The sequence below is a fragment of the Stomoxys calcitrans genome, chromosome 4 (assembly GCF_963082655.1).
Source record: "Stomoxys calcitrans chromosome 4, idStoCalc2.1, whole genome shotgun sequence".
NCBI classification, from domain to species: Eukaryota; Metazoa; Arthropoda; class Insecta; order Diptera; family Muscidae; genus Stomoxys; species Stomoxys calcitrans.
The window spans coordinates 68,557,534-68,701,712 of record NC_081555.1 but is presented as its reverse complement, the minus strand read 5'-3'; the positions used below and the strand labels follow the sequence as shown (position 1 = coordinate 68,701,712).

Here is a 144,179-nt window from a genome sequence, read left to right as displayed (position 1 = left end):
ATTAATTTGTCATTGATTTCAAGATATATCTCGCTCACATGCACTATCAGCGGCAGCCATCCTTTTTAATTCGTTGTTCCTTTCTGTACTTCTTCTCTGTGCTGCTATTGTTTTTGTTTTTGGCGTTGGAGCCTGTATATTGATTCATACCCATTCGCATTCGTAATTTCCTTTGCGCGATAATATGTCCGTCTACCTCTCTGCTCATTCGTGCGTCCGTCCATTCTTCCACCTGAACGTACGTCCACACATCTTGGATGGGTCTACGTTTACGTTCAGGACGAGCGATCTTTTCTTCATTACCGCCACGTGTTATCTTAAGTAAAAGCAAATGTTGTGTATAATCTTAATACCACCATTGCATTTCATATAAATTTCATTCTTTAAGCCAATTTTAGTTATATCAACTCAAACTCAATGGAGACAGACGAACGAACTAAGCCGCACATGCGCGCACACTTCGTTTTAGTGTCTTAAGGTATCTTTGCGGTTCAAGCACTTTACTTTGCCTCCTCTGCTGATTTGATGTTTCTTGCCTGTTGAAGTTTTTTCTGTGCGGATATGGGGAGCATAAGTTTATCTGTGGCGGTCTTTTTTGGATGTGAATATGAATGTGAGTGGCGCAGTTGGCAGACCTCAAAACCAGCAACGAGCCTGATGGTGGTACTTCCATAAGCCAATGGGCCAAATGGATGCAATCGTATTAATACAGTTGTAATCTCTACTGGATCTCAACTAATTAATTGACTTTTGGTGTTTTTCCGTTTTTTTTTTTGTTTATTCCCAATCTATTCCTTCCAATGCCCTTACAGAGACAGTTTGCTGGCACACAAATATTGTATATCCCAAAAGGGAAGAAAAATTGAACGGGAATTGAGAGCATTTGTGAGTAGTGCAGTCGCATTCAATGTGCCCTTCGGCTGGAAAAAAAATCAAAAGAAGATCTCACGGCGGAGTTTTGTAACATCTTTTCTGTTATCAGAACGGATAATAAATGTGGTTGAGAACACCGGAAAGGTCTGATGTCTGAAATGAAGCCTGCCTTTAAGGTTTCATAAATTTAGAAAATGTTTGGGCACACTTGGTACTAAAATCAAGAATAGTCTAATAAGGTTTGCGGCCGATCACTGAACTACCATGAAAAAGCTTACCAGGAATGGTGTTGCTAAAGGGCAGTTTTTTAAAATCTTAATTTAGGTCTTGTGTTGGTGCCAAAAATTAGTAGAGAACATTAAAAGGGTTCTCCCTATTCAATAATAAAAGGACTTCATATCAACGTATTAGGGGCGCATGAATCGTAAATCTACTCAACGGAAAATCGTTATTCAAAATGCCAAAAATGTTTGCTGAAACAACATCTTTTGTCTGCTGAAAGTGCAAAAGCAGACAAGACTGCAGTTGACTCAAAAAATTTCCATCGGTTATTTCAACTAACAAAATCTGCTGTTTCAGCTTAAAAATCTGCTAAAATATTGAACACGTAACTGCTGAACAGGAAAAAAAAAATTTTGATACGATAGCAAACAAATTGAGAGCAAGTATAGGTTAGGTTAGGTAATCAGCTTGTTAGGCGCTCCAAAAACCATAAAGTAACCTAAACTATAAAGTAAACGCTACTTACAAAATTCTTAACTGTTTTCAATACCATTCCCCTAAGTTGGTTCATGTCTGGTATTGTGTTTCCACCTAAGTGCCGGTATCAGTTAGACGCGAAAGCCGGACAATGACAAAGGAAATACTCCAACGTTTCATCATCTTCCCCGCATGCTCTACACATGCTATCACTTGCCGCACCGATTTTACATAAGTGAGCTCCTAGTCCTATGTGTCCCGTTATGATACCAATAGCTATACTGACCTCCTTTTTGCTTCCTGTCAGAAATAGTCTCGTCTTCTCACGATCTGGGAGGATTTCGCCGTCCTACCGACCATTTCGCTGTTTTACAATGTTGCACGCGCATTTGTCACCCACTCCCTTAACCCGGACTGCGTCGACCCGAAAGGCTTCAGGTTAACCAAGTATATTGATGGCAGTCCTCTGGCATTCACCGCCACATCGTCTGCCCTTTCATTTCACCTTACTCCGTTATGGCCCGGCACCCAAACGATGCAGATTTTACCATCCTCAGAGAAGGCGTTAATCTCCTTCTTACACTGCAAGACTGTTCGTGACCTTACCGTCCTGGTTGTTATTGCTCTTATGGCAATTTTACTGTCGGTAAAGATGTTCACACTCGACGTCCTCGCGTTAGCACCACACCACTTCACGCTTTCCGTGATCGCCCAGATCTCCGCATGCAAGACCGTATTATGGTCAGGCAGTCTAAAACAGATCTCAGTCCCTGGGTTCTCAATGTTAACCCCCAGTCCCACTCTGTTCTCTATCTTTGATCCATCCGTGTAACATGATCTTGCAGATGGCAATTCTAGGGTTCCGTCAATCTAAGACTATGCCGATGGCAGCAGTGCCTCGCATTCGTCTTCATCTCAGGTATCCGATCGGAAACCTCTTCCCTTCTTCCAGGTTTTCTATTGTCGCCTCGATTATATCGCGATGGTATGAGGTGCTCCCATCCTCAATCCATTCTCCCATCGCCTCAAGTTTCATAGCCTCAGTGGCTGCCTCATACTTAATATGTACGTCAACGGGTCGTATATCTAGAATAGAGCGATGAGCAGGCACTGAAGGCCTAGTGGGCGTGGTCCTCATCGCTCCGCCTATGCTAAGACAACATGTTTTCTGAACCTGCGAGAGCAAGTATATATTTGCATGAAATTTCGCGTAAAGTATTTTACTCTTCCATTTTATTTTATTTAGTTTTTTTTTTCTTGATTTGATATTACTTTTTTTATTTATTTTATTTTATTTTATTTTGCTTAATTTTTCTAGTTAATTTTTTGTAATAGCAGACAGTGTCTGCTAATAGCAGCAGACTTTTATATATGAGTGTCGAAATGGAAACAAGTAAAAGCGTGCTAAGATCGGCCGGGCCGAATCTTATATACCCTTCACCATGGATCGCATTTGTCGAGTTCTCTTCCCGGCATCTCTTCTTAGGCAAAAAAGGATATAAGAAAAAATTTGCTCTGCTATTAGAGCGATATCAAGATATGGTCCGGTTTGGACCACAATTAAATTATATGTTGGAGACCTGTGTAAAATGTCAGCCAATTCGAATAAGAATTACGCGCTTTGGGGTCTCAGGAAGTAAAATAGAGAGATCGATTTATATGGGAGCTGTATCGGGCTATAGACCGATTCAGACCATAATAAACACGTATGTTGATGGTCATGAGTGAAACCGTCGTACAAAATTTCAGGCAAATCGGATAATAATTGCGACCTCTAGAGGCTCAAGAAGTCAAGATCCCAGATCGGTTTATATGGCAGCTATATCAGGTTATGAACCGATTTGAACCTTATTTGACAGTAGTTAAAAATAAGAATAAAATACGTCATGCAAATTTTCAGCAAAATCGGATAGGAATTGCGCACTCTAGAAGCTCAAGAAGTCAAGACCCAAGATCGGTTTATATGGCAGCTATATCAAGTTATGAACCGATTTCAACCATGCTTGGCAAAGTTGTTGGATATCATAACAAAACACGTCGTGTAAAATCAAGAATAGTCTAATAAGGTTTGCGGCCGATCACTGAACTACCATGAAAAAGCTTACCAGGAATGGTGTTGCTAAAGGGCAGTTTTTTAAAATCTTAATTTAGGTCTTGTGTTGGTGCCAAAAATTAGTAGAGAACATTAAAAGGGTTCTCCCTATTCAATAATAAAAGGACTTCATATCAACGTATTAGGGGCGCATGAATCGTAAATCTACTCAACGGAAAATCGTTATTCAAAATGCCAAAAATGTTTGCTGAAACAACATCTTTTGTCTGCTGAAAGTGCAAAAGCAGACAAGACTGCAGTTGACTCAAAAAATTTCCATCGGTTATTTCAACTAACAAAATCTGCTGTTTCAGCCTAAAAATCTGCTAAAATATTGAACACGTAACTGCTGAACAGGAAAAAAAAAATTTTGATACGATAGCAAACAAATTGAGAGCAAGTATAGGTTAGGTTAGGTAATCAGCTTGTTAGGCGCTCCAAAAACCATAAAGTAACCTAAACTATAAAGTAAACGCTACTTACAAAATTCTTAACTGTTTTCAATACCATTCCCCTAAGTTGGTTCATGTCTGGTATTGTGTTTCCACCTAAGTGCCGGTATCAGTTAGACGCGAAAGCCGGACAATGACAAAGGAAATACTCCAACGTTTCATCATCTTCCCCGCATGCTCTACACATGCTATCACTTGCCGCACCGATTTTACATAAGTGAGCTCCTAGTCCTATGTGTCCCGTTATGATACCAATAGCTATACTGACCTCCTTTTTGCTTCCTGTCAGAAATAGTCTCGTCTTCTCACGATCTGGGAGGATTTCGCCGTCCTACCGACCATTTCGCTGTTTTACAATGTTGCACGCGCATTTGTCACCCACTCCCTTAACCCGGACTGCGTCGACCCGAAAGGCTTCAGGTTAACCAAGTATATTGATGGCAGTCCTCTGGCATTCACCGCCACATCGTCTGCCCTTTCATTTCACCTTACTCCGTTATGGCCCGGCACCCAAACGATGCAGATTTTACCATCCTCAGAGAAGGCGTTAATCTCCTTCTTACACTGCAAGACTGTTCGTGACCTTACCGTCCTGGTTGTTATTGCTCTTATGGCAATTTTACTGTCGGTAAAGATGTTCACACTCGACGTCCTCGCGTTAGCACCACACCACTTCACGCTTTCCGTGATCGCCCAGATCTCCGCATGCAAGACCGTATTATGGTCAGGCAGTCTAAAACAGATCTCAGTCCCTGGGTTCTCAATGTTAACCCCCAGTCCCACTCTGTTCTCTATCTTTGATCCATCCGTGTAACATGATCTTGCAGATGGCAATTCTAGGGTTCCGTCAATCTAAGACTATGCCGATGGCAGCAGTGCCTCGCATTCGTCTTCATCTCAGGTATCCGATCGGAAACCTCTTCCCTTCTTCCAGGTTTTCTATTGTCGCCTCGATTATATCGCGATGGTATGAGGTGCTCCCATCCTCAATCCATTCTCCCATCGCCTCAAGTTTCATAGCCTCAGTGGCTGCCTCATACTTAATATGTACGTCAACGGGTCGTATATCTAGAATAGAGCGATGAGCAGGCACTGAAGGCCTAGTGGGCGTGGTCCTCATCGCTCCGCCTATGCTAAGACAACATGTTTTCTGAACCTGCGAGAGCAAGTATATATTTGCATGAAATTTCGCGTAAAGTATTTTACTCTTCCATTTTATTTTATTTAGTTTTTTTTTCTTGATTTGATATTACTTTTTTTATTTATTTTATTTTATTTTATTTTGCTTAATTTTTCTAGTTAATTTTTTGTAATAGCAGACAGTGTCTGCTAATAGCAGCAGACTTTTATATATGAGTGTCGAAATGGAAACAAGTAAAAGCGTGCTAAGATCGGCCGGGCCGAATCTTATATACCCTTCACCATGGATCGCATTTGTCGAGTTCTCTTCCCGGCATCTCTTCTTAGGCAAAAAAGGATATAAGAAAAAATTTGCTCTGCTATTAGAGCGATATCAAGATATGGTCCGGTTTGGACCACAATTAAATTATATGTTGGAGACCTGTGTAAAATGTCAGCCAATTCGAATAAGAATTACGCGCTTTGGGGTCTCAGGAAGTAAAATAGAGAGATCGATTTATATGGGAGCTGTATCGGGCTATAGACCGATTCAGACCATAATAAACACGTATGTTGATGGTCATGAGTGAAACCGTCGTACAAAATTTCAGGCAAATCGGATAATAATTGCGACCTCTAGAGGCTCAAGAAGTCAAGATCCCAGATCGGTTTATATGGCAGCTATATCAGGTTATGAACCGATTTGAACCTTATTTGACAGTAGTTAAAAATAAGAATAAAATACGTCATGCAAATTTTCAGCAAAATCGGATAGGAATTGCGCACTCTAGAAGCTCAAGAAGTCAAGACCCAAGATCGGTTTATATGGCAGCTATATCAAGTTATGAACCGATTTCAACCATGCTTGGCAAAGTTGTTGGATATCATAACAAAACACGTCGTGTAAAATTTCATTCCAATCGGATAAGAATTGCGCACTCTAGAGGCTCAAGAAGTCAAGACTCAAGATCGGTTAATATGGCAGCTATATCAGGTTATGGACCGATTTAAACCATACTTGGCAAAGTTGTTGGATATCATAACAAAACACGTCGAGCGAAATTTCATTCCAATCGGATAAGAATTGCGTCCTCTAGAGGCTCAAGAAGTTAAGACCCACGATCGGTTTATATGGCAGCTATATCAAAACATACCAACCGACCTACACTAATAAAAAGTATTTGTGCAAAATTTCAAACGGCTAGCTTTACTCCTTCGGAAGTTAGCGTGCTTTCGACAGACAGACGGACGGATATGGCTAGTTCGACTTAGAATGTCATGACGATCAAGAATATATATACTTTATGGGGTCTCAGGCGAATATTTCGAGTAGTTACAAACAGAATGACGAAATTAGTATACCCCCCATCCTATGGTGGAGGGTATAAAAAATAAGCTAACCGTGTGATATATGATTGGCCGAGTACACTCAACGAATTTGTTATTTAAAATTGCAAAAAATGTTGTGTTAAAACAACGGTTTTTGCTTGCTGAAAAGGGAAAGCAGACGTTACTGCTGTTACAGCAAATTTATTGTTACTGTTTTAGCAAATATTTCGTACTGCAATTAAGTCTAACAAAATCTAAATATTCAAACATATTGAAAAAGATTTAATGAAATGAAAAATTTTTTGCTTTCTATTTTATGCTGTTATTTATGTTTCCATTTACGGTCAGTAATTTGTTTTTTACGTTGGTTTTTTTACAAAGGGAGTTGGGCTTATGACCATGACAAATTATGCTCGAATAGAAAATTTTAAATTGTGGAATATTACTGAAAGGAAATTGTGTGATCAACAGATCCGTATACACATAGACAATGCTATCATTGGTATACACTGGAAATCTCTCTCGACAATTGTATTGTTCTGCTAATATCCACACTGTCGTGGCCACTGACTTTGTAGCTCATTTCCATTTATATCGATATTATTTGAAAAAATCTTATGGAATGTAAATAGCTACGGAGACACACATCTCCTTTTACCTAAAAAAACACAAATAAATTCTGCCCGAATTTCTTTTACAAAAATTCTCAAAATACCAATTTTGTACAAAGATGATTCCGAAATCGGCATTATTTAGTAAATTTGCTGTGGAGGCTACAAATATTGTTTGGTGCAAAAAATTTTTTGCGTGTTGTGTTTTTTTGAGGACATATGGACTTAAAAAATGAAATACTGAATTTGGGTTTCCCGGCTTTACATTTTAAAAACTAGAGGAGTTTTTATAATCTAAAAAAATACGTTTTTTGAATTACATATTGCACACATTTTAATTAATAAATCTTTACTTCAATTCGCTTAAAACGCGGTTACAATATGCCCTCTTTGCAAAAGAAGACGATTTAACAAAGTCCGTGTGTCTGTCCGTCTGTCTGTTGTAATCACTCTACAGCCTTCAAAAATTGAGATATTGAGCTGAAATTTGGCACAGACCGATTTTCCAATAAAGGATCTAATGCAGATGAATGCTGAAATTTGAAACATTGAGTAGTTTTACGCCTCCTAACATATGACCCAAATATGGTTTGGATCGGATTATATTAAGATATAGCTGTCATATAGACCGATCTGCCGATAAAGGGTCTGAAACCCATAAAAGCTTTATTTGTTACCCGATTTTGTTGAAATTTGAAACTAAAAATTCAACAATGACTTATATTTATTAGCCCACTCAATATCCGTGTCGAAAAAATAAGTTATCCAATTTTCACCGGATTGTGACGAAAGGGGGTTTTCATATATACCCGAGGTGGTGGGTATCCAAAGTTCGGCCCGGCTAAACTTAATGCCTTTTTACTTGTTTCTTTTCTTTTTCCTTAAACAAACTTACTTGTTATCTGAGCTTCAACCACTACTGTTGTTCCTGGTAAGAGTTTTGTTCAATCTCCATTACAGACCTTTCTTTTCCATCCAAGTTGAATTGAATTCTTATCAACCGTGTTTTCCTTTTTTCCCTTTCTGCTTATACTTACTTTGCGAGAAAAATATTTCTATTCAAGGAAATATTTTCAACGATCCTAACAACACACCACCCGCTTTCCCTCCAAAGCTAAACCCCTCGTCATTTTCACAATGAAATTACTTTTTTGACCCAAATTGCATAAAATCCACTTTTTTTAAATTCCAAACTGTATAGCTTTTGACTGTATTATCGTATATTGACGCATACTGCTGCAAAGTCATTGTAAACTTTGTCACGAATTCAAATCATGGGAATATCAAAACGAAAATCGAATCATGAATGTCTTCGTAAATCGAAAAATACGAAACCAATCTCAGCTAAAATTATTAAAAAATAAAAATTATAAGTCGAATATTCCCGAAACCAGTGAAGATATCACATTTTATGTTTATTGTGTACCTCAAGTGGACTTTTTTGTAGGAATTTTTTTAAGTACTATTGAAATCGCACCACAAATAAAGATTTGGCAACCCGAACAATTTTTCGAAATGCCGAGGTGACCAACTTAGGACCCTGTCAAGAGATACAGGGTACTAAAGTTGAGTTATATCTATCCGTTCTCAAATGACGTATTTTTTATTTCCTTTTTTTTCGTTCAGTTGCGTTCGTTCCTTTACATATTGGGCATATTGGCATAACTATTTTAATAAATATCCTCTAATTATATTCCATACTAAAATGATTTCCAGAATTTTGAAATTTTTCAAAACAATTTTTTTAATTTTGGAGCAATTCAATGTTTCCTCATAACACAGCATAATGTGAGGGGAACAATCTTATTTAACTATTTTCATTCGTCCAACCTTATACAAATGAATTGTGATATCTCATACCTAACATGAACTAGAATTTTTGTAAGACCGCTCTATTCTTGGGTAGTTTTCTACCTATTCGACGTGAATGGATTGAAAAGCTTTCTGCAAATATTGCTCAACTAGACAGGTAATTGGACAAATACAAAACTGTTATATGCTCTTGGCTTTATTTTCGAGCAGGTAGACTTTAGCGAGTCATTAAAGGTGGTTCTGATTCGTCTGACAATGGACTTTAATAAACTGCGCGGTCGTTACATTGGGACCAGCTCTATTAAGAAATGTTGTCTTATTCGTACTTGAGACACTTCCACTGTAGCAATGACCAGAGAGGCTGTGTTCATGGAAGACTTCCCATTCGTATGTTCTTCCGCTCCCCATATTAGGTTAGGTTTAGGTTTGTCGCACTTAAATCTCTAAATAATATTTTTTAATATCGACTTGCTGAAAATGTGCCATCGACTAAAACTAATCTACACTTTGACTTCATTTCCTTTTCAAAGAAATATCTGCACGCTTATCAAGCATTTGGATTTGATTGAAATTAATACCATGAAATGTGACCATTAAGTAAAGAACTCATCGCATCCCTTTGACGCGTTATCATTGGTAATGGTTATTAAATGCAGCATATTTTATATGCGTCTATTTCTGATCTTTTATCTGAATGTATCCACCTCACCACATAAGTGAAGCAAACATTCAAATGAACGGACGGACAGTCAGAGGGATAGGATGGTACGGTCGCTTTGTTGGTAGGCTGGACGGCAGTCAGCTTTCAAGAAGACACTGGCCAGCCTTCGGAAATGTTATCGCACAAAACATTTCTCTGTCTGTTTACTTTATTATGTGATCCTGTGGTTGCTTCATCTTTTGCTCGTAGCCAGCAGCCACATCTGTGGGCTGGCCACAGAAAAAGAGACAGCGTGACGGTGCGCTTGAGCAGAACAAAGCAGAAAGCTCTAAAGATTATTAAAAGCCAGTTTTAATTTTCTGCATTTTAGTGTCTGATGCACTTTGGCATTTTTTGAGCGATGGTAAAACGAAAGGTGGAAAACGAACAACAAAACAAAAATCAACCGCACTCATTCCTACCGTCCGTTGGCCGGTCGGTAAGTCGGTCTGCTTTACTGCATTCCGGCAGAATTGCCCAATGCAATGGTTAAGCAAAGAGTAGTCCTACATTCTTGTACTGCTCTACATTGTGGTCGAAACATACGTTTTTACTTTTCATTCCAGGAGATAGTGGTTGTAAATGTTTAATGTTTTCCTTTTACACAAGTATACAGGTTGGGTAAGGAATTCTATGGAAGATCCAACGGGCACATATAAATCAAAAGTGCAATTGGTAAATCGATATGTTACAATTTTTTTTATAAGAACGGTTTCATTTAGGGTAACATATTCGTTGTACTTTCTTTCCTAGGGAAGTATTATAAACGTAGGAGAATTTTTCTTCTTTTTAACTCGATACATTTTTTCCAGACAGCTGCTCCAAAATATATACGTAAATCTTTTTTCGAAAAGACATTTCTTAAAGTTTCTTAAATTTTAATATAATATAATGTATAATAGGATGAACCTTTCCCCAATACCAGTTTGTGGATTTTTTACCGTTTGCAATACATCGTAGATATCACATAAGCTTTAATGGTGAAAATCTAAGCTTAAATAGGACAATTAACTTGCAATGAACTGTGGGCCAGTCGGACGGAAGGACGTGATAACCCGTCTGCCAATATAGCGCTTTGCTTATATGTAGCTCCAATTACGAGCAAAGAACATCCCGACTTGACTTCTTGAGGTCGTAATTATTGCCCGATTTGGCAAAAAATTTACGTGATGTTTGGTTTTGTCTTCCAACATCCATGGCAGTCATATTTGCCATAGACTCCGACTCCGGCCAAAGTAGAAAAAACAAGTAAGAGCATCCTAACTTCGGCCGGGCCGAATGTTATATACCCTCCACCATGTATGGCATTTGTCATTTGGCCGATATCTCTTTATAGACAAATAAAGGATAATGGATAAGAATTGTTGGCCATATGAACCGATACTTGGTTTGGCTGTTGGTGACCAAAGTGGTATTCACTGTGCAAAATTTCAACCAAATCGAACAAAAATTGGGCCCAACAGAAAATTTCAGCCAAATCTTATAATAATTGCGCCCTCTAGAGTCTCAAGAAGTCAAGATCCAGGATCGGTTTATATGGCAGATGTATCAAACATGGACCATTTAGAATCCCAACCGACTCACACTAACAGGAAAATTGATGTAAATTTTCAAGCGCCTAGCTTTATTCCTTTGTAAGTAGGCGTGACAATCAAGAATATATATACAATACTTTGTTGGGTCTCAGATCAATACTTCGATATGCTACAAGCGGAACTACGAAATTAGTAAACCCCCATCCTATGGTGGAGGGTATATAAACCACTACTGTGGTACAGGGTATCATAGCTTAGTGCATTTGTTTGTTTCACCTTAAAGGTAGAAAACTAGATTCATTGATAAGTATACCGAACGACTTAGAATCACTTTCTGATTCGATTAAGCCATGCCAGTCTGTCTGTCCATATTAATTTATGTACAAAATACAGTACGAAGTTTTCAACCGATCATCTTCCAATATGGGAGAAACATTTTTTTAGGCCAGAAGCGAAGTCTAATGAAATTGGAAAGAATCGGTTGGATATAGCTTCCATATATATCGTTCGACCGATTTAGACTTATATTGCAATCATGTTTGGTGACCGATTCACTTGAAATTTGACAGGAAGTATCTTCTCATAATTCTCTACGTTACTGGCTAATTTCATAGAAATCAGTGCAGATATAGAAAATACATATTGGATATACCTCCCACATATATATTTCACCCAATGTTATACCCAGCACCATAGACATACCGTTTGTAACACCAAGAAATTTTCGTCTAAGACCCCATAAAGTATATATGTTCTTAATCGTCTCGACGTTCTGAGTGCGTTCGTCTGTAAAATTCATGATAGCGGGTCGTTTAAAATTTTTCTTGGATACTTAATTTTGACGTACATCATTGGGGATTGCAAATCGACCATACCGGCTCAGATTTAGATATAGCTTCCATATCTAAATCTGACTGTTCTCTTGGATTTGACTTCTTGAGCCCCAGGAAGCCGATTTGATTGACATTTTGCATGTGGTGTTCTGTTATGGCTTATAAACACTGTGCCAAGTACGATCGAAATCGGTCTATAACCTGATATAGCTCTCCTATAAACCGATCTCCCGATTTGACTTCTTCTTTCAAGCAGCAAGTTTTGTCCAAAAACTCTTAAAGTACGGTTTGAATCGGTCTGTAACCTGATATAGATCCCATATAAACCGATCTCCCGATTTGACTTTTCGAGCCCCTGGCAGCCGCAATTTTTGTCCGATTTGGCTGAAAATGCGCATGCAGTGTTTTGTTATGACTTCTAACAACTGCGTTAAATACAGTCCAAATCTGCCTATAACCCTCAACTAAATTTATTTTGTATAAATTTTTGTGGTGGTTCCCAAGATTCGGCCCTGCCAAACTTAGCTCGCTTTTGTTTGTTACTTCTCTAGCTACTGCATAACGCTTTCCTGTACACCTATCACAATATTTTAGGAGTGTGGTCGGCACGGGTTCAAATTTAGATATAGCTCCCATACGAGTATATAAAGGGTGATTTTTAAGTTATTATCTGTTTGGCATCACTGGTTTAAACATCTCACGCATGTTTCGTGTTTTGTTTCACTATCAAACATCTTCAGTTTGGTCAATAATTTAACCATGAATCGTCTTACAAACGAACAACAAAATTATGGAATTTTTTTTGTATCAAAATGTGTGCTCTGTTAAGAAAGTTCATCGCGCGCTTCTTCCATTTTATGGTCAGTTTAATTTTTGGCTCAGTGGGTACGTATATAAGCAGAATTGTCGATTTTGGAGTGATGATCAGGCAGAAACATTGCAGAAAAAGTTAGAGTTTGATGCGGTTTATGGGCTGGTGGCATCATTGGACCGTACTTCTTAAAGGATGATGCGAATCGTTACGTAACTGTGAATGGTGAACGCTACCGTGAGATGATATCCAACTTTTTTTTGCCCAAAATTCAAGGTCTTGACTTTTATGGCATGTTGTTTCTACAAGACGTGGCTACAATACATGCCACACAACACGCGTAACAATGGACTTATTGAGAGGCGATTTCGGTGAACATTTTATTTTACGTTCGTGTTCGGGTCCGGTCAATTGACCGCCTAGATCGTGCGCTTTAACGTCTTCAGACTATAGCCTATATGCCATGTCATGTCTATACAGACAAGCCCGCTTCAACTGATGCATTGGAAAACAACATTGAAGCATTTATTCCTGAGATACAGGCCGCAATGTTGGAAAGAGAATGCCAAAATTGGACTAAGACGGTGGACCTATTAGGCGCAGTCACGGTCAACCTTTCCATGAAATAATACATTAAATTATATAAACCGTACTATCGATTCAAATAAATGTTTCATGCATTGTTTTGAATTATATGTGTTTTTATACCCACCACCGAAGGATGGGGGTATATTCATTTTGTCATTCCGTTTGCAACACATCGAAATAACCATTTCCGACCCTATAAAGTATATATATTCTTGATCAGCGTAAAAAACTAAGACGATCTAGGCATGTCCGTCCGTCTGTCCGTCTGTCCGTCTGTCTGTTGAAATCAAGCTACAGTCTTTAAAAATTGAGATATTGAGCTGAAATTTTGCACAGATTCTTTTCTTGTCCATAAGCAGGTTAAGTTCGAAGATGGGCTATATCGGACTATATCTTCATATAGCCCCCATATAGACCGATCTGCCGATTTAGGGTCTTAGGCCCACAAAAGCCACATTTATTATCCGATTTTGCTGAAATTTAGGACAGTGAGTTGTCTTAGGCCCTTCGACATCCTTCGTCAATTTGGCTCAGATCGGTTCAGATTTGGATATAGCTGCCATATAGACCGACCCTCCGATTTAGGGTCTAAGGGCCATAAAAGCCACATTTTTTTTCCGATTCCGCTGAAATTCGGGACAGTGAGTTGTGTTAGGCCCTTCGACATCCTTTGTCAATTTGGCCCAGATCGGTTCAGATTTGGATATAGCTGCCATATAGACCGATCCTCCGATTTATGGTGTTAGTCCCAGAAAAGCCACATTTATTACCCGATTTTGCTGAAATTTGGGACAGTGAGTTGTGTTAGGCCCCTCGACATCTTTCTTCAATTTGGCCCAGATCGGTTCAGATTTGGATATAGCTGCTATACAGACCGATTTCTTGATTTAAGGTTTTGGGCCCATAAAATGCTCATTTATTGTCCGATGTCGCCGAAATTTGGGACAGTGAGTTAAGTTAAGCCCCTTGACATACATCTGCAATATCGCACAGATCGGTTCAAATTTAGATATAGCTGCCATATAGACCGATATCTAGGTTTTAGGTTTTTGGGCCATAAAGACGCATTTATTGTCTATGGTATGAAATTTTCACCGAATTTTGATGAAAGGTGGTTTACATATATACCCGAGGTGGTGGGTATCCAAAGTTCGGCCCGGCCGAACTTAACGCCTTTTTACTTGTTTTTTTTTTTTTGAAAAACTTTCCTATACATCTTAAAAATCAGCCTTAAGTTCGTAATATTTGTACTTATTTTGACTTGTGACTCTGTAATTGCATTCTTTCTTCTGTCAGTTATCAGCTGTTACTTTTAGCTTGCTTTAGAAAAAAATAATGGAGGGTCGCCCCACCCTAAAACCTACCAAGCATATATTTAGACCAATCACGACAATATGGGACTCAAATGAAAGGTATTTAGGATAAGAAAACGTATCTGATGTCCATTTGTCGAACCAAGTGCTAGGAGGACCACCTCACCCCCGACAACACCCCTAAATCAGATATCATGAGAGGGCCGAAATATAGTATTTAAAAAATGGAGTACACTTTACATCCAAACTTAAATTCGTAGACCAATAAAAATCATATGGGATTCTGACAAAGGAACTTATATTGTTTAATTGTTAGTCAAGCGATATACTATTTTCGTAGCATGGTATTTCACTAAAAGCTCTTTAATTGTCGAAAATAAATATTCCAAGGAAACTTTTGTTTCATATAAAGTAAAAGAAGGCGCAGCGGAGCGGGCCCGGGTCAGCTAGTATTCATATAAACATAAACCTATTTTCGCATATAGAGCGTAATTGGAACAATTTTTAACATATTTACTCCAAATTTAATACGGATTGTTTTATACCCTTCTGAAAACCTTCACCGAAGTCTATCAAATTCCGTTTAGAATTAGATATTTCTCCCAATTTCCACTAATGGGTAGCTGTAGAGTATTTTATAGTCGACATCACCCGACTTTTGCCTTGCCTTGCTTGTTTTAGAATAACAAAAATAAAATGTCGATATTTTTATACCAGAATTTGGTATTTCATTTTGCCATTTTCAATTCAAGTTCGAGGTCTTTCCGTTTTTAATTTGAATTATTTTTCGATATGTCCTATATGGAAATTGTGTTTTCTTGTTCACTTAGATATATCATATCTTGAAAATGCATTTCATAGGAATTCAAAATATCAATAAACAAATTAAATAAAAAATACAGAATGACCTCGTGCTTAAATGAGAAAGATGTAAGGACGGGCTTGAGTCAGGCGAATCCGACCTTTTGATACCCTACACCATATATAATGTAGCTATATCTAAATCTGAACAGATTTCTATGAAATTTACCAGTGACCAGAATAGTCATAAGAGAAACAAACCTCACTTCAAAATTTTATCAGAATCTGAATATAAACCAATTTTTATGAAACCCAACAGCAATGCCGGATGTCATAGGAAACCTTTGTTTCATGTGTATCGGTTATCGAGTGATAATGCGTTTGCATAAGCTCTAGAAGTGAAAATCGGACGATACATATGGACGGCAGCTATATCTAAATCTAATGTGCTATAGTTCTAAATCAATAGCTTTCGTTCTTGGGCCAAAAAAGTTACTTATGTAAAATTTTATGACAAAACAAATGCAATGTATATAGCTAAATGGAATCATGAAGTGATTCTAAGCCGATCGGTATACTTACCAATGGGTGCAGCTATTCTCCCTCTTAGATTTCAATCAAATGCACAAAGTTATAATACCCTGTACCATGGTGGTGGTGTGGTGTATAAAAACATTCAGTTATGCGCAGTCAATGGTTAACGATGATCACAATATTCATAATTTAATACTTTATAACAGGATTTCAGTAGAATAATTGACAATTTGTTGTCGAAAAATGGCAGACAAATTTGTGTTTTTTTTTTTTTGTTTGGAAGATGAAGATGGTGATGATGATATGTGTTGTCTATCATTATATACACGTATGCGTAGGTTTTTCTATTTATTTGTGGTTTTCTCTTAAATTTAAACAAGTAAACGCGTTCTTAGTTCGGCCGGCCGAATCTTGCGAACCCACCAACCACCATGGATTCCTCAAAAAGTTTATATAAAAAAAAAATTAGTTGAAGGGCATAATTTTATTCTACGTACCAAACTTCTGTCAAAACAGCAAAAAACTAAAGTTCTAGGAACCGAACAAGGATGATTGCGAGATTCGTTTACATGGAAGCTATATCAGGTTATAGACCGATTTGGACCGTATTTGGCACAGTTGTTAACAGAGCACTGCATGCAAAATTTCAGCCAAATCGGACAAAAATTGTGGTTTGTAAGGGCTCAAGATGTCCAATATGGAGATCGGTTTATATATGAGCTATATCAAGTTATAGACCGATTTGGACCGTACTTGGCACAATTGTTAGAAGTCATTACGGAATACCACGTGAAAAATTTAGCCAAATCGGACAAAAATTGCGGCTTGTAAGGGTTCAAGATGTCAAATCAGGTGATCGGTTTATATGGAAGCTATATCAGGTTATAGACCGATTTGGACCGTATTTGGCACAGTTGTTAACAGAGCACTGCATGCAAAATTTCAGCCAAATCGGACAAAAATTGCGGCTTATAAGGGCTCAAGAAGTCCAATAGGGAGATCGGTTTATATGGAAGCTATATCAGGTTATGGACCTATTTAGATCGTGCTAGGCACAGTTTTTGGAAGACATAAGAGAACACTACGTGGAAAATTTCAGCCAAAATAAATTTATTTGTAGGGCAAAATTTTATTGTGCATGCCATACTTCTGTCAAACCAGCAAAATTTAATGCTCTTGGAACCGAACAAGGATGATCGAGAGATCGGTTTACATGGAAGCAATATTAGGTTATAGACTGATTTGGAACGTATTTGGCACAATTGTTAGAAGTCGTAACAGAGCACTGCACGCTAAATTTCAGCCAAATCGGACAAAAATTGCGGCTTGTTAGGGCTCAAGAAGTCCAATAGGGAGATCGGTTTATATTAGGTGTACTAGCTGACCCAGGCCCGCTCCGCTGCGCCTTCTTTTACTTTATATGAAACAAAAGTTTCCTTGGAATATTTATTTGCGACAATTAAAGATCTTTTAGTGAAATACCATGCTACAAAAATAGTATACCGCTTGACTAACAGTTTAACAATATAAGTGCCTTTATGTGAATTCCATATAATCTTTATTGGTCTACGAATTTAAGTTTGCATGTAAGGTGTACTTCATTCTTAAATGTCGGGGTGGGGGTGGGGTGGCCCCATAGGCACTTTTCGTGCTTTACTCCCAAAGACCTTTCATTTGAGCCCCATATTGCAATGGTCGTAAATTTGTCTCCTTTGGGGGATGTTTTTGGTGAGAGGCGGCCCACCAAACACTTGGTCCCATATTTGGATACCAGATTCGTATTCTGCATTAAAATACCTTTTATTTAAGCCCCATATTCCCATGGTCAGTAAATAAGTCCTGTTTGAGGTGTGTTTTGGGAAAGGGGTGGACCCCCAGAAACGTGGTCCCACATTTGGATTTGGAGATTCGTATTCTTCTCGCAAATACCTTTCATTTGAGTCCCATATTGCCATGGTCGGTAAATATGTCCGATTTAGGGGTGTTTTGGGGCTTGGGGTGGTCCCCCTAGCACTTGGTCCGACGATTGGATATCAGATACGTTTTCTTATCCTAAATATCTTTCATTTGAGTCCCATATTGTCATGATTGGTGTAAATATATGTTTGGTAGGTTTTAGGGTGGGGCAACCTTCCTAGGTATCCCATCCGAAATTTGGATACAAAATTTTTATTTTTAGGGTACTATATGAGAGCACACAAAATTTCGCTTAAACCGCACCACCCATCTCCGAGATCTAGCGTTTCTGAAAATTATGGTAAGGGGGAGGGTCCGTCTCCCCTTCAGAGATCAGAAAATGTAGTACCCTATTTTCACCACGGGATCAATATGTACCATCTGTGAAAATTTCAAGAAAATCGGTTCAGCCATTTCTGAGTCTATAAGGAACACACAAACATACAAACAAACCTACAAACAAACACAAATTGATTTTTATATATACGATTTGATTTATCAAATTATATTATTCAAAAATTCGCTTTATTTGTTCAGCAAAACCTTTACAAGTAAAACAATTACATATTTCCAAATAAAATAATATATATATTTTTAATTTTTAACAATATATAAACTTTGCGTAAAGTACTCATGGGAACAAGTTATTTACTATCTGACGCAATTAAAGTCTTACTTTTATTTATTCTCCTTATGACTGATACGTTGAAATTAATTTTCATAAAACAGAAAAACAATAATAATTTTAAAGAAAAACATCACTATAGCCAAATTTATGTCTAAGTAATTAAGGGTTATCGTACGATAATTTTTTATTAAATGTTATTAAAACGCATAAGAATTTTCGTTATAATTATGTTAAAAACACGCTGAAATTGAGTTCAGATATACCAAATTCTTGAACATTTCTAAAATTTCAACTATGTTTCAGTTCACTCGCATAAACCTAAAATATCGAATTGTGTATACCAACTGGGACAGAAAAACTCTTAAGCGCCACATCACGGTCAACTTTATTATAATTTAGTAATTTTCATCCACTTGGGTTCACTTTTTTTTGAGTGTAAAAAGTTTTATGAAAATTTTGTGTTAAGCAATGATGCTATTAAAATGTTGTCTTAATAAAACAGTTCATTAAAATTCTGTATCAGAAAACATTTAAATTTTATCTTTAGAAAAAATTTCATCAAAATTTTGTCTTCGACAAAATATCAATAGTATTTTAAAATGTCCTTGAAATTTTGTAATTACAGAATTTTTGGTTTGTCTTTAAAAAGATTTTATTGAAAAAAATCTTTAAAAAAAATTGTATTAACACTTTGTCTTAACAAAACTTGAAGCTTTGGTTTGGAAAAACTTTTTAAATGTTATGCTTGGAAAAAATTTCATTGAAATTAGGTTAAATTTGGATACATTTTAATAAATTCTTTTCTCGTAGGACAAATATTTTTTTTGCGAAAATTTTACTTTAAGCTTTTCTATATTAAAAAAAAATTAAATTTGCACCATTTTCTTAATGAGATAAATTTTCGAATAAGTTGATTCATTGAGCACCTCAGATATGTAGAACGAAACTATTTTTGAGTATTTTAAATTTTTGTTAGTGGTATAGTTTAAAATCAATGTCAACCAATTGACCCATATGCAACAGCCAACGAGAAGTGTAGAGAAGTGTAGCGTCGTGTTTAAACTGCCAGACTCCGCTGCCCTGGTTGAACCTTATTATGTAAAAGTCATTAAAATCGTACTATATGAGATCCATGGTGAAGGGTATTTAAGATTCGACCCGGCTGAAATCAACGCACTGCTATTGATGAAGATTTAAATCCTTTAAATCCAATGTTGTTTGATTTCAAGTTTGCGGAGTTTAAAATGATGAACAAATGCTGTAAAATTGATTGTAGACAAGTGTAGCAGTTGGCCAGTGAAGCCTGTTGTATGCTCTCTTGCCTGACTGAGTTTAGGCTTTTATCTTCATTTTAATTTTTTTTTTCTTTGAATTTGTAAGATTAGCGTTTTGTGTGTGTTTAAAGAAAATATATATGTATATATAAAGCAGCCATCAACTACATATCAAACGGCAGGGCAACAGCAACACCACCAACAACAACAACGAATGTTTTTAAAATTAAACGCTTAGTCAGTTTCTATCTGGTGATACCGACGACAGACTGACTGACAAACGGACGGACGGACGAACGGCAGTACGGAGCAGCATCTTTGTTGATCGAGTTCCAGGCTTTTACAACTCTTAAAGTTTTGCCGTCCACATCCATCTCAGGTTGCATTTGTGGTGGCAGCCGCAGCAATGGTCTCAGCTGCATTGCCATTTGCAACATTGCCAATGATAAAAAGTCTATTTGCGATTATTAAACTTTTTTGTTCGGCGGCGAATACCATTGAGTCCATGCATTCATCTACATATCGATATAAAGTGAACAGCAGGGTAAAGGATCTGTAGTGTTGTCTGTAAGGATGAGTAGCAAAGCCGAATCACAAGGCTGGATTAGAGGTGGTACAAAGATGGGATTTATTTTCCATTCCACTGCAACGGATTAAGTTTCATTAAGTCGCTAGAGGTTTTCAACAAAACGTACTTATGTCGCCTTTTGGGTGGTCATTGTCATCATCAGTCATACGCTGTGCTATGGCGATGATGATCTGCAAATAGAACATGCGCGTTAGGGTATTTAAGCAAATAAGTTTTCATTGCATTGAAGTTTTCATTGGCTTAATATAAAAGGGCCTAATTAATTTTTTTTTTTAATTGTTTTTTTTTTTCTATTCTTAGAACAAATGTCAAATGCACGGCATTATACACGAGCTAAACGAAGCCCAGGATGTGACTTTGTGTCTGCTAGAAAACATCTGGGATCCTGTCAAGATAAAGTACGACGGAAGCCATTGAGTCTCTAGCAACACTCATTTTTGGGGGGTTCGAGTCCTTCACTATCTAGGGACTGTTGATACTACATCAATTATTGCAGAACCCCTTGCAAATAAATCAAAACAATATCAAATGAACGAAATTGGAAAAACAACGAATAAATTTGGAATAATTCATATCCCTTATAAAAACAATGATTTGAAGGTGAAATTAATGGAAATAGCCGAATGCTATAAGTTAATGTTTTGCCTCATAGATGTTTCAAGTCTATATCCTACGAGCGATTAATGCTTCATAGTATCCCCACTACAGAGATTCCTTGACCTAATGTACCATGCCTTTTTCGTAAGAAACGTCTTCAAAAGATCTTAACCTTCCAATATATTCAGATAATTAATTTTTTTATTTAAAGTACTCTGAAAAAAGGGTATCGTATTATGTAGTAAAAAATTTACACAAAGATGGCATACAAATTTGATAACGTTTTATGAAAATGTTTTTCTTTTTTATGGAAATTTGCTAAAACTACGGAAACCTATCTTAATAACAAACAAATTGCAAATAGTTCATATACTATTGGGGAGGAAAGGGCCACGGAACAACTCAAAGTTAAAAGTTTTCATTTCACCAGAATATGACAAATGGATTATGGAATAAATATGCAACTTTTCGATTAAATCGAGCTTTAATTTCATCGAACATACATGTATGTACATGTCTACAAAAAAAGTACAATACATATGAGAATACATGCTGATTAGAGCGGACTCTATTCGTATTTGATGTACATAAGGCAAGTGTTATGAATACAGAAAGTGACAGCTCATATGACATGTCTTATCATCTAATGCCAGCTTAAGTTCGGCCGCGTCGAATGTTTGGAACCCATCATCATGGATTCTACCAAAAATGTACTGTAAAAGACTTATCGAGAGATCAGTTTATATGACAGTTATATCAGATCATAGATCGATTTAAGCCATACACAGATATTAGAAGTCATGAAAAAACACTTCATGCCAAATTAAATAATAATTGCGGCGCCTAGTGGCCCACGAAATCAAGTTGAAAGACCAATTTCTATATATAGGATCCCCAAAGATTTACTTTCCAATCCCCAACAACCTAAACCAATTAGCAGTACCTGTACGAAATTTTAAGTAGATACCAGAGTAACCATATCCATTTTTATACCCACCACCGAAGGATGGGTGTATATTCATTTTCTCATTCCTTTTGCAACATATCGATATTCCGAATCTATAAAGTATATATATTCTTGATCAGCGTAAAAATCTTAGACGATCTAGACATGTCCGTCCGTCTGTCTGTTGAAATCACGCTACAATCTTTAAAAATAAGAATATTGAGCTGAAACTTTGCACATATTCCTTTTTTGTCCATAAGCTTAAATTAAATTCGAAGATGGGCTATATCGGACTATATCTTGATATAGCCCCCATATAGAACGATCCGCCGATTTAAGGTCTTAGGCCCATGAAAGCCACATTTATTATCCGATTTTGATGAAATTTGGGACAGTGAGTTGTCTTAGGCCCTTCGACATGCTTCGTAAATTTGGCTCAGATCGGTCCAGATTTGGATATAGCTGCCATATAGACCGGTCCTCCGATTTAGGGTCATAGGCCCATAAAAGCCACATTTATTATCCGATTTTGATGAAATTTGGGACAGTGAGTTATCTTAGGCCCTTAGACATCTTTCTTCAATTTGGCCCTGATAGGGTCAGATTTGGATATATTGGGTTGCCCAAAAGTAATTGCGGATTTTTCATATAGTCGGCGTTGACAATTTTTTTTCACAGCTTGTGACTCTGTAATTGCATTCTTTCTTCTGTCAGTTATCAGCTGTTCTTTTAGCTTGCTTTAGAAAAAAAGTTTAAAAAAAGTATATTTGATTAAAGTTCATTCTAAGTTTTATTAAAAATGCATTTACTTTCTTTTAAAAATTCCGCAATTACTTTTTGGGCAACCCAATATAACAAGCAAAATATTTCATTTAAAGACATTTCTAAATAGCATTTTTTCTACAGATAAAATATCAAATGAAATAAACCGAGAATTAAGAGAAAATTCATATACAATTATGTCATAGAAAAAATTTTGTTAATTGATTGACTTTCGGAACAATTTAAAAAAAAATGTTTGGCAAGAAAATTCCATGAAGATGTTGACTTAGAGAAACTCCTTATAACTTTTCACAAAAATGTTATCTTTCGAAAAAATTGCATTGTGATTCGGTCTTTAAAAAAAATTGCATTAACTCATAAAATACGAGATTTCTGTGAGATTTCTGGAATCCGTTCTAATGTCTTGTTGGATTTGATGGTTTCTATATAAACAATTAAGAATGTGCTAAGTTCGGCGGGGTCGAATCTTATATACCCTCCACCATGGATCGAATTTTTCGAGTTATATTCGCGGTATCTCTTTTTAGGCAAACAAAGAATATTGAATAAGAACTGTTATGCTATTGGAGCTATATCAAGTTATAGTCCGATTCGGACCATAAATGAATGCTGAACATTGTAGAAGTCATTTTGTAATATTTCAGTTCATTCGAATAAGAATTGCGCCTTGTAGAGGCTCAAGAAGCAAAATCGGGATATAGGTTTATATGGGAGCTGTATCAAGCTATTGATCGATTCAGACCATATTAGACACGTATGTTGAAGGTCATGAAAGATGCCGTTGTACAAAATTTCTGTCAACTCGGATGAGAATTGCGCCCTCTGGAAGCTCAAGAAGTCAAGATCACAGATCTATACCGATTTACGCCATACTTAGCACAGTTATTGGAAGTCATAACAAAACATTTCATGCAAAATTTCAGCCAAATCTGATGAGAACTGCGCTCTCTATTGGCTCAAGAAGTCATGATCAAAAATCGGTTTATATGACAGCTATACCAGATTTGAATCATACTTAGCACAGTTATTGGAAGTGATAACAAAACACTACTTGCAAAATTTCAGTTAATGCAGACGAGAATTGAGCGCTCTAGAGGCTCAAGAAGTCAAGACCCAAGATCGGTTTATATGGCAGCTATTTGAAAACATAGACCGAATTCCAACTGAACAACACTAATAGAAAGTATTTGTGTAAAATTTCAAGCGGCTTTAGATTTACTCCTTCGAAAAATAGCATGCTTTCGACACACAGACGGACGGACTAGATCGACTTAAAATGACATGACGATCGAGAACATTTATACTTTATGGGGTTTCAGACGCATATTTCGAGGTGTTAAAAACAGAATGACGTAATTAGTATACTCCTATCCTATGGTGGAGGGTATGAAAAAAATAAATCTATGGCAACTATTGAATATGGCATAAAATAACACTTGACAACAAGTGCCAAAACCACTAAATCCAGCTATCTTTTCGCTGAAATTTTATCCTTAAAAAATTCATTAAAATTTAGTCTTAAGAAAAAATTTTACTGAATTTTTTTTTGTAAAATTTTGTCTTTAGAAAAAAATTAATGAATTTATTGTCTGAAGAAAAGATAATTTAGAGGAGGGCCCGCCCAGTGCTAAAGTTTTGTCATTAGAGAATGCTACGCTGAAATTTTGTCTTTAGAAAATTTTCATTAAAAGTTTGTTTTTGCTAAGAATTTCACTACAATTTTGTCCTTAAGAAAAATAATTTTCAGACGGCCCTGGCCTCAGCAATGTGTTGTCTTTTTCAGTTGTCATTTTAAAAAAAAATGTTAATGAAATTCGAGGGCGGCCTCGAGCCTGAGCTCGATCGCAACTCAGCTTCTGATAAATACGAAAGCAAGCCATAATTTCTCCTTACACCAAAAGCAAAACACAATGACTTTAAACGTATGGCCCCATAAAATCCACACAAACATCCTCTTGACCTGCGGTGTGCAGCGGAAAAACACTCATACAGAAACACACAATTTTGCCTGACCTTTAAAGGTCATAAAAATTTGTATTTAAAGGTATCCCATAAAACCTTTTTAAAACCCACAAAACATGCCACAACAGACTCACACATATTCAAGGATAGACAAAATAGATTGTACACACATACACCTTTAAGGAAAAGCACCAATTTATCAATAATTTTTTGGCAAGAAGTTGTTATCTACTTTGGAGAGTTCGCGTTAAAAAATTTTAAATTAGGATTATTGTGATCGTCATTCGACACCATTAAACATAAAAAACTTAAATTCCTTAAAACTAAGTTAGTTTTATTAATGAAAAAAGTCATAACAAAAAATGCTGACAGTTTTGTAAAGAAGTATATATTATACAAGCTGCTAAAAAAGATGAAAAAGTGCATTCCATAACTGGTCGTATAGACTACTTTTTTTGAAACATTACGAAAATAACAATGATAAAATAACAATTTTATTAAAGTTTTACCAAAGGTATTGAGGCAATGTCTTACCGAATGAAATCAGCAAGTTTTTTTGCTTTAAAATCTAGTATCTAAAAATAGAAATTGACGAAAAATATCGCGAAAAGCGAATATAGTACCAACATTTAGTCTGAAAAACTATTCCAAAGAATAATTAGTAACTTTTTGTTTTGTTTTCCTTTCGAGACGAGCTCACCGATCGAAAATTTTGGCAATGGAAAAAGAAAGCCAGAGATCACAACACACACCAACCACTATGGGACGCGTTTCGTCATTTGGTTATAATATTGGGTTGCCCAAAAAGTAATTGCGGATTTTTTAAAAGAAAGTAAATGCATTTTTAATTAAACTTAGAATGAACTTTAATCAAATATACTTTTTTTAAACTTTTTTTCTAAAGCAATCTAAAAGTAACAGCTGATAACTGACAGAAGAAAGAATGCAATTACAGAGTCACAAGCTGTGAAAAATTTGTGAACGCCGACTATATGAAAAATGCGCAATTACTTTTTGGGCAACCCAATAGCTCATCGGCCATATTAGGAGTGGAGGCTTTAAGGGCCTGATACTGTATATACCGCAAAAACGTGTCTACGATGTAAGCACGATACTAACACAAATCTGGCGACTTTCATTCTAGTCTGACACTTTCACTATAAAACTAAGATATTCGCAAAGACAATAACACTTTGAAGGCTTTGAAAGATTAGGATCGGTCTATTAATAGTGTGTTGGCAATCAGTGCACAATTCAGCTCTGACTTTATGACCAAATGTCACCGCCGATTTGTCAGTTCTTTCTCCCAATAGCGACCACAAACTTCAAAAAAATGTTTGAGGTATCTTTACCGATTCCACAGTTACAGAAGAGTTTTGGCAAATTTCGATTTGAAAAAATGTGGGGTGCCCCACTCCCTCCCAAAATAAAATCCTGGCTACGTCCCTGGCTGCCATATTAACAGGTCTTGGGTCTTCTTGAGCCTCTAGAGGACGTAATTCTTATCCGATTTGACTGAAATTTTGGGCGTAGTGTTTGGTGCTTAGTATGGTCTAAATCGGTTGATAACCTTATATAGCTGCCGTATAAATCGATCTCCTAATTTAACCCTCTGAACCACTGGAGGGCACAATTTTTACTCGATTTAGCTGACATTTTGGAGGTGGTATTTTTCTATGACTTCTATTGATTCATATTGATGAATAACTTGATACAGCTCTTATATATATTGAAAAAGTCATTTCGAGATATTGACAAATGCGATCCATGGTGGAGGGTATATAAAATTGGGCCCCGCCGAACTTAGCACGCTTTTACTTGTTAAAGATAAATTAATCGAAGAATTTATTTATTCTACTAACAATTAGCATTTAATTTTTAACTACACTTACAGATTGGATTGGAGCAGAAATCTTTTTTTTAATGTCTTTTATCAAAAAACATCAATCATTTTTCACGGTTTTGATGCATTCATGTTAAGAATACAAAAAAAAAATTTATAGGTAGCTATTTTATAAGAATACTGCACTTGCATATGATTTCTCATAATTCTCTCTTAAACCATTAACGACAAATGGGTAGAAATACCAAGAATAGATATGTCTTAGAAAAATTCTATCTCGTGTTAAGAAAGAGGTATCCTTACGAAAATTTGCATTAGCATAAACCAGACAAATGAAATATTAAAAAAAAACTCCCATCATATAAGGTCATGTTTTGGAAGAAAATTGGCTTGTTAAAAGTCGGCAATTTTTTGTATCCAAAAAAAACAAACAACAAATTTTCTAAAAATTCTTAGGATTGAGATTTCGGAAAACGGTTTTAACCATCAAACAACTATATTAAAAGAAAACCAATTTATGGCGATAAGTCTACTATTTTTGACAGCAGGTGCGATTTTACGTCAAAGTCATTAAAATTCACTTTTCTTCCGTAAATATTTGATTAAGAAATGTTTTTTTTTTTTTTTTTTTTTTTTTTTTGTAAAACCATAGTGGCTTAGGAAATAAAAAGAATTTGTTTTTTAATTTTTTCAAAAATAGTTTGGAAAAAAATATAAAATTACTACGTCAATATAAATGCTCTTATGAATATAATGAAATTTCATCAAAATCGGACAAGGAAATCAAGGGCCAGACGTTAATGGATTAAGTAAATTAGCATTGCAAGATCTTTGAAAAAACGTGTTTGTTGGGTTCTCATGCACTTACCATATTATACAGGTCATAATGAAGGCCTCCGACATGATTTGTGCTGTGGTTAATGTTTTAAGCTATATGGGGAAAAGAGAATCTTGCAAAGATAAATATCTAGCATAGTATAAAATTTAAATAAATTCAAATTTTATATAGTTTCAGCTTGTTGTGCGCAATCTCAGTGATTCAGTGTATATTTTTTGTTGCTTCTGTCTTAAATCATGAGCTTGAGGAACTATTTTTATTAGGTATTTTCACTGTAATTGTAAATCTAGAAGCCTTTGAACTTCCAGTATGATGGAATTAAGGTAATGCCGGGTATATTCAGTAGGGTGTCGAAATCTTAATTGACCGCTGAAATGCAGGCACAATGGTTGGAGTAATTTATGCTGCTTGTTGCATGGATTGGCAACCATATGGCTAGTAATATATTAGATCGATTCCAATTACAATGACCTCGTACAAAAGCGTCAAAATGGTTTTCTAAAACTAGATGTTGGTGATGTAGGTTGCGGTGCAAGACTCAGGCCAAAAGGTGACTAACTTCAGGCCAGTTGTTTCTTCGTGGGACCTTATATCAACTTCGTGGGATTTATGTCAAACAGATATGTGGTTTTAAATTTTGGCTGTGCCTAGGCTTGAAAAAGGCAACTTCGGGCTTGTGCCAAACTATATTGATGGTGGTAACTCTGGGTAGAGGTTAGGTCCGATAATAACAACTTCGCACTTTATCTTTTAATTTTTTGAGTTTCAAAACTCAATTGTATCAAATTTCCTAAAACAAATTATTCATTAAAATCATATATAAGCTTTCAAACCAAAAATGTACGTAAGATTGACGATCCTTGAGATACATGGCCCAAAACGTTGGATATCAAATTCGTGCACCACTCTCAAATATCTTGAGCCTTTTTGAGGTAAAGGCTCTCTGAAAGATGAATCCATATTTTAATGTTTGATTGCTACCATACTTCTAAAATTCTCGCAATTGAGTGATACCTTATAGTGATCGTTGGTTTTAGAGGCTGGGATGACCCCCAGGCACATGACGAAATATTTCCTTCCATTTGAGACCCCATATTGCTTTGAGCACGCCTTTCGTCACATTACTTCTAACAACCCCAAACGGACATGTACTTTTTGGGTATAATCGTGAAAAGGCGTCCTACCACATACCCCGTTTTAATTCAATATTCACTGCGAACATTTCAAAACAATAGATTACATTTTTACATAATAAAGATATGAGCCCATCACAAATTGCAAAATACTGCATCCTCTCCCCTACTTTTTTAAACTGTCTACCAGTATGCACCATTGAGAGCATAGTAGTTCCTCACAATTAGTTACTTTGAATTAGCAGAATCATTCATAATCGCCTATCTTTTTATACCCTCCACCATAGGATGGGGGCATATTAATTTGATCATTCTGTTTGTAACTCCTCGCAATTTTCGTCTAAGACCCCATAAAGTATATATATTCTTGATCGTCATGACATTTTAAGTCAAACTAGTCATGTCCATCTGTCTGTCGAAAGCACGCTAAGTAAAGCTAGGCGCATGCAATTTTGCACAAATACTTCTTATTAGTGTAGGTCGGTTGGGATTGTAAATGGTCAACGTTTGGTCAACGTATTGGTCAACGTTTTGATATAGCTGCCATATAAACCGATCTGGGATCTTGCCTTCTTGAGCCGCTGGTTGGCACAATTCTATCCGATTTGGCTGAAATTTTACTTGAGGTGTTTTTTTATGATTTTCAATAAATGTGCCATGTATGGGCGAAATCGATGCATAACCTGATAAAGCTGCCATATAAACCGATCTGGGGTCTTGACTTCTTGAGCCGCTAGAGGGCGCAATTGTTATCAGATTTGGGTGAAATTTTGTACAACGACTTCTTCTATGACCTTTAAAATACGTGTCAAATATGGTCTGAATCGGTCTATAGCCTAATACAGCTCCCCAATAATACTATCTCCCTATTTTACCCCCTAAAAGGCCCAATTCTTATTCGATTTGGCTGAAATTTTAGACAATGACTTCTACTATGGTCTCCAACATTCACTCAATAATGGTCCGAATCGGACCATAACGGACATAGCTCCAATAGCATAGCAATTATGTTCTTTTATCGTTTCCTTTCCTTTGTTTGCCTAAAAAGAGACACCGGGAAAAGAACTCGCCAAATGCGATCAATGGTGGAGGGTATATAAGATTTGGCTCGGCCGAATTTAGCTCGCTTTTACTTGTTTTCTTTTTGTGCAGGCTCCCAATAGATATACATACAAACAACAACAAAATTACAAATGCAACGCACATCGCACCCCAACAACACCCTCACCTAAATAATGATCAGGATGCACTTATAAGGTAAGGTCATGCAGACAATTGAGTACAATTTCTATACCCACCACCGTAGGATAGGGGGTATATTCATTTAGTCATTCCGTTTGCAGTACATCGAAATATCAATTTCCGACCCTACAAAGTATACATATTTCGGATCGTCGTAAAACTCTAAGACAATTTAACGATGCCCGTGTGTCTGTCCGTCTGTTGTAATCACTCTACGGCCTTCAAAAATTGAGATATTGAGCTGAAATTGGGCACAGATACGTCTTTTTGCTGCACTCTGGTTAAGTTCTTGAATGGGCCAAAACGGTCCATATTTGGATATAGCTGCTATATAGACCGATCTGGTACCATTTGGTACTATCTTTACAGAATGAGCTAGAGGTCTGAAATTTTGCATGTAGGTACAACTAAGAAATATATGATTGGTGGCTAAATGATCTATTAAAAATTCATGCATTATGGTACCAAAATTGATACTATTTGGTACTTTCTATACAAATGGAGCTATAGGTCTGAAATTTGGCACGTAGATACAAATAGGAAAAATAAGATGGGCAACTAAATAATCTCCTCACTCACAACTAGTAAAGTTTGGTAACATTTTGTACATTCTTTACAGATCATGCAAGAGGTCTGAAATTTTTCATGCAGGTAGAGAAGAAATATATAATGGGTGCAAAATAGTACAAAATAGCTTATTTTCGCCTACAACGAAAGGGGACTACTAAAATTAAGCATTTTGACAAACATTATCGCAGTCTTGACAAAAATGCATGCATGACATGTGGAAGAAAACGTAAAAATTGTGGTGTAATTGGCACCTTGAAAGAATATATTGGGCAACTAGAAGATCTTTTTATTCGTATATATTGTATATGTACTCAAACGCACGGGATACAAGAACACCTTGACTATAAATTTTGGGTCTTGGGTCATAGGCATGGGATAAGACTGGATTTGGTGATATTCGCATGTTTAGGTACGGAAGCGGGAGAAATAGTACGTTTAGTATCGCAATTGATACTATTTGGTATTTCCTTTATAAATTGAACTAGAACTCTGAATTTTCGAACTTAGGTACACTATGGTAACCTTAGTAGGGTAACTGTAAGAGTTTTTGGAAACTTGTACATTTAGGTATTAGTAAAAGTACCAAAAAGGTACGAAATGTGTGAGGTTTGTACAGAGTAGATGGATGGAGCTAGAACTTTGAAATTTAATTTAAAGAAATTTGATTTATATAAAAATTAAATTGTGTGGCGCTTTGTTCGTCTGTTCCTTATAGACGCAAAATCGGCTGAACCGATTTTCATGAATTTTTCACAGATGGTTGAATTTGAGGTCCCTTTGTAGTACATTTGTTGATATTCGACGGGAGGCTGACCCTCCCTCTTTCCACAATTTTCAAAAACGCTAGACCTCGAAGATGGGTGGACCAATTCAATCTAAATTATGCATACCTCAAATTGGTATGAAATGTTCGGTTCAAATAATCTGGGGGACGTCCCATCCCAAAATTCACCCGAGCGGACATATTTGCCGATTGGGACAATATGGGCATCAAATGAAAGATATTTTTGAGTAAAGTAAGAGCTTAGAATAAAAATGTCACCCTAAGTGCTGGGGGGTTCCCACCCCCCAAAAACACCAAACAACAGAACTCTTTTAAAGCATTGGGCAAGATGTGTATCTAATGAAAGGTGTTTTAAAGTAGAGTAAAAATCTGACATAAACTCTATTCCTTGGTGGCTGAGGGTCTTCCCCACACCCCAATATCCCCCAGCAGAACATATTTACCGATTGAGACAATGTGGATTTCAAATGAAACGTACTTAAAAGTAGAGTAAAAAGCTGATATAAAAATTTATTCTTTGATGTCTGAGGTGCCAAAGCCAAGAGAGTAATGGGTAGACCCTCCCCTGACCCTATTTTTAAAAACTCCAAATCTAGGAGATGGGTGGGGCGATTTAGCCGAGATTTAGTTTGTTTATAATAACTCAGAAACAGAAATTTGGTATGCTTTGGTATGCTTAAAATTCATAAAAATCATCTCAGTTTGTATGAACTTGAAGTAGTTGAGTTAGTTACTTTGTTATGTATATAAATCTGTTTTAATAATACAAGACACCGTGAACTCTTTCAGCCATGTTAAAGAGAAATTTCTTCTTCACATTTTGGTTTTCCTCACACCAAAATTGATGCCCATCCATATGCATTATGCACTCGCTCAACATAAGAAAGAACTTTTCCATCATGCAACATCATTTTATCCCCATTTTGCAACATCAGAAGCCCTGAAGCTCTCATTATCTGATGCGATGGTGCCTGTTTGCCGATAGCAGTGTTGATGGACACCTGGAGTGTTGGGACTCCAACGGACAATTCACCAAAAAACAACGACGACAACATTAAAACTGCCCCCAATGAACTTGACAGAAACAAAAACATAAACAACAAATGACCACCACGAACAATAAACAAACTACACAAAAGCCAAGAGTCTAAAGCAATAATAATTGCTACTTACAACATCATGACAGACATCAGCAACAGCAACAAAGTCATGTATGTAGTGACATTGCATTTTTTTCAAAAACAAAAGCATTGTTGTTATATCGCGTTTTGTATCATTTGCTATTGCTGGTGGAGCTCACTCTTTGCAGCTTATCCCTTCTCTCAATCCGGACCACTTTGTTCCTTTCTTTTGTTAATTTTATTTCATGTATCATTAAAGCGACGAGGCGGCGGTGTCGGCAGCCCCAACGTTTTGATAATTACGATTCAAAAAACGTCTCTTGCTGATGTTTGTGTGTCATGCCGTAGTCCGATAATAAATGTGATCCCACAGACTTGCTGAAAAGTCATGCGGCTGTGGTTGCCATTGTCTTCGAAAGAGAGTGTTGAAATTGTTATTAATTGTTATTTCTCCTTTATTGAGCATTAATTGTAATCTGTTAATGGGATGTGGTGTGGTGTGGGAACAGGTGATGGGGTTTCGTGGCATATGTATATACATACATATATTTCTAGTAAAAAATATGAAAGGATGACTTCTTTCAATTGAACACAAGGAAATGTTGAAGTTAACGCAACAATAGGAAAAGACTTAAGACACGAACTTTTTAAATTTATATTACACCTGACCATGCCCAAGAACCACCAAACAAGGAAATTTTGAGTGTTTATGAATGATTTCGCCCCAATTTAGAAACAAAATAATAACTTTCATTGGATCCAATGCTGACCCAGAATGCTGGCCCAGAAAATTTAATGTTTTGATCATAATATTGGGTTGCCCAAAAAGTAATTGCGGATTTTTTAAAAGAAAGTACAATAAATGCATTTTTAATAAAACTTAGAATGAACTTTAATCAAATATACTTTTTTTACACTTTTTTTCTAAAGCAAGCTAAAAGTAACAGCTGATAACTGACAGAAGAAAGAATGCAATTACAGAGTCACAAGCTGTGAAAAAATTTGTCAACGGCGACTATATGAAAAATCCGCAATTACTTTTTGGGCAACCCAATATATTATCCGATATATGTAAGGTAAGAGTGGCAGTCTATTTTCTAATTGGACTAACTTCGACAAATTTAGTCCATTGTGATACCACTGTAGAGTCAGACTGAAGCCTCTGGTGGGAATCGACCCCACGAACCTCGCACTTGTAATCCAAGAGTCGTATCAACCAGGGATGCGGAGTGGGAGTCGGGCAACTTTGCCCGGAGTCGGGAAAATTACCTCGACTCCGATTCCGGACAAAGTAATACGACATGTTTCAACAAAAACAAAATTAAATTTGTATAACTTTTAAGAATAAAATTTTTTTCTTATTATTATAGTAGACTGTTTTATTCTATTTTGCTGTTTTAAATTCAACTTCGAGGCCTTTTTGTTTTTTTTTTTTTTTTTAATATTTATCAATACTTCGAACATAAAAATCCTGTTTTTGATTTGAAAATACATTCCACCAAAATATTTATAAATAAATTAAATAAAACAAGTAAAAGCGTGCTAAGTTCGGCCGGGCCGAATCTTATATACCCTCCACCATGGATCGCGTTTATCGAGTTGTTTTCCCGGCATCTCTTCTTAGGCTAAAAAGGATATAACAAAAGACTTGCTCTGCTATTAAAACGATATCAAGATATGGTCCGGTTCGGACCACAATTAAATTATATGTTGGAGACCTGTGTAAAATTTCAGCCAATTCGTATAAGAATTGCGCCCATTGGGGCTCACGAAGTAAAATAGAGAGAACGATTTATATGGGATCTGTATCGGGCTATAGACCGATTCAGAACATAATAAACACGTTTGTTGATGGTCATGAGAGGATCCGTCGAACAAAATTTCAGGCATATCGGATAATAATTGCGACCTCTAGGGGTCAAGAAGTCAAGATCCCAGATCGGTTTATATGGCAGCTATATCAGGTTATGAACCGATTTCAACCATACTTGGCACAGTTGTTGGGTATCATAACGAAATAGTTCTTGCAAAAACTCATTCAAATCGGATAAGGATTGTGCCCTCTAGAGGCTCAAGAAGTCAAGACCCAAGATCGGTTTATATGGCAGCTATATCAGGTTATGAACTGATTTAAACCATACTTGGCACAGTTGTTGGGTATCATAACAAAACACGTCGTGCCAAAATTCATTCAAATCGGATAAGAATTGCGCCCTCTAGAGGCTCAAGAAGTCAAGACCCAAGATCGGTGTATATGGCAGCTATATCAGGTTATTGACCGATTTGAACCATACTTGGCACAATTGTTGGATATAATAACAAAACACGTCGTGCAAAATTTCATTCCAATCGGATAAGAATTGCGCACTCTAGAGTCTCAAGAAGTCAAGACCCAAGATCGGTTTATATGGCAGCTATATCAGGTTATGGACCGATTTGAACCATACTTGGCAAAGTTGTTGGATATCATAACAAAACACGTCGTGCAAAATTTCATTCTGATCGGATAAGAATTGCGCACGCTAGAGGCTCAAGAAGTCAAGAAGTTAAGACCCAAGATCGGTTTATATGGCAGCTATATCAGGTTATGAACCGATTTAAACCATACTTGGCACAGTTGTTGGGTATCATAACAAAACACGTCGTGCCAAAATTCATTCAAATCGGATAAGAATTGCGCACTCTAGAGGCTCAAGAAATCAAGACCCAAGATCGGTTTATATGGCAGCTATATCAAAACATGGACCGATATGGCCCATTTACAATATCAACCGACCTACACTAATAAGAAGTATTTGTGCGAAATTTCAAGCGGCTAGCTTTACTCCTTCGGAAGTTAGCGTGCTTTCGACAGACAGACGGACGGACGGACGGACAGACGGACGGACATGGCTAGATCGACATAAAATGTCGCGACGATCAAGAATATATATACTTTATGGGGTCTCAGACGAATATTTCGAGTAGTTACAAACAGAATGACGAAATTAGTATACCCCCCATCTTATGGTGGAGGGTATGAAAACAGAAAGACACCGAGCTTGAATTGAAAAATTGCAAGGGACGTTTTTCTTAGAGAAACTTATTGAAATATTGTTTTTAGAGAAAATGTTATTAACGAGTTGTCTTTAAAGAAACTTTCAACATTTTTTCACAAAAATGTAAAAAAATTAAAATAAAATTCATTAAAATATTGTATCAAGGAAATATTTTTTAATTTTTGGCTTAAGAAAAAATGTCATTAGATTTTTTTTTCATTAAGATTTGGTTTTTAAAAAAAAAATCTCATGGAAATGTTGTCTTTAGAGAAAATTGCATTGAAATGTTTCTCTAGAAAAATGTAAGAAACATAGCAATAAAATTTTGTCTTAAAAAAATCTTTAATTTACCTTACTTTAATTGGCTATGACAGAACATTTGACCCATTAGCCGAACGTAGAATATCGTTCCAAGCGCCTCGATCGAGCTGTCTCTCACCACTTGATCTTTCCATTGGGGTTTTGGTCGTCACGGTTTGTGTGTACCATCGTGAAGAATCTTTCTCTCCAAGAATCTTTCTCTCAAAACAAGCACGACCCCGTCTGCATTCACAAGTACCCATGCCTCAGAACCATATAACAACTCGGGTAGTATCAGTGTCTTGGATAGTGTAATCTTCGTCTATCGAGAGGTGGCCTCGTTTCTAAACTGGTTACCTAATTCAAAATAGTATTTCAAAGTTGTGGTTCCCAACTTTCTCAATTTTCTTTATCTGACCGTTTGTACAGGGCGTTTTGGGAGTTGATTCCATCTATTTCGTTTTGTCTCCATCTACTGCCAGACCCATTTTCAATGGCTCTCTTTTGATTCTTTCAAAGGCTGCAGTTACTAGTAGTAAGTTTGTTGTCCTGTGAGTAGTGTGCCACACCTATTTACATCTGCATCTCGTTTAATCTTCCCCAGCAGGATATTAAAGAGATCACACGGTATTCCAAACTCAGACATATAGGGCTATCGAAAGTGGCTTTGTAGTCAACAAAGAGATGGTAATAATTGATTTTTCCTTCTCGGGTCTTTTCCAGGATTTGGCGCAATGTGAATATTTCCATCCAAATCCTCAGCACGTTGTCTGTGTCAGTTACCAGATTTCCCTCTTTGTCTCGGCAGGAGATGTGCCTGCACCAAAGCCACCGGTTTGATGATTAATTCGGAGAATTTTCGGACTTCATTCTGGCTCCTGTACATCTCAATTCGCTCACACTCACGAATTTCCATTTCCTTTATCTTTCTGTGGAGTGGACGTTTGCCTCTCTCCATTTCTCCCGTTAATTCTCCTTTATCTATTGAGTTGCTTCTGATTGCAGAGTCGCTCTGCCGCATTCTTGGCTTCAGTAGCATTTCGACATTCTTGGTAGTACCATGGGTTTGGGTACGGATTTCGCGGCATTTTCCATGGATTAGGCAATGTATTGCCACAGCGCTGTTATATCATCGGGACAAGGAGTGCTTTCATCAAGCAGTTGAGTGAGTCGAGTGGAGTATGCCATTACCATCTGTTGTGTTTACAGTTTTTCAACGTCCAGCCTGTACTGTGCTGTGTCAGATAAAACTTTCTCGCCACACTTAGACGGATTCGAACTTTTGCTGCAACAAGTAATGATCCAAATCTGCATTCGCCCCTCGGTACAATTGTATATCTAACACGCTGGTTGAATGCCTTCCATCTATAACAACATGATCTATTTGGTTTCTCATGTATTTAGTGACAGTCATGTCGACGTGGAAATCCTTCGATGTTGGAATCTAAAGCTGCTAACTACAATGTTCTTCGCCACGGCGAAGTCTATTAGCCTCAATCCATTATTGGAAGTTTCGTCATGGAGTACAAATTTTGCCACTGTTGAACCAAAGATATTTTCCTTCCGTATTTTCGCATTAAGATCTCCCAGAACGATTTTAATATCATCGGCGGGACAGCGAACATATTCTCTTTCTAGGAGCTCGTAAAAAATATTCTTGGTCTGTTCGTCCTTGTCTTCCGTCGGCGCATGGGCGCAAATAAGGCTGATGTTGAAGAATTTGGCTTCTATGCGGATTGTGGCTAGCCTCTCATCCAACGGAGTAAATCTGGAAAAAGGTGTTTCAGTTTCCGACTAACCTTATATCCACAGCCAAATCCATGCCTCGTCTCATCGCAGCTCTAACATAGGACGTCACCACTCAGTGTTGTTGTCGAGCCCTCCCCGAGCCAACGCACTTCCTGTATGGCAGTAATGTCTGCCCTGCCCAATACATCCCCCAGTACATAAACTACACCCTCTCAATAAAGAGTGCGGACATTCCAGGTGCAGATAAGCAAATCATGGTCTCAAAAACATTTGCGGGGGTCGTCAACAGAGGGCTGAACCGTTTTTATTCTTCTTAATTTTTTCAAAGTAATTTCTTCAGGTTTTTCAGGGTTACTAACCCGACTCCCCAACCTAACTTTTTTTCGTTCTATAGGTGAACTCGTGGCACAATTTAGTCCACTGCCGTAAACGGATGTTAAAGGTAGCTACCCAGGTGACACCGCGGGTGAGGTTTGTGTCCACATTTGAGATGAAGAAAGCTAAGATAAGCCTGAATTTTACAAAATCAAAACCAATCAGAACCGTTGCTTGGTTTCCAACATCCCCAAGTCTTTGAAATACTATATCAAAAAATTTCTTAAAAATTTTTAATTAAAAAATTGTTTTTATAAAGGATTTCATTAAAAAATTCTTAAGAAAAAATTTTATAAATTGTTGTTTGAAAAATTTATCGAAATCGGGTAATAAATGCGACTTTTATAGACACAACAAATTGCGGCTTTAAAGGGCTCAAGAAATCAAATCGGGAGAACGGTTTATATGGGAGATATATCTGAATCTGAACCGATATGACCGATATCCAATACCCAACCGATATCCAATACCCAACGACCTACATCAATATTAAGTCTCTGTGCAAAATTTAAAGCGGCTAGCCTTGCGCGTTCGACTGCTATCGTGGTCTCGGCAGACGGACGGTCAATGCTAGATCGACTCAGAACGTCGAGACGATCAAGAATATTGTGTGTTACTAACGGAATGACTAGATTAGTTTACCCCCATCCTATGATGGTGGGTATAAAAACTCTTGACTGAATATAGACCAATTTGAGCCATATTTAATTCGGATATCGGGAGGCTTTAATCAACTCAGTATCTCAAATTTCAGCGAAATCGGACGATAAATTCGGCTTTTATGGGCTTAACACCCTAAATCAGCAGATCGGTCTATATAACAGCTATATCTAAATGTAATTCGATCTGAACCACATTTTAGTCCGGTGAAGAGAACTACCTCCGTCATCTCTGGGTTTGTACTCAACCCTTTTCTCATATCCCATTTCGATGGTCTCCTCAATAACCTTTCTATGACCTCTCTGCTCGTAGAAAGAAATTTGCCTCATATCAGTAGCACGGCGTCGTCCACATATGCGATAATTTTCGCGACATCCCTGTTATTCGTCTATTACTAACCATAACCAATTTACGTACGATTAGGCTCAAATTTGGCATGTAGTGTTTTCTTATGACTTCCAACAACTACCTACGATCTACCGATTTGACTTCTTGAGCCCTTACTAGCCGCAATTTTCGCTACGGTCCAAATCAGTCTATAACTTTATATAGCTCCCATATAAACCGGTTTTTCTTGTTCGGTTCCTAGAAGCTTTAATTTTTGTAGGTTTGACGAAGTTTGGTATGTAGAATAAAATTATGCCCTTCAACTAAATTAAGTTTGCATACATTTTTAGCAGAATCCATGGTGGTGGGTTCCAATGATTCGGCCCGGCCGAACTTTGCACTCTTTAACTTGTTTTTGTTTCATTTATTTCCAATACAGAATATAGTTTTATTATAATTTCCATTTTCATAATCTGTAGAAGGTAATGATCTCATATGAACTCGGCGAATATAAAGGCAATTCTATTAACGCTAGACTTCCGATTTCCATAGACCCGTACCTACCTCTCTTACGCTATCTGTGAAGTGTGATAACCTAAATCTGTAGCGTGAAAACAACAGTTTGACGTTACGATGCATGCCCCTTTTCCCGTCTCGGCGGACGCCTCGGCCTCTGTTTCCCCCCGCTGGTACTCATTTGAATGAATGGTCATGTAATTTTGCGTCAATCTTCTCATGCGGTGAAAATTCGTTTGTTGGCTTTGAGCAAACAATGAAAAAACACTAACAGCGATTCGCATGCTTTTCGCCAGCAAATTGTTGTGGCGGCATCGTTTTTTGTTCTGCTCGATGTGAGTTTAGGCGACCCCTTTTTGTAAAAGCAATTAATTTGATTGAACTTGCCACCGAGACGAGCAATTAGCTTTTCGTGAATACAAACAAACATGGCAAAAAAATAAACACTTCTTGGACAGAAAAACAAACAATCCGCTCGAAGCTGAGGGAAAAACGCTTGCAATGAAACTCAGCAAACTGCAAGAGTAGCAGGCATAAAAATCCCCACTAGCACACAAAATTTGGACGTAGATACGAAAGGGGACAGCAGGAGTTTTCAATTGTTAGGTAGAGTAGGCCGAAGGTAGTTTTTAATGAAAAATTTTGAAAGGTGGTGGAAAAGCTGGGAGAAGTGATTTATTACAACTTGAGGATTTCTTGAACAAAACCATAAGTATGCTTCAAGTAAACTTCCTCTCATATCCCCACGTATAGCTCATACCAACTGACTTCACATGGCTGTGCTCAAAGAAGTCCCTCATTCAGCGTCACATTTTGGACACTCACCACTGTTCAGGCATTGTTGCAAAAACCTCTGTTTGCATTGAAATGATCGTTCATACTTGATCCATGGCTTAGAGGGAAATAAAATTAAAACTTCCAACACCAGCAAAAGCAACACTATAGCATGAAGAATGCCACAGCAGCGTCAGCAAAGCAACAACAATTACATATCAGCGTACAATGAAGCGGCAATCGTGCAATTAACTCTATGGCTGCGCAAAAAGATCAAAGCGATTAATGGCGAATGCGCTTGCCCATCAGCATCATATGTATATAAGACTGCCCGGGTACGTTACAGAGGCACATGCACAGCCACAGCTGTGGAAGCAATAAGCCACCAATTGGCGATTTATACTCGAAATATACAGCTAACATCTATCCATCCATCTCGGAATATCGCATATCCCTTGGCCAAAACTGCAACTATAAGAGAAAGAAAAAAATTTAAAACTGTGCTTTGAATGAAGGATGGGCGAACAGTAGAACAAAGGGGTACATTTTGAGATGAAACTATTGTCGTTTGAATTCGCTTTTAAGCCTTTGTAAAATATACAAAAAACAAGTTCGGCCGGGCCGAATCTTATATACCCTCCACCATGGATCGCATTTGTCGAGTTCTTTTCCCGGCATCTCTTCTTAGGCAAAACAGGATATAAGAAAAGATTTGCTCTGCTATTAGAGCGATATCACGAAATGGTCCGGTTTGGACCACAATTAAATTATATGTTGGAGACCTGTGTAAAATGTCAGCCAATCCTAATAACAATTGCGCCCTTTGGGGGCTCAAGAAGAAAAATCGAGAGATCGATTTATATGGGGGCTGTATCGGGCTATAGACCGATTCAGACCATAATAAACACGCATGTTGATAGTCATGAGAGAATCCGTCGTACAAAATTTCAGGCAAATCGGATAATAATTGCGACCTCTAGAGGCTCAAGAAGTCAAGATCCCAGATCGGTTTATATGGCAGCTATATCAGGTTATGAACCGATTTCAACCATACTTGGCAAAGTTGTTGGATATCATAACAAAACACGTCGTGCCAAAATTCATTAAATCGGATAAGAATTGCGCCCTCTAAAGGCTCAAGAAATCAAGACCCAAGATCGGTTTACATGACAGCTATATCAGGTTATGGACCGATTTCAACCATACTTGGCACAGTTTTTGGATATAATATCGAAACACGTCTTGCTAAATTTCATTTCAATCGGATAAGAATTGCGCACTCTAGAGGCTCAAGAAGTCAAGACCCAAGATCGGTTTATATGGCAGCTATATCAGGTTATGGACCGATTTGAACCATACTTGACACAGTTGTTGGATATCATAACAAAACACGTCGTGCAAAATTTCATTCCAATTGGATAAGAATTGCGCACTTAGAGGCTCAAGAAGTCAAGACCCTAGATCGGTTTATATGGCAGCTATATCAAAACATGGACCGATATGGCCCATTTACAATACCAACCGACCTACACTAATAAGAAGTATTTGTGCAAAATTTCAAGTGGCTAGCTTTACTCCTTCAGAAGTTAGCGTGCTTTCGACAGTGAGACGGACGGACGGACGGACATGGCTAGATTGACATAAAATGTCATTACGATCAAGAATATATATACTTTATGGGGTCTCAGACGAATATTTCGAGAAGTTACAAACAGAATGACGAAATTAGTATACCCCCATCCTATGGTGGAGGATATAATAAATGACCACTTCTTAAACGTATACATTTATCGCATTTCATAAACATTCATTAACAGTAAACACTCAAATTTGTCTGAACCGCGTGCTAAAGCTTAATCGGAAAACTATTTCCATTTCAATTTACTGCCTAATTTTACTGTAGATGCAAATGCAAATTTGCCCATGAACTTTCCATTAAGGAACAGGGGAAAACTTCTTACTGATCAATGAGTGCTGTTCGATTTAAGTTTAAGCTCCTTTTTATAGCCGAGTGCGAATGGCGTGCCGGAGTGCGAACCTCTTTGGGGAGATGTCTTAACATGGCATAGTACATCACAAATGTCGCCAGCAATAGGAGAGGAAAACCACGGTTGAATTTTTTTCTGATGTTCACGCCAGGATTAGGATTCCAGGCGTTCAGCGTCGTAGGAGGACATGCTAACCTCTGCAGATACCGGCTGAAATACGACTTACTTAGTTGAAACAAATGTCCGGTACGGTATAACCATGAGCACCACACGGCTGGAACCTAAGGTTAGATCTGTGTGGTGTTCATTGTTATCACGAGAAGGTTATCTGGTAGCTTGCGTACAGTAATATGCTCCATACTGAGTAACTGCAGTCGCGGACAATTCAGCGGTATCGAGAGGACAGTCTAGGTGAGAGGCCCGGCCCTTGCTTAAATACTGAAATACTGAAATACTTTCGAAACTTGCGTCGTTGCATACTGTACAGCAAAAGTGAAGATATACTATCTTTACTACTTTTTTAATGACACCCGACTGCTGATGTAAGTCGGTCAAAAACCTACCACTTATCATCGTTGGATATAAAACCTCAAAGACTACGTCAGCAATATTTTAATTTGTGTTGTTTTACTTACCATTTTCACTATTTTGCTATACTTCGTTTTAATTTTTGGACCAATTTAGTCGATAACGACTTGTTGAACACAATTAACAGATTTTTATACCCTCCACCATAGGATGGGTGTATAATAATTTCTTCGTTCCGTTTGTAACACATCGAAATATTGATCTAAGACCCAACAAAATATATATATTCTTAAACGTCTTGACATTCTTTATCGGTTTAGCCATTTCCGTCCGACTGTCTGTCTTTTGAAAGCACATTAACTTTCGAAGGAGTAAAGCTAGGAGCTCGAAAGTTTGCTTAAATACTTCTTATTAGTGTAGGTCGGTTGGGTTTGTTAATGGGCCAAATCGGCCCATGTTTTGGTATAGCTGCCTATAAGCCGATTTCGGATCTTGAATTCTTGAGCCTCTAGAGGGCGCAGTTTTTACCGGATTTGGCTGAAATTTGGCAACAAGTTTGTTTTATTACCCACCACCGAAGGATGGAGTATATCCATTTCGTCATTCCGTTTGCAACACTTGGAAATATCCATTTTCAATCCTATAAAGTAAATATATTCTTGATCGCCGTAAAAATCTTGATCGCCGTAAAAATCCGCCTGTCTATTGAAATCACGCTAGAGTCTTTAAAAATAGAGATATTGACCTGAAACTTTGCACAGGTTCTTCTTTTTCCATATGCAGGTTAAGTTCGAAGATGGGCTACATAGGACTATATCTTGATATAGCCCCCACATAGACCGATCTGCCGATTTAAGGTCTAAGGCCCACAAAAGCCACATTTATTGTACGATTTCATTGAAATTTGAAGAAATGAGTTCTGTTAGGCCCTTCAACATCCTTCTTCAATTTAGCCCAGATCGGTTCAGAATTGGATATAGCTGCCATATAGACCCATCTCTCGATTTAAAGTCATGGGCACAAAAAATGCGCTTTTATTGTCCGATTTCGCCGAAATTTGGGATGGTGAGTTGTGTTGGGCCCTTCGACATATTTTTATACCCTCCACCATAAGATGGGGGGTATACTAATTTCGTCATTCTGTTTGTAACTACTCGAAATATTTGTCTGAGACCCCATAAAGTATATATATATTCTTGATCGTCGCGACATTTTATGTCGATCTAGCCATGTCCGTCCGTCTGTCCGTCCGTCTGTCTGTCGAAAGCACGCTAACTTCCGAAGGAGTAAAGCTAGCCGCTTGAAATTTTGCACAAATACTTCTTATTAGTGTAGGTCGGTTGGTATTGTAAATGGGCCATATCGGTCCATGTTTTGATATAGCTGCCATATAAACCGATCTAGGGTCTTGACTTCTTGAGCCTCTAAGTGCGCAATTCTTATCCGATTGGAATGAAATTTTGCACGACGTGTTTTGTTATGATATCCAACAACTGTGCCAAGTATGGTTGAAATCGGTCCATAACCTGATATAGCTGCCATATAAACCGATCTTGGGTCTTGACTTCTTGACTTCTTGAGCCTCTAGCGTGCGCAATTCTTATCCGATCAGAATGAAATTTTGCACGACGTGTTTTGTTATGATATCCAACAACTTTGCCAAGTATGGTTCAAATCGGTCCATAACCTGATATAGCTGCCATATAAAGCGATCTTGGGTCTTGACTTCTTGAGACTCTAGAGTGCGCAATTCTTATCCGATTGGAATGAAATTTTGCACGACGTGTTTTGTTATTATATCCAACAATTGTGCCAAGTATGGTTCAAATCGGTCAATAACCTGATATAGCTGCCATATACACCGATCTTGGGTCTTGACTTCTTGAGCCTCTAGAGGGCGCAATTCTTATCCGATTTGAATGAATTTTGGCACGACGTGTTTTGTTATGATACCCAACAACTGTGCCAAGTATAGTTTAAATCGGTTCATAACCTGATATAGCTGCCATATAAACCGATCTTGGGTCTTGACTTCTTGAGCCTCTAGAGGGCACAATCCTTATCCGATTTGAATGAGTTTTTGCACGAACTATTTTGTCATGATACCCAACAACTGTGCCAAGTATGGTTTAAATCGGTTCATAACCTGATATAGCTGCCATATAAACCGATCTGGGATCTTGACTTCTTGACCCCTAGAGGTCGCAATTATTATCCGATATACCTGAAATTTTGTACGACGGATCCTCTCATGACCATCAACAAACGTGTTTATTATGTTCTGAATCGGTCTATAGCCCGATACAGATCCCATATAAATCGTTCTCTCTATTTTACTTCGTGAGCCCCAATGGGCGCAATTCTTATACGAATTGGCTGAAATTTTACACAGGTCTCCAACATATAATTTAATTGTGGTCCGAACCGGACCATATCTTGATATCGTTTTAATAGCAGAGCAACTCTTTTCTTATATCCTTTTTAGCCTAAGAAGAGATGCCGGGAAAACAACTCGACAAATGCGATCCATGGTGGAGGGTATATAAGATTCGGCCCGGTCGAACTTAGCACGCTTTTACTTGTTTTAATTTAGTTCGGCCGGTCGAGATTTGGATATAGCTGCCTTAATTATCGATCTGCCGATTTAAGGTCTTGGGCCTATAAATGGCGCATTTATTGACCGATTTCGCTTAAATTTGGGACAATGAGTTGTATTAAGCCCTTCGACACTTTTTTTCGCTTGGTCCAGATCGGCAAAGATTTGGACATAGCCCCCATAAAAGACGCATTTATTACCCGATTTCGAAATTTGACACAGTGAGTTATGTGAGGCTTTTCGACATCCGTATCCTGTATGGGTCAAATCGGTCTATATTTGGATATAACTGCCATAAAGATCAAAACTTTGTTCGACAAAATTGATATATTTCGACATAGCTGCTATGGGTGCATAATCGATATCAATGGTTCAAATCGGATCATAACCTGATAGAGCTGCCATATAAACCGATCTGGGATCATGATTTCTTGAGCCTATATAGGGCATAATTATTATCTGATTAGGGTGAAATTTTGTACAACGGCATATGGTTTGAATCGGTTATACCCTAAAACAGCTCCCCTATAAAACGATCTCCCTGTTTTACTTTTTGAGCCCCTAAAGTGTGCAATTCTTATTCGATTTTGCTGAAATTTTACACAATGTCTTCTACTATGGTCTCCAACATTCACTCCATTATGGTTCGAATCGGACCATAACGGACATAACTCCAATAGCATAGCAATTATGTTTTTTTATCCCTTCCTTTCCTTTGTTTGCCTAAAAAGAGACACCGGGAAAAGAACTCGACAAATGGATGGTGGAGGGTATATAAGATTCGGTCCGGCCGAACTTATCACGCTTTTACTTATTCTCTTTACTTTTTTATTTAAAGCTAAGTTAGGTTTTAGGGACAGTCTGCAATCAGACTCACTTAGACGTTTTAGTCTAGTTTAAATTTTTATACCCACCACCGAAGGATGGGGGTATATTCATTTTATCATTCCGTTTGCAACACATCGAAATATCAATTTCCAACCCTATAAGGTATATATATTCTTGATCAGCGTAAAAATCTAAGACAGTCTACAGTCTTTAAAAATAGAGATATTGAGCTGAAACTTTGCACAGATTCTTTTTTTTGTCCATAGGCAGGCTATATCGGACTATATCTTGATATAGCCCCCATATAAACCGATCCGCCGATTTAGGGTATTAGGCCAACAAAAGCCACATGTATTATCCGATTTTGCTGTAATATGGTACAGTGAGTTGTGTTAGACCCTTCGATATCCTTCGCCAATTTGGCACAGATTGGTTCAGACTTAGATATAGCTGCCATATAGACCGATCCTCCGATTTAGGGTCTTAGGCCCATAAAAGCCACATCTATTATCAGATTTCGCTGAAATTTGGGAAAGTGGGTTGTTCTAGGCCCTTCGACATCCTTCGTTCATTTTGCCTAGATCGGTCCAGATTTGGATATAGCTGCCATATAGACCGATCCCCCGATTTAGGGTTTTAGGGCTATAAAAGCCACATTTACCATCCGATTTGGCTGAAATTTGGGACAGTGAGTTGTCTTAGGCCCTTCGACATATTTTTTCAATTTCGCCCTGATCGGATCAGATTTGGATATAGCTGCCATTAGACCGATCTCTCGATTAAATGTTTTGGGCCCATAAAAGGCGCATTTACTGTCCGATGTTGCAGAAATTTGGGACAGAGAGTTAGTTTAAGCCCCTCCACATATTTGAGCAATTTGGTCTAGATCGATCAAGATTTGTATATAGCTGCCATATAGACCAATATCTAGATTTAAAGTCTTGGCCCCAAAAAAAGGCGCATTTATAATCCGATTTAACTGAAATTTGACACAGAGACTTATGTTAGGCTTTTCGACATCCATATTGTATATGGTTCTGATCGGTTTATTTTTAGATATAGCTACTAAAAAGACCAGTATTTTGTTATACACAATTGAACAATGACTTGTACTTACTAGTATTTGGCCCAAATCGGAACATATTTCTATATAACTGCTATAAGATATGCAATTTTCAGCCGATTTTGATGAAAGGTTGTTTACATATATACTCGAGGTGGTGGGTTCCAAAGTTCGGCCCGGCCGAACTTAACGCCTTTTTACTTGTTTTAATATATTATGACTTTCAACACACATTCAACACCGAGACTGTCCATAACGGTATAGCCTCCATAGAATCCGATCATCCAATTTATACTTTTAGCACCCACAAAGCGCTATATCTACCCGAATACCATAAGATATTGCCTGTGAAAATCTTCGCCTATCAAATGAATCTGGTCAAAAGAACTTTAAATACGCTATCCATGGTTGAGGAATAAAAAGATTCATCCCGGCCGAACTTAACTCGTTTTAACTTGTTTGGATTGAGTTCGTTCATTATGTCAGATGTGATCTATAAATTTCTGCATAAATGGCTATGGGAAGGTGCTCAGCAAATGTTTTCCAATGGTTTCCAAATTTATTTGTGTTTCTCGAACACACTGTACTAAGGATTACCTGGCACACAATTCCCAACCAAAGAACTCCAAATAGACGGAAACAGTACGAAATGAAAAGAGTACAGCCAAAGAACAATAAATTTCCTTAAGACAATTTTCCTGTTGCTGAGCAAGCTGGTGTAGTTTTTCTGATGGTGTTCCCTCTTCCATTGTTGTCTGATGAAGGGGTTGCCTCAGAGCAGCATTTGGTGGGCAAGTGTAAACATAGCAACATTAATTGCTGTGTTGCAGCGACAACAAAATAATGCTCACTAATTGCTTTTTGAATCGGCGTTGGTTCCGCTGGCCATTAAGGAGTACAAAAACAACGGGTAAACTCCACCAACAATTCCGCCGCCAACGAAATCGATTCTCTTCAAGTGCTAAAGTCCATCAACGCCACAAATTCAGGAGAAGTGAGTAAGCTCTGCTGAGCTGGACTTAGCTGAACTGGGCAAGCTGTGTGTGTGGTAAGATTTTCTTTTTGTTTGTTGCTTTTTGCACCTTTGACTATAAATTTGTTGTTTTGTGGCCTTTCATTTGAGCGCTAAGATGCATATTAATTTTTATTATTTTATACTTTTGTTTATTTATGGTTTCTTCGTGTGCTGGCTGCACTTGGCTTCGGACGGACTGTTGCAATTGATTCTTTATGGTCTCACAGGGCAGAAGAATAAGACAACAAAGTCTTGGATATGCAACTCAGCAATTGTGGAATGTTCGCGGCGGCGGTGGCGGCTTTAGTTTGAAATCCTTTTAAAATCGGCTTTCTTTAGTTCTCACAGGTGAGCGATGGATGGTTGGAGCGGTTGAATGACCATATGTCTTTGTCTGTCTCGTATCGACCGTTGATTGTGTGTATGGTGACTTTTGTGAGGTGTGACTAATGGGATTTTTGTTACAAAACGGCAAATTATTTTGTGGGAATCGATCCAAAATGCATGGCCTACAAATGACAATTATGTTGATGACTGTCATCGCTCAATGGCTTGAAATGGAACTAAAGACTGTTTCCGCAATTAATGGACCTTAGAATTATGAATGCGCAATGGAAACCGATATTCGCATCATTTTTACATTAGGTTCAAAGATTCGACATTAGAAAAGCCTGCATGATGTTTGAAAATCCTGCATAATAGAACTACAAAATAATAATAAGTAGGATCGATTCGGATCATACTTGGCACGGATGTTGGATGTCATAACGCAAGTTTTTCAGCCAAATCGTATGGAAATTGAGGCCTTTAAGGGCTCAGGAAGTCAAAACCGGAGATCAGTTTATATGCGGCCATATCTGTTTACAGGCCGATTCGGACCATATTTGGCACGAATGTTTAAAGTCATAGCACACGTCTTATTTCTAAATTTCGGATGAAAATTGAAGCATCTTGGCAGAACTACTCTGGTTTGCTGGGGAAGGTCAATTTCTTCAGGTGCAATGGGAGGTGGACCAGACTCACCGCATCTGATGCCATGATCGTGTAATCGTCCGCATATGATACGATCTCTATCCCGTATGGAGGGGGATGCAATAGAGGATAGTTAAACACCTGTTTTACTTTACGGAATTTCGACTTCCTATCCCTAAATTCCATCACATGGCCTGGGCTGATTGAAGCCACCGCAAATGTATGCGGTGACGGCATGGAAAGCAGTTGTTGTGCAATGCAGTCTACGAAATCCATTCTGAAGCTCAGCGAATGGAAAATCTCCATCGAGGCTTGGGAAGAGTAGTTCTTCGGTCTGTACGACTTCCCCTTAATAGGGTCACTACCCATCTTCCAGACATTTGGTACTATAAGAGTACGATTCTTCAGCATCAATGTAGATATCCCATGGAGTCTCAACGCCTTGGATGACTTGGCGCCACGGATGACATTCGTAATTTCTTCCGATGGCTGTCCATCGGCTCGGAGACCACGGATGCTACGACGAATGATTCTGCTCCTAGCCGACACTCAAAATATGGGACTCAAATGAAAGATATTCGGGAGTAGAGTATTAATGTGATAATAAACATTGGGTCCAAGTACCAAAAGTAGCCGCCCCGACAAAAAAACGTCCTCAAATAGGTATATTGGACGATAATGACAATGTAGGACTCAAGCGAAAGGTATAAGGGAGTATATTACGAAAATTGTCTGGAAGGAGCAACAGGCTAGAGAATTTTTTGATATCGTAAGAAGGCAGACCCTTCCCCTTACCTCAAAACCACTTCGCAAAAATAAGAGTGGACGGATCGGGACAATATGATACTCAAATGAATGGTATTAGGGAGTAGATTGCGAGGATGATCTTGAAGGAGGAATAAGCTATAGAATTTGTTGATATAGTAAGGGAGCGGACAATCCACCTTATCCCAAAAGCACCACCCAAAGTAAAAGTGGACCGTTCGGAACAATATGGGATTCAAATAAAAGGTATTCGGGAGTAGAGTATTAATTTAATAATAAACATTGAGTACTGGTACATAGGGGGCCGCCCCGACCCAAAACCCCTTCAAATAGGTATATTGGACGATAATGACAAATGAAAGGTATTTGGGAGTAGATTAAGAATATGGTCGGGAAAGAGCAATAGGCTATATAATTGGATGATATCGAAAGTCAATACAATATGGGTCTCCAAAACCCCTCCCCAAATTTGGAATATTTCCCAATCATGGCTATATGGGGTACAAATATAGGGTATAGTGTTTGGGAGTCCTCCAATTTGTTGCGAATGGAATTTATCCATAATATTTGTTCACATCCTAATTTTTTTCCGCTTAACATTTTTCACAATAAATTATTTTTCACTTTTAAATAATAATTAAATAGAATATATTTTATGGAGAGATAAAAACACACACTTTCTATTTTTTATCAAGCCACGTCGTTTTGTGTCTGTGTATAAAAGAAGCGAGACATATATTTGACCCATTCTCACTTCTTTTCGCGTTACATATGTGTGAAAGGGAACACAATATAGTCTTGATGCACAATTTATACTATTAACTAACAATTTAATTCGCACAATTAAAAATACGTACAATGTATTCCTTGATTACTAATTACTTGCCGTCATACAAAAAGAAATCGAAATTCTATGTCAAAAATTATTGGAGCAATTAACACCTTGTTTGAAAAGTGTATATATATCAAAACCATACATAATCGGTCTAATTTAGGTCCATATTTTTTTCTGTTTAGTAAGGGTAAGTTCTCTGAAACAGCTCTTCACGACCTAGTCGCCTACAAAAATTGCTCTCTCGCTGTCAATGAACATACAATGGTAGCATTTCTTGACATTGAAGGTGTTTTCAAAAATGTAAAACCGACGTCAATCAGGAAGGAGCTGGAGTTTCTAGGCATCAACACAACCGCATTAATAACTTACTTACTAATAGATGCATTACCGCAGGCTTGAGATCTGTAGATCTAACAAGTAAAAGAGTGCTATGTTCGGCCAGGCCGAATCTTGGGTACTCATTATTGACCGATTCGGATAAAACATGGCACTGGTGTTCTAAGCTACAAGATAGGTTTTTGGGTCAAATCAAGTGAAAATTTAAGCTTCTTAGGGCTGAATAAATCAAATCGGGGTATCGATTTATATTATTTAAAAATGTGTTTTGCTTGTTAGTCAGAAAATTTTTTCCAAAGAATAATAAGTTATATTTAATTATAAGTTATTTGAATTAAATACATCAGCAATGAAATGACAAATTTTAAGGACTCGGAAACACAATTTTAAAACCCCGAAATGATCACCCAGATTAATTTACATTTTAAAATAAATATTTCAAATAAAACCATTTCGTTTCTTTTCTTTGAATTCCATAATTCACAATACAATAGTTAAGGCAATTGATACGGATCTCATATTGTTTAAGGGACGAAAATTCTAGTAAAAATTTGTTAGTTCTGTTGGCTTTGACCGTAGATTTAAGCACTGTGAAATATTATTTTACAATGAAAAGATATTCCGAACAATAATTTCCTTATGTGTTGTGTACGAAAATCTTCAATGAAATTTGACGAATTAAATTGCATGTTTATAAAAAGCTGGGTATTAAGATGGTATTTCACAGTGAAATACCCATGTGTTTCCCGATTACTTTTTTGAAAAACTAGAAAAATATCACAGATAACATAACACTTTTATTCAAATTTTTTCATTAATATTGGGAATGCCCTGTACTGGTGGAAAAATTACGGTACTTTTCCAATACCGCCTGATATTATTTTGTGCGCTTCATTAGCTAAGATTTCTAATACCATTTGGTATTAATTCAATACCAGACAAAGGCGTCTCATTTGTATTCATGTCATCGCGCCAGAAGTGGTGTTGAGATTTGTACGTAAAATATTGACGCCATTTTAAAATATTTGTTAATCAAATAAATAAAATGTTGTAACATAATTTGAGTGCCCAAAAACCAGTTCAAATACTCAAAAGCGATGAAAATCGAAATTGTACAAATTCTAAAGATATTCTACGTCAAAAACATTGCAGTCTCTTGTGTGGAAAACGATGCTGTTTGGGTGTATTCATATAAAAAACACTTCTGGGAATCAATGGATATGGAATGAATTGCTGAATACAACGAATTATGGTCGGTAACGGTGTAGTTATTACATTAATTAATGGAAATATTAGATTATTAAACTTAGTTTCAATGTTTTTTTTTTTTTTGATTCATTCGGAGGTGGATTAATAATAATGGTTTGGTACTAAAACCAACAACGGTCTGGTAATAAGACTAGTACCAAACGGTACTAATCATTTTATGTTTCATCCATATAATCGGGTATGATTTTTGTACCATACGGTGTTGCTTTACATGCATGTTTGGCATAAAATTTTCTTTGTGTGTGATGAATGAAATCAGAAAGTATTTTTGCTTCAAAATCTATTATCTACAAAAGGTTATCATGAAAAATATTAATTTTCACAGTGAAACACGAACAGAATACCTACCTTAAATAAGAAAATGTGGATAAAATAAATTTCTTCGGGCGGTGCCGTCCTTATAATATCCCACACATGCACTGTAGCTATATCTAATTCTGAACCAATTTTGACGGACTTCGGCGGATGTTTTCGGATGGGTTATTAAACAATCCATATCAAATAAATATAGTGCAAATATGTTCAAACTGCAATAAATATGGTTGACAAATGACAACATTATTGCAAATAAGCCAAAATCTGACGAACGAACCGATTTTGACCAAACTTCTTAGATATTGTAGTTGGCATCGAGGAAAGTTGTGCACAATTTTGGTCAATAATGCGCTGGCAGTGAGCCTAGAAGTGAAAATCGGGCGGAACACATATATGGCACCTATATATAAATCTGAACCGATTTATATGATTTATGTCAGTAGTAATATTAAAAGACATAAGAAAATCCTTCCTGCAAAATTTTGAGAGAATCGGTTAACAAATGAGCACTTTATTGCATTATAGTCTAAATCTGACGAACACAACATGGCGCCAAGGGGGGTGGGGCCAACCCCACATTTTTTTAAAATCGAAAATTGCCAAAATTTTTCTGTTACTGTGAAATTGGTAAGATTTCTCAAAAATTTTATTTGAAATTTGTGGTCGGTATTCTTTGCACGAACTACCTCATCGGCGGAGATATTTGGTCATAAAGTCAGGGCTGAATTATGTACTGATTGTCAACACACTATTTATAGGCCGATCATAATCTTGCAAAGTCTTAAAAGTGTGGATGTCTTTGCGAATATCCTGGTTTTATAGTGAAAGTTTCGCCGAATCAAATTCAGTATTTTGATGAAATTTTTTCATTTGCTCCCATTTTTACTCTCAAACTAGTTTTATGATATCAACAGGTTATTGTTTGTGTCGGTTTATTGGTTTTAAATGACTTTTATTTCCATAAAATTTTATGTAAAATATTTCAAAAATAAATTATTACCAATTTTTACGAACAACCATACACATTCTACATGAATGATGTCGCTCAATTCTTCTTCGAACTGTATTAAAATCGATCAAAAACTCGTTTTTGATGAAAAGGAGTCCGGTAAAAATTGCATCCAACTATTGTCGTATAGGCTTATAATTTCCATCATGTCTTTATAAGTCCTAAAGTTTTCCTAATTTATTGGAGATAAAATAAGAACAGTTGGTGGAACTAAAAATCAGAAATCCGAAGAGATTTTTACGTTATTGCTTTTCTTTCTTGATGTCAAATGACCTACCGGCTAACGTGCTGACTAAAATTAATATTTTAACACATTTCTTCAAATAAGGTGGGTATTAAATTCGTGCTTCATAGTGAAAATTAATATTTATTACGATTACTTTTTGTTGATCATAGATTTTGTAGCAAAAAGACTTGCTGATTTCATTTATTAGGGCATTCCCATTATTTATGATAATGTTTTAATAAAAGTGTTATGTTATGAGTGATATTTCAAAAAAGTAATCGTGAAAAACTATCAAACACGACCTTAATACCTACCTTTTTGTAAAAATGCAATTTGACTCGTCGAATTTCATTAAAGATTTTCGTACATAACACATAAGAAAATCATAATTTGCATTGTAAAAAGATTTTCGGTCAAACCCAACAGAACCAAAAAAAGTTATACTTGAATTTTCATCCCATTGTATCAATTCCCTTTAATACTGTATTGTGAATTATGGAATTCTAAGGAAAAAAACAAAATTTATTATTTTTTTCTTTTTGTTTTTCTACGGAGATTTGCTTTGGAAATGGAAAAGGAAAGCCAGAGATCGTAACACACACCAACCACTATGGGGCCCGTTTCGTTATTTGGTTGCAAACACATCAGTTATATTAGGTGTGAAGGCTTCAAGGGCCTTACTTTGGTATGTACAATAGTACTTATACCGAATTTATTGCGAAAACAAATCAATGTGGAGTGATAACCATTTTATTGCTGTATTACTGCAAATCGGACAAAAATATAGATGGGAGCTATATCCAAATCTGAACCGATTTCTATAAAATTCACCAGTAAAATTGAGGGTCATAAGAAAATTCTTCCTACCCAATTTCAAGAGAATCGATTAACAAATGACCATTTTATTGCTGTATTACTGCAAATCGGACGAATATATGTATATATGGGAGCTATATCCATATCTGAACCGATTTTTATATAATAAGAAAATCCTACCTGCCAAATTTTGAGAGAATCGGTTAACAAATGACTATTTTATTGCATTATTACTGCAAATCGGACGAACATATATATGAAAGCTATATCCAAATCTTAACCGATCTTTTCCAATTTCAATAGGCTTCGTCTCTAGGCCAAAAAACATGCCCATACCAAATTTGAAGACGATCGGATGAAAATTGCGACCTGTAGTTTGTACACAAATTAACATGGACAGACGAACAGAAAGACGGACGGACAGACAGATGGACATAGCTAAATCGAATCAGAAAGTGATTCTAAGTTGGTCGGTATACTTATCAATGGGTCTATCTCTCTTCCTTTTGGGCGTTACAAACTAATTCACTAAGTTATAATACCCTGTACCACAGTTGTGGTGTAGGGTATAAACACCACATTAAAACCACGCTCAACAACCCTCTCTATTAGATGCACTTTCCACAATGCATGTTTTTTGTGTAATTGCAGTTTTTTTGTTTACACAATTACACTACTCCCATGGTATAAAAATGATTCTGTGCATCTGTTAGAAGTTGTATTGTTGGCTTCGAACGCTAGACAACGGCAACCGCTCTCGCTGTTTTTTTTTTTTTTGCCTGTTGGGCGAAGGTCATTAAATTTTACAATTTTTGTTTATTTCTCTTTGAAAAAATTCCGCAGAGCCCGGCCGGGATTCGAACATGATTCGAATTGTGTTCCCGTGTCCTTAAAATTTTTAATTTTTCAAATAATTTTTAATTAAATATTACTAATTATTCTTTGAAAATCATATTAACAAGCAATATTTTTTACAGATAAAATTTCAATGAAAATAATAAAACGAGAATCAATGTACAACCGATCAGATAATGAAAATAAAGACCACAACTTTGAGATAGCCAACAACTTTATTTACCAAGACACCGCCGTAACCGTAACGAATGACATCAGTTTTGGGATAAGGCAAAGAATAATACTGGCAAACGATGCTACTTTGTATTATGTAACCAATTTAGAAACGAGGCCACCTCTCGACAGACGACGATTACACTATACAAGACACTGATACTTTCCGTGTTGTTACATGGTTCCGAGGCATGGGTACTTGTAAAAGCAGACGAGGCAGTGCTTGGAGTGATTGAGAGAAAGATTCTACGTAAAATTTATAGACCAGTTTGCGTTAATGAAGAATTTTGGCATCGTATGAACCACGAGCTGTATGACGACCATAGCATAGTTACACGTATCAAAAACAGCGGCAGCGTTGGCTGGGTCTTGTTGTCAGAATAAATGAAGATGCTCCAGCGAAGAAGTATTTTGAAAGCAATCAGGATGGTACATGCAAACCGGGACAGCCAAAAGCTCGATGGAAAGATCAAGTGGTGAGAGACACATGGAAACTTGCTGTCAGATATTTTAGAATGAGCGCAGAAGAAAGAGGCGCTTGGAACGCTATTATACGTTCGGCTAATGCGACAAATGTTCTATCATAGCCAATTAAAATAAAGTAAAGTACGTTTGCCGCTAGGTAAAAGTTTACATCTGCAATAACGTAGAAATCTCTTGGTGTTTCTGCTTTTTAGTTCTACCACCTTTTCTTATTTTATCTCCCATAAATTTGGAAAATTTTCAGATTTACAGAGACTGATGAAAATTACAAGCGTATACGACATTAGTTGGATACACTTTTTACCAGACATCTTTTCCATCAAAAACGGATTTTCGATCGATATTAATAAAGTTCGGCGGAGAAATCATTTAAGCCGACTGTAGATGGTTCTTCGCAAAAATTGGTCAAACGTTATTCTTTGAAAAGATTAAGAATTGCCTTTAAATACTGTGTGTTGCAATTAGTAGAAAATTCAGCTCTGACTTTATAACCAAATATCACCGCCGATGGGTCCTGCACCCAAAACCGACCGCAATTTAAAAAAATACAATTTATTTATCGTTACCAATTTTACAGTAACAGAAGAATATAGGTAATTTCCGATTTTGAAAAATGTATATCTGTTTATTCGGATCATACTTAACATGGATGTTGAAAATCAAAACTCAAGTCTTTCTTCCAAACTTCAGCCAAATCGGATGAAAATTGAGGCTTCTACAGGCTCAAGAATTCAAATCCGGGAATCGGTTTATATGGGGGCTATACCTGTTTTTTGACCGATTTGGATCATACATGGCATGGGTGTTGGAAGTCATAACTCAAGCCTTGCTCAAGAATTGCTATGCTAATTGAATTGAGTGTTAGAGACCACAGTAGAAGTCTATGTGTAAAAGTTCTGCGAAATCGAATAAGAATTGGGCCTTTTAAGGGCTCAAAAAGTAAAATAGGGAGATTGGTTTATAAGGAAGCTGTATCAGGCTGAAGACGGACTCAGACCATATTTGACACGTATATTGAAGGTCATGGGAGAAGCCGTTGTACAAAATTTCATTCAAATCGGATAGAAATTGCGCCCTCTAGAGGCTTAAGAAATCAAGAACCCAGATCGGTTTATATGACAGCAATATCAGGTTATGGACCAATATGAATCATGCTAGGCACAGTTGTTAGAAACTATAACAAAACATCTCATGCAAAATTTCAGCCAAATCGGATAAGAATTGCGTCCTCTAGTGGCTCAAGAAGTCAAAATCCCAGATCAGTGTATATGGCAGATTTATCAAAATTTGGACCGATTTGGCCCACATATGACCAGTCTTAAGATTCTATTTTCTTTTGAAGCTTCACTAATTTTCAGCCATTGTTATCCGTTCCTAATGCTGGTGGCACTTGTGAGGTACTATGCCGTGTAAAAACTTCTCCCCAAAAAAGTTTCGCGCTGCGGCTCGCTGTTCGGACTCGGCTATAAAAAGGAGGCTCCTTATCATTGAGCTTGATGAGTGAAACTGGCAGCACTCATTGATATTTAAGAAGTTTGTCATGGGTAAATTTGTATTTGCCCTACCATCGCACAAATAGTCGTCAGACTAATTAATGAGGAAGAGACGGATAGACCAAAGGGGTGCACAGTTCGGCCCTATCCTTTAAGTGAAGGTGGTGTTTCGAACTCGGTTTCAGACAGCGACGGTTTCAGATGAAACACTCATCGCAGCCGAATCGAGTGATGAAGGCATCGGGATGACGGCAGAAGTGGTCGATGACATTTTTAGCTCACATGCAGACCGAGAAAACGATCCGGGGCACGACGAAGGAGACAGAGGAGTATGTACCGACAGCGCAATCGGGCGAAAGTGCAGGATGCTGGAAGGGATGGAACTGACATTCCAAGCACTTCTACGGAAGCTGGGAAAAGTATCAGATCTCCCGAAGAGCATAACACTGCTAAAATGTTGAAGAAGAAAAGAGCTCCCCGCTTTCTATGCTCCCAAACAGTGTCCTGCGGCCACAGCCATCGCGGAAGGGGAAGATGGTCGTAGAGGGTTCATTCTGTAGAGAGTTCACTCATACAAATAATGAACTGTGAGTTTAGAAGGGACACCTTTTTGCTGCGTTTGGCATCGGCGAAATGTACTGATACCGTCAAACAGCTCGTCAGAGGTATTCAAGCTCCCTGGAAGGGCGCAAAGCTCGACCTGGTGAGAAAAATGAAAATCCCCCAGCTCACAAAGGCGACGGTCTTCATCAAGGGTTGGGGGCAGTAAATTTGCGCATGTTGGGATTCTTGGTCGCAGAGAAGTGTGAGGTCTTCCACAGGGAGGAGAAGGAGGAAGGAACTCTCTTTGTGGTTGGTATTGATCAAGTCTCCATTACAAGTTTGGCTAAGACTAAAGACATGGTACACTACGGGAGCAAAGCTGTCTTCTTAAAGATTGGGTAGACTAGGATAGGCAGAAATCCTCATATTGAGACATCAGGCCGTGCAGTGGTAGGTTACTCAATACCGCTCAACGAACCTGGGGCTGATGACGAGATATTCTCTCAATATTGGAAAGACTAGAATTTTACACCCATTTACTTAAGATGTGGAAGACTAACATAGGCAAAGATTCTAGTATTGAAACATCAGGCAGTACAGGGAATGAATACAGCCTAACGAACAAGGACCCGACGATGGAACCATTACCGGCTTTATAATGAGTCCGAAGACTAGACTAGGCAAAGATCCTAATGCGATGACATCAGGCAGTGAAGTGACAGGAAAGTCAATGCAGTGTAAAGTACAGGGAGCCGACGATGAGATCATCCCCTACTTCCAAGATGCCCATCTACTGGAGGACCAATGAATAAGGTTATCCAGATAAACCTCCACCGGAGAGAGACTGCTACAAAGGCTCTGATGAAGAAAATCTGTAAGGTCAAGATTCATATTGCCTTAATTCAGGAGCCATGGACAACCCGGAACAAAGTTTCTGGACTTAACCATATCAACTACCAATTATTCTATGCTAACACTGGTACTCGGCCGAGGACCTGCGTTATTTGTCATAAAAATTTTAATTATATATTTTCCCCCTGAGTTATCAACGGCGGATGTAACAATGGTGAGACAGGGAGACGGTGAAGCATACCTAGCATCACTTTGTCTGCCATTCAACTCTCCGACACCGCCACCCACGTCGGAGCTGCAAAGGCTGGTGAGGAAAGCAAAACAGACAGGAAACGAGGTACTAATAGGGTGCGATGCGAACTCTCACATTTCGTGAGGTTGTACCAACACTAATAAGCGGGCCGAGCCCTGGCAGAGTTATTGAATACTAACGACCTAATAACATTTACCGTTGTTAATAGGATGAGGAACAAAGTATTAGAAGTGACGATATGTTCGGAAAATCTAGTCGATGAGGTTCAGGATTGGAGGGTCTCCATTGAACACTCTTTCTCTGACCCTCGCTACATTAGGATTAGAATAGCACGGCCAGCGCCGAATCCGATAAGCTTCCGGAATAAGTTGAAAACCAACTGGACAAAATTGGGAAGACTACACAGAAGAAGACTTGGGCAATGTAATTTAGATTGTCCAAGCATACAAGAGATTGACAAAAATGTCAACAGGATTACGATTGCACTGGTGGAGTTTTTCGAGGATAGTTGTCTTCTTCGGGAAAGGATATCAGCCCAAGAAAAATCCTGGATGACCGGGGAGATTCGCAATACTGTGAAAGAGGTCGGCAGACTTTTTAGCAGAGCACGTCGTAAAAACGCGGAAGTATATTGGGATGTGTATTGCACACGCCTCAAGGAATACACTAAGATAACCAGAGTGGCAAAACGTTCCTCCTGGAAGCTTTTTTGCGAACAGGTCGATAGCAATAATAACGCCGGCTCACATAAAAAAGTTTCTCTCAAAAACCCATGTCCAAACTGGAACTTTAGTAGACGACATGAGAGTAAGAGCAAAGACAACAGAGGACATGTTGAGGCTTTTGATGAAAACCCAAAGGATACGACGGGACTCACCGAGACATCGGAATCTTGGAATAATGATGTTGATCGAAAGTTTATCATTACAGAATTTATGGTGAAGGAATCCTTGAGGATCCTCAAACCATTTAAATCACCCGGACCTATCTGACGATCCACTTTGAGGCAATGGTGGTATTTAAACCCAAACCCCGCAAGGCAAGTTATGCGACATCGAAGGCCTACAGACCAGACAAGCCTTACGTTCGTTCTACACAAAACCATGGAACATATTGTGGACACCACGATAAAGACTAGGACATCCAACTAACTGCTCAAACACAAACAGCATGCCTATGTCAAGGGAAGGTCGGTGGAGACTGCCCTGTACGAAGTTGTGCATAAAATAGAAGAATCCTTCGATGCCAAAACGCACACACTGGCGGTATGCATTGACTTCGAGGGGTTTTTAACTATGCGCGGACCGACAAACTGATCCAATCCTTAGACCAGTACAGGGTTGACCCGGTCCTTAGAGACTGGATAAACCATATGCTAAGGAACAGATGGATATATTGTGTGTACCATGATATAAATATAAGAGAGAATATAGCACAAGGCACGCCACAGGGGGGCCATTTTATCGCCACTCCTATGGGTGACCACCATAAATGACCTATTACGGATGCTGACTGAGGGGGGATTTGAACCCGTCTGCTACACGGACGATGTTATAATACTTCTAAGGGGTAAAGATCCAAACCAGCTATGCAGAAAGGCCGAAAGGGTCTTGCATATGGCGTATGACTAGGCTAGACCCAAAGGCCTCAATTTTAATTCAGAGAAGGCCGAAATATGCCTTTTCACCAGGAAGACGGAGGTTGACCCATTTAACTCACCACCTTTTCTCAATAAGACGATTTCGATACCTGACAAGGATCAAACACTTAGGTGTGATCTTGGACAGGAAACTGAATTGGAAGTGTCACATTCAGGAGCGTACTAAGGAGGCTCACAGATTTTGGGCACTATGTTGGCAGGCCGTAGGCTCGAAATGGGGCCTGAATAGTAGGACAGTCCACTGGCTCTACAGGAGCGTGATTAGACCAATACTTACTTACGCCTCAGTAGTTTGGTGGACTGCTATGGAGAAAAAGTGCAACATAAGGACCATACAACAGGTTCAGAGAACATGATGTCTTGGCATAGGCGGAGCGATGAGGACCACGCCCACTAGGGCACTGGAGATTATTCTAGATATCCGACCCATTGACTTACAGATTAAGTGTGAGTCAGCCACTACGGCTATGAGACTTAAGGCGATGGGAGAATGGATTGAGGATGAGAGCAGCTCATACCATCGCGGTATAATCGAGGCGACGATGGGAAACCTGGAAGGAAGGGGAGAGATTTCCGATCGGATACCTGAGATGAACCTTGAAGTCGAGTGCGAGGCACTGCTGCCAGCGGCACAATCTTGGGTTGACGGAACCCTTGTATTGCCATCTGAAAGATCATGTTACACGAATGGATCAAAGCTAGAGGACAGAGTGGGCCTAGGGTCTACATTGGGAACCCAATAAACTTGGTTAATCCGAAGCCTTTCGGGTCGACGCAGTCCGAGTTAAGGGGGCATCCAGATCGTGAGAAGACGAGACTATTACTGAAAGGAAGCAAGAAGGAGGTCAGTATAGCTATTGGTATCATGACGGGACACATATGTAAAATCGGTGCGGCAAGTGATAGCATGTGTAGGGCATACGAGGAAGATGATGAGACGTTGGTGCATATCCTATATCATTGCCCGGCTTTCACGTCTATCAGATACCGGCATTTAGGTGGCGACACTATACCAGACATGAACCAACTTGAGGGAGTGGCATGGAAAACAGTTAAGGATTTTTTAAGTAGCACGGAATTCCTAACTTGGAACTTTTTTTTCGAGGTTACTTTTTTTGTATTTAGAGCGCACAACAAGCCGATTACTGGTTTAAGTGTATGTCCTTAGTGACATGGGTCGGATAAATATCTGCACCCTTTTTTCAACCTAACCTACTACATTTAAATTGAAATAGTTGGAGGGTATTACTAATGTTAGATTACTAGTTGTGGTGGGCCCAAGCTTTGCTAACTGCATACAACTGTTTTTCTTTAAGGAGTCCGATACCCACTCTAGTCAAATGCTAAGCAATGATTTTTTACTTTAATAAAACTCATCTGAAATTTATTTTAACATTGAAATTATTCTCATTTATTTTTCATAGAAAATTTTATTTTTACTTTTCATACAAACATCTCAGTTTCTGTTCTCAATTAGGCGCTAAATACTTTTGTGTAAGTCATGCACTCTTAAATAAACCTAAAGAAATGTGTTTTTCTTTTATTTACAATGTCGATGTCTATAAATAATACTTACAACAAATCAGAGAGATACAAATCAACTGTACTTAGAGACTTACAGGCGCACACAAATGCCACGTATGCAAGTGCAAGTGCACAAATAAATTAAATAAATTATAAACTAATAACACATTTAATGAATACAATAATAATAGTTATAGCAATGATCATGATGATAGTTATGATAATGACATTTGGAATAGAGGTGCTATTAACAAATAAATCGCGAAACTCAAACAAAAAAAAATTAACCAGAATTTTTTTTCGGTTTCAATATTTTTTTTCTTCTACATCAGTCACGAACTGAACTAATTTAACAACTAAAGATAGATCTACCCTTTGCCTCCAATTGTCCATTTTACAAAAATGACAAAAGGGGTGCGATAGGGCATAATAACTGGGAAGTGGGTTCGTCTCGTCGCCAAAAACCATCTTAATAATTTACAATCATAATGGACTTTGTTATTGTAACTTAGCCTACTTGTATCATGGAAATACATTTATACACAGAGAACAACATTCGAGTCCTATCATTTGGGGTTTTTCGTTTGTTTTTATTTACATCTTAAAATTTAAATAACTATGAACTTCCCTTGATTATGTACACCCGCCCTTGGATCCGCCCTATGGAGAGGCTACACTCGCGGCGGCGGCATAATGGTGGTGGTGGTCGTGTAGACGGGCACTGTGTGAAAGTTAATGCCACTGTAGAGAGGAGCTCCAATCGTAGACTTGCCCGAGGTGTGCAAGTGTTTCTTGGGCAACGAAGTGGCCGACTTCGTTGTGGTATTGGTCATGGATGAGGTGGGTGTGGGCACCAGACGACTGCGATACGATTCGCACGTCTTGCGCGACCATACCCACATGCCAGTCAGGGTGCCACCTGTCAACTGGAAAAACAGGCGCAGCAGTGTCGGCCATGACAGTAGCGGGCTGGGCGAGGCACAGTCCTCACGCGTCGAGCATGTGGGCACAGAGTCCATGTGGGGCTCAAAGAATCTGCTTACCACCCCCGCCATGGTTGGCACGAAGAAGAGCAGTGAAAAGATGAGAAAACGTTTGCGTATCTGGGAGAACCTCTGATGACCAAATGTGGGCAGCATCTGTTGTTGCAAGGCATGAAGAGATCGGGAGGCCCTCAGAGTGAAAAAGAATCCCAGTAACAGCAAAACAATCGCAGGTATTTCCACAAAACCAGGAGCCGAACACATGCCAGTCAATTCATTTGGTTTGACCTTCTCCATTAGCAGGGCTGCAATGGGCGGGGCCAAAGGGGGAACCCAAGCCAAAACATGAAAAAGTCCCGATTTTTTTTCCAAAGCCTCCGAGGACCATTTATTGTGGGATGACAAATAAAAGCATAGGGCAAATATTAACCACCAGGTGGCAGCACTCAAACTCAAATAACTGGTCGTTATATACGAAGCCAAACATGGGGGAGTCAGGGAACAGGCAGGATGTTGGGTTTTGCTCAAAGGATCTTCGATTACAGCAAAAGCTCGTGATGAGTTGTGAAACACAATTCTCTCCAGATAGCAAACCGAGAAGAGATTATAACATAGGCACAAGAATAGCACCGGTCTTTCGGGGTAGCCAAAGCGCGTAGGTTCTGCCCAAAACGTGACCAGGGAGAATAAAGTCAGCACAAAGCATATGGCTGATAGGCCCAGGATCAAGCTTTCGGCAATTTTCTTTTGCTGAGTGGTGTGGAAACCATCGCGACTACATTGGGGTACACATTCATCGGCATTCAAGGGGTTGACGGTGAAATTTGTCGGACAAATGGCTGTGGGCTTAATGGCCTTGCTGATGTGCTGCGACATCCAGGGCCAGTAGAAATGATGGTTGGGTGGGGGCGGCGGTGGTGCTTGTGGCACCTGTGACTGTTGCTGCTGCATTGGATGATGTTGTTGCACCTGCTGTGGTATCTGCAATTGTCGAGAATTGTGTAAGTGCTGCTCTTGCAATGGGGACTTCTCCTCGCCGGTTTTGTTAACATGTGTTGGTATGGTGGGTATTTGCATGCACAGCTCTTGATGTTCAGGGCTGGGTAGCTGTTCGCATTTAAGAAATTCAGGCCATAATTGCATTAATTCCGTATGCGATGAGCACTCACTTTTTACAAATTCACACAATGATTTGCAGGCTGTCACTGGTCGCGGCACATCCGGTGTACACAGCGGGAAAAGTGAAGAACAAAGCAGGAAACGTATGGTATTTGAGCAATGCGACTCAATAAGGGGTAGAAGTTTTGTAATCTGCAATGAAAAGAAAGGTGGAAAGAAAAAACACTTAAATTAGTATTACAAAAACAGAGAAAAAGCAAATGTGTATAGAAAAAAAAATTTATATTCATACATGTTGTCAAAAATCGTTACTGTGTTCAAAAAATAAAGACTGATGCGCTGCCATTTTTTCAAACATGAAAGCGGTCATAAGTTGTTGAAAAACAATATCAAATAGGAACTTTGGATAAAAAAAATTTCAAAATTAAAGTTTTTTGGGATTCCAGCAGGATATTCATCCCGATAATAAGTGGCCACCGTGGCGCAGAGGTTAGCATGTCTGTTTAAGGGGCCGTTTGCCAGTGATCCAAAACTGGCAAGATTATCCGAAAAAAATTTCTGTTGTGGTTATCCCCTGCTAATGCTGGGGAAATTTTTGAGGTACTGTGCCATTTGAAAATATGGTATTGCAGTCATGTAAAAACTTCTTCCAAAAGAGGTGGCTGCTTTGCGGCACGTCGTTCGGATTCGGCTATAAGAGGGAGGTCGCTTATCATTGGGCTTAAACTTAAATAGGATAGCTCTCGTTGATATGTGAAAAGTTTGCATTCTGTTCCTTAATGGAATTTTTTTGGGAAAATCTACATTCACACCTAATATGGCTGATGAGTAATTGTAACCAAATTATGAATCTCGTGGTTAGTGTGTGTTGCAATCTCTGGCTTTCCTTTTCCACTTGCAAAAGAAAATCTCCGATCAATGAGCTCGTCTCTAAAGAGGAACAAACAAAAATATCGACATTTGTTAACCTATTCTCATGAAATTTGGCACACAGGAGCCTCTGATCCTCGACATTAATGGTGAATTTGATAGTAATCGATTCAGCTTTAGATATAACTCCCATATATATGTTATAACCTAAAGCCTTTGCAAGCGTATATATTAACCGACCTTTTTAAAACTTCGCAATTCGCTTTTTCCTACCTCTACCACAAAACGTGCAGATTTAGGTCGAAATCAGTTAATATATGGATATAGCTCCCATATATATATGTGCGTCCGATTTGGACTAATAGGGCAATAACGTGGTCATTTGTTAACCGATTCACATGAAATTTGGCGCAAAGGCTTCCCTTATCTTTCCCATCATTGTTCTTAAATTTCATAGAAATCGAATCAGATTCAGATGTAGCTCCCATACATATTTTCGTCCCATTTGTCCTTAGAATGCGAAATTTTGGTGATTTGTTAGCCTATCCTCATGAAATTTGTCAATAAGGTTTCTCAAGATTCAAGATGAGATACCTTCAGTGATTGTAAATAAAAACGAAATACGTCACAATTTCTACGATCAATGTCTCATTTTGTTTAGAGGTTATGTGACTTTTCGTGAATGTTATAAGACTTGACACTTTTTTCCGTTTTAGATTTATATAATTAAAAAAAAAACTATTTAAATTTATTCACAAGAATATATTTTCTAATTGTTTTGTGTATGACCTTTTCCAATATTTAAATAGAATAAACGTCATTTTAGTCAATAACAGGCAAAAGTTCATTCATTTGTGCAACAGGAAATAATTTTTGATAAAAGAAACCAAAACCAAACCAATTTGCATAGAGCGAAAAGTTAAATGGGTTTGTTTGAAGAAAAGCATATCAAACAACTTTTGAAAAGTTTGGCAAATGTGTGATGTTTTTAAAGTTGTCACTAGCTACCCGAATCGCGATTTATGGTCCGCCAAGACTTTCATCAACGAGATGTGTGAAATTGATTATGATGCTTTGTGCACATACCCAAAACAAGTGAGTACGGTGCAAAACGCACATCTGAGTTAGCAACAGGGCTCTTAAGTTTACCTGTTCTCAAGCGCAATAAGAGACAAGCAACAAATTGCTTAGTATTTTTATGCCCTCCACCATAGGATAGGGGGTATACTAATTTCGTCATTCTGTTTGTAACTACTCGAAATATTCGTCTGAGACCCCATAAAGTATATATATTCTTGATCGTCGCGACATTTTATGTCGATCTAGCCATGTCCGTCCGTCCGAAAGCACGCTAACTTCCGAAGGAGTAAAGCTAGCCGCTTAAAATTTTGCATAAATACTTCTTATTAGTGTAGGTCGGTTGGTATTGTAAATGGGCCATATCGGTCCACGTTTTGAAATAGCTGCCATATAAACCGATCCTGGGTCTTGACTTCTTCAGCCTCTAGAGTGCACAATTCTTATCTGATTGGAATGAAATTTTGCACGACGTATTTTGTTATGATATCCAACAACTGTGCCAGGTATGGTTCAAATCGGTTCATAACCTGATATAGCTGCCATATAAACCGATCTGGAATCTTGACTTCTTGAGCCTTTAGAGGTCGCAATTATTATCCGCAATGTTCGTGGCTTACGTCATTCGTTTCCCGTATTACTGTGCGTGCGTTTTAATTATTCACTTACTTGCTATGATTACACTTCCGGGGCCAATGCGGCGCATATATTAGCATGTGCATCTATGACGCTGAACTCCCGGGTTCGCATTCCGTCGAGAACAGCATTGATATAAAAGAATTCTCCCTTATATTTTATAAGCGAATTCGCATTTCAATTTTACAAATTTTGATCTGAGCTGGCAATTTAAGTATACCAAAATTGAAACCTTAACAAGTAAGAGCGTGATATGCGCGGTATCTCTTTTTAGGCAAACAAAGAATATTGAATAAGAACGGCTATGCTATTGGAGCTATATCAAGTTATAGTCCGATTCGGATCATAAATGAATGCTGAACATTGTAGAAGAGATTGTGTAATATTTCAGTTCATGCGGATAAGAATTGCGCCTCAAGAAGAAAATTGGGAGATAGGTTTATATGGGAGCTGTATGCAGCTATTGATCGATTCAGACCATTTTAGACACGTATGTTGAAGGTCATGAGAGAAGCCGTTGCGGATGAGAATTGCGCATTTTAGAGGCTCAAGAAATCAAGATCCCAGATCGGTTTATATGGCAGCTATATCAGGTTATGTACCGATTTGCGCCATACTTAGAACAGTTATTGGAAGTCATAGCAAAACACCGCATGCAAAATTTCAGACAAATCGGATGAGAATTGCGCGCACCATTGGCTCAAGAAGTTAAGATCCAAGATTGGTTTATATGGCAGCTATATCAAAACATGGACCGATTTGGCCCATTTACAATCCCAACCAACCCACACTAATAAAACGTATTTGTGCAAAACTTCAAGCGGCTAGCTTTACTCCTTCGAAAGTAAGGACATGGCTAGATCGACTTAAAAGATAAAGAAGATTATATATACTTTATTGAGTCCCAGACTCATATTTCGAGGTGTTTCAAATAGAATGACGAAATTAGTATACCCTCATCCTAAGGTGGAGGGTATAAAAACAGTAGTAAACAATGTTTGGACCTATGGAAACATGCTTCGTTTTTAACATTGCATTTTGAACCGTATAAGTAAAAGGAAGCAAACCTTCTTTAAATCTATGACTTGATTTAAATTTTCACTCAACATTATCAATTGACACACATAAATTTCTCAGCTCAGATTTGGCTAGAAAAGACGGTCCATCTTGAATTTACATTAGGCAAGTCTCTGAAATCTTTTGTCTTCAATTAACACCTTGAAATGTTTTCGAAAAAGCAGTGTTGTATACCGACAGCAGTTGTTTGTACACTAACACCGTAAACAACAATTGATATTTTAAAAACCACTGCTATAATATTTTACTTTAAATTTCTTCTATTAAAATAGAGAGGGAGAGCTAAAAATATATTTTAAACAGAAAAATTTGTACGATTGATTTTCGGGCTCCTAATAAACATTTGTCTTTTAGTACTGAATTCTTTACTTCCCCAAACCAATCCAAACTACCATGGCATTCAATGATTTTGACTTCTCCCACCTTTGGCTAATAGCTGCCAACAAAACGATTTACCAGTTTGGTATCTCTAAGGTTCTTAATCAAATATATTTTTGAAGTTCCGAAAGATACAAAAAAAAAATATCAAAATAAATTTAAAAAATTAAACCTTGAAGCGTCAAATATTGCAATTCGTTACAATTCGAAGAGAGTTTCTTTGAAAGCGAAACAAACACTGACACACACACAGACGGCATAAGGCAACAGCAGTTCATAAAATTTAAAATTAAACAACTTGCAGCAATGACGAGTCAGAGAAAACTAACAGCAATATATAGAGAGAGAGAGAGAGATAACAGACAGTCACCGACCACCCTATACTGAAGCCAGGAGGTTGCCATAGAAGGACGGACGGACGGACGGACGTACAGCCTCAGACAATACCACCACTCATTTTGTTAAGGTGTATAATCAAAAGTAATGCTTTTAAAAATAATTGCTTAAAGATTCTTGAAACGGGCGCAACGACACACCAACAACAATAATGCCAGTCAAAATTTTATAATGGTTTTGTTTTTTGTTTTATTCTGTTTCCTTTCGCCTTTGCCCGCTTGCTTGCATGGAGTTTGACAACACCGACTATGATGTTTATGACGGCTTAGACGAAGATGTTGATGTCGAAGAGTTTGAGTGGAGTGTTGTACAACCCAGACTGGCCCTCCAAGCAACGATAAAAAAAAAAAACATCATTAATAATACATTTTTAAGGTTACTCTTAGTGTTAATGTTGTAAAAGTACCAAACACTTTTTTAATCAATGTAAAGTGAACTTGGTCTGTCGGTCGGTCAATCGGCAATGACGTTGGTAAGTTTTCGATGTCGATGTTGATGTGGATGTTGATGATGATGATGATGATGACGACGACAACATTCAAAGCCTGTGTAATCAGTTCTGCTTTTGAAATTTGTTACTCCGCTGCCCCGTTTATTCGGAGTTTTTGTTCTCCTCGCTTTTTGGGTGTTCAAAATAGCCCCTTGGGGTTTTTCGCTTGATTATAGGAATAACGAAAGTGTAATATGAGCGTCTCGGCTCGAATTGCTATAGTTTGGCAATATATCATTTTGTGGGGTTGGGGGAGCACACAAAAAGAAACCTCTGAAAAGCCTTTGTATTACACCTCTTTTTTGTATCTTTCTTCCTACCAAACATGTTCAGTGGTTATGTTTTATTCTTTGCGTTACATTTTTTTTCGATCAAACAAAGGCACATGAAAAAGTACCTGTTTCCGATTCGTTGCGCGCGGTGTGGAAGTAATTTTGTTGTTTTTGTTTGTCGCTCAGATGCTTTGCTTTGTTGTTAGTCTTGTACAACGATTAGAATCTTGTTGTTTTTGGATTTCGTAATAGATGAATCCTAAAACTCATATGCCTTAGGCTAGGAGGGAGTCCAAACAAAAGACTTAAGTCACAAACCTTTTAGTTTTAAGCCACTAACTCACACACATGTATTTGTTATAGCTTATTTCCAATGTTAATATATAACTCTTAATTGCTGTAGATCATCCAAAAATAATTAATTTGGCAAAAGACTAGTAACAGATTACAAATAATTCTGCTTCATCATCTTTCTGCGAAAGTCAAAATCTACAGCAATTATTTAAGGAGAAAGCCGGTATAACCATCCACGCAAGTTCTCCATATGAAGACATTTCATAAGCCGTAATCAATTTACATGGATATTGGTTTTACACCGAGAGAAATTTGTAAAATTGTAAAAAATCTGCTGAAAACGAGAGAGCAGTCCGTCCATTGTGGTACCACCAAAGCCTCGCGTTGGAATTAAACACTCCGGCGTCGCACCAATAATCCTAACATGCTACCAACTCCGCTAACGAGGTGCTCTAGATTTTCCAGATTTTTTTGGTAAAGTCTTATTTCTCTGGGTATAATTGCTAATGTTCACAAGAAAACTTATATATATATAATTTGGATAAAAACTTCTCAAATCGGATTTTTAGTAATTTATCAGATTGTGCAGCGATTCGGACAACAAGGCGTTTGAAACGGACATGCAAAATTTCACTCAAATTAGCTGTTCTTCAGTGGGCTGTTCTTGGGTAGTTCGAGATTACCCCCAACCAGATTAAATGCTAAAAATAATTTTAAATAATCAAATTTTTAGATAAAATTTCATTTGAATAACATTGCTTCTCTCACTGGGTGCCTTCTGTCCGCACCTCCCCCAAAATGCATGCAAAATTAAGTCGGTTGTACATTTTTCCTATCACAATTAAAAATATTGCATTTAATTACAATAAATTAATGTTCATAATACCCATTATTAAGCATGCAATTTTTACGCATGCGTGTTGGCGCTGATACGAACGATAATTACGCAGTCAAACAAGAAAACTTGGAAAAGTTAAGCGACGACTGGACATGCAAGCAGGCAATCATATCCAAAAAAGAGTATAGCTTACACTCTTTAATGTTATTTGAATTTTTTTCTAAAAAGTTAATAATATTAATTACATTGGGGGCTAAAGCTGGAGCGGAGCTGAAGCTGTTCTAATCGTTTGCGTTTTCTTTAAACTACTCATGTCTTCTTTCTTATCTAAAGAGCTTAGAAGGGAAATGTGAACACATGAAAAATGCGACAGGAATTTAAAAAGACGAATTTTAATGCATTCGCATTCAGTTTGAGAACCTAAGTCATTCCAGATTTTTAATGTTTCTCGAGCACTGAGAGCAGATAGGCTTTAGCCCTAAAATGTTTGTGATCTTTCATCAAATCTTGGGCTTAATGTCAGTAAATTGACTAAACGCACAAAACATCACATGTCAGTCTGCATCACTCAAAATATCAATCTTCCTTTTTCCCCTTTCGTTGATGGGCTTTCGCTGACGGACCCATATCGCCCTGAAATACAAACAAATTCCTTTTTTGTTGATCCCAATTTTATTCAACAGTTTTTTGTTCACTTTTCATAAGAAAGGTTTCAGTTCAGTTTCAGTTTCATAAGTCAATATTCTTTTGTTGTCTGTGTAGGCTTTTTGTGCTTAGCAAATAATTGTTTGTTTTTTTAGGTTCTTTTCATTTCGCTGCCAGGAAATCACTAAAAATAAACTGTAGCAAAAATGCTTTGGGATTCGGAAAAATTTTACCCCTTCGCTTTTTGCTGACTGTACAACCTTTACGAAAATGTCAAAAGTTTTTGATGTTCAGCGGAAATGTCCGAAATTCTTTCTTGGATTATCTTCAAATTAAATAGAAAAAAACCTCATACATGAAATACGATTATTGGAAGTCTTGAAAGAAATTTTTAAAAGTTTAAGGGGATTCAGAGCCCAACAATTTTATTAAAGCAAGGCCAAATTATACGAGCATATGTATATACTCGATCATTAAGCGTAACTTTAACATTCTCCGCATTATGACTTGGAGTGGACATTTGTCTGAAGCCATAAATTAAATCTTGCAAAATTTCCGCTAGATTGAAATCACATCCGACGATTGGAATATGTGAGAGCAATATACGATTACGAACCGATTTGAACCATATCTGGTATGGGTATTGCGAGTCATAACCGGACTGAGCAAGCAAAACGAAACGATTTCACAATTCTCGAAAGGTTACTTGAACTCATAACACAAGTCAATGCGTAATATTCTATCCAAATTAGAAGAGAATAGGGTCCTCCAGTATCTCTAAAGTTCAAACGGGAAATTGGTTTATATAGGGCTTTTATGGATACGTACCTATTCGGACTATACTAGGTGGTGATGTGAGCCCTACAGACGCAGAGGAAGTCAAATCGAGAAATCACTCGTTCGCAAGTGTTCGTGATTTCAACAGATAGGTAGACAGGTCGTCAAATGATTCAAACATTGAGAGTGAATGAATTTACCAAGTGTATGCGATAGCAAAGTCAAAACTAAATCAAGGACAGAAATTATTTATATCAACACACAAGACGTCTGATGGGCCCGAGCAACAAAGAAATTTTTCGAACTACAGCATTGATTTTATTTTCCTAGTACAACTAATGCAGGGGCTTGGTGCGTCATGACGTGAAAATCATATGCACCAGGTTGAAGTGGCAGCCAGCAATCAGCCTCACTTAGACGTTTTCGTCCATTGTGATACCAAAGAAACAGAAGAAGGAAGATGCCTTCTAGTTCCTACCGTTGAACCATTCAGAACGCTTTAAAAGGCCCAACAACTGGTAAATGTTCACATCCGCTAAATCAGACACATTTCCAAAAAATGAGAACCTTAAGTGGAACTCCTACCCATTGCTAGTGATGCACCAGCTTTAAAGTCATTTAAAAATGAAACTGAACTTCGAAACAAAGATAATATGTAGTAAGACATCTCCAAATTTTGTGCAATTAGGTACTGCGTTATCCTTGATCTTATAAGAAAGAGTTCCACTTTAAGTTCTCATTTCTTTAAAAACTTGTCTGAATAAGCAGATGCGAACATTTGCAAGTTTTTGGTCTTTTTTTAAGTTGTTCAACGGTATCAGAATGAATAAAATCGTATAAGTGAGTCTGATAGCAGAGTGTCGCTTAAATCTAACCTAACTTATCCTTGACACAATTCCCAACATCCGAGGCAATGCGGACTACACATTGTCAGAGCCTCCATTTTATAAAAAGTAATGTAACAAAATAACTCAATATCTCTGGTAAAACAAGAAGCCTTAAGGATGGTTCAGAATAGGTGAAAATTAAAGCTTTGAGATATAATCTAAAGAACTATGACTGGGCATATCGGAAATATTGGAAAATTGGCATAAATATCTTCTCAATATCTATGCAAGCAGCCATTAAATTTCTTGAGAAGGTATTTCTGAATTCAACAAGTGCCCTGGAATTTTGCATAACTCACCAAAGATGGGAAAATAATTTGGAAATTACCTGTTCTGAGTGCATTTGAAAGTTCCAATCTTAGTTTGAAGGACTCCATCGCCTTGCCGTTGGCCAGAATAGTGGTTGGAAAACATGCTGATAGACCAAACGCTGCAATTAGCGACATCTGCAGAAGTTGCGAGGTAGTACAGGAGGCTAGTCCTTTTTTTTGGAGACTTGTTTCACCTAGCGGATGTGAACAATCACAAGTTATTAGGATTTTATAAGCGATCTGGACGGTCCAATATAGAAACTAGAAGTCATCTACCTTCTTGTGTTCCTATGGTATTACAACGCACTAAAGCGACTAAATGTGTCTGATTGCAGATAACCAACTTGTACTAACTTAACACAAAACTTTCAAATTCTCTTAATGGAATAAAAGGTTTTTTTGTTTTTGTTTATTAAGGTAAGGTTGAAAAGAGTGTGCGGATATTAATCCGCCTCTGCCAATATGGACATACACTCTTAATATTGAAAAGTAATGTAAGTCAGGAATTCCGTGCTGCTAATAAGATCCCTAATAGTTCTCCGTTCCAAGCCCCTTAGTCGGTTAAAGCCTGATATTGTGTGCCCACCCAAGTGCCGGTGTCTGTAAGTCGCGAAAGCCGGGTAATGGCATAGGAAATGCAACAACCTCTAATCATCTTCCTAACACGCCCTACAAATGCTATCGCATGCTGTACCTTATCTGCATAAGTGCACTGGTAGTCCTATGTATCCCGAAATCTATACTGATTTCCTTCTTACTTCTTTCCAGCAGTAAGGTTTAGTTTAAAAATCGAATATTTATTGAAGAACTTGGAATATATTTATTTTTTTGTATAGCGGCAGTAGGTTCTAGGTTTTATTATTATTGCTGCCATAGCAAAAACCCTTACTATTTAATGTCAGCTCTAGATTTCGGCTTTACTGGCTTTAACATTCAAAAGCTAAAACAAAAAATTTTTTTAATCCCATGTTTGGGATTGACTTTAATTTCAGCTTCTATCTATCACGGCCGAAAGTTATTTCGTAAATTAACACTTAGCTGCGAATCTTTATGGCGATACCGAAAAAAACACTTCGAAATGCATTCATTACTCATCAAAGAAACAGCCGACCTAAAACTTTTTGCTGTGAATTTACTTTGGTGAGATTTTTTCCCGGACCATAAATTATATTAAGCTGTTTTGTTCTCTTCTTATTAGAGTTTATTGTTTGGACGAAGTAAAACTATAAAGTGATCTGCTTTTATGTGACTCATAAAATCATATCCGGTTCATGATTTAACATACATATATATCGAGCTGGATACTGTCTATTGTTGTGTGTAGTATGGTCTGGGGGAAATACGAGCTGTAAATCTGTCTACACAATCAAAACTCTAAAAAGTTAGCTATAAAAAAAATAAAAAAATAAGGATGCTCCATGTAATTTAAAAACGGACGAACAGAGCATTTAAATGTAAATAATTGGCTTAAAAATAACATTTCTCACTCATTCCACAATTGCATACATATATATTTCTCCTTAAGTTTGGCACATTTTTGCTTTTCGGTGACATCAACAGTCTGAAATAATTACAACTAAGTGGTAGCTGCTTAAAAATTCCAGGGCTAAATAATTTTGGGACGATTATTAATCCTCTTCCTTTCATCTTTTCGCATTGCTGAGCAACGGAAGCTTTTCCGACGCTAAATATTTGTTTATGCTTTAAGAAATGATTATCATTCCCATCAATCTCATCTAGAAAAACCAAAACAAAAAATGCATCTGCTTTTGGCTTTGCCACCTGCATTGACTTTGCCTCCGAGTCATCCACGAAAGGTGGAATCGGCGAAGAACCGAGAGGGAGGATTTTCTGGGGTCAATTAACTTAATTGCCGGCGGTAATTACAATGGCTCTGAAAACCGCACAAATTCTAAAGAAACTTAAAAAATTATAAACGTTTCCTCATTATTTTGCGCATGAATGCTTCTTTTTCTTCTGTTTCTCTCGTTGTTTGTACTTCTTGTTGTGAAATTCGAGCTGCCAAATCCTTTGCGTTTGCTCGCAACGCTGATAAGAAAAAACCCAAGACTTAAGACACAAACGCGGTTTGTCTTATGTACGAGATTCGTTTTGGGGCACACATGCACGCATGCGTGTATGTTTAAGCCCCAAATGTTTGAAGTCGTTGGCCGTTGGACGTGCAACTTTCGTGTCGATACATATTTACGGTATAATTGAACCGAAATTATGATTTATTGACCAAATGGCTTTATTGGGTCACATATTACTGTAATTTATCAATGCCAATAGTTGTAATTTTACCCTTCGGTCTTACTTAAATAAGATGTGAACGTATTACGGATTATAATAAGTAGCCTCAACGAATTTGGGTTAATGCAAGAGAGTGTGAGTGTGAGTGTGCGTCTGCGTGTGCGTATGCTTATGTGAGCTGTGCAGTACGGTAGATAAACACTTATATGGAATTGGATAATTATGTGCTAATTTATTTACAATTTTGCCAGAATTTCGTGGTAAAAGGAATGCTGAATTTTTTAGACATCGCTGATTGCGTGAATCATTGCAATCCTAAAAAGGATTTTATCATAACAATACTCAACACGAAAGTTCAACATTTTTCAAAAATCACACTTCTAGTAATGAGGAGTTTTCAAAAATATTTAATTTTGTGTATTTTCACATACATGCATAAATTTGACAATTATTGAAAGGGAGGGGCCAGTTTTACCAGCCCTAAAGCTGTGTATTTAAGATAAATTAGATCATCATTCTGCCAAGTCTAGGTGGAACACGTCATATGGTTCCGATCTGGAACCATATGACGTGACGCATAAAGGAAGAAATAATGGGTGTGTTCGGCCTCATATAAATCATATAAATAACTACGTACGATATCGAATATTTCTGCCGATACAGGCCGTTTTAAGATCTTCAGTCAATTTATTATTGAGTTCGAGATTAGTTGTTACCCTTTTTAGTTATAAAAGATTTTTAAAGAAAATATCTATCCTATAACCAATGCTTATGATAATGTCCTGAAATTTTAGTATGTACTCAAAAAGAGCACCCAATTTGCAATCCTCTGGGTATTTGTATACCAACCACAGTAGAACGTGGGTGTATTAACTTTGCGACTCACCGAGATATACATTTTCGACCCTGTAAATTATACATATATTCTTGATCGTCGTAAAAGTCTAAGTCTTATCCCGGCACGGGATAACTATGAACCTGCTTATATCTTCATCATGAGAAGCTCTGCTGAAAGCTACTGGACACGACCACAGATTGCGGATAGACTAAAATACCTAGTGCCTGTAATACTCGATATAACAAAGCGCGAATGAAATAACCAATGACCACCATGTTTCCGCGGCGATCGGTCGAATGGACCGGGACAAGCTTGCTCCCTATTGGAGCTTTGCTACCTTCAAAATATGTGGCTACAACCAGAGCTGCGGAGTCGGAGTCGAAAAAAATACCTCGATCCGACTACGAATAGAAAAGAAAAAAATATTTCCACAACAAGGAAAATAGCGTTAAGTTCGGCCGGGCCGAACTTTGGATACCCATCACCTCGGGTATATATGTATACCACCTTTCGTCAAAATCCGGCGAAAAATGCATGCCTTATGCCCCATAACAGTTATATCGAAATATGTTCCGATTTGGACCAAAAAATTATAAGTGCAAGTCATTGTTCAATTGTGTATAACAAAATATTGGTCTTTTAAGCAGCTTTATCTAAAAATAAACCGATCTGAACCATATACGACACGGATGTCGAAAAGCCTAATATAAGTCACTGTGTCAAATTTCAGGGAAATGGGATTATAAATGCGCCTTTTAAGGGGCCAAGACTTTAAATCGAGATATCGGTCTATATGGCAGCTATATCCAAATCTGGACCGATTTGGACCACGTTTCAGAAAAATATCGAAGAGCCTAACACAACTCACTGTCCCAAATTTTGGCAAAATCGGACAATAAATGCGCCTTTTATGGGCTCAAGACCTTAAATCGAGAGATCAGTCTGTATGGCAGCAATATCCAAATCTATACCGATCTGGGCCAAATTGAAGAGGGCTGGCGAAGGGCCTAACACAACTCACTGTCCCAAATTTCGGTGATATCGGACAATAAATGCGCCTTTTATGGGTCCAAAACCTTAAATCGAGAGATCGGTCTATATGGCAGCTATATGCAAATCTGAACCGATCTGGACCAAATTGAAGAATGAAGTCGAAGAGCCTAACACAGCTCACTGTCCCAAATTTCGGAGATATCGGACAATAAATGCGCCTATTATGGGTAGCTATATCCAAATCTGTACCGATCTGAGCTAAATTGAAGAAGGATATCGAAGGGCATAATACAATTCACTGTCTCAAATTTCAGTAAAATCGGATAATAAATGTGGCTTTTATGGGCCTAAGACGCTAAAACGGAGGATCGGTCTATATGGCAGCTAAATCTAAATTTAAACCGATCTAGGCCAAATTGAGAAGGATATCGAAGGGCTAAACACAACTCACTGTCCCAAATTTTGGCAAAATCGGACAATAAATGCGCCTTTTATGGGCTCAGGACCTTAAATCGAGAGATCGGTCTATATGACAGCTATATCCAAATCCCGACCGATCTAAGCCAAATTGAAGAGGGCTGTCGAAGGGCCTAACACAACTCTCTGTCACAAATTTCGGCGGAATCAGACAATAAACGCACATTTATATAAGCCCAAAACTTTAAATCGAGGGATCGGTCTATATGGCAGCTATATCCAAACCTGGACCTATCTGAGCCAAATTGAAGAGGGCTGTCAAAGGGCTTAACACAACTCGCTGTCCCAAATTTCAGCAAAATCGAATAATAAATTTGGCTTTTATGCGCCTGCTCAATATCTCTATTTAAAGACTGTAGCGTGATTTCAACAGAGAGACGGACGGACATGACTAGATCGTCTTAGATTTTTACGCTGATCAAGAATATATATATAGAATATATATACTTTATATGGTCGGAAATGAATATTTCGATGTGTTGCAAACGGAATGACAAAATGAATATACCCCCATCCTTCGGTGGTGGGTATAAAAAATATGTATTTAAAGAAAAGGTTAGGTTAGGTTGAAAAGATGGTGTGCGAGGGCGAGATCATTAATTTTTTTTTTTTTTTTGAAATATGGTCTTGTCCTTGAAATTTGGTGCTTAGAGTTTTTTTTTTTTTAATTTTGTCTTTAAAAAAAGATTTAGTTGAAAAATTCAATAAAAAAATATAATATTCGTCTTAAGAAAACACTTTATTGAAATTGTGTATTTGGAATAAATTCGCCCCCATATAGACCGATATTTCGATTGAAGGCCTGTCAACCATTAATGGCATAGATTTGTACAATTTATGGTCTTAAGCCCATAGAATCCCATTTATTACCCGATAATAGCAGCTATCGGATTCATTAGCGAAGAATTTTTCTTTGGATATAGATGAAATGTGGTTAGTATCAGAGGTGGTAAGTATCCAAAGTTATGTGTATTTTTTGTAAATTTTAAGATTTTTTTTTAAATTTAATGTGTCTTAGTTAATGTTAATGTGTCCCAATACTAATATGAAAAAATTTACATTTGTCAAAGACAGATGACTCTTGTCTATGAAGCCGAACGCTTGGGTTTGATTGAAAAATTCAATCAAACCCAATCAGCAACCTCAAAAATGTCACTGCGAAGTGATTTTACTGAGCGGCACGACGACCTAACACGTTATTAAAAGAATCAGCCTTGTCATTTAACCTAAGCTTCAATCGGAATTCACTTCACTGTAATCGAAACCCCTGATCCTTATTGCAATGTTAACGGGAAAATGTATATATTTTATATAATTCATTTAAATGGAATTCCTTAAGCAAACCTTAAAACATAGACCCCTTCCACGATTCTTACTGAATGGACTTCTCTAAACTGTCTCGGTAATCGCAATGTCTCACCGAAAAAATTGACTCACTCAAGTTCTCTCCATAATTTATTGTTTCCTCATTAAGAAATATTTTTCATTGAAGTAAAGGCAAGAAATATTTTTCTCGACACTGCTTTTTTCAACAAAACATTTTCATTGCAAAGACACATTTGATGAAAGATCTCACTCTGTGCCACAATCAGCAACCGTTCGTCATTGCTAGTGAAGAAGAAAAAAAAACGAACTATTACTGTGCTTGCTGCCGCAATTAAGTTGCAATATTTATATATGAAAACCATGATGGAGGATCCAAACGAAAAACCATATCCCCCCAGGTCCAGTTGTGGCGGGACACATTGCGTATTGTGCTTAGAACTGCGTGGAGCATGAAATGCTGAGGTACACTGGGCTGAAGACAACAGGCAGTAGCTGAAACTAAGTGTTATAGTTGTTAATGTGGCTCAACATTGCTGTTGGCCTTTTCATTGCAAACAAAAGCGAAGACCTTTTTGTTTCTGCTGGCAACATGGTTGTCGTTTCCTCTTTGCTTTTTTTGTTTCGTACTTTTTCGCTTTTAGCTTTATCCTCATCTGGCCTGTGGAACGTGAAGCGGTTTTTCCTGCCCTAGCATGAGGCAAGTTTGGCTTAAACAAAAATACCAAAGGTTTGAAGATACCTTAAATTCCAAATTCCAAACATAATGACGTTCCGCGTATTGTTTGCTGGCAGCCTGTCTATATGTTTCCTCTAGCTGTTTGGCTGTATGCCATCATGCCTTTTCGGTGCTCTTTCACGGGCAGGGGTCTTTTGTTGTGTCTCCGGTATTCAGCCAAGCCACAGAGGCTGAGTGAGTATGTTTGTGTGCATTTCTTCGGCATTGTTTTGCCACTGCCGCTATTATGGGGCACTGTGAATTTGTGGTGGCAGTTAGCTTTGATGCTGGTGCTATTGCTTCTACTGGCGGTTAGTTATTGTTGTTGGTAACTTGTCTTTGCTTTGTGTGATGTTTGTTTGTCAGTTCGTCATTTGAGACCAATTTTTTGTTTGGTTTTCGGCTGAATTGTTGTTGTTTCTGATGTTTTTGTGTTGTTATGTTTGAAATTGACTGAGTTACTGTTGCCATTGTCCCATTCGTCTTAAAGCCGTCCTCATCGTCGTCATCATCGTTCGTCGCTTAGTTTTTGGTTGTTTTATGTGGAATCTTTGTCAGATAAATCGTTTTTAATGTGTTTACTGTTTTTACTTGACTGGGTGAATATGTGTGTGTGTGTGTGTATTTTTTGTTTTGTTTCCTCCGGTCTCTTTGGCTGATTATTATTTTGTTGTGGAGAATGTCCAACAAGGGAATTATGGGATGACAAAAATTGGGAAAAGGAAATGCATTTTGCTTTTCAAACTGTTCAGCCCCAAGGTATTTTGGTCGCTTTGTTTCTTTTGGCAAAACAAATGACTTAAGACACGAACTTTCAGGAATGTGCTAAATTGTTATAATTTCTTAAAATCTAATATGAAGAACCGTCACACAGAGTTTACCAGCCTATAACGCTGAACGGCGGGTTTGGAATCATGGCAAGAAAAAAATAAAAAAAAAATCCCTCACTAAAGTCGGTAACATTTGTGAGGACTTCAGATACGTAGAGTCTCCAATAGGAGGTGGGGCCACCGTTACTCAGACGTTAGCATGTTCATGGGGAAATTTGTAACAGATGGTGTAGCTCTAAGGGCGTTTGGCTCGGATTTAATCGGACAGCACTGTTTAATAAAATACTGCTCAGAGAATACTGCTCAGAGAATTAAGGATGATATCACCCTTAAATTGGTTTCCGACAATGATTATCTCTTAATTTCTGCTGGTGACGTTTGCGGGGCGCTAGTCATGTAGAATTTCTCTACAAAGAGGTTTCTCTCAACTATACACTGATCGGTCTCGGCTATAAGAAAGATAATTACCTACTTATTGAGCTACAACTTGAATCCGCCACCTCTCATTGATATAGAAAAGTCTCCATGTTCCTTAATAGGATATGCGTGCCAAAATGTGCAAATGGCTGGGCCAGTAACACGTGTTTGATTAAACATCCTACAATATTTATGAACAGAGGAATTCTTCTTCCATGTCAATAAGTGATGCCCAATTCTAGTGAAAGTTTCAGGTCGAAGCTCATTTGAGCAATCTCAGAGAATGTTTCGGCTTCGGTCACTTCGACAGGATTTATTTGGTCATTAGACATTTGCAGACATAACAAGTGTCTGAGAAAACCACACACTTTTCGAGTGCAAGCATGACATCTCACAGGATCCTAATCTTTGAACCAAAGCGGCCTCAGTCTGGTTTAAGCAAATTTAATTAACATAACGGCTTTTCCGATTACGATTTCCACACAAAATGTCAATAAAGTATGTAGGCCTCAGAGATATTCCAGAGAAATGTACAGTAGACGAGAGCGCGAGACTAGCAACTACCTTACATATCCAGGGAAACTTGAATCTGTGGGTATGGCCCCAGTGACATGTTAGATAAGTCTTCAGGTTCAGGCCCGAAGAGCAACGAATGATAGACGGTCTCAAAGTGCGGCTTGTGAACACTCCAAAATTATGTGGCCCAATCTAGACCAGAAGAGGCCTACCGCCTTGCTGCCGCAGACTAGAACAGACATCTTAGTCATTGTGTCCGTCATGAAAAGTCACTGTCTGATCGGTAATCATGCTGATAAACTGAAGGTTGCAACTAATGCCAAGGAAAAGGAGGCACTGTGGCAGAAGGAGTTTAACTTTTTCTATACATTTTTAAATCAAATGAATTGAGCTTGTTTCAAATCAATCCAAACTTTGTTGCAATTGATAAACAAAAGACTTAAGCAACAAACTTTTTTTTAAGTACTATACATAAGTACCTCCTGCTCATTTCTCAATACTACTTTCTCCAATTATTTCTCAATTTCTCTAAATCTTTTCCAAATTCTATATTTCACGAAAATCCTGTATAAATCATAAAATTTATTTAAGCACATGGTATTTATTTTATATAAACCTACTATTGCAGAGCAGGAAGGAACTTTCTCTCAAATCCAAACAAAAAAAATTCGAATTCTCAAAGCTTTTGGGGAAGCCAAACGCCTGATTTCGAATCCTGGCAAGAATATCCAAAAAAAAAAAAAAAATGCCAGCGATGGCTATATCCTCCTAAGGCTGGGGACATTCGTGAGGTACTTCGCCAAGTAAAGACTTCTCCCCAAAAAGGTGTCGCTCTGCGGCACACTGTATGGACTCGGTTATTAAAAACGAGGCCCCCCATTATTGAGCTTAAACTTTGATCAGACAGCACTCATTGATATGTGAGAAGTATGGCCTCTTTGCTTAAAAGAAGATTCATGGGCAAATTTGCAGTTTGCAACACACTTTGAGGAAATTTTGATATTCTCGCCGAAAGTTCATTCAAAAGTCCTGAAATTTGAATAAACTTTTTCATTCCTTTGAGAATATTGGTACACCCATTTATTTATCATGCCAAAACAACAAAGTCTCATTTGTTCATTTAACAGACCAATGTTTCGCATTTTGACGATGACGATGACGATTGACGTGACGACGTCTGATATATGAATGTATCGCACACATTGTCCTGGTTTATTTGATCCAATGTGTGCCTTTTTACCTTCCGTCCTTTTTGAGTCATTTTTTTTCTTAGGTTTTTGTTGTTTTTGGCGTTTTTCCACTTCTTGTTGCAAACACCGCCATTTTATCCCTTATAATGATTATTTCTTAGGGATTGTCTTACTTTGATTTAAGATTTCAAAATGCTTCAAAGAAGGTTTTGTTTTTTTGTTAGAGTGAATGACTGCTTTCAAATCTATTCGTCAATTTGGTATGACATTTTAAGATTCGTTTGAAAAACTAAAATAAAGGACATTGCTCTGCTGGAGATTTTTTTTAATTGAAAAAAATTACGCTTCGGGATTTTCGAATGAATCTTGATTTAAGACAGCCAATAGATTCCAGTATTTTATCCAATGTGCCTTTTTAGCTTAAAACCATAACACTTTTAGCCAGCAAGGTAAATCTCAAAGCTAGCTAACTAAATGCTTGTCTTCCCAATGCTAATTTTGGGTTTTGTCACTATTCATTTTTTTTTTTTGTAGAAAACTGTCTCATTTAAAATCATAAAAATAATCGCAAAACAAATTACTTCAGTGCTATGGCAACATTTATGGATTTTGGCATTATATTTCTTTGTTTGGCTCATAGTAGACAAAGCCATAACTATGCACCACCATCCACATGCTGCTTGCCGTAGCCAAGGCTTATACGATGATAGGCACTGGCAAATAGCTGTATAGCCATAAAATCTGTTGACATGTTACAATGCGAGACCACTTTACATTAGCCACATGGAGGCAGTTTCGTTGCATCTTTAGTATTTTGGTTCAATGCCTTTTGTGGAGGCACGCTTGAAAACGAGACAACATTTATGTTCATACTTTAAGGCGATTATGTTGATGTTGTTTTTCGTTTTGTCGGTGAGGCTGTGTTTGCCCTAGCCATGAGTTGAGCCTGTCTGTGGATTCTTTTCTGTTTTTTTCTTTTTCTTTGGAATGGATTTTTTTTTTGTTTCTGGTTTTGCATATGCCACAAATGTGGAACGAATTCTGAGTAGACTTAAAGAAATTGAAAAATTAATCCATTACTTAAGTGGTGATTATGAACATTTTTAGTGATGCCCCTGACAAAAATGTTAAAATAACCAATGAATGACCAAGCATTTCCTGTTTGCCCCCGTCGACGACATCTGCTTTTAAGAATAAACTTCAAGAGCTTAGTAAATTTATTAGGACACTTAATTTAAAAATTATATAAAAGTGAGTCCTTCCGTTAGTATTGACATTTGTATAGTACAAATTACTACTGTCTTGTAATAAAATATTAAATGTTTTGCAAAACGAAAGCATTAGCAATAGATCAAAAGCAAGCAAAACAAGCATAGCTCAGCCAACCCGAAACACTATCACGGAGTCTGCCAAAATCCAACCAAGCAATGCAATGATTTATCAAACAAATTGGATAAACATCTTTGAAGATAACCCTTCTACTTTCCTATGTAATCCTCAATATACAATATTACATAATATCAATTTTCAAATTACTTAATTAACTATCTCTAAGCTCTGTAAACGAAACAAAATTACTCAATTCCCCCCAATAAAGCTAAGGGTACCAAATTCGCTCACATGGATGGAGTCTATTTTTTCCAATACAAATAATTTATTCATCAGTAATATTGATAAATTTTAAATGTAGATCAATGGTCAAAGATCGGCTGAATATTGACCATAACTAAATTAGTTGTCTCAATCATCACAAAATCAGGAAACTCCTCCCTTCTTTAGCATTATGTGTGTGGGCAGTCCGTCAGTTGAGATGCCAGTCAGCCACGCAAGCCACCCAGCCAACCAGCCAGCTTTGCTGGAAAACAATAAATTTAATTTAGGTCATTTTCTTATCAGCCAATATCTGAATGAATAACTAACCAACTAAGACTTAGAGTTAATTAAGATATTATCTTTATGCGATTCATCCAATGATTGTGTTGACAATTTGCATTTTATGTAATTTTGAATTTAAGGGGTGGGGCTATTGAAAAATTCCAAAGTTTCATTGGACTTCATTCATTTCAATCGGCGAAATATATAAATGCAAATAAAGAAGACTTAAGAAGATAGGGATATGTTGACATTTCAACTTCAAACAAATATTTGAGCAATAGGATATAAAGAATATGTAAGAGTCAATATTGATGTATATAAACATCAGCTATTCCTCAATTTACAAACTACAAATTTGCCCGTGAACATTGTCTTTTAAGGATCAGCAGGGATACTAAACTTTAATAATTTCTTAAGTAGCTTTTCACAAATAATTACATTAGATTTTGTAATTTTTACGGATCTCATTTATCACTCGTATTTCGTTGAATTTCGCCGCAATTCTAGGCGAAGAGTTATATTAACTCCTCCAATATCCAATACAAAACACACAAAACCATATGCAAATGTAGCTGCCATACAAATCCACCTCTGACATCAACATAAATTTAGTAAATATTCTGATTTGAGTATATGACCTTCTGTAAGGCTTGTGAAGGTTTGCAAATAAAATTCTAATGATGCTTTCCTAATTTCCGATGTTTAATATAATCTTTACAGTTCTACATTCTAATTAAACCCTATATCGATAGATTTCCCAATTTAAGCCCATATTCCCAGAAAAACTTTTTAGTTATTCGATATCAATAAAACTTAAACTAGTGAGTTTTATAAGTGACTCTAGTCGACAATGGCTCTATTTTATTTGATGAAGTGACATGATTTCAATAACAATCTTCTCCAAATTTACACCAGAATTGAAACTGATATAGCTTTCGGCATCATAACGGGACTCACTTAAAGGCGCTATTACATGGCATGTAAATGTATTATGACATGTCACTTTTTGTATTCACATGTAATTGAAAATGGTTGTCAAAATTGTCAATTTACATTCGATTCATCATTTTTGCTATCACACCTGTATTTCATTTTCGTATGACGTAACCTAAAAATTTAAGCAAAATCTGTTTTTTTATGCGAAATAATTGTTAAATTTGTGAGAATTTGGGGTTGCTTTCATTCGACTGATAAACAACAGCTAATTTCTTTACGTTTTTGTCAGAAAAATATTACATATGGTATTTTGAAAAGTGATTTTCATATGTTAGTTTCGTTTGTATCACACGACAACTCAATATGTGCTAAATTTGACATGTCATAAGACAACTACATGCCGTGTAATAGAGCCTTGAGCATAATCGATGCGACAAGTAATAGCATGTTTAGTGCATGTGGGGAAAGTGAAGGTGATGTTGGAGCATTTCCTATGTAATTGCCCGGCTTTCGCGGCTAAAAGACACCGGTGCTAAGGTGGGCACACAATACCAGACATGAACATGAACATGAACATGAACGTGGTATGGAAAACAAATAAGGATTTTGTAAGTAGCACGGAATTCCTAACTTAGATTTTCTTTTTTGAGGTTACGATGTAGCATTTAGAACGCAAAACGTGCCGATTGCTGGCTTAGGTGTATGTCCATAGTAGCATGGAGCGGATTAATATGCGCACCCTCTTTTCAACCTTACCTACACTGAAATTGTATTAGGTATATCTGATATCTCGATGGTGCTGAATAAGACAGAACCAATGACCTAATATGACTTAGTTGAGTTCCTTAGCTATCAAATTACTATTTCAATGCAAATTAATTTACAATGTGCCCATGAAAATTCCAACAACAGCGGGGATTTATCTGTCCTATCGATGAGCACTGTCCGATACAAGTTTAAGCTCAATAATAAGGAACCTCCATTTTCTGGCGAGCGCGAAAGGCTTGCTGCAGATCGACACCAATTTGTAGCGAAGTTTATCCAGCTGGATACCTAAGGCAATTACCTCACAAATGTCGCCAGCACATGAAGGGGAGAACAACGGAAACCAAACAAAATATTCTCCCCGCGATTAGATTGACGATCTGAGAGTGAACATCATATTTATTTCCTTTATGGAATGAAATTGAAAACTATAAGTTACGTAGGTTTATATTTCCATCTTTAGTCAAACAATGTCCAGGAATCAACATATATTTAACAACCTCTAAACCTAAACCTCTATTTATAAAAATTCTACAAATTGGAAAGAAGATAGAAGGAATCTTTAAATGTTCGCTATATACTAACGATACTTTCATGCACTTTGATTCCTAATAGCTGACTAAATATTATTTTACTTCACAAATGACTCTCAATTAACTTAGCAACCTCACTTTTAGAATATATTGTATATATATTCTAAAAGTGAGGTGCAATAATGTCCTTTAGCCAAAGTCAAATTACTAACCTTCAACTGTCAGTAAAACTTTTGTATTTCAAAATTTGACGTAATGTCGCAATCCCTAATTGTACTGCTACAATATATTGTATAAGATAAAATTTCATAACATCAAGTAAAAAATTCTTTTATCGAAAGAAATGCAAATGTAAATTTGCCCATGAACATTAAGGAACAGTGGCAAACTTCTCATATATCAATGAGTGCTATCCGATACAAGTTTTAAGTTCAACGTTAAAGGGCCCCCTCTTTATAGCCTAATCCGATCGGCGTACTGCAGTGTTACACCTCTTTGGGGAGAAGTTTTTACATTTCATTGTACCTTATTAATGTCGCCAGCATTTGAAGGGTATAACCAACGCTGAAAATTGTTTTTATGTTCTCGCCAGGATTCGCACCCAGACGTTAAGCTGTAGAGGTGGCCATGCAAATGTCTGCGCCACGGTGGCGTCCACTTGAAAATTTGGAAAATTGATTCTCTTCAAACTAAGTTCTTTATGTTTAAATCTTTAAGGTTTAAGAACAAAAATGTTTCCAGTGTAGCACATAACTAAATCTGTCTGCCACGCTTAGCTGACTTAGCTCAGACATGACGGTTCTGCAGTGCTCTTATTAAATGCTCTTCCTACTACCATTTGACGGAGATAAACTTCACTTCCGAATGGATTATTAAAAATATCCATTCATCAATCCATATTTGAATTGGGGGACTTCGGCGCAAAAAGGCTGCTATAAACGTCAGAAAAAGGGTAGTGATGGGATAAACATTCAATATGTTAAGCTCGTCTTCCAAACTACTAAATTAAAACTTACTTAGATATAATTATAGCATGTTTTCTTTTCTTGCTTCCTATAACCCAATGAATAATTATTGGTCACAACTTGGTCGTTTATTTACGTGTACATATACATACCAAATATTTGTTAATAAACAATTCATTTGAAACGTACCTAAAAAGAAAAAAAATATTTGTTATAATTATGACAAATTTAAAACCAAAAAAGTTTATAGCCGGTGTGCTTCGCTACACCCTTAAGTGTTTGCAGCCCCCTTTTGAGATGGTCTAAATTTAAAATAATATGTATCGTATTTAACTCTCAAATACCTTCCATTAGAATGCCATTGCTTTGGTATAAATAACCATTTTGGGGCATAATTTTGTGGTGGTGCGACCCTCCGGGAATTGACCCAAATGCTTATACAAGTTTCGTACTCTACTCTCAAAAACCTTTCATTTGAGTCCCATATTGTCCCGTTCGGTGTACATGTTCATTTGGTGCATAATTTAGGCTTGGGGGGACCCACCTGGGAATATTCTCTAAATTTTTATTCGTATTCTACTCTCTAGTGCCTTTCGTTTGAACTCCATATTGTCCGAGAAATTTATCTCGTCTCCGTCTCCATAGAAAGTAGTAAAAAATGTTTCAACAAAAAAAACTTGAATTCTAAAAATTTAAAAAAAAAATAATAAAATGTTATTATGTTTATACTAGATTCTTGTAATCAATTTTGGTGTTTAAAAATTCAAGTTTGAGGTCTTTTATTATTTAAATTATTAACGATATTTCGTATATGAAAATCGTGTTTTGTTTCTCTCTGGATCTTGAAAATGCATTCCATTAAAATATTGATAAAAAATTAAATAAAACAAGTTAAAGCGTGCAAAGTTCGGCCGGGAAGAATCTTATATACCCTCCCCCAATGGATTGCATTCATCAAGTTCTTTGCACGATATCTAATTTTAGACAAACAAAGAATAATGGAAAATAATTGCTATGATATTTAAGCTAAATCAGATAACAGATATCTGTTGAATCTACAGATGAATATGGATAGACTAACTTTACCCATTAACGACGAATGGGTAAAAATATGCCCAAGAATGGAATTCTAACTCGAGCTTAGAAAACTTCTAGCTCGAGTTAGGAAAGAGGTATCCTAAATGTAAAGTGGACCAACGAAACTAGTTAAAAAAATAATTCCGCCATACAAGGTCTTATCGAAAATCAGCAAATTTTTTAACTCAAAATATCAAACAAAAAATTGTCTCAAATTACTTAGGAGTGGGATCATGTTTTACAGCCTTGTTGCATTTGATGGTTTCTATATTAAAAAAAAAATGAATTAATGGCGATAAGCCTACTACTTTTGACAGCAGGTGCTGTTTTATGTCAAAGACAGTAATATCCACTTTTCTTCCTTTCTTCTTTTTTTTAAAAAAAAGTTCCCGGAGTCATGTCCGAAGTTGGAATCGAACCATTTTGCCGTAGTCGGAGTCGAATCAAAATTACAGGACCGTTTTCAAGTTCACACTCTAGTCTCAAATACCTTTCATTTGATTCCCATATTTTCCAAACTGTAAACATGTCCGTTTGGTTGGATTTTGGGGTAGGACGTCCCCCGCGGATTTTGACCCCAAAGATTTATACCAATTGTTTGTTTTTGGGTTACATAAGTTCGCTTAAATCGATGAAAACATCTTCGACATCAAGCGTTTATGAAAATTGGGATTCGTGAAAATTTCATGAAAATTGGTTCAGTCGTTTTTGAGTCTATTCGGAACAAACAAAGCGCAACACTTTGATTTTTATGTAATAGATGTTTTAACAACACTTTTAAATGTTCTTTACATAATTCTATATATAGTATATAACTTTTACTCCATTTAGATGAATGACCCCCGATTTTGTTAGCCACCGACGCTAGTGGAACTAATGAGCTCCAATGAAGAATTGTTCAAATCACATTGTCCGGTTTTCTGCAGACTGTAACCCTAAAAGCTAAGTACACCGCCTTGTATCCACCGCTCAGACCCTGTTTCAAACTCTCCATTTGGATGATGGTGCCAATTCGAATATCTCTCGTGCTGTTGCCTGATTGCTACAAAGGTCTTCTCTGAGACGGCAAAAAAAATTTTATATGAATTTCTTCTCAAATAAAGACATAAGAGTTATTGATTGATATACGATCCAATTTTAGTAACTGACAAGTAAACAATACTTATATCATTCGATTTACTCTTGTAATATGATGATTTCACCTCTGGCACTCAGAAAGGTTTGTAACTGGGGAAATATATAGGGACACGATCTATCCGTTGAGTTGTAAACTTCCTGCTCATTTGATTCACTTTACCATCAGGCATGCAGTTTGTATTACATGATAATTTCAGTCTCTTTGATTCTAGCAATGCAATACGTTGATACTATGATCGGTTCACCTTTAAAGCCCGCCTTTAATGCCCCCTGAAAATTGTTATCACAATTTTAGATAGAAAAAAAGGCATAAATAATTTATTATGGCAAGACAAATGAAGGGTGCTGAATGATGATGTCATTACTGGGTAAATAGTAGATCCTCAAACAAACACAAAGCTTTGAAAAACATCTCCAACCAATCATAGGCAAGCACACGTCTTCCCAGGCGTGCTATGGTGAAGTGGTAGGTATCTTGAAAATGAGGGTTGCTTCAAGCTTTTTGCATTTTAATGACATCGAGGGCCGCAACTGCTCATTTGTTACTGCTGCCTTTGATTTAAATCATATTAATTATGCAAAATATTTGTAACGTTTTGTCTATGGTGGCTATTCTGGTCATCGTTTGAATTGATTTCGATTTAAATAATTAACAACAAAATCAATAAAATCTAAATCGAAAAAGATCACGAGAAAGAAGCACAAAAAGCAAAAAAAAACACAACTGATCTGCGGACTACCTACGCAAAAGCCTGAGAAAAAATCTTCAAAGTTCCTAAAAAAAATTTATAATAAAAATTCAATTTATACGAGTATGATAAGCTCAGATGTTAAATGACTCAGTGATATGGGAAGTTTTTTTCTCATCGCATCTTCTTAATTTGGCTGTAGCTTCGCAGCTTGAATAAGGCGTATAATTAATTAGATGATTAAGTTTAGCTTTGAATCGCATTTGTGTTCGAATTTGGCTTCTTCTAATCTTCCAATTGCCTTGATTGAATTTATTGCCATGCCGCTCATGGCAGCAATACAACTTCAATTGCGAATCGTTTTGCTTTGGCTGCTCCTTTTCTATCATCTGACAAACTGTCAACATTTCCAAGTTTGTTTAGTTTTGTATTGTATCGTTAACATCCTCTAGGGATCTCGTTTCGTATACGATTGGCATGTTTTTCCCTCCATATTTTTCGTTTGCTCGATTCGTTGTCTTCTTTGTATAGCGCAAAATGCATTCCGTAAGCTAAGCTTTGGAAACCGGGAACCGCATTTCACAAATCCTCTTAGCATTGCCATCCACGAGTGGCTTTTCAAAAGGGTTTTTGGACAATATCACAAAACCACACCGCACCGCACACGAAAAAAGACTCCAAACCAGTTCTCCTCCCCGACTGTTCGCGCTGTTGTCACTGTTGTAAAAGACCATTTATAAAACGCCTGGTTGCTAGATCGGTCGATCTGTCGTTGGGATTTTTGTTCAGCTTGGTGTGCAGTGCGCCACTACTTCTCTTTAATCTTTTGTCTTGTAGTTTTTGTTACTACCATTTTTTTCAGTGAGGAAGAAGAAAAAGACCGTCGGCCTCCATGGTTTTTACAAACGTCAATTGATCATTGTAATACCAGGTATTAGCTCAAGTAACATTTATCACTTGATGTGGATGGCAGGCCAAATGCTCTTAGGCAAAAGGGCATTTAATGTATAGCAAAAACGAGCCTGAACCTAATTTTATAGCTACAAATTTGCATGACGATTTTAAAGACACTGGGGGAAGTAAGTAAACTTACTTGCTACACATGGGAGTTTTATTTAAAAATCCCCCAAAAACGATCTCCGTTCAAACTTCAAGTATTCAACGAGGTAAGAAAGACTTTCATATTAAAACTTGGTGAACTAATCATCCGCTCCATCTAGTGACTATACGTATTGTTGATTATCTTGAGGTTCCAGATCGATCTAACTATTCATGTCCGTTACCCGCTCGAAATCGCTCGAATAAGTTCTGACGAAAAAACCTACCCACTTTTGTTTAAAAAAGTGGGTAGATTTTTTCGTCAGAACACGCATGAAATTCATATTGTTTGGAATGTTAAGTATCGGAGTGGACAAAGGAAGTAGACTGGTATGTTTTGATTTCAATATGTCAAAGTAGTTGGGAAACAGAAGTCGATTCCTTATATAAACTTATAGTGCGAATGTATTGTCCGGTGAACTGCAATTACACACGAATACGAGTTTCTTCAAAGTCTTTTAGTACTGGTGAACAACCCAACTTCAGGAATAGAAAGACTATAGAACAATACAAACCATAACTTTGCTCCTCTTTAAACCAAGTTAAATTCAAATTCACTACTAATGTTCAACCGGAGGCCACCGTAGCGCAGAGGTTAGCCTGTCCGCCTATGACGCTGAACGCCTGGTTTCGAATCCTGGCGAGATCATCAGAAAAAATTTTCAGTGGTGGCTTTTCTTTCCTAATGCTGGCAAAATTCGTGAGCTACTATGCCAAGTAAAACTTCTCTCCAAAGAGGTGTCGCACTGCGACACGCCGTTCTGACTCGGCTATAACAAGGAGACCCTTTATCATTGAGCTTAAACTTGAATCGGACTGCACTCATTGATATATGAGAAGTTTGCCCCATGTACTAATGTTCAACCGTGAAGAGAAACTTTACACAGTTACTTTAAAAATTGTACTTCCCCAATAAAATAGATTTGTTTAGCCAAACGATATTCCAAACTTCTTATTTTTTTGGTGCATATATGAGAGTTTTATTCCATTATATGTGATCAAAGAATGCGATAAGGAAAGGCCAAAACACATTAATGCTTATTTCGATGTTTGACCAGCGGACTGCATCCAGAGCATCTGAATGATCAATATCAGCGAATCGTTTGCAAAACAAGAAACTGCACTGGACTATGACCAAATGAATATGAATGACAGAGATTGCCGTCATCCGAAAAATTAATAAATTGGATATAAGTTTGACTCAAAAGATAATCAGTGAAAAAGTATGATACCTTCTACCGTTGAACCATCTAGATCGCTTTAAAAAGTCCAAGAATGTTCACATCCCCTAGAATAGACAAATTCTAAAAGAAATGAGAACCTAAAGTGGTACTCTTTCCCACTGCCAGTGCGGGACACATGATCTTTAGCAGTGGTGAACAATTCTCACGATGAATGAAAGTTAATTTTCGACAAAAAAATTCAAGATTTTTTTATGAAAGATCACAGAACAAGCCGATTACTGGCTTAGGTGTATGTCTATAATGCCATGGGGTGGAGTAATATCCGCACCCTCTTTTCAACCTAACCTAACCTAAAGAAAACTTCATATTAAAACTTTCATATTCAAACTGAAAACATAAAAACGATGCGTTCACCCATGCGCATTTTCATTCGTTACTATCTCAACAACTCGTTGCTATCTGCATCAACGAGCACAGAGCATCAGCGGTAGCATAAAGAAAGTTTTAATTTTGTTCAACACTGTCGTAAACTCACATCTTCTTAGAGAGCATGAAACAGGGCAACCAGTTGTGATACACCTGTCCTCAACGTGTATTCTTTGGATCATTGCCTCCATTGCCATTGGAGGCATTAAGAAAAGCCAATGCACAGAAACGAGGTAAAATCGTATCCGCAAGAAGAATAATGAGTCAAATCGGGAAATCGGTTTATATGGGAATTATCTATATGTAGACATTTACTGAATTGCCTCATTTACCTTTTGAAGATAACAACATCAGTCCAAAATTTCGACCTATTAGCTTCACCTGCATCTTTGTCTGACGTCCGACATGTCTGCACATAGTCGGACGAAACATAGGACATTTCTTACCAAATCCGGAAAGAACCCGGTTCGACAAGTCTGAGGGAATTTATTTGTTATGTTCCGAAATGTCTTGTTTAGTACATTTTTATTAGGAACATTTCCTTACCACGTGTGTGGAATAAACACAAGTGGTGGAGAGGGGATATTTTGTTTTTTTAGAATTGCTTGTGATTTGATCAGTTGTAAGATATTCGTAAAGAAATCGGTCCGGAATCGTATACGAATTCGGTTCTCATTCAGTATGACGCAAAATTTCGCATCTGAAATTCCCTTGAATTTTGCTCCGACATCGGTATGATATAGCGGTAAATATATCAGATTTCCCTCAGCCGCGTCGTTCCGAAAACATGACAACGACTTCTCTCGTTTTTTGTTACGATGACGGTAAAACATCGAATCCGATATCAGATGATTCCTCCGAAACCCGAAAATTGTTGTTAGCTGGGTAGATATAAGAATATACATGTGTATATGTATTCATTATGTATGTGTTACACCTTCATATGGTGGAGGGCATAAAAATACAAAGATAATTGCTATGCAACTTGGCACATATTACCCACCGAAAATGGACGCAATGCCTTTATCAACAAACCCCCTCAACTGCATCCAAAATATTTTCGCGGTGGCGTTTAGCGTTTTCCCCTTTTCAAAACGCTCTTACATTTAAATGACCGACAAAGGCCATCATCGGCTACAATGACAACAAACGGCAGCAACTGACAAATACGGCACAGTGCCAGAGATAAAACTATTTGTAAAGGTATTTAACTGTTTTTGTCCTCTTTAACAATGCCAAAATATTCACAGCCGCTAAAATAAGTTAGCAAACAACAAAAAGTGTTTATAACGCGTTTTACTCCATTGAGTGAAAAAACGGGAAATAACTACTAAAACTATGAACTGCGAAATAAAACAGGTAGACACCAATTAACGTGTTTCGGAAAAATTGCAAGTAACGATTTCTGCTGCGTATTTGACGCGCACTGGCAAGCACAAAAAGTTCCATTTTAGGTTCTCACTTCCTTGAAAACTTACCTGAAAAGAGCGGATGATCATATTACCAAATTAGTAGACTTTTTAAAGTCATCTGGCAAGAGCCAAAAGGCGGCATATTCCTTCTCTCGATCTTTGGCATCAAAATGGACTTTAAAGTCTAAGTGAGGTCGAATGTAGATAGCCACTACAAGTATAACCTAATCTAATTTTAAATATCATATTTTTGTTTTTATATTCGTTTATTTTCGACTTTGTGATAACATTTCCCACTCAGTGGCTATAGGATTGATAGGTGAGGTTATAACAGCTAAACAATTTTATCCATTGTACTATCAAAATAGCAATAGTCCAAAGAATATGATGGAAACCATAACAAGAATGTGATGGAAACCACTCCACTTGTAATCCCAGCGCGTTACCAAGAAATTAAAATGTTCTTAAAAATTAGAACTCAACAAAACGTTAAGCTAAAAATCCTAATTAAAAGATATCAACTTTTTATCAATATAAGGCCACCGTAGCGCAGAGGTTAGCATGTCCGTCTATGACGCTGAACGCCTGGGTTCGAATCCTGGCGAGACCATCAAAAAGATTTTCAGCGGTGGTTTCCCCTCCTAATGCTGGCAACATTTGTGAGGTACTATGCCATGTAAAACTTCTCTATAAAGAGGTGTCGCAAAGGAGGCCCCTTATCGTTGAGCTTAAACTTGAATCGGACTGCACTCATTGATATGTGAGAAGTTTGCCCCTGTTCCTTAGTGGAATGTTAATGGGCAAAATTTGTAATCAATGTAACAAGTAATTGAACATTAGTACTGTAGTCCATGAGGGTTACCTGTAGCCTACTCAAATACATTATGTCCATATAAACAAATAGATGTTTATTTCTTTTAGTTTATGCAGCGTGATTTTAGTGTTTTCTGTATCTACTTTTGTAAATGTTGTTGTTGTGGCTGTTATTATTATACCATTTGACCAATTACAGCAAGTACAACGTTGGTTTTTTTTGGTCCGGCTCTTAGTACGCTCTGGCTGCTTTTTCAAAAGTTTTTTAGTATACGTTTGTTAATTACTACAAAACGTGAAAAATGTCAATAGATATTTACAAACATCAAGCAAAAAAGCTAACATCGAAATGCCGCTATAAGACAAACGAAATGAAAACAGGAAAACAGCTAACTCGATAGATACCCCTCCTATTCTTTCCACAAAACGATAACCATGAGCTAAAACAGAGATGTATGTATGTACGTTTGTTGACCATGTTAATAGTTTTTAAGAAGCCAAAAGACAATGCACGATACCATGTCCCTCTCTGTCATTGAGGGTAACAAGTGCGTGCTAGAAGTGGTCTTCGTGTTATAGACCGACCAGTCTTGTAAGATTGCTGTAAACAATGAGGGAGAAAGGGAGTTTTTTTTGTCGATATTTCGAAAATTCGTTTATTTTATTTGTTTATAATAGCGTGGGATTCTATTTGATGTGGAAGAAGTAAATTCGTAGAATTGGATAATAATTAGACCAATTCATTGCCTTGCATAGCAATGACGACAAAGGGTTTCGATAAGAGGTGGAAGATTGAACTAAAACACTTTTGATTGAAAGGGAAAACATTTTTATTTTCATTGGGAAAATAATTTAGTAAAATGCAAGGATTTAACTTGGCATTTGTTGGAAAGCAAAATAAAAAGATCGAGTGTAAATTATTCACCATCTTGACAATCTGAGTCAATTTACCAAGTCCTCTTGAAATTTGGCACAGATACTTCTATTGAGTTATGTCATTCGAGGTTACAAATGGGTCATTCGTTCATATGGGAACTGTATAATATTTGGATGTAGCCCCTTATATGAATCCCCGATTTTATCCAGACTGCTAAACCTTAAAATTTTGAAAAACCATATTTAAGTAAAACAAGTAAGAGCGTGCTAAGTTCGGCCGGGCCGAATCTTATATACCCTCCACCATTGATCGCATTTGTGGAGTTCTATGCGTGGTATCCCTTTTTAGACAAACAAAGAATATTGAATAAGAACTGTTATCCTATTGGAGCTATATCAAGTTATAGTCCGATTCGGACCATAAATGAATGCTGATTGACATTGTAGAAGTCATTGTGTAATATTTCAGTTCATTCGGAAAAGAATTGCTCCTTCTAGGGGCTCAAGAAGCAAAATCGGGAGATAGGTTTATATGGGAGTTGTATCAAGCAATTGATCGATTCAGACCATACTAGGTCATGAGAGAAGCCCTTGTACAAAATTTCAGCCAAATCGCATGAGAATTGCGCCCTCTAGAGGTTCAAGAAGTCAGTCCCAGATCGGCTTATATGGCAACTATATCAGGTTCTACATCGATTTACGCCATACTTAGCACAGTTATTGGAAGTCATAACAAAACACCACATGCAAAATTTCAGCCAAATCGGAAGAGAATTGCGCCCTCAATTGGCTCAAGAAGTCAAGATCCAAGATCGGTTTATATGACAGCTATACCAGATTATGAACTGATTTGAATCATACTTAGCACAGTTGTTGAAAGTAATTCCAAAACACTACGTGCAAAATTTCAGTAAAATCGGACGAGAATTGCGCCCTCTAGAGGTTCAAGAAGTCAAGACCCCAGATCGGTTATATGGCAGCTATATCAAAATATGAACCGATTTGAACCATACTTAGCGTAGTTGTTGGAAGCGATACGAATTGCGCCCTCTAGAGGCTCAAGAAGTCAAGTTCCAAGATCGGTTTATATGACAGCTATACCAGATTATGAACCGATTTGAACCATACTTGGAACAATTGTTGGATATCATAACAAAATACGTCGCGCAAAATTTCATTGCAATCGGATGAGATTTGCGCCTTCTAGAGTTCAAGAAGTCAAGACCCAAGATCGGTTTATATGGCAGCTATATCAAAACATGGACCGATATAGCCCATTTACAATACCAACCGACCTACACTAATAAGAAGTATTTGTGCAAAATTTCAAGCGGCTAGCTCTACTCCTTCGAAAGTTAGCGTGCTTTCGACAGACAGACGGACGGACGGACAGACGGACGGACATGGCTAGATCGACATAAAATTTCGCGACGATCAAGAATATATATACTTTATGAGGTCTCAGACGAATATTTCGAGTAGTTACAAACAGAATGACGAAATTAGTATACCCCCCATCCTATGGTGGAGGGTATAAAAATAACGGAAATGCAGCAACACAATGGGGTTGTGGATCGGAATTATTTGAGAAGATATTTCATAGAACAAAACAGACTTGCATTTACTACAAATAACGATATTTACAAATAAAAAATATTTTATTGTGGGCCGGACAGATGGACGGATTTTATTCACAGTGATGCCGATAATGATGATCTGAAGCCAGTAATTGGTGGGATATTTGTGAACCGATTTTAATGCAAAACTGCTATTTTCCTATCTTCAGAAGGCAATCTCTTCTTCCTAGGAGCATAATCGTGCATACTCAGCGGTATCGAGTGGAGAGTCTAAGTGAGAGGACGGCCGGCACCGGCTCTTGCTTAAATAGCGCCTATAATACTGGATATGACAAGGCGAGTTATTGACGCTTTTAAATAACCAATGGTCATAACGTTCCCGCGGTCATAACAATTTTGGTTACAACAACAACGGTTTAGATAGATAAGCCCATATATAACAAAAAACCCCCATTAAACCCAAGCTCCGGAATTGACTTCCCGATTTTTAACTTTTTAATCATAACAAACATAAAACTTCTAGCCGAAGTGTAGTTGTTGAAACCGTGCCGGTTTCAGGAGAAGAAGACGCCTTCTAGTTCCAGCCGTTCAAGCTGGATGATCGCTTTTTAAAGCTCCCGATCAGACAGGACGACCCCTCATAACGCCCAACGGTCATAAGGCCCAAAATCAATTTAGGGCGTTATGACCACCAATACCGCGGTCATACAGCCCTACATGATATTGAGCGTTAAGACCGCCCATATAGCGATCATTAGCCCCAGAAAATGGGGAACAAATTCCAATTTTTTTTCCATTCTTAATTTTATAATAAATTTTTAGTTTGCATATCAATATTTGAGTATTTTTCGTTCCGAAATAACCCCCAAATAACACACCCCCTTTCCAACGCAAAAAAAATAGAATAACCGCCAAAGGCAATTTGAGGGATGCTTCATCTTAGTTGGGGTTTATTTCATCAATATTGTTTGGATACTACTTCATTATGAAATAATTCTCTAATAAATTAATGTTATTATTATCAATTCAAAGTTCAACCATGAATTATGGAATTTGAGTATGTGACTATGGAATTTGAAATCATTGCCGGTAGACGAAAACACAGCAAATTGTAGCATATGCCTAATAAAAAGCAATTATATGCTAGAATATCTGGAAAAACTAGAAGGCAGAGTTGTCGAGCGGTAGTAATGTGGTATTTATATCATAGCGGCGTTTTCGCAATAAATACGATGTATGATATAAGTACGGCCCTTGAGGCCTCCACACCTATATGGCCGATAAGTTATTCTAACCAAATGACGAAACGCGTCCCATGGTGATTGGTGTGTGTGGGTATTTCCTGCGTTCCTTTTCCAAAGCAAAAAACAAATCTTCGATCATTGAGCACATCTCGAATGAGAAACAAGCGAAGCGGAGTAAAAATAAGAGAAAACAAGTAAAAGCGTGCTAAGTTCGGCCGGGCCGAATCTTACATACCCTCCACCATAGATCGCATTTGTCGAGTTCTTCTCCCGGCATCTCTTCTTAGGCAAAAAAGGATATAAGAAAAGATTTGCTCTGCTATTAGAGCGATATCAAGATATGGTCCGGTATAAAATTTCAGCCAATTCGAATAAGAATTGCGCCCTTTGGGGGCTCAAGAAGTAAAATAGAGAGATCGATTTATATGGGAGCTGTATCGGGCTATAGACCGATTCAGACCGAAATAAACTCGTATGTTGATGGTCATGAGAAATCCGTCGTACAAAATTTCAGGCAAATCGGATAATAATTGCGACCTCTAGAGGCTCAAGAAGACAAGATCCCAGATCGGTTTATATGGCAGCTATATCAGGTTATGAACCGATTTGAACTTTATTTGACACAGCTGTTGGAAGTAAAAAATAAAATACTTCATGAAAATTTTCAACCAAATCGGATAAGAATTGCGCCCTCTAGAGGCTCAAGAAGTCAGGACCCAAGATCGGTTTATATGGCAGCTATATCAGGTTATTGACCGATTTGAACCATACTTGGCACAGTTATTGTATATCATAACAAAACACGTCGTGCAAAATTTCATTCCAATCGGACAAGAATTGCGCCCTCTAGAGGCTCAAGAAGTCAGGACCCAAGATCGGTTTATATGGCAGCTATATCAGGTTATAGACCGATTTGAACCATACTTGGCACAGTTGTTGGATATCATAACAAAATACGTCGTGCAAAATATCATTCCAATCGGATAAGAATTGCGCACTCTAGAGGCTCAAGAAGTCAAGACCCCAGATCGGTTTATATGGCAGCTATATCGGGTTATGAACCGATTTGAACCATACTTGGCACAGTTAATGGATGTCATAACAAAACACGTCGTGCAAAATTTCATTCCAATCGGATAGGAATTGCGCACTCTAGAGGTTCAAGAAGTCAAGACCCAAGATCGGTTTATATGGCAGCTATATCAAAACATGGACCGATATGGCCCATTTACAATACCAACCGACCGACACTAATAAGAAGTATTTGTGCAAAGTTTCAAGCGGCTAGCTTTACTCCTTCGGAAGTTAGCGTGCTTTCGACAGACAGACGGACGGACATGGCTAGATCGACATAAAATGTCGCGACGATCAAGAATATATACTTTATGTAGTCTCAGACGAATATTTCGAGTAGTTACAAAGAGAATGACGAAATTAGTATACCCCCCATCTTATGGTGGAGGGTATAATGAAAGAAAAGTGAAAATTTAGAATAAGCATGTAGAAGTTCAATTGTTGTTCAATTTAAAATCAAGCGAGCGCTCCTTTCTTCTGCACGCTTAACCTAAATTTTCTCTTATGTACCCTTTAATCCATGCATAGATTTTATAATTTTAGTACTTTAATGTTTTCCATATCTTAAACAAATTACCAGTGTAACAACTGACTGAACAATGCAAATTCTTTTTATTTTGTTTTCGATTAAAATTTATTTAATTTTTTATTTGGGCGTTATTTCCAAAAATAAAAGTTACTAGACTTAATTGTTAATAGAAAATTAATATTAATAGTTGGGCTTTATTTCAGGTCGCCTCAAACAGTGACTTGTCATCACGGACGTGTATTCTAGCCAGCGACAGCAAAGCGATCAAGTCTGGATTGAGCCACATAATTTTGGAGTGTTTATAACCCCCGCTTTATTACCATCTGCCATTCATTGCCCCGATGGCCTTGTGCTGACGCTTAGCTTACATGTCGCTAAAATCAAACCGACTGATTCCAGTTCCCCTGGAATGTGTAAGGTAGTTCCTGGTCTTGCCATTTTGTCTGCTCTACAATCCCATGGGATATGTCTGTGGCCCGGCTACCAGAACAGGCGAATTTCGATTTGTTCAGCCATCCTTTTAGGAGATCAGGGACAGTCAAGGGCGGTTTTGGAATTCAGAAATATATTCGCAAGAGATTAAATGGCTGGCTAGCTGCCTGGCTGTCTGAGAATATGTTAATGCTAAAGCCATTCCACCACTTCTTTAATTGCAAGGATATTCGCTTGATATACACCACAGTAGTAGGGTAACCTTCTCAATATGACCATTACTAGTTCTTCAGAGAACACCCCAAAACCCACTTGGTCGTCTGTTTGGAACCATATGTATAGAAGTCTATGTAACTTTTATTACCATGGTTATCGTAGTTTCAATCGGTTCTATCAAGAATAGAAGTACAGTACTTTTTGCCAAAAAGCGGCTCAGGCATTGTGTGATGCACACTGCCGGGAACATCTGGCATTGTATCAAGGAATACACGCTGTCCGTTGTCCTTAGCCTCACAACTGTGGTCGCAGCAATGTTTCTAGTCACAATGTCCACAGGCATTAGGTATAGCATCAAATTTAATGCATCAGGTGCGGCTGTGATGCACACACAAGACGTCCTTTGGATCCGGCTGAGTATTGAAGAGTAGGGGGTGACTTTTGAAGCGCCGTCCACCTGACTGCAACACCATTACATATACCCAGTGCATGACACGAGGTTTAAACCCCCAACTTTTAGCCATTGGCAAAAGATATATATAGTAAGAGTTGCCTTTCTTTCCCTTTCCAAATGTTTGATCTGAAGTTCAGCAAAACACTCAGGTATTTTACGCTTTCAGTAAATATAACATTCTCTCCTCCCATGGAGACAGGTGCCACTGTGAGTAACTTTTATCTCCTCCCCTAACTGCAATAGAGGAGACAGTATACCTCCTTGAGGTGTTCCTCTACACTTTCAATTTCAAGAAATCCTTCCATTGTATATTCCTTGACAGCGAAATAACCTAGAGGGGATAGTCGTGCAAAATGTGTGCCGAAATTCATCCCATTCCGCCTTTTTTTTCTGTTTAGCCCAGAAACCACTTCTGCAGTATTTTCTTCAAGGCTGAAGCTAATAGAACGATGATCACAGAAGCTGTTGTTATCCAACACATCCCAGTCACATATGCTTCCGCTGATATTCTCTGATCCAAAGGTAACATCTAGCACCTCCTGCATGTTCCTAGTAAAGAAGATCGGTTTATTTCCATTATTACAAATCGCCAGATTGCAACTTATAATATATTTGACAAGCAGATCACCTTTCTCGTTGATATCCAAATCGACCATGTTTGGCGATCCGCAGAAGTGGCTTCAACCTTCAACTTTAGAAATTTTTGAATCGTGTGCCATATATAGGTAAGCCAACCAGTAAATTTTTTGTAAATTTTTCCAATGAACATTCCATTCAGGAGCTGTGGCAAACTTCTCATATATCAATGAGGGCTGTTGGATTCAAGTTTGAGCTCTATGAAAGATTGGGATTACAATCCCTTAGTCTGACAAGTATGGATTCAGGACCTGAGGGAATCCTTGGTATCGCTTTGTAAAACAAGTAAAACATTTATATAAATGAAGACGATCTGTCAGATACTTTCATTTGTTTATTTTATTTCACCATTAAGCCAAATGTATTTATATATAACTACCTATTGATGTTATGATATATGAACCTGTTGTATTTCCTTCCAAACATTGTAAATAAACACCTTGTGTGAGTATGTGTGTGTGAGAGTGCACAATTTCTGGCAAAACGATGATCAAAACTCGTAAATTATACAAAAAGGGAGAACAATGAACCTCTGCGCGTGCGCATGGTTTAGATTCGCATCGTAACAATCTGCAAGATACAACCAGCTTGGATTCATACGCGCATGCGCTTTGCTTATTTATGCAAAAGCCGATATGCCATAGGGAACTACTCTGAACTCTGCACACTAAAAACAGGATTTTGTTTTTTTTTTCTTTTTCGAAGAGAGCACAGCTTGAAGTTATGGTAATGGAGCTGAAAAACACGACAAAGACCCAGCACAGAATACATTGTTGCAGGTGCGTAAATGAAATAAGAGGAGAAAGAGAAGATAAATATATGGCTAAACAAAGCGCAGGCCAAGGGTTATTCCTCAAGCCAACAACTTCAAAATTTTTTAAAAATATCAAAAGTTAATAGTTTGAGTACATTTTATTTAGGATAAAATTTAGCATAATATGTTTTCTACTATTTCTACGTAATAAGGTAGCTCTATGCTATAGTGTTCGTGATAGATAATACGTTCAAGAAGGTTTTGAAATATATTTTTTTTTTCTGAAATCACATGTTCCATTCATAAATCATACCATAATTTTTTTAAAAAAAAAAAGTAATAATTTAAGGCCCTTTACAAGTGCAAAGAGTACATGACGGATATGCCTTCAAACAATACATAAATCTCATATACATAAAATTGTTTTCCATTAATGTTGGTGCCGAGATTTATGAATTTTTTTATTGACTTTTCTGAGGAATGTTATGGTCCCATGATATGGCGAGAGATGAAAGTGATAGTGAGGTAACACTGTTGCAATGTCAACTTTGATAAAGATGTTTGTTGGCGTTCTGCTCTCGTAATTAAATGATAACATGCAATCTCCCCTGCCTTGGCCCACCCCTCAAAAATTGTCCTACCTCTCTTGACATTTATTGTTTGTATTTGTCTACTTAATAGCTCAGCTAAACAACTTTGTCAATGGCATGAATCCATCCATCCATGCCTTTGGACATCATCATCAAACAAATATTTTTCCCTTGTTTGTTATATTTTACAATCATCATCGTCATCGTCATTGTGGTTGTATTTGTTGTTATTTTTGGTTTATGATTGTTCCATCTTCTTCACGTTTCTAGCCAAATGTTCCTACATTGGAACTCTATAAAGTATTTACTTTGAAAGGTCTCTCTCTCTATGGCCATATGACTGACTATGCTGGCAAGCATTCTACTTTTTTATCAGGCCTAGAAAGATATGACAGACATGACAAGTAATGTCGGCGTAAAGAACAAACAAAAAAACGAGGGGTTTTCGTAACATATACCATGCACAGTGGTATATTATGAAAAAAAAAATAAAAATTAGTTATTTGATGAGTTTTTTATAGAAATCATATGTTGAAAACCTTTCTTATTAAATCAATCTTTCACACATTTTTTATAAAAATCCAATTTCCTCTATTATTAAAATAAATTTTGTGTTTTTTTATAGAAAAATCTATTTATGTTTAATATATTGTGTTGCCCAAAAAGTAATTGCGGATTTTTTAAAAGAAAGTAAATGCATTTTTAATAAAATTTAGAATGAACATTAATCAAATATATTTTTTTTACACTTATTTCTAAAGCAAGCTAATAGTAACAGCTGATAACTGACAGAAGAAAGAATGCAATTACAGAGTCACAAGCCGTTGAAAAAATTTGTCAACGCCGACTATATGAACAAGTAAAAGCGTGCTAAGTTCGGCCGGGCCGAATCTTATATACCCTCCACCATGGATCGCATTTGTCGAGTTTTTTTCCCGGCATCTCTTCTAAGGCAAAAAAGGATATAAGACAAGAGTTGCTCTGCTATTAAAACGATATCAAGATATGGTCCGGTTCGGACCACAATTAAATTATATGTTGGAGACTTGTGTAAAATTTCAGCCAATTCGTATTAGAATTGCGTCCATTGGGGCTCACGAAGTACAATTGAGAGATCGATTTATATGGGACGTATGTTAATGATCATGAGAGAATCCATCGTACAAAATTTCAGGCAAATCGGATAATAATTGCGACCTCTAGAGGCTCAAGAAGTCAAGATCCCAGATCGGTTTATATGGCAGCTATATCAGGTCATGAACCGACTTGTACTTTATTTGACATAGTTGTTGAAAGTAACAATAAAAAACGTCTTGCGAAATTTCAGCCAAATCGGATAGAAATTGAGCACTCTAGAAGCTCAAGAAGTCAAGTCCCCAGATCTGTTTATATGACAGCTATATCAGTTATGAACCGATTTGAACCATATTTGGCACAGTTGTTGGATATCATAACAAAATACTACGTGCCAAAATTCATTCCAATCGGATAAGAATTGCGCACTCTAGAGGCTCAAGAAGTCAAGACCCAAGATCGGTTTATATGACAGCTATATAAGATTATGGACCGATTTGAACCATACTTGGCACAGTTGTTGGATATCGTAACAAAACACGTCGTGCAAAATTACATTCCAATCGGATAAGAATTGCGCACTCTAGAGGCTCAAGAACTCAAGACCCAAGATCGGTTTATATGGCAGCTATATCAGGTTATGGACCGATGTGAACCATACTTGGCACAGTTCTTGGGTATCATAACAAAACACGTTGTGCAAAATTTCATCCCAATCGGATAAGAATTGCGCACTCTAGAGGCTCAAGAAGTCAAGACCCAAGATCGGTTTATATGGCAGCTATATCAAAACATGGACCGATATGGCCCATTTACAATACCAACCGACCTACACTAATAAGAAGTATGTGTGCAAAATTTCAAGCGGCTAGCTTAACTCCTTCGAAAGTTAGCGTGCTTTCGACAGACAGACGGACGGACGGACGGACGGACGGACGGACGGACGGACGGACGGACGGACGGACGGACGGACGGACGGACAGACGGACGGACATGGCTAGATCGACATAAAATTTCACGACGATCAAGAATATATATACTTTATGGGGTCTCAGACGAATATTTCGAGTAGTTACAATCAGAATGACGAAATTAGTATACCCCCCATCTTATGGTGGAGGGTATAAAAATCCGCAATTACTTTTTGGGCAACCCAATATAAAAGCAATAATTCTTGTGAAATTTTTTAGGCTATTCAAGCTAAATCAAATCAATATTAAAAATTAATTTGAATTTCGGATTTTGGCAATCCATACACACAAATTTGATGGGGAATAGGTATAGGGAAATTTCAGAAAAATAACTGGGAGGACGCCCCACTCTCCAAATTGTTCGAACGAACTTATAGAACAGTTTGGACAATATGGGATTGAATTGAAAAGTATTTGGGAGCATAGTGCAAATGTGATATTAAAAGTTGCGGTTACTTATCTCATCATTCCGTTTAAAAACCTCAAGATATATACACAATTGATCAACTTGATATTGTAAGTTGATTTAGCCATATCCTCCCGTCTGCTCTTCCATCTCTAGAAATCACGATATACGAGTGTATCGAACGAATAAAAATGTGTTTATGGAATTTGGCACAGATAATTCCTATGGATATGGGTAGTTGGTGAGAAAAAATTTGGTTTCTATTTGAACCCATATACCCTACATAATGTTCCTTCCAAATTCGGTATGTGAAGTACGTATGTGCCCTCTAACATCACCGCTAAATATCGCCTTTATAGATGATTTGTCCGATTTGGTTGAAATTTAGAACTTACGGCATACTTAAGGTTAATAAATTGATTTGGTCCCTTATGAACTGATTCCCAAAGTTGACTTCTTGATTGACCCTATGTACACATGCGCACAAAGCAAAAAAAATAAATGAAAATTTAATTCCTATGATTTTTTTTTCATCGTAGATCGTATTTAAAATTTACTTGCCAGTTTTTAATTTTTCCCAACGCACCCACAGTGTTTCAGTGTAGCGGCGTTAGACACTTCTCAAATGAAATGACAATCGACAAATAAAGCCGCAAAAAACAGTAACAAAACAAAAAGTACACAAAAAACGACAAGTAAATTCATGAGCCATGAGCCGTGAGCATGGGGCCGCCCCCTCCGCCTCGACAAACAACAAAAAAATATGGAAAAAAAAAACACACACACACACACAAAGGGCTATGAGAATGCGACAACATAAGTACGATATTATATCAGATATCATGAAGGCACAATATCAAAGAACAGCACAAACGCACATGACAAGCGAAGTCTTGGGCTTAATATTGACAAAATGCCGCAACAAATAAAGTTTATGACCGCAAAATGCATTGCCATGCAGCGCAAAACTAGCAATGATTCCAAACATACTGCGGCGTTGGTGCGTTTTCAACTTGTACTTGTACACTCGAAATAATATGCAGAGTACTTGAACTAAGTGGATAGGGGATATTTCACTTCAGCTCGAAGCAATTATTAAAGTATTGTATTATTGTTTAACGGTAGAACGAAGCACTATTTCACTTTGATCTTATTACCCTAGTTTTTCGATTACACTACAGTTTAGGGGCGTTATTTAAGAATATAGTACTAGGTGCTTAAAGGGTGTGTGAGTGCAATTGGCAAACCCTCCCATCTGTTTTTGTGGGTGTATTTGCACAGCACTAGTGTCGGCTATTGCACTACGCCTTCTAGTTTAAGCCACAGCGGTAGCACCAGCTTCAGCAGCGTAAGCATGTGATGTGGTGTCGCATTACTTGTGGGATCATATTTCTCAGTTTGATTTTTTCTTCTTTCTTTCGTTTATTTGCCATTCTTCCATTGTTTTAGGTTCTGCCGTTTGATATCTTTGTCTTCGTCATATTTCATGTTGTTCGTCTGTCAGTCTATATGTATGTCGTCTCATTCAAAAGATTGTTTGTTTTTCGGTTTCGAAAGATTTTTCCTTTAATGTCACATGTACCCCAGACCAAAGAGCGTAAGATAATACAAGAGAGGGATTCTGCTTTGTCTTCCCCGTTCCGTAAAATAACTCGCGTTAAAGACACAACATTTTTAATTGTATTCCAATTGGATTCACATTGAGGGCTGCAACATTTTCGGGTTATTCTGTTTTGATTCGAGCATTCGTTCGAACATTTTTTCGTATTTTGCTTTGTTTCTTTGCAACCGAAAGTTGCAATAAAGGAAAAACGAAATATCGTAAGCAATTCAAATATGTTGTGTCTTTAAATTTTGTCACTCGTCATCACGTATTGCCCTCTAACGCCAGCTCTTATCTTTCTTACGCTCTTTGCCCCAGACGACTATTTACGAGAACCGAATGCGGTGGAGATATAAAGTGGGTGTGGGTTCTCAAAATTGCTTTCTTGAGTTGCCGCTGCTTGCTGTTGCTGCTGCCGTCGTTGCTATTGTTACTGTTGCTGTTGTTGGGTGCAAAGTGTTAATTACCAACAACATAATTAATTAAATAAACGTTAATGGAAATATTTTCAAATGACATGTTAATTATTAGCTTTGAATGGTGTGGATTGTTCAAAGCAAACTAGAATCGACAAAGTGAAAAGTGATGCACATTAACGGAGATACCGCCACCACTCTAGCCAAAAGATCTTCCTAATGTACAACTTGTGTTTACATTGTATGAATTTTTTTATTGCTGACTCTCTTAGCGCAACAACGATTTTATGAGCCATCGCAATGCTTTGATCTAGGGCACTCTGGCAGCCTGGCAGCTTGGCAGTGCTGTGGATTTCTTTTGAAAATGAAAACAAGTTTTTCACAGAACAACAACAGATGGTAAAACAAGTCATCCTGATGGGCAATGAGATCAAAGCGATGGATATTTAAAAGACAATCTACGACCAATCTGGATAATTTTCCATGAAAATAATTAAAATCATGAAAGGATGCGAAAAGTGGCTGCTTTTAGTAGCACTCACAGATGGAGAGCAGCAACGAAGATAATTGTTTAAATCTCTTTCCACCATAGTATGAGACACATTCGTGCACCTTGCGTCTTAAAATAATCTCAAGTCTTGAAGATAATATGCTGTTACCGTACATGCTCATGCAAGAAACAAAACTTTGTAGAAACCACTCTCCTAATCGAGTAAAAATGAAAACATCTAGGGCCTCGAGAATATATATTTGGCTCACTTACTAAACTATGGGCCTAGTATTTGGGCATTATGCTCATGTTCCTTAATGGAATATTCATGGACAAATTTGCATTTGGGCAGTAGTTGTGGAATCGTATTTGTACTACTCATACCAAATAGCAGTCAGATCGAACCAAACCCCAAGAATTTTCAAAATTTCATTGTTATCGATAAAATTTGCTAATTGCTATTCAAATTAGAAGATAGGTTTATACAATGTAATGTGTACCAATTTGCATATTCTGAAAGTCCAACAGAACAGTTTTGCTGGACAGGAAATTAAATTTCAAATCCAAAATTTTTAAAGGGCAACTCTTGCTTTTTGCACCTGCAAGGAGGCTATTGGCAAAAGTTTTGGGTTTGAACGGCGCTTCATGCACTCACTGTATACTGCAATTGTTAGATAAAAATATAATGTCATATGATGTTGTGGTCTAGTGGACGGCGCTTCCAAAGCCCACCTCAGCTGGATCCAAAGATTGGCTTGTTTATGCACACGCACTCAGGTCCACGCCATTTGATGCACTGTGATCACACACTATTCATACAATGAAAGTATATAATCAATAGACAACAGTTACTATATTCCAGGATTTTCCCTTTGTTGCAATGGCTCAACATTTAATAATGGAAAACCCCTTTATTCATATGGCTGATCTGCCGGTCTTTCAGTAACTTATTTCGTCAAACCATTTGCACTTTCGCTACAATGGCGACTTAAATGCGCTTTTACTTGTTGTTACTAGTTGTTAAACGATTCAAGGCTAATCGGGCGATAACCCTTGGTTTTCGGATAACCTCAACGTTAGTTCGAATTAGGCAAGTTCTCCGGACGGTTCTCAATTATGAAACTATTTAATGATGCACTGTTTTTAATGCTACACCATAAGCCTCTGGACATTGTGGCTAGACAAATTGCTGCGACCACTGCTGTGAGGTTATGGGAGCTGTATCCCACACTGTCAAAAAAAAAACTTATTCCACTTTAGGTTGACAATTCCTTAAGGACTTATCTGAAGCTCAGGATGTCAAAATTTCATTTTGGGCTCTTTAAGGCGATTGAACCATCCAGTTCAACGGTAGGAACTTCAGTTCCTTTGGTATCACAATGGACGAAATGTGGGTCCGATTACTTGTAAACTTAACCTTATCTAATATTCTATCTATTTATAAATCTATATATGCGTTCAAATGTGCGAATTTCAAGGAGTCAAATCGAAGCATCGATTTACTGGTTCATGACTCTAAGTAGGCCTTTTGGTTACGACTGTTAATGGTCAAAGATAGTCCTTCAACACTAAATATCAATCCAACAATTAAGTTTTCTAAGCGCTCAAAAATTCAAATTAAAGCTCTTATGTGTCATATCAGAGCAAAACTTCTAGTGGTAGTTTTATTCCTTTCAGCGCTATCGGAACCCATTGTAGTGTTCTATACCTCATGCAACCTGTAACTCTGTAAGGTGGACACCCACTTCGACATCCAAATATCATTATTTCCCTTGAAACAATGATGAGACACATTCTTTCTAGATAACATGATAGGACGGTTGCTTATGAAATACCAGGAAATACTAAACCAAAATGTGTTCGATATCAGTGATTGCATGAAAAATCTTCAAGACAAAAAAGAACGAAAAAAAACAACAGCTCAATTAACTTTTGGGCAACAGTAATAGGAGCAGCTACAACACAATAACAACAACTGACGGAGTTTCATACTCCATAATCAAAGATCATTAAAATAACGTAAAAATACTCTTAAAAATACGAAATTCATAAGAAAACATTTTTGTGAGTGAGGGGGAAGCCAAGCAGTTGGACAACAAAAATAATAACTGACAGAGACCATCTTTCCAAGGCCTTAATGGATGAAATGATGGCCATCCAAACACTAGCACTGCGGACAAAAATTTAACAGAAAGAAGCACTAATTTGGAAAAATTAAAAACGAACAACAATAAAACTGAGATGGAGGAACCAACGATGCCTTAGAGGTGTAGAAGTCAAAAAAAAAAAAGATTCAAAACAGCATGGACTACAAAGCAAATCCTCCAGACGCAATGTTTGCTCGGACTTCAGCAACAGAAGATCAAAAGTTGAAATAAATTCTGCTGCTACTACTCTACTCCAGCTACGAAACTCACATTGCTTTTATTAGCTCTTGTGGTAGTCCCAAATACATTTGCAGCTGCTGCGCATGCGCACCGGCTAATGTGCCGCTTGCCTTAGACGCCATTGACTGTGAGAGGCCAGAGGCAGAGATAAAGTGAAATAAAAGGCGTTAACACTAAGAACCCCGAAATAAAGAACGCCGAATGGACTTAGGCAAAAGAAATGAAACATAGGAAGGGAACATAAAAGACAGCCATGCAGCAAGCCGGCCAGCCATTGATTGCGACCGAGTCCATGCGAAGAGTTCGGCCTAAAATTAATGGCTTTTGTAGTCTAATATGAACGGGAGTGCAAAGCAACAACAATGGTATACTCTTACAGGGGTATTCCTAAAATGCATTTTTATGGTTCGACAGCCACAACAACAACAACAATGGGAACAGAGCCATTATATGCTACAACAACACATTATGACATTAAAAAGGAACGAAACAGAAAATACTATAAAAACTAAGAAAGAAACAGTCTTGCCAGCCCATGAAGAGAAGAGAACCAGACAGCCACACAACTACGTAGTTTCGGTCCAGAGCCCAACAGACAGACAGACAGCAGTCACTAACAATAGCAGTCACTAAAATGCAAAATATGCATAAAAGACTTGCAGCGAACAGCATTTTGGGATCTTGAAAATTCTTGACTTTGTCGCCGTTGTAGATAGTCGCTTTCGTTAGGTTTCATCCGCCAAAAAAACAACATGAACTTGAATGGAGACTATGACGTGTGGGGCAAGCAGATCTGCAAATACTCGAATAACTAAGAGAGGAAAATCATGTTTTTTTGACAATCATTCCTCAAAAGAGAAGAACCCGAAAAAAGGAGCTCCCTTTTGTGCACTGCAGTCTTGATGAAAGGACGGCAAATTTTGATACATACATATAGACGTATCACATTGAGTCCAAGTAAGAGCTCCAGCTGAGCGCTGTGCAACAAAACTCATCATTCCATTCAGCGGTTTCGATGCCACTGCTGCTGAAAGATCTGATGCAGATGATGAGTGTGAAGTTGAACAGCCAAGAGAAAAGGTGTTAATGGACTTTTTCTTCTCAAACCAGGCCGAAAACTGCATCCATTACAAAACAGACAATATGCTAAGCACTGAATGAAAACTACACCCTAGCAAAAATGTCATATGGAGTGATCACAGACTATCCAAACAATGAAAGTCTATAATCAATTGACAACCGTAACTATATTCCAGGATTTTCCCTTTGCTGCAATGGCTCAACATTTGATAATGGAAAACCCCTTTATTCATATGGCTGATCAGCCGGTCTTTCAGTAGCCTATTTCATCAAACCATTTGTACTTTCGCTACAATGGCGACTTCAATTTCGTGTATCTTTACTGAATGGTTGGCCTAGCTAAGATGTGTATAGAATTTAGTCCGGTCAAACTTAACGCGCTTTTACTTGTTTGATCCACTAGTTGTTAAACGATTCATGGCTAATTGGGCGATAACTCTTGGGTTTCGGATAACCTCAACGTTAGTTCGAATTAGGCAAATTCTCCGGACGGTTCTCAATTATGAAACTATTTAGCCATTACCGAACACCAAATACAAAGTATGGGTAAAAATTTAATCATAACTAAACACAATTCAGAATCCTGCCGAATTTACTTAAGCTGTCATTACACGATCAGACATGTCATATGTAATTTCAAACATAACAACTCTGAAAGTTGTTCACATCGTGTGATTCGTACGAAAAATTTAATATGACAAATGTATATTGGAATAACTATGCAACTTTTTTCGATTTAATCGGGCTTTTATTTCATCGAATAAGAGCGTTGCCTTTTATATTTCGGAATTGGACAACACTTGTGTTGCAATCTGCCAACTGACAGCTCTATCGTAAAGCTTGACATTTTTGAGGTTATACTTACTGGAAACGTTTTGACATACGAGCGCTATTTGTGTTGTTTACAGTAACTTAAAAGATTCATCTCGCCCAAAAAACCAAAATTAATCGTGAACGTTTTTGTGCGAAATCGGTTGATGCTTTCAGAATGCATGTTTTGGAGATACCTCAATCAGAGTGGAAAAAGTGCTTCGACAATTGGTTCAAACGCATGCGAAAGTGTATAGATCTTAATGGGGAATATTTTGAAAAACAATAAAGCTATTCTCGATGATTAATATTTGTTTTTGTGTTCTCTAATCCTGAAATATAAAAAGCAACCCTCGTATATGTACATGCAGACACATGTCGATATAAAAAAAGTGCAATACATATGAGAAAAAATGCCGATTAGAGCGCGCTTTATTCGTATATGACTTACATAAGACAAGTCTTGTGAATACAGAAAATGACAGCTCATATGACATGTATGATCGTGTAATAGAAGCTTTAGACAAGTAAATCAACCCCTGCTAAATTTGCCTACTTTGAAATTCATTCTCTTCATACTTCTGTGGTACAAGGTATTATAACTTAGTGCATTTGTTTATAACAACCAGAAGGAAGAGAAGTAGACCCATTTATAGGTATGTCGGTCGACTAAAAATCACTTTAAGATTTGATTTAGCTATGCCCGTCTTTCTGTCTGTCCACGTTAAATTGTAATCAAAGTTTAGACCGCAATTTCCATCCAATCTTCTTACAAATTTGCACATTCAAAACTTCCATAAAAAGGAAATTCATTCAAATAGATGAGATTTTAACTAACCAAATTAGTAAAAATGCAAATTAACCTATACAAGTATAAGGTAAAAGATGGGGGAACTCCTTTTTATTCATGAGTACGACCGGCTTGCCGCCTCTTAGAGAAGTTTACTCGGGTGACTACAAATTTGTTCTGCTGTTCTCACCGGGATTTGAACCCAGGCGTTCGGCATCTTCCACCCGCTCCGCTGACCACCCAATGAGTATGCAAATAATTTTTATATTACTTTAACGTTTGATAAACTAAACTAGTGGGGATATTGGGATAGAATTTCTTGATAAACCATGATAAAACCAATTTGAAATTAAATTAAAAAATAGGCCCAAAACAAAATTTTTAGAATATTTAAATCAAAGTTCTAAGGCAAAGTAATTCAATGGCCTATGTCTTTGCACTATAAAACTAAGACATCCGCTTAAACAAACTCAATGTTGGAGGGTTATCGAGGATCTAATTCGCCTATAAATAGTTTTTGGCAATCAATACAAAATTTAGGTCTAACTTTAGGACCAAATATCTTCGCTGATGGATCAGTTTCTGGAAGAAGTAGCATCCAAAATTTTTTCGAAAAGAAATTGGAAATATCTTATCCGTTTTACAGTTACAGAAGGATTTTGAAAAATTTTAGATTTGGAAAAAATGGGTTATTTCATGACAAATGAGATTTTAAGCGAAGTTTTTGAAAATAGGTTTTAGTTAATATTTATTTAAACTTATAAAATGTAGTTCTTAAAACTTTAAATGGATTTGGTCAAGATTTGGTACGGATGATATATGATACGGATGATAAGATATAGAATCCATTTAGTGGTTTTGCCCAATTTTCACTTATAGAGTAGGTGTGAAAATTTTGCCTTTCCTTACTTGGTTAAAATTTGTTTTTTTTTATTTTTGAAATCCTTTTTTCTTATAAACACTTAATACTAATTTTGCCTTTTCTATACATACCCCCATAAATTTTTTCTTTGGGTGTAGCTCTTCTTATATGCCTGCATGCATTACATCTTTTTAAACAACAAATACTCCTCAATAAGCCCAGAGTTTCAATGTGGACTCAAGAGAAACAAAATAGTCACAAAGTTTCCTGTAAACTGCCCATAATTACATTTAACCATTAAGTGTGAAAAATTATGAAAATTTTCATTGTATGTGAAAAAGCAACAAAAACTACCTAAGCCGCCTCAATGATAACAACAACATCAGTATGCAGCTCTAGCTTGAATGTAGGCAACAACTATCTCCTCCACAAGCACAAAAAAAACGTTTTCATAATTCCAGACAGACAAGGGAGAGAAAAAAATATGAACCAGCTCACCGAAAAAGATACTATTAAAGCGTGAAATGATAAATCATAATCCCTCGAAAATTAATGACAATCAACGTCCATAGAGAGAACAACAACTGGAAAACTTAAGAATAGCGGGGGAGGGGGGACTGATAACTCTGTCGAAGAGAACTGTCTGATCAAAAGGAAACGCAAGAAATCACCTCACAGTCGGCTGAGTTACCGGTCGGTAGAAATGAAAACGATTCCGTGGGGCTTAATGGGGGGGGGGGATAAATGTGGCAGTGAGTGTGATCGCGTGTCTGTCTGTCCATATGTCTCTTTGTCGCATGGATTCACTCAGCAATATTGGTAGGAAAGTCCAACGGCAACGGCATGAAGCCGTCATCATCAATCTTGCCAACACAGGGGTATTATAAACAAATTTCCCCCCCAAAAATATCAGATAGACAGAACACACCAAGCCAGCGACCCACAAATCGATTGACAGATAGACGCATCGACGAACCTACCGACCGACCAACCAACCAACCAACCAACCAACTAACATTGTCACTCCAGAGACCGCCTTGAGATAAGAAAAAATTAAATAATAATCATAGTAATGAAATAATCATAATTTTCATTTATCGCCCTGAAAATAAACAAATTAAAAATTCAGTTTTGATTTTCTCCAAATGATAAGGTTGGCTGTTCGTTGATATTTTCCATTGCGTTTGTCTGCAGGCAAGTAGAGGTAGTGTAGTGGAGACCTTGCCTTAATTGGAACTAATTTCGTTTCTAGATTTCAGATTTATTTTCAAGAGTTTTCGTTTTTTTTTTTTTTTGTTATGGCCCTTCATCACTTTTGCGTTGTCTACTCGCATTGTTTGTGAAAGTTATTAAAATATTATTAATACCTCGTAAAAAATTTTATAGATAAACAATAAAATTACTCGATTTGAAATTCCGTTAATGTAGTCCATTCAGGTGGTTTGTTATTTTATTGACACAACGGTTTATGTAGTCTGTTTAATTTCCTCTAAACTTTGGTAAATGTTCAAATTAGAAAAATATTTTTTTTTATTTATTTTTAATGTTGGCTGTTTACACTTCCGAACCTATAAAGGGACGCTGTGGCGTGGCTAGGAGTACCAGAAATTTCATTAAAATGATAAGGAACTTCATTTTCGCTCAACACACTAACAAAATGAGAAACAAATCGAAACAAACAATTAATTTGCTGTGATGGAAGTGTTCGACGACTTTTCAATACGGAGTTATGGCAAACCCATATGTAAATGTATAGGTTTCTTACTAACCATATGTTTACGCCCCATGTGACCAGATATTGGTTGAAGAAGATGGTCAGGTTGGAGAAGAGGGTGCTCAGAAAAAGTCTTGTCCTATATTTAACCGAATAAATATGGTATTGATTTATACATAAAAACTTTTCAAGATTATATTTTGTTCAATTTCAAACATTTTTAATGTGAAAAGAATTGAGAATGAGTCAAATATAAGTCTCCCTGCTATCATATACAGATATAAAAGTGGCGCGGCGTGGCTTGACAAAAAAAAACTATCAAGAAAAATTGAAAGTGTTTGGTTTTATCTCTCCAAGAAATATTATTTATCCAATTATAATCTCAAAGTAAAAATCAATTGTGAACAAGTAAGAGCGTGCTAAGTTTGGCTGGCCCGAATCATATGTTCCCTCCACCACGGCTCGCATTTGTCGCTCAAAGAAAAATTTAAAAACTAGGTTCAACTAAGAAATTTGTACATTATAAACACTTCGAATTCAATCCAATCCAATTAAAATTGTTATTAACTCCATAAACCAATTGTTTGAAAGTTGCTCTTTCTTTTAAGCAACTCCTTTACTGTTTTCATAAAAATCAGTTAGGAAAGGTAAAAGTCGGGCGATGCCGGCTGTATAATACCCTACACAAGTACAAAGTGGGAGCTATATAGTTCTAAACCAATTTTGATGGAACTTGGCGGATGTTTTCAGATGGGTTATTAAAACAACATCAAATATCGAGCAAATGTGTTCAAACTGTAATAACTATGGTTGACAAATGACGTTATTATTGTAAATTACCCGAAATCTGACGAATATATATATATATGGAAGCTTTATCTTATTCTGAACCCATTTCGACCAAATGACGATAAATGCGCTTGGCTCTAGAAGTGAAAATCGGGCGATATACATATACGACAGCTATATGTAAATCTGGACCGATTTCTATGAAATGCTCTCTGTCCTTTCTGCCAAATTTCGAGAGAATCGTTTACCAATGACAATTTTATTACATTATTACTGCGAATCGGATGAACATATATATGGGAGCTATATCCAAATCTGAACCGATTTTTTCTAATTTCAATAGTCCAGTTCTATACCAGATTATAAATCGATTTGAATCATACTTAGCACAGTTGTTGGAAGTGATACTAAAACATCACGTGCAAAATTTCAGTCAAATCGGAAGAGAATTGCGCCCTTTGGAGGCTCAAGAAATCTAGACCCAAGATCGGTTTATATGGCAGCTATTTCAAAACATGGACGATTTGAACCATACTTAGCACAGTTGTTGAATATCATAACAAAACACGTCGTGCAAAATTTCATTCCAATCGGTTAAGAATTGCGCACTCTAGATACTCAAAAAGTCAAAACCCAAGATCGGTTTATATGGCAGCTATATCAAAACATGGACCGATTTGGCCAACTTACAATCTGAACCAAACTACATTAATAAAAAGTATTTGTGCAAATTTTCAAGCACCTAGCTTTACTCCTTCGAAAGTTAGCGTGCTTTCGACAGACAGACGGACGGATAAGGCTAGATCGACTTGACGATCAAGAATATAGTTTATGGGGTCTCAGATACAGATCCTATGGTGGAGGGTATAAATATGTTACGCGGAAATAGTGAAAAGTGGAAAAAATTAGGATGTGAACAAATACAATGAATACATTCCAAAAGTCACAAATGGGAGGACATTGCCGAATTTACACGGTATTTATAAATATTATTAACAATATAGAGATAACTCGTACATTGTATTGGAAAACGGCGCTAGGTTTCGTGGTATTGTACACAAAATGCAACGTGATCAAAAAATAACCGTTTTTTACATTTTTTTTTTTTTTCAAAAAGTATTTATTTACTCATCAATTAATGTCTTGTCCCCATTCAAAGTAATCTCCCTCAGATATTTTTTTCCTATCCTCGAAACACTTTTGGGAGGACATTGCCGAATTTACACGGTATTTATAAATATTATTAACAATATAGAGATAACTCGTACATTGTATTGGAAAACGGTGCTAGGTTTCGTGGTATTGTACACAAAATGCAACGTGATCAAAAAATAACCGTTTTTTACATTTTTTTTTTCAAAAAGTATTTATTTACTCATCAATTAATGTCTTGTCCCCATTCAAAGTAATCTCCCTCAGATATTTTTTTCCTATCCTCGAAACACTTTTGAACGGCGCTTTTTGGTGAAACAAAACTTAATACAGTTTCCTTGATCCATTTTTTCGAATAGTAAAAAATCGAAGAGCACACCAAATGTAGCGTTCCAAGCGCCTCGATCTTCTGCGCTCATTCTAAAATCTCTGACACCAAGTTTCGAGGTGTCCCTCACCACTTGATTTTTCCATCGGGCTTTTGGTATTCCCGGTTTGCGTGTACCATCGTGTTCGCCTTCAAACGACTTCTTTGCTGGAGCTTCTTCATCCATTCTGACAACATGACGTAGCCAACGCAGCCGTTGTATTTTGATACTTGTAACTATGCTATCGTCGTCATACAGCTCGTGGTTCATACATCGCCTACAGTCTCCATTAACGCAAACTGGTCTATATATTTTACGAAGAATCTTTCTCTCAAATACTCCAAGCACTGCCTCATCTGCTTTCACAAGTACCAATGCCTCAGAACCAAATAACAACACGGGTAGTATCAGTGTCTTGTATAGTGTAATCTTCGTCTATCGAAAGGTGGCCCTGTTTCTAAACTGCTTTCTTAGTCCAAAGTAGCATCTGTTTGCCAGTATTATTCATCGCTTTATCTAAAAACTGGGGTCATTCGTTTTGATTACGGCAGTGCCGAGGTAGATAAAGTTGCTGACTATCCCAAAAGTTGTGGTTCCCAACTTTCTTCATTTTCTTTATCTGCTCGGTTGTCGGCATAGGCGAGTAGAATGCGTTCTCTTGTGATTAGTGTGTCATATCTATTCACATCTGCATCAGAGATCACACGAGAGGCTGTCTCCTTGTCTGAAACCTCGTTTGATATTAAATGGTTCCGTAATATTCAGTCCTATTCTTACTGAGTAACGCGTATCAGCAAGTGTCACACAAAACTACAGGTCGCAATTTTCATCCGATCGTCTTCAAATTTGCCACATACATTCTTATTGGCGTTGAGACGAAGACTATTGAAATTGGGAAATCGGTTCAGATTTGGATATAGCTCCCATATATATGTTCATCTGATTCGCAGTAATAATGAAATAAAATTGTCATTGGTAAACGATTCTCTCGAAATTTGGCAGAAAGGACAGAGAGCATTTCATAGAAATCGGTCCAGATTTACATATAGCTGTCATATATGTATATCGCCCGATTTTCACTTCTAGAGCCAAGCGCATTTATTGTCATTTGGTCGAAATGGGTTCAGAATAACATAAAGCTTCCATATATATATATTCGTCAGATTTCGGGTAATTTATAATAATATCGTCATTTGTCAACCATAGTTATTACAGTTTGAACACATTTGCTCGATATTTGATGTTGTTTTAATAACCCATCTGAAAACATTCGCCGAGTTCCATCAAAATTGGTTTAGAACTATATAGCTCCCACTTTGTACTTGTGTAGGGTATTATACAGCCGGCATCGCCCGACTTTTACCTTTTCTAACTGATTTTTATGAAAACAGTAAAGGAGTTGCTTAAAAGAAAGAGCAACTTTCAAACAATTGGTTTATGGAGTTAATAACAATTTTAATTGAATTGGATTGAATTCGAAGTGTTTATAATGTACAAATTTCTTAATTGAACCTAGTTTTTAAATTTTTCTTTGAGCGGATTATAAATCACCCCATGTCTCTATGGACTTACATCTAAGCCTAAGACTTGGACAAGATAACTTGGATGTCCAAGCATAGAAGACATTGACGACTATGTCAACAGGCTTACGACTGCACTGGTGGGGGTTTTCGAAAATAGATGTCTTCTTCGGGAAACGAAATCAGACCAAGAAAAACCCTGGATGACCGGGGAGATTCGCGATATTGGGAAGGAGGTCCGCAGACTTTTTAACAGAGCACGTCGTAAATAAAATGGAAGTATATTGGGATGTGTATTACACGCGACTCAAGGAATACAATATAACTACCAGAGCGGCAAAACGAGGCCCCTGGAAGCTGGGTGCCGGGCCACTGCGGAGTAACTGGGAATGAGAAAACAGAAGATTTGTCAGTGAAGGCCAGAGAACTGCCGACAATAAACTTTATTAACCCGAAGCTTTCCGGGTCGACGCATTTCGATTTAAGCGCGTGGGCGACGAATGCGCAAGTAACCCTTTGGAACAACGAAACGGTCTCCTAGAGGAGATCCAGATCGTGAGAAGACGAGGCTATTACTGAAAGGAACTAAGAAGAAGGTCAGTATAGCTTTCGCAATCTTAACGGGACATATAGGACTACAAGCTCTAAAATCGCTGCGGCAAGTGATAGCATGTGTATGATGATGAGAAGATGATGCCATTGCCCATCTTTCGCGTCTAACAGATACCGGCACTTAGGTGGGGATACGATATCAGACATGAACCAACTTAGGGGCTTGGCATGGAAAACAATTAAGGATTTTGTAAGTAGCACGAAATTCCTAACTTAGATGTTCTTTTTCGAGGTTGCCTTTTTATTATTTAGAGCGCACAATAAGCCAATTGCTGGCTTAGTTGAATGTCCATAGTGGCATTGGGCGGATTAATATCCGCAACCTCTTCTCAACCTAACCTACACATAAGCCATCAATCAACTTTTGCGCACTAAATACTGAAAAGTAGTCCTGAAAAACCCATGTCAGGAAATTGAATCATTGCAGATTTAGATGTGTTGCCCAATTAAAACTTATATGAAGAGTATTCCATAGTAACCCCCGCCAGACTTTTTCTATTCTATTCTTACTTGTTTAAAATTATTATTTGATATTTTATATACCCATCTCATTGGAGCTATTATCACAATAACTGTAGCTAGGGAAGACCTGTGGAACACAACATCATTTAGTCACTTATCGAGAAGGTATCCCGATCGCTGTAGTGTGTATCGAGCGAAGATCCTTGCAATAAACGAAGTTTTGGATGACTAACATATAATGTCATAACAACAACTGACATAAATATCTTCTCAGACAACCATTAAATCCCTCAAGAACGTATATCTGAATTCAAAAACCGCCCACGACTGCCGCAGATATCTCAACGAGATGGCCGAACAGCTCAATATTCACCAGTTCTGGGTGCCGGCCAACAAGGATACCCCAGGGAATTGTAAAGCGGGCAAGATTGCGGGACTAGGAACTACCTTATACATTCTAGGGGAACTGGAATCTGTGGGCGTGGGGCGGGAAAACAATGATAGATGATCACACAGGGGGGGCTGTGAGCATTTATGTTCTCATTTCTATGAGAACTTGTATGATTTAAAAAATGTGCACATTCGCAAGTTGTTGAGCTTTTAAAGCGATCTGGATGGTTGGATGGACTAGAAGGCATCTTCCATCTCGTGTTCCTATGATAACACAATAGACGAAAACTTCTAAATGAGTCTGATGGCAGACTGCCACTTTAACCTAGCCTAACTTACTTGTTTAAAATTTTTATTTGATATTTTACATACTCATCTTATTGAAGTTATCATCACAATAATTGTATATAGGGAAGACCTTTGGAACACAACATCAGTCAGTCACTTATCATTACATTGAAAATCAATTAAATTGTTGCCTTTCATGTCTATTTTCCCTATCCAGCGGCTTTTTCAATTTCAATTTACACTCGAATAACTGATAAGATTGTAAGGCTCCATCATTGTCTTAATTTTCGTAATGGAGGGGATTTTTCTCCATTCAAGCAGTTAGTTAGGCCGTTAAGAAGATGTCATGGTGATAACATTTCGGCATATGTGCATTTTCAGAATTAAAAACAAGTAATAACGGCCTAAAGTTGGACAAAGCCGACTTTTGATACACTAGCTTATAATGAAAATAAGTTCTTAGCAATTGAAAAAATGTCGATGGGAGAAAATTTATAAAATCTTCCGCCATAACAGCAAATTGAGCAGGCAATTGTTTATATGAAAGCTATATCAAAATTTATTTTTTTTTTAAATCATCCTACTTTGAGATACTTATGTTCCAATTCCAAAAGGTCGTATAATGATTGAAACTAGTTCAAATGAAACAGACAGTAATGTAGTAAATAAGATTTTACCCTAACAGCTTTATTCAAAAAACTTAGTATAGATTTGAAATACAACTGGCAAAAAAACCTATTTTAAGGCTTCATTTATTCGGTGAATAAGGCCGTAAACCTTTTAACTAATTATAATACTGAGAACCATGGTAAACAATTTTAGCAACAATAGACATCTGCCAAAAAACTTGTTCGTACAGAAAATTCGTTTTGTAGAATGCGTTTTTTCATTGTGGTATGCCGAACGAGGGATATACATATATTTTGGTAAATGCACTTGCTATAGGTGAAAATCAAAAGATTAACCGATTTTAAAATACCTCAGTACACAAAGTAGATTTAATAAAAAGAAAACATTGTTCAAACAATTGATAAATGCGCTTGCTATGGATCTATAGGTGAAATTTAGACCCAACTCTATGTTGATTTCAACAATAACATTAAGACTCATAATGGTATTCTATGTGTCAAATATCGAAACGAATGGGTGAAAAATGTTTACTTATTGCTATATAAGTATAAATGAAGCGGGATATATAAGTGGGAGCTAAATTTCAAGATGATTAAAAAACATGACATGTATGGGTCTTTTCGCTATGATACAAAGTGTATAATACCGTTTGGTATTGAATAACATAATACCGATAGGTATTGATGAAAAACCCCTTTTTTGATCAGTGTGGAAGTTGCTCAGTTAATTTAATTTACAAGTGCTAAAATTATTTTTGGCTTTAATAGAAAATATATCTCCACTAAACAGTTTATTTGAGATACTTAAACCGTTTATATTTATGTCATAAAAATCTCCTTCTCCATCGTCAAGACTTGGCCCAAATTCAAAGTTAATGTTAAACGTTGCTCGCATACCATACCGACTTTAGCAAAACGTGATACTTAACGATGCCTTGCCACTATGCGTTGCTACGCGTATGTATAAAATCTATGCTTTATAGATGAGCGCGATTAAATCCCCAAGAATACGCCAAAATACAACCTGAAGAAATGCAAAGAAGCCTCCAGCCTACCGACCGAGCGACAATAGAAGGATGAATGTAATAAACATCACAAAACACGTAACTTCTAAGAATTATTTATATTGCCATGCCCCGTACACACCATGCGCCGCTTGCCGACTCATGGTAAGCGGCGAACAAAGCTTATCTCAAAATAAGAGATCTAAATTTCTGAAAAAAAATTCAATGTTTTTGTTTTCTTGTTCTGTGTTTTGAGGCCACTTGAAGAAACTCACATTAAAAGCCGCACTTTTGATATGAAAACTGGCAATAGCAACAAAAACAACAACGCCGTCAGCGGTGGCGGCAGACACCAGCTTCAACTTCAGTAACTAAAACTATGAATACCAAAAAGTAAAATCAAAAATAACAGAACAGGCGTAATAAACAAAGCCAAAGTATTATTCGAGCAAACACTTTTTTACTGAGCCAAGTTTTTTTTTTTAAAGGCAATTCGAAATGGAGGACGGACAGACAGACGGACAATTGGCTACACATGAAAGCAGCTAAACAAAACTGAACTGACTGACAGTTCATTATGGGGATGCCTGCTAAACGAAGAGATGTGTGAAACCCCTACAGTAATAGGTAATTAAATAGCAGTAGCATTGCAGAGAAGTTAAACAGTTGATTAAATTTGACGAAAACAAGTAAAACCGTGCTAAGTTCGAAACATGTATTCTGCTAAAAATGTAATAATTTTTAATTATTTTTTTTTTTTGGTATGTAGACCAAACTTCTGTCAAACCTGCAAAAATTAAAGCTTCTAGGAACCGAACAAGTATGATCGAGAGACCGGTTTACGTGGGAGCTGTATAAGGTTATACACTGATTTTGGCAGTATTTGGCACAGTTGTTGGAAGTCGTTATAGAACACCGCATGCAAATTTTCAGCCTAATCAGACAAAAATTGCGGCTTGTAGGGACTCAAGAAACCAAATCGGAAGACCGGTTAATAAAGGAACTATATCAGGTTAAAGACCGATTTGGACCGTACTTGGCACAGTTGTTGGAACCGCATGCAAATTTTCAGCCTAATCAGACAAAAATTGCTGCTTGCAGGGACTCAAAAAACCAAATCGGGAGACCGGTTAATAAAGGAGCTATATCAGGTTAAAGACCAATTTGGACCGTACTTGGCACAGTTGTTGGAAGTCATAACAAAACACTACATGGACCGTACTTGGCACAGTTGCGAAAATTGCGGTTTGTAAGATCTCAAGAAGTCAAATCGGTAGATCGGTTTATATGGGAGCTATATCAGGTTATAGACCGATTTGAACCATTCGTAGCACAGTTGTTGGAAGTCATAAAAGAACACCACGTTTGAGCCAAATCGGACAAAAATTGCTGTTTGTAAGATCTCAAGAAGTCAAATCGGGAGATCGGTTTATGTGGGAGCTATATCAGGTTATAGACCGATTTGAACCATACGTAGCACAGTTGTTGGAAGTCATAACAGAACACTACGTGCAAAATTTCAGCTAAACCTGGTAAAAATTGCAGCTTCCAGGGGCTCAAGAAGTCAAATCGGGAAATCGATTAAATGGGAGATGTATCTAAATCTGAACCGATATGGCCCATTTGCAATCCTAAACGGCCTACAATGATATTAAGTGTCTGTGCAAAATTTTTCAAATTTTTTACCTGTTAGGGCCAAGATCATTAAATTTTACAATATTTGTTTGTTTCTCTTTCGAGACGAGTTCAATGCTCGGAGATGCAAATGGAAAAGGAAAGCCAAAGATAGCAACACACACCAACCACTATGGGACGCGTTTCGTCTTTGGTTAGAAGACTTCTCAACCATATTAGGTGTGATGGCTTTAAGGGCCGTGAGTTGCTATGTTGTATTCGAATCGTATTAATAGCGAAAACGCATCTATGATACAATTACCACATTAACCATGAATGTTGGAAGTTATAAAAGAACTCATTGTAGCCAAATCGGATAAAAGTTGCAGTAGATCGGTTAATATGGGAGGCATATCATATGAAGACCGATTTGAACCATACTTGACATAAATATTGGAGCTCATGGGAGAAGTAATTCTGCCAAATTTCAGCCATATCGGATAATATCTGCACCCTCTAAGGGCACAAGAAGTATAATTTGGAGATCGGTTTATCAGATTATGGATCGTACTTGGCACGCTCCAAATCGGATTAGAATTGCCAAATCGGATTAGAATTGCTCCCACTGGAAGTCCAAGAAGTTCAATCGGGAGATCGGTTTACTTGGGAGATATATCCTAACATAGTACAATTTGGGCCATTTCCAATTCCCAACGAAGAAGTTTCTGTGCAAAGATTAAAACCAAATTACCTTATTCGTTTAGATGCTATCGAGATTTCCACAGACGGACTGACATGGCTCAATCGCGGAGACCTGTGGAGATATTCAACTGGCACGCAAAATCCATGATTAGACCACAGGACAGTCATAACCCAGCTCTCTAAAGCCTAGAACGTCAAGTGCTCCCCCGTGCTCTAACAAACCGTCCGCTGAAGGTATTGGCAAGAAACTCACTAAAAGTTGTAGCTAAGAATTATACCCTCAACTGTAGGATTGCGTGTACTAATTTCGTCATATCATTTGTAACACCTCGAAATATTCGTCTAGGTCTCCATAAAGTAATGATATTTTAATTCGATCTAGCTATCTCCGTCCATCTGTCGAAAGCACGATTACCTACAAAGGAGTAAATCTAGGCGCCTGAAATTTTGAACAAAAACCTCCTACTGATGTAGGTCAGCTAGAATTGCAAATGAACCAAATCGGTCCATGTTCAGATATACCTCTCGTCTGTATCGACCTCCAGATTAAACATCTTGAGACTCTAGAGAGCGGAATTCTTTCTCATTTGATTGAATTTTGCACGATGACTTTTCACATGACCTCCAATCCAAGTGCGGTTTGAATCGGTCCAAAATTTGATATAGCACCCATATAAACCGATTTCCCGTATGTATTTCTTGAGCCTCTGAAGAGCACAATGTTTATCCGATTTGACTGAAATTTTGCACAATGACTTTTCCTACGACCTCCAACAGATGTACCATTTATGTTTGGAATTTTTTGAATATTATATTAACTTAATATAGCCCGTGTAAACCAATCTCCCGCATATTCTAGATGGCGCTATTCTTATACGCTTTGCCTGAAATTTAGCATGATAACATTTCCTCTAATATATGTACATATGGAGGCCACCGTAGCGCAGAGGTTAAGATGTCCGCCTATAGGACTGAATGCCTGGGTTCGAATCCTGGCGATAACACCAGAAGAAATGTTCAGCGGTTGTTATCCCCTCCTAATGTTGGCGATATTTGTAAGGAAGTAAGCCATTTGAAAAAAATTGTATGGCACCCCAAAAAGGTGTCGCACTTCGGAAAAACGTTCGGACTCGACTATAAAAAGGAGAATAGAAGGAAGCAAGTCTGGAAGTAAGCATACGATGTATCCGATTTCATTTTTGAAAGTCAGGAAAAATACACACAATTGTAGCCAATTTGTTCTAGATCCTATTACTACGTTGTCTATTATGTCCTGTGACCTCAAATGCACCAACGATCATAACCATTACCCCTCAAAAGGTGTAGACTTCATGAGGAATAATGACATTTTCTTTGGAGGTTTAAAATTCATTCGGAAAATAGTAAATGTGCTTGCAAAAATAAAAATACATTTTTATTTCCACGACAATAAAATGAAACTGTGTCTGTCTGCCAGTATGTCTTTGATATCATGTTTCTGTATTTAAAAAAAAAATTTCGGACTACAACAAGTTTAGAGGATTTTTAGTTTATAATATCCTTGAACATCGATGTCGAATATGGTCCTCACTGAACAACATTTTTGTGATTCTAATTTAACTTGGTTTGCTGGACTACACTCTAAGCTATTTGCAACAAGATGCCGCACAAAATAGAGTAATTTTTAACATGTTTGTTGTTGTAAATTTTTAATGCAGAAAGTGTTTCAAAGTTAATCATTTCGTGTTGCAAATTTACACAACAATTATTGTTTATTATTGTTTTATGCACTTTTGTTCTTAAATGGGGTAATTGACAAAACAAATAAAATATTTTTATTTCATAACAACCATGCATTTTCATTGGTAAATTACCAATTTAGGGACAAAAGTCTATAAAACAATAATTAATTGTTGTGTAAAATTGCAACACAAAATGTTTAACTGCAAAACGCTTTCTGCATTAAAAATGTACAACCACAAACATGTTGAAAATTACTGTATTATGTGCGCCATCTTGTTGTAAATAGTTTAGAATGTGCTTTGAATGAACAAATTTTTAACAAAAATTATTGAGCTCACGTTTCAGCCATTTAATTAAATTTTGAGTTGGAAACCATCACGGCCTGTTGAATATCGCAGATTGATCAGAAGACTGATTTTAAAAGCAATTCGAAATCCTGACCCCTTTTTAAAATCTGCCCGAAAAGTTTTAGGTTGCATGTTATATTCTTTAACTTACACTCAGCATGCCCAATTTCTGTTCATTTTCTATTCAGATAACTCAAAATACTCGCTACATCACTTATGTTGGCCTCTGTGCTATTTATTTGAACACCACTGCAACAGCTGCTGCTGAATATGCGAACCAAACGTATTCTGTGGCCAAAATATGCGTGCACGCAAGCGTGTTAACTAATCATTTTTCTTCTCGGCAGTTTAATGACTTTTTCAGATGGATGGGATATTTTAACAATGAAATGAGATCATTTCCTATTCCAAATGCACAAAGGGGCCACAACAAATTGGCTTTGGTAGATATCTACCCCAAATGAAGAGGGAGGTGTTGTGTTGGTAGTTTAGATCAACAACTAAAGGTTCGCCCTTTTTCCTTCCCGGCAGCTAGTACTTACCCTTAGTTCGGCTTCCAATTGATTGGTGTGACCGGCTAGATTGGGAAAGGCTGTCATATTGTAGCCCACACCATGACAGGCTGAGACGGTAATGCGTTGACATTGTAATCCATTGGCTGTTTGTTGGGTGTCCAGGGAACCCATTTGATGATGGTGACCCACCGAGGACAAAGGCGAAGAAAGCTTTGAGCTTTGACTTGATGTTGCCAAAACCACAAAAGTAAGCCAAAAATAGGCGGCTTGCAGGAATTTCAAACTGGAATACATGCTGCTTAACGTCATTGTTATTTCCAGTAGTTGGAATATTTGTTAACTCTCTGCAGATGATAGATAGCTTGTTTAATAACTTATCACAAAAGCTTACTCTTCTAGAGAATCTTTTAAATGTTATAATTATGTTTCAATGTGATTGTTGTTGTTTTTTTTTTTACATTTGCATTATTTTTTTCTGTTAGGTAAACACTTTCGCAGATCAATCTCTTTAATATCTTTGGATATTTTCCTTTTTTAAACTATAATCGGTTTTTCTCAGATCTCATTTAAATTCATAAATAAACAAAGCAATTTCAGTTTGCACTCAGCATGCCTTGCTATTATGGTGTTCCGGTGCCAGGGGATCTTGGACGAGTTTTTCACTTTATTTTTTGTTTTTCATACATCTTCGTTGAAGTCGAAAAAGTGCACAATAAAATATTTTTTCTTTTGATATCTTTCTGGGAGAGACTTCCCCACTACTACAGCACACTAATGCCACAGTCCATTGGACGAGAAAACATCAAAGACTTTTATTGTTGTTTTTACTTTTGTTTACATCATCTACAGATCATGATGATGATGATGTAGTGTGTCCCTAACCCTCTCCACCGTTCGTTCTCAGGCATACAAAATTTTCTTTGATCGCATCTAAGTGATCGTCTTGATATCATCTATCCATCCACATTTGTTTAGGCGTATGGCCGCCACCACGGTAATGGTGATGCACACTTTAGGATTGATTTCATTACTGCCACCACCAGCATCAGAGATCGTCGTCGTCGCTCAGGTAGTCGTTCGCTTTATGGGGGAAACAGTTGCCGGTTGTTATCCTATGGTGGTGGTTTTACTTTTCTTTAATCTTCACAACAAAACCGCCGCGTACGCATTCATTAAAACAACGACGACAGCCACCATAAACCACCAATAGGGCTACTACTACCTATAGCCCAGCACTTAGTACGTCCATATGGATCTTTTTAAAATTTTATTCAAAAATATGTTTCTCAGTTTCAATTTCATTCGTTTTTATCGTAAATGTAATGTTAAATCGTAACCGTTAACCGAAACGTAGAAACGTACCCGTTGCGTCTGTACACATTGAGTTTCACTGACAAACTGTTGTGGTTCGTTGATGTGCCAGTTGGTTTTTAGTCGGTTGTGTTGTGTTCGATATCTTGAGGTTGTCTCAACATGTTGGTTGTTCGCAGCTGCTTATTTGTTCGAACCTCATCCTCTTCATTTGCCAAATGCAGTCACTAGAAGGCTGTCATTTTATACGCTTTGAACTCTACTCCTAAGGGCAGTTTAAATACTCACCACCATAGGATGAGGGGTATACAAATCAAGTCATTCCGTTTGTAACACCTCGAAATTTTGTTCTGCGACCCTATAAAGTAAATACTATGAGCATCAAAAGCGAGTCAACAACCATAAAATTTGGTTTTTTGTAAGATTGCTGCAAGAATGTTGAAGATATAAAAAATGCCTTACGGTTCAAGTACTATTTTGAATATTACTTTTTCGATGAATAATAGGTTAGGTTAGGTTGGGTTGAAAAGAGGGTGCAGATATTAGTCCGCCCCATGCCACTGTGGACGTACACCTCAGCCAGTAATCGGCTTGTTGTGCGCTCTAAAAACCATAAAGTAACCTCTAAAAAGAAAATTTTTAAGATAGCATTCCGTGCTACTTACAAAATCCTTAATTGTTTTCAATACCACTCCCCTGAGTTGGTTCATGTCGGGTATTGTGTCTCCACCTAAGTGCCGGTATCTGTTAGTCGCGCCGGGCAATGACATAGAACATACTCCAAAGTCTCATAGCCTTCCCAACATGCCCTACACATGCTATCACTTGCCGCATCGATTTTACATAAGTGAGCTCATACTCGTATGTGTCCCGTTATGATACCAATAGCTATACTGACCTCCTTCTTACTTCCTTTCACTAATAGCCTCGTCTTCTCACGATTTGGATACCCCTATTGGATTTTCGCCGTCCTACCGACCGTCTCGCTGTTCCACAATGTTACTTGCGCATTCGTCGCCCACTCCCTTAACTTGGACTGCGTAGACCCGAAAGGCTTCAGGTTAACCAAGATTCACAGCCAAATCGTCTGCCCTTTTATTTCCCCTTGCTCCGTTATGGTCTGGCACCCAAACGATGCGGATTTTGCCATCCTCAGAGAAGGCGTTAATTTCCTTCTTACACTGTAAGACTGTTCGTTATCTTACCGTCCTGGTGGTTATTGCCCTTATGGCAATTTCACTGTCGGTAAAGATGTTCACACTCGACGTTCTCGCGTTAGCACCACACCACTTCACGCACTCCGTGATCGCCCGGATCTCCGCCTGCAGGATCGTATTATGGTCAGGCAGTCTAAAACAGCTTTCAGTCCCCGGGTTCTCAATGTAGACCCCCAGGCCCACTCTGTCCTCTAGCTTCCCTGTAAAATGGTCTTCCAGATGGCAATACTCGGGTCCCGCCAATCCAAGACTGTTCCGATGGCAGCAGTGCCTCTCACTCGACTTCAAGGTTCATCTCAGGTATCCGATCGGAAACCTCTTCACTTCCTTTCAGGTTTGCAATCGGATATCTGCAAATTGCAAATGTTACCCATGAACATTCCATTAAGGAACAGGGGCAAACTTCTCACATATCAATGAGTGCAGTCCGATTCAAGTTTTAAGCTCAATGATAAGAGGCCTCCTTTTTATAGCCGAGTCCGAACGGCGTGCCGCAGTGCGACACCTCTTTCGAGAGAAGTTTTACATGGCATAGTACCTCACAAATGTTGCCAGCATTAGGAGGGGAAAACCACCGTTGAAAATTTTTTTCTGATGGTCTCGCCAGGATTCGAACCCAGGCGTTCAGCGTCATAGGCGGACATGCTAAACTCTGCGCTACGGTGGCCTACGGATATCTGCGATGAATAATAATCATATATCAAATATAGAAGGCAATAAAAAATTTCAGCCCAAGAAATCTAATCGGAAGATCGGTATATATGGTGTCTATATCAGGATATAGACTGATTTAGACTATACTTAACACAGTTGTTGGGAGTCAAAATAAAACACTTCATTTTAGCCAAATCGGATAAGAATTGCGCCATCTAGAAACTCAAGAAGCCAATACCCACGATCGGTTTATATGGCAGCTATATCAGGTTATGTGTCGATTTTAACCATACTTAGCACAGTTGTTGGAAGTCATAACGAAAAACGTCATGCAAAATTTCAGCCAAAGCCGATAGGAATTGAGCCCTCTAGAGGCTCAAGAAGTCTAATCGGTTTATATGGCGGGTGTATCACGTTATGGATTGATTTAGACTATACTTAGCACAGTAGTTGGGAGTCATACCAGAACACTTCATGCAAAACTTCAACCAAATCGGATAAGAATTATGCCATCTAGAAGCTCTAGAAGTCAAGGTCGGTTTATAAGGCAGCTATATCAGATTTTTAACCGGTTTAGACCATACCTGACACAGTTGTCGGAAGTAATACCAAACGTGCAAAATTTCAGCCAAATCCGCTAAGAACTGCGCCTTCTAGAAGCTGAAGAAGTCAAGACCAAAGATCGGTTTGCATGGCAGCCGATTTTGCCCATTTACATCCCAATCGACCCACACTAATAAAAAATATTTCTGCAAAATTTCAAGCGCCTAGCTTTACTCCTTTGAAAGTTAGCTTGCTTTCGACAGATGGACGGACGGACATGGCTAGATCGAATTAAAATGTCACGACGATCAAGACTATATATACTTTATGGCGTCTTAGACGCATATTTCGAGATGTTACAATATTTCCTATGGTGAAGGGGATAAAAAAGGCGCATACAGCGCCTATTACCAGCTTGGGTGCATACAGCGCTGTAGCCCAAGCTGGTAATATGCGATCAACCTCAAGCACATACAAGTTGTTATAGACGAATGTCAAGTGAGGATCCAAATAATATCATATTAAAACCAAGTTATAGTTCATTTCGGACCATAATTGAACTCAGTATTGGAGACCACAGTAGAAGTCATTGTGTAAAATTTCAGCCAAATCTAGTAAGAATTGCGCACTTTAGGGGCTGAAGAAGTAAAATAAGGAGATCGGTTTATAGGGCAGCTGTATTTGGCTGTAAACCGATTCAAAGGTCAAGAGAGAAGCCGCTGTGCAAAATTTCAGCCAAATCGGATAATACTTGTGAACTTTAGAGGCTCAAGAAGTCAAGATCCCATATCGGTTTATATAGCAGCTATATAAGGTTTTGGACTGATGTGAACCATTCTTAATACAGTTGTTGGAAGTCATAACAAAACACGTCATGCAATATTTCAGCCAAATCGGATAGGAGTTGCTCCCTGTAGAGGCTCAAGAAGTCAAGACCCCAGATCGGTTTATATGGCAGCTATATCAGGTTATGAACCGATTAAAACTATTCTTAGCACAGTTGTTGAAAGTCACAAAAAACACCTCATGCTAAATTTCAGCCAAATCGGATAGGAATTGCGCACTCTAGACGCTCAAAAAGTTAAGACCCAATATAGGTTTGTATGACAGCTATATCAAGTTATGAACCGATTTCAACCATACTCAGTACAGTTATTGAAAGTCATAATAAAACATCTCATGCAAAATTTTAGCCAAATCGGATAAGAATTGTGCCCTCTAGAGGCTCAAAATGTCAAGAACCCAGAGCGTTTATATGGCAGCTATATCAAAACGTGGACCGACAAAGCCCATTTACAATCCCAACCGACCAACACTAATAAGAAGTATTTGTGCAAAATTTCAAGCGGCTAGCCTTACTTTTTCGAAAGTGCTTTCGACAGACAGACGGACGGACATGGCTAGATCGACATAAAATGTCACGACGATCAAGAATATATATACTTTGAGGCCTTAGACGAATATTTCGAGGAGTTACAAACAGAATGATGAAATTAGAATACCCCCATCCTATGGTGGAGGGTATAAAAATTTACGTTGTCGTGGAACTAGGGATTTGCGAAAGGGCGTTCCAAGCTGTGAAATCCCGGTATTTCCCGCTTTTTTTAAGACGACAATTCTGGATATATTCTTAGTATACCCCCGTCCTATGGTGGAGGGTATAATAAATAACAGAAAATATATATGGAATTCATTGTGCAGATCACTTAGTGAAATGCTTATTAAACATGTTCCGTTCGGGAAGCCTAAAATACTATGTCATAGTATCTGCCATTTTGCAGGATGGATAAAAAACGGAAAAAGTTTGATACAGATTTGTTAATGCACAAAGTTTTCTCAATAGAATAACTTTCATAGGATATAAAAATATGCCGACAAATCGACTTGATATATATTGGTATATTGTTGGGGCTGCCAAATATCCTTTGTGGTCTGATTTCCATTTTATTTTTGCTGGATGTTGTTGTTGTTGCAGTAGCAGTGTGTGGTACACTGAGGCGGCAGCCCTTGTCGATGATGGAATTCATCGGATCAATCTGGTACATACAACCGGCTGCCATGGAATTTTGTCCCGAATTCAAATCATGCATATAAATGAAAATCGAATCAGAATGCCGTCGTAAATTTCAAAATACAAAGCAGGTCTCAGTCAAAATTGCAAAAAAAAAAAAAAAAAAAAATTAAAAGTCGAATGTCCCCGAAACCAGTAAAGATATTGTAGACCTCAGGCATACTTTTTAGCAGAGATTTTTGACATTGAGTGGTCTAATAAACACAGGTCGTTGTTAAATTTTGTAGAACAAAATATTGGTCTTTTGGGTACCTATATTCAAATACAGACCGATCTAAACTCTAGGTCACTGTGCCAAATTTCAGCGAAATCGGATTCTAAATGCGCTTCTTATATGGCCAAGACTTTAAATCAAGAGATCGGTCTATATGGCAGCTATATCAAAATCAGAACCGATCTGGGCCAAATGGGCGTAACACAGCTCACTGTCCCAAATTTCAGCAAAATCGGACAATAAATGCTCCTTTTATGGGCCTAAGACCTTAAATCGAGAGATCGGTCAATACGGCAGCTATATCCAAATCTAGACCGATCGGGGCTAACTTAAAGAAGAATATCGACTGGCCTAATATAATTCACTGTCCCAAGTTTCAGCAAAATTGGATAATAAATGTGGCTTTTATGGGCCTAAGACCCTAAATCGGCGGATCGGTCTATATGGCAGCTATATCAAGATATAGTCCGATATAGCCCATCTTCGAACTTAACCTGCTTATGGACAGAAAAAGAATCTGTGCAAAGTTTCAGCTCAATATCTCTATTTTTAAAGACTGTAGCGTGATTTAAACAGACGGACGGACGGACATGTCAAGCACGTCTTAGATATTTACGCTGATCAAGAATTTATATACTTTATAGGGTCGGAAATGGATATTTCGATGCGTTGCAAACAGAATGACGAAATGAATATACCCCCTTCCTTCGGTTGTGGGTATAAAAATGGATATGGTTACTCTGGTATCTACTTAAAATTTCGTAAAGATACTGCTAATTGGTTTAGGTTGTTGGGGATTGCAAAGTAAATCTTTGGGGATCCTATATATAAATTGGTCTTTTAACTTGAGTTCGTGGGCCACTAGGCGCCGCAATTATTATCCAATTTGGCATGAAGTGTTTTTTCATGACTTCTAATATCTGTGTATGGCATAAATCGATCAATGATCTGATATAACTGTCATATAAACTGATCTCGCGATAAGTCTTTTACAGTACATTTTTGGTAGAATCCATGATGATGGGTTCCAAACATTCGACGCGGACGAACTTAAGCTGCCATTAGATGATAAGACATGTCATATGAGCTGTCACTTTCTGTATTCATAAGACTTGCCTTATGTACATCAAATACGAATAGAGTCCGCTCTAATCAGCATGTATTCTCATATGTATTGTACTTTTTTTGTAGACATGTACATACATGTACGTTCTATGAAATTAAAGCTCGATTTAATCGAAAAGGTGCATATTTATTCCATAATCCATTTGTCATATTCTGGTGAAATGAAAACTTTTAACTTTGAGTTGTTCCGTGGCCCTTTCCTCCCCTGTAAAAAGTGAAAATTTTTCATACATTTTTTTTTTTTGGCAGGGAATACAAAAAAAATTGCTTTAATTTACGATGTAAAATCATATGTAAACACAAATACATACTTAATTATCATTTGTTTTTATGTTTCTTATTTATTTTAGCGATATTTTTATGTAACACTAGCCGAACCGGGTCCGCTCCGCTGCGCCTTCTTTAACTCTCTAATATCATTTTAGGATGAGGACACTTCGCCTGCATGCGGATATCGAATTCGTGCCATTGTAGCCTATGACGGTGAACGCGTTCGAATCCTGGTAGAACATCGGACAAAGCGGTGTTTATCCCCTCCTAACGTTGCGACATTTGCTGTGACTCGCAAATGGTCATTTCACAAATTTTCCCCAAAGAGGTATCGCTCTGCCGGACGCCGTTCGGATTCGGCTATACAAAAAGGTCCCTTATCATTGAGTTTAAACTTGAATCGGAAAGCACGCTTTGATGTGTGAGAAAATCCAACGGGATTTTGAAAAATCGCTTTTCCCCGCTATCACGGAACAGCGGAAAAGTGAGAGTGAGGTGAAACACAGAACACAACCGATTAAATTTGTCATACATATCACACTATGTGTACAACTTTCAGAGTTCATGTTTTTGAAATTACATATGACATGTCTTATCGTCTAACGGCAGCTTTAGCATGTTTTTAAAAGTTTTTTATATTTTTGTATGTGCCCAAAGAGTCAAATAAAGAAATCGATTTATTTAGAAGATATAGCAGGTAATGGGCCGAGCCAAACTTGACATAGACCTTGGCGATTATTGCAAGAGTTATCGCACAAAATTTAGCCAAATCAATTGAGAATTGCGCCCCCTAGAAGCTTAAGAACAGATACATCTTTGCATTAAGCAAGCAGTTTAGAAACAAGGCCATCTTTCGACAGACGAAAATTACACACACAAAATGTCATGAAAATTTTCTAAAATGACACAATTTCATGTTTATAATATTTTATAAAGGCACAATTTAGCTTAGTCAAGGGCATAATTATTTTTTTAATGACAAAATTTAATGAAATTCTTACTTAAGGTCATAATTTTAGCGAAAGTTTTTCTAAAGACAATATTTAAGAGTAACAATCTCTAACGAAAAAATTTCAACCAGGCCCGGATACCCTTCGATATTAAGACAAAATTTCATTATAAATTTATTTTAATAAAATTTCTTCTAAATTTTAATGATTTTTTTTCTGAAGACTAAATTACAGCGAAAAATTCTTTAAAGTCACACTTTTGACCTGTTTTGAGCCTACCTCAAAATTATGTTCTCAAGCCAAAATTTCAATAAAAATTTTTGAGTTTTGCTTAAACTTATTTAAAGCCTTTTTATTTTTCTTTTCTATTCTAAATAGAAACAAAAACAAACCCCTTTGTTATAATCTTAACACAATTCCAATAACAAAATGAAATTTTTACAACGTAAAGATAAATTCGGCAGAGCGGGGCCAGGATTCGAACCTGGGCCCACTGAGCAACAGCGACAGCCAATGCCGTTGTCTTAGCGTTCGAAGCCATCAATACAACTTCCAACAGATGAAGTAAATCATGTGTGGTACGGAAGAAAGTGTAATTTACCACAGACAGAATGTCTGCCATTACCCAAAAATAAATGCATTGGAAAAAGCACAGCTAATAAGCAGGGGTTTCGAGCTTGGTTGATGTGGTAATTGTATCATAGATGCGTTTTCGCTATTAATACGATTCGAATACAACATACCAACGCACGTCCTTTGAAGCCATCACACTTAATATGGTTGAAAAGTCTTCTAACCAAAGACGAAGCGCCCTAGTGGGTTGGTGTGTGTTGCTATCTTTGGCTTTCCTTTTCCATTTGCATCTCCGATCATTGAGCTCGTCTCGAAAGAGAAACAAACAATTTTAAAGATAAAACCTCAAAATCTTTTTTTTAACCATTTTAATGAAATGTTTTCTTAAGACTAGATCTCATTGGAAATTTTTCAATGACATTTTCTGTAGACAAAATTTAAATGAAATATTTTTCAAAAAAAAAATTCAGTAAAATTGTTCCGAAAGCCAAACATTTAATAGAATTTTTCCCATTTTCATATTGAAAAGTTATTCCGCAGCAATCAAAGATTGCACGGTTAACAAGTTTTGGCTTTGTGTGTGTTGCAATGTAGAATGAATTGTTTTAATTGTAATTACATCAGTTTAAACATGCGAAGCATTATATCTTCAAACAGCGGGTAAAAGGTATTTAGGATAATCCGAGTGATGCGCAGCCACCTTCAAAGTAAATAATAAATTGTGGAGAGATTTTTAAATAAATTCACTTTGAACATATTGCCCATGGGCGGCGCACAGTGGGATACAATCGAAAAACAACTAGTGAAAAATATGACATTTGACAACGGATAAAGATAACTCTTTGAAATTTAAAATGTTGTTATCGAGATCATGTGCAAATTTGAAGGCCCTACGTGTTCTGGACGTCTCTTGGCAGGGCCCTAAATTTAGTAACCTCGGTATTTCGAAACATTGTTGGGGCTGTCAAATCTTCATTTGTGGTCCTTCAGCTCTAAACATTTAAAATTTCAAAATGTTATCTCTACCTGTCCTCAAATGGCGTATTGTTTACTAGTTTGCAATTATATCCCACTGTGCGTTGATTCTCTTAGCAATTTATTAGTTTTGTGCACAGTGCAATAATTTTTACAAAATGTTCAAAATTTACTTTTTGTATTTTTGATTTTCTTTCAAGAAAATCTTTTTACAGTGAAAAGATTTTGCGAATAATGATTTCCTTAGGTGTTATGTACGAAAGATGTTATTGAAATTAGTGGAAGTTTTCCCAGAGCTGCGGAGTCTAGCTATTGTGACTAAACTCCGACTCAGGCTCCGGAGTCGACTCCGGGCACTCAAAAATGTTATATTTTTTACTCACCACTAAAGAATGGGGGTGATACCCAATCTAGGCAATATGACTATCAAATGAAAGGTATTAGCAAGTAAATTAAAATAAAAATTGAACCTGGGAAGGACCAACGGGATCTTGAAAATTTTCCACCACCTTTAAACCCAGGCAATATGGGTACCAAATGAAAGATATTAAGGAGTAAACTACGGCGCTCTTTTCCAATTTTCATTTTTATCCAAAATTTAGGATGGAGAGAAAGAGGAGGTGGATGATGATGAGCATGAAGACATCACATCGTGGGTATATAGGAAGCCCACATTAAACACACTCCTAAGGGCATTAAAATGTGATTGCCACATTCAGGTGACAATCCCTGAGTAGTGCAAACTTTTGGCGTTTTGGAACGCTAAGGAACCGAGGGGTCTTTGCCCCAGAAACAGACTACAGAATCTCGTTGCTGACTTTACGATACCGTTGGGACGAGTGAGGCTATCCGTATGAAAATTGGCATAGATACTTGTTATTGTGGGTCGTTTGCTATCCAGTATTATTTTAATTTAAACTAAGTACTTAAAAATTGTCTCGTCGCACTACGTACATTTCTAAAGCGATTAATGGTCCAACTTTTTCCTGAACAGCGCTTTCAAACTGTACGAAAACGGAGCTTATTCAAAAGCATGTGCAAGCTTATTCAAAAAACATGTGGGCAAAGCTTTCTAGAATTGGTCGCATATTACGACATGTCGTAGATTACGACAACTGTTAAGAGTTGATCCACTCCAATTTTCATATTTGAACGCCTGTGTTCGAATCCTGACAACATCAAAAAAAAAAATACCGCATCGGCGATTACTCTACTAAGCGGTATCGCTCAATAGCACTCCCTTCAGAGAGCAACGGAGAGCATACATTAGTATGAGAGATGTCTGTCTGCCAGCCTGTTGTTTCTCAATGAAATATTCGTGCTCAAATTTAACGTTTTAAATTTTGTAGATTGTATTGAGTAACGAATGCTAGCTGCCACAGTTATTGTTGCACATTATAAGGTAAGCCTTCGCTCTCTTACCGCTATACAACACAGGTTATGCACCAATTCGAGCATAGGCATACAGACAACGTATTGCATCTAAAATTGCAAGGGATTCCTGACATCTAATGGCTGGTACTATGTGCGTTTTTCGCAGTTGAAAACACATGTTTTTCGCCATTACTTTTTTGAAACACTACAAAAATCTCAATGATAAGATAACAATTTTATTAAAATTGTTCCAAAAGTTTTGGGGGTATGTCATACTGAATGAAATCAGCAAGTTTTTTTTCGCCAAAGGTGTTAAAAATACCAACCTTAAATTAGAAAAAAAAAATACAATCACTGATACAAGAAGATATTTCCCGTATTTCCACGGATTCTTGGAATGCTTTGCTGCGATAGCAAATGCGATTTTCTTTATAATGAATGCGACCAACTTTAACCTATTAGTCTCGTATTGAATGTACCAATTATATTCGAAAGATGATCCATCCACGTAGTACAATTTGTTGTTATTTCTTTCTTAAACAAACAAGAAATGCATTTTTGTATAAAAATTGTGCTTGTAAACTATTTTGTTTACATGACACCCTAATTCGACAACGCACGGGTGGCAAAACTACCGCTGTAGAATATTTTGATGTCGTCGTAAATTGAACGCAGTCATTCGGCAGTATCGGTGTACATACTAACACCGACAGTGCCACAGTAGCCCTCTTACTAAAATGTGTAATGCTACTTTAATGTAAAAAAAATTCCCATTAATTACTTCCCACTGCTTTTCCGGAAGTAAACCTCACACTTTAAAAACAAATGCTCCTCACCATTTTCACTCGTATTAATTAATGCATTACCTAAAAGGGCACTATTGAGTGAAGCATTAATTCAAAGATTTCAAATGAAAAGTAATCCATTTTATTTCTTTTGACCATGCGACTTAAGTTGGAATTTTTTTCTATTATACCAAATTGTCTTAATAGTCAACATATGGGTCGACCACACCCCAAAATACTTGGCTTTTGATAAAAACAAAAACTTCTTTAAACTTCACCCAGTTTTTTATATGTCCCATTAGTAAGTTTCTCATCCTCATCCGCTGCAGCGAAGTGCATTTGCCACGAACAATAACAACAACAAAGACTACAACTCTTAAGCACTACCACTAAAGTGCCAAAATTACAGAGTATCACGGACAGACATTGTTCGTCCATACACCATATACCCTCTGGCCCCGTGCTCACATCATACGAGTGTCCTCGATGCATCATCAACCCACCATCCATCCGTCTGTCTGTCTGTCTATCCTTCAGCCGGGCTGTTCGACAATACATACGTATGCCGCCATACGATTATGAATGCGCACTCTCATCATAATTGCCGGCATAAGTTCTATGAAGTTGTTTGTTCCAAGTCCCCTTTCCATGTGGTTGTTGCAGTTGTTGTAAGCATTCGATGGCACTGGAGTGAGAGGAGTGGATGGATTCTCCCCTTAATTTTTTTTCTGGATTTCGGTGTGTGTTTTTGTTTTAATATTTCTTGGTAGATGTCGATTGTGGCGGTTGCGCCACGGCTTGCATGGGATTGGATCACATTGTGTTGTTGTTTTTGTCCGTTGTATGGAGGATGCCGATGATATAGATGCAGTTCGCTGTCGGCTGCTATAGTTTTCGTTGAAGCCGGCATATTCTCAATGTTCCGTATTTGTTACGGTATGAATTAGCCCACTAGAGGGAAAAAAAAGTACCAAGGAAAAAAATGCAAACAAAAAAATAATACGACAATGAAAAGGAACATCCCCATGATGATGGTATTAACACATGTTATTGTATGCCCCATACGCCGAGACTGGAGAATGCACATCGAAAAAGGTGCCAGCTTATTTGGGAGTGATGAACTTTATAAATCTTGCCACATGTTGTCAATTTTTTAAATGAATCGCTCCAACGGCAACCCAACGTCTACTGCAGCATTGTTTGAAATAAGGGAAGTATAGTTAGAAAAACAAATTGAATTAATTGAAAAAACATATTTATGCCATCCACCATAGGGTTGGGGTATACTAATTTCGTCATTCCGTTAGTAACATATCGAAATAACGATCAGAGACCCAACAAAATGTATATACTCTTATTCTTAATCGTCTTGACATTTTAAGTCGATTTAACCATGTCCGTCCGACTGTCTGTCTTTCGAGAGCACGCTCATTTTCGAAGGAATGAAGCTAGCCGCTGGAAATTTTGCACAAACACTTCCTACTGGTGTAGGTCAGATGGGATTGTAAATGGTCCGGTCCATGTTTCGATATAACTGCCATATACACCGAACTCGGATCTCGATTTGGCTGAAATTTTTAATGTGGTATTTTTTATGACTTCTAACAGCCATGAAAAGAATGGTCCATAACTTGATAGAACTCTTTTATATGTGAAAACTCATTCAAAGAAACTATCCCATGTCATCCATGGTGGATGGTATATAAGATTCAGCCCGGCTGAACTTAACTCGCTTTTACTTGTTTTGATTTTTGCTTATGCTCATAAACTCCTTTTACGTGATTCACATATTGTACCAATTAATCTATACATGTATATGCGGTAAAGCGATCCCCAGAAAGCTTTTATTATTGATGTCGTATTAGTTAATTGATTAAATTCTACATTCTCCTCACCCCAAATTTTGAGTCTATACGAAACAAACAAACACACTTTGATTTTTATATATGAGTTAGTACAGTTGAACCCTGATTATCTGGACATCTATGAACCGGTTACCCCTGTTAACTGGCATGATGTGCTTTTTTATCCGTGCTCCAATAAGGCTCTCTCCGTTAACCTTGTTTGCCTTATTATCTGTGCACTCCACACATTAAATTGTTGATGTAAGATTCAGGGATTTCACAGACCAGTACATTAAGTCTGTAATTAAAAGTTAACTGGTCAAGGTGTTTGTTCGAAAATGAAAATGCCAACAACAAAAGAGAAAGAAAAAGCACGTTAAGTTTTTTCAATTAAGGAAAAACTATAACTGATTAAAGATCACAGTAAAAACATGTCCGTTAGTTTGATATCAGAAAAAATCCACATGCCTAATTCATCCTATGGATCAAGGGGCAATCCAAAGCTTCAAGCTCCGTAAAAGTCTTTGAACAGTTGGCCTTGTGGCCAACTGTCCACATCGTCCATGTCTTGGACAATGTAACACCACAAGTTAAACGTAATGTTTGGTACAACCTGCTGTCCTAAGATAACGAAAAGGCGAACTATGATGCTATTATACTAATATCGCCTGGATGTTCAAGTTAAGACCTCTCAATGGATATTGGAGTGCGATGATGATGTCACATCATGTGTTATAGTATCTGATGTTGAGGTGTGCGCGTGAGTGATTTTCCACGCACGCTCATGAGAAAAAAAATGTTACGCACGACTCACGAGACACTCACTACTCAAGCCACACGAGACAATCACGACTCAAGTGGCACTCACAACTTATAAGAACATCACGAGTCACGGTTAAACAATTTTTTTATAAAAAAGCGAATAATAGTTTTATTTTCCATGCGTCTCAAATCATACAGCATTTGAGCGTACCAATAATTAGTGTATAATATATATGACCACTTATTACCACTTTTCAATTTTAGGCATCCGTAGACAGATTTGCACGCTAACAAATTTGTTTTTTCTTTAACTTTAATCATGATTTTCTCGTGAGTCGTGATTAGTGTCGTGA

General features: G+C 37.5%; 1 protein-coding gene across 1 annotated transcript; it reads right to left on the bottom strand.

The window, feature by feature from the left end:
- Positions 1-62,403: 62,403 nt before the first annotated feature.
- On the bottom strand, positions 62,404-130,569 carry LOC106085728 (frizzled-3). Its single transcript, XM_013250113.2, has 2 exons — positions 129,186-130,569; positions 62,404-64,838 (listed from the first exon to the last, which is right to left on the bottom strand). The coding sequence occupies exons 1-2, from the start codon at positions 129,465-129,467 to the stop codon at positions 63,216-63,218; spliced, it is 1,905 nt and encodes a 634-aa protein (XP_013105567.2). The 5' UTR covers positions 129,468-130,569; the 3' UTR covers positions 62,404-63,215.
- Between the last annotated feature and the right edge of the window lie 13,610 nt (positions 130,570-144,179).

Bases quoted from the DNA above. Each gene is read 5' to 3' on its own strand.
- LOC106085728 (XM_013250113.2), bottom strand. From the start codon at position 129,467: ATGACGTTAAGCAGCATGTATTCCAGTTTGAAATTCCTGCAAGCCGCC. The intron at 64,839-129,185 runs GTAAGTACTAGC...TTTTCATTGCAG, and splicing joins AATTGGAAGCCGAACTAAGG to ATTACAAAACTTCTACCCCT.